Source organism: Rutidosis leptorrhynchoides, chromosome 8, assembly GCF_046630445.1.
Source record: "Rutidosis leptorrhynchoides isolate AG116_Rl617_1_P2 chromosome 8, CSIRO_AGI_Rlap_v1, whole genome shotgun sequence".
NCBI lineage: Eukaryota > Viridiplantae > Streptophyta > Magnoliopsida > Asterales > Asteraceae > Rutidosis > Rutidosis leptorrhynchoides.
The window spans coordinates 250,055,515-250,199,693 of record NC_092340.1 but is presented as its reverse complement, the minus strand read 5'-3'; positions in this window follow the sequence as shown (position 1 = coordinate 250,199,693).

Here is a 144,179-nt window from a genome sequence, read left to right as displayed (position 1 = left end):
AACGAGAAGTACCGTCCCAGAACCGAGGTCAATAAGCTCAAGACAGAACTTAGAGGGTTACGAACCCAAGGATTTGATATTACCACGTACGAAAGACGATTCACAGAATTGTGCCTATTGTGTCCGGGAGCATTCGAAGATGAGGAAGAGAAGATCGACGCGTTTGTGAAAGGATTACCGGAAAGAATCCAAGAAGATATAAGTTCACACGAGCCCGCCTCCATACAACAGGCATGTAGAATGGCTCACAAACTAGTGAACCAAATTGAAGAAAGAATTAAAGAACAGACTGCTGAAGAGACCAATGTGAAGCAAGTCAAAAGAAAGTGGGAGGAAAACGGTGATAAGAATCACCAATACAACAACAACAGCAATTACAACAATAATCGCAACAATTATCCCAGCAATCGCAACATCAATCGCAACTACAACAAACGGCCCAACAACAACAACAACAACAACAACAACAACAACAACAGCAGCAGCAGCAACTACAACAATCATCCCAACAACAATAATAACCGCAACAACAACAACAACAATCAGAAGCAGCTATGCCAAAGGTGTGAAAAGTATCACTCGGGGTTCTGCACCAAATTTTGCAACAAGTGTAAAAGAAATGGTCATAGCGCGGCGAAGTGTGAGGTCTACGGACCAGGGGTTAATAGAACAAAAAGAACAAATGGTGTCGGAACGAGTAATGTCGGAGCAAGTAGTGTCGGAGCAAGTTATGCCAATGTAGTTTGTTATAAATGTGGAAAACCAGGCCACATCATTAGAAATTGCCCGAACCATGAGAACACGAATGGACAAGGCCGCAGAAGAGTTTTCAATATTAATGCGGCAGAGGCATAGGAAGACCCGGAGCTTGTTACGGGTACGTTTCTTATTGACAATAAATCTGCTTACGTTTTATTTGATTCAGGTGCGGATAGAAGCTATATGAGTAGAGATTTTTGTGCTAAATTAAGTTGTCCATTGACGCCTTTGGATAGTAAATTTTTACTCGAATTAGCAAATGGTAAATTAATTTCAGCAGATAATATATGTCAGAATCGAGAAATTAAACTGGTTAGCGAAACATTTAAGATTGATTTGATACCAGTAGAGTTAGGGAGTTTTGATGTGATAATCGGTATGGACTGGTTGAAAGAAGTGAAAGCAGAGATCGTTTGTTACAAAAATGCAATTCGCATTATACGAGAAAAAGGAAAACCCTTAATGGTGTACGGAGAAAAGGGCAACACGAAGTTACATCTTATTAGTAATTTGAAGGCACAAAAACTAATAAGAAAAGGTTGCTATGCTGTTCTAGCACACGTCGAGAAAGTACAAACTGAAGAAAAGAGCATCAATGATGTTCCCATTGCAAAAGAATTTCCTGATGTATTTCCGAAAGAATTACCGGGATTACCCCCACATCGATCCGTTGAATTTCAAATAGATCTTGTACCAGGAGCTGCACCAATAGCTCGTGCTCCTTACAGACTCGCACCCAGTGAGATGAAAGAACTGCAAAGCCAATTACAAGAACTTTTAGAGCGTGGTTTCATTCGACCAAGCACATCACCGTGGGGAGCTCCTGTTTTGTTTGTCAAGAAGAAAGATGGTACATTCAGATTGTGTATCGACTACCGAGAGTTGAACAAACTTACCATCAAGAACCGCTACCCACTACCGAGAATCGACAACCTATTTGATCAACTACAAGGCTCGTCTGTTTATTCAAAGATTGACTTACGTTCCGGGTATCATCAAATGCGGGTGAAAGAAGATGATATTCCAAAGACTGCTTTCAAAACACGTTACGGTCATTACGAGTTTATGGTCATGCCGTTTGGTTTAACTAATGCACCAGCTGTGTTCATGGACCTTATGAACCGAGTGTGTGGACCATACCTTGACAAGTTTGTCATTGTTTTCATTGATGACATACTTATTTACTCAAAGAATGACCAAGAACACGGTGAACATTTGAGAAAGGTGTTAGAAGTATTGAGGAAGGAAGAATTGTACGCTAAGTTTTCAAAGTGTGCATTTTGGTTGGAAGAAGTTCAATTCCTCGGTCACATAGTGAACAAAGAAGGTATTAAGGTGGATCCGGCAAAGATAGAAACTGTTGAAAAGTGGGAAACCCCAAAAACTCCGAAACACATACGCCAGTTTTTAGGACTAGCTGGTTATTACAGAAGGTTCATCCAAGACTTTTCCAGAATAGCAAAACCCTTGACTGCATTAACGCATAAAGGGAAGAAATTTGAATGGAATGATGAACAAGAGAAAGCGTTTCAGTTATTGAAGAAAAAGCTAACTACGGCACCTATATTGTCATTGCCTGAAGGGAATGATGATTTTGTGATTTATTGTGATGCATCAAAGCAAGGTCTCGGTTGTGTATTAATGCAACGAACGAAGGTGATTGCTTATGCGTCTAGACAATTGAAGATTCACGAAGAAAATTATACGACGCATGATTTGGAATTAGGCGCGGTTGTTTTTGCATTAAAGACTTGGAGGCACTACTTATATGGGGTCAAAAGTATTATATATACCGACCACAAAAGTCTTCAACACATATTTAATCAGAAACAACTGAATATGAGGCAGCGTAGGTGGATTGAATTATTGAATGATTACGACTTTGAGATTCGTTACCACCCGGGGAAGGCAAATGTGGTAGCCGATGCCTTGAGCAGGAAGGACAGAGAACCCATTCGAGTAAAATCTATGAATATAATGATTCATAATAACATTACTACTCAAATAAAGGAGGCACAACAAGGAGTTTTAAAAGAGGGAAATTTAAAGGATGAAATACCCAAAGGATTGGAGAAGCATCTTAATATTCGGGAAGACGGAACCCGGTATAGGGCTGAAAGGATTTGGGTACCAAAATTTGGAGATATGAGAGAAATGGTACTTAGAGAAGCTCATAAAACCAGATACTCAATACATCCTGGAACGGGGAAGATTTACAAGGATCTCAAGAAACATTTTTGGTGGCCGGGTATGAAAGCCGATGTTGCTAAATACGTAGGAGAATGTTTGACGTGTTCTAAGGTCAAAGCTGAGCATCAGAAACCATCAGGTCTACTTCAACAACCCGAAATCCCGGAATGGAAATGGGAAAACATTACCATGGATTTCATCACTAAATTGCCAAGGACTGCAAGTGGTTTTGATACTATTTGGGTAATAGTTGATCGTCTCACCAAATCAGCACACTTCCTACCAATAAGAGAAGATGACAAGATGGAGAAGTTAGCACGACTGTATTTGAAGGAAGTCGTCTCCAGACATGGAATACCAATCTCTATTATCTCTGATAGGGATGGCAGATTTATTTCAAGATTCTGGCAGACATTACAGCAAGCATTAGGAACTCGTCTAGACATGAGTACTGCCTATCATCCACAAACTGATGGGCAGAGCGAAAGGACGATACAAACGCTTGAAGACATGCTACGAGCATGTGTTATTGATTTCGGAAACAGTTGGGATCGACATCTACCGTTAGCAGAATTTTCCTACAACAACAGCTACCATTCAAGCATTGAGATGGCGCCGTTTGAAGCACTTTATGGTAGAAAGTGCAGGTCTCCGATTTGTTGGAGTGAAGTGGGGGATAGACAGATTACGGGTCCGGAGATTATACAAGAAACTACCGAGAAGATCATACAAATTCAACAACGGTTGAAAACCGCCCAAAGTCGACAAAAGAGCTACGCTGACATTAAAAGAAAAGATATAGAATTTGAAATTGGAGAGATGGTCATGCTTAAAGTAGCACCTTGGAAAGGCGTTGTTCGATTTGGTAAACGAGGGAAATTAAATCCAAGGTATATTGGACCATTCAAGATTATTAATCGTGTCGGACCAGTAGCTTACCGACTTGAGTTACCTCAACAACTCGCGGCTGTACATAACACTTTCCACGTCTCGAATTTGAAGAAATGTTTTTCTAAAGAAGATCTCACTATTCCGTTAGATGAAATCCAAATCAACGAAAAACTTCAATTCATCGAAGAACCCGTCGAAATAATGGATCGTGAGGTTAAAAGACTTAAGCAAAACAAGATACCAATTGTTAAGGTTCGATGGAATGCTCGTAGAGGACCCGAGTTCACCTGGGAGTGTGAAGATCAGATGAAGAAGAAATACCCGCATCTATTTCCAGAAGATTCATCAACACCTTCAACAGTTTAAAATTTCGGGACGAAATTTATTTAACGGGTAGGTACTGTAGTGACCCGAACTTTTCCATGTTTATATATATTAATTGAGATTGATATTTACATGATTAAATGTTTCCAACATGTTAAGCAATCAAACTTGTTAAGACTTGATTAATTGAAATATGTTTCATATAGACAATTGACCACCCAAGTTGACCGGTGATTCACGAACGTTAAAACTTGTAAAAACTATATGATGACATATATATGGATATATATATAGTTAACATGATACTATAATAAGTAAACATATCATTAAGTAAATTAACAATGAATTACATATGTAAAAACAAGACTACTAACTTAATGATTTTTAAACGAGACATATATGTAACGATTATCGTTGTAAAGACATTTAATGTATATATATCATATTAAGAGATATTCATACATGATAATATCATGATAATATAATAATTTAAAATCTCATTTGATATTATAAACATTGGGTTAACAACATTTAACAAGATCGTTAACCTAAAGGTTTCAAAACAACACTTACATGTAACGACTAACGATGACTTAACGACTCAGTTAAAATGTATATACATGTAGTGTTTTAATATGTATTTATACACTTTTTAAAGACTTCAATACACTTATCAAAATACTTCTACTTAACAAAAATGCTTACAATTACATCCTCGTTCAGTTTCATCAACAATTCTACTCGTATGCACCCGTATTCGTACTCGTACAATACACAGCTTTTAGATGTATGTACTATTGGTATATACACTCCAATGATCAGCTCTTAGCAGCCCATGTGAGTCACCTAACACATGTGGGAACCATCATTTGGCAACTAGCATGAAATATCTCATAAAATTACAAAAATATGAGTAATCATTCATGACTTATTTACATGAAAACAAAATTACATATCCTTTATATCTAATCCATACACCAATGACCAAAAACACCTACAAACACTTTCATTCTTCAATTTTATTCATCTAATTGATCTCTCTCAAGTTCTATCTTCAAGTTCTAAGTGTTCTTCATATATTCTACAAGTTCTAGTTACATAAAATCAAGAATACTTTCAAGTTTGCTAGCTCACTTCTAATCTTGTAAGGTGATCATCCAACCTCAAGAAATCTTTGTTTCTTATAGTAGGTTATCATTCTAATACAAGGTAATAATCATATTCAAACTTTGGTTCAATTTCTATAACTATAACAATCTTATTTCAAGTGATGATCTTACTTGAACTTGTTTTCGTGTCATGATTCTGCTTCAAGAACTTCGAGCCATCCAAGGATCCGTTGAAGCTAGATCCATTTTTCTCTTTTCCAGTAGGTTTATCCAAGGAACTTAAGGTAGTAATGATGTTCATAACATCATTCGATTCATACATATAAAGCTATCTTATTCGAAGGTTTAAACTTGTAATCACTAGAACATAGTTTAGTTAATTCTAAACTTGTTCGCAAACAAAAGTTAATCCTTCTAACTTGACTTTTAAAATCAACTAAACACATGTTCTATATCTATATGATATGCTAACTTAATGATTTAAAACCTGGAAACACGGAAAACACCGTAAAACCGGATTTACGCCGTCGTAGTAACACCGCGGGCTGTTTTGGGTTAGTTAATTAAAAACTATGATAAACTTGATTTAAAAGTTATTATTCTGAGAAAATGATTTTTATTATGAACATGAAACTATATCCAAAAATTATGGTTAAACTCAAAGTGGAAGTATGTTTTCTAAAATGGTCATCTAGACGTCGTTCTTTCGACTGAAATGACTACCTTTACAAAAATGACTTGTAACTTATTTTTATGACGATAAACATATACTTTTTCTGTTTAGATTCATAAAATAGAGTTCAATATGAAACCATAGCAATTTGATTCACTCAAAACGGATTTAAAATGAAGAAGTTATGGGTAAAACAAGATTGGATAATTTTTCTCATTTTAGCTACGTGAAAATTGGTAATAAATCTATTCCAACCATAACTTAATCAACTTGTATTGTATATTATGTAATTTTGAGATACCATAGACACGTATACAATGTTTCGACCTATCATGTCGACACATCTATATATATTTCGGAACAACCATAGACACTCTATATGTGAATGTTGGAGTTAGCTATACAGGGTTGAGGTTGATTCCAAAATATATATAGTTTGAGTTGTGATCAATACTGAGATACGTATACACTGGGTCGTGGATTGATTCAAGATAATATTTATCGATTTATTTCTGTACATCTAACTGTGGACAACTAGTTGTAGGTTATTAACGAGGACAGCTGACTTAATAAACTTAAAACATCAAAATATATTAAAAGTGTTGTAAATATATTTTGAACATACTTTGATATATATGTATATATTGTTATAGGTTCGTGAATCAACCAGTGGCCAAGTCTTACTTCCCGACGAAGTAAAAATCTGTGAAAGTGAGTTATAGTCCCACTTTTAAAATCTAATATTTTTGGGATGAGAATACATGCAGGTTTTATAAATGATTTACAAAATAGACACAAGTACGTGAAACTACATTCTATGGTTGAATTATCGAAATCGAATATGCCCCTTTTTATTAAGTCTGGTAATCTAAGAATTAGGGAACAGACACCCTAATTGACGCGAACTCTAAAGATAGATCTATTGGGCCTAACAAACCCCATCCAAAGTACCGGATGCTTTAGTACTTCGAAATTTATATCATATCTGAAGGGTGTCCCGGAATGATGGGGATATTCTTATATATGCATCTTGTTAATGTCGGTTACCAGGTGTTCACCATATGAATGATTTTTATCTCTATGTATGGGATGTGTATTGAAATATGAAATCTTGTGGTCTATTATTATGATTTGATATATATAGGTTAAACCTATAACTCACCAACATTTTTGTTGACGTTTTAAGCATGTTTATTTTCAGGTGATTATTAAGAGCTTCCGCTGTCGCATACTTAAATAAGGACGAGATTTGGAGTCCATGCTTGTATGATATTGTGTAAAAACTGCATTCAAGAAACTTATTTTGTTGTAACATATTTGTATTGTAAACCATTATGTAATGGTCGTGTGTAAACAGGATATTTTAGATTATCATTATTTGATAATCTACGTAAAGCTTTTTAAACCTTTATTGATGAAATAAAGGTTATGGTTTGTTTTAAAATGAATGCAGTCTTTGAAAAACGTCTCATATAGAGGTCAAAACCTCGCAACGAAATCAATTAATATGGAACGTTTTTAATCAATAAGAACGGGACATTTCAAGTGTGTCTTATCGAGTTTGTTAGGATGCATTAGTGAGTCTGGACTTCGACCGTGTTTACTTGAAAAATGATTGCTTAACAAATTTTGTTGGAAACTATATATTTTTAACATGTGAATATTATGTGATATATTAATCTCTTAACGTGTTTGATATTATGTGATAGATGTCTACCTCTAGAACAAGTCCCATTGACTCACCTAATAATAATGAAGAGTCAAATGTAAATTGGAATGATTCGTGGACTGATTCACAAGTTCCCGAAGAGGAACCGGAAGAAGAGTCGGAATCGGAAGAAGAATCAGAACCGGAAGAAGAGGAACCGGAGGAGGAAATAGAACCGGTGGGGGAAATAATAAAACGGTTAAGTAAAAGAAAATCCTCAACCAACCGACCAAGGTTAATTATGGTCAATGGTGTTTCCGCCAAGGAAGCAAAATATTGGGAGGATTACCAATTCTCCGATGAATCGGATTCCGACGAGAATTCCGATGATGTTATAGAAATTACCCCAACTGAATTTAAAAAGGCAAAAGAAAATAATAAGGGAAAGGGCATCAAAATAGAGAAATCTAATTCCAACCCCGGTGAACTTTATATGTATCGTCAACCCCCGAAGTCCTTAAGTTGTAACAATGACCCAGGAACCTCTAAACCACCAGGTTTTTCTAAACCGTTGTGGAAAATAACAGCTAGTATTAGGGGAACATCATATATCCCTAGAAACTTGGCAAAACGAACCAAAACCGAAGAAGAAGAAACAAGCGAGTAGGAATAAGATAGTTGCATTCGTGTGGTGTAATATATGTAATATAGTGTGCTTATGCTTTATGATATATGTAAAAAATTGCTTGTATTAATAAGTATTTTTTTTTATGAATCTAACTCTTGTCTATTTTACAGTATAAAAACACAAAATGGATAGACAACCCAATATTTTAAGAGACCTACCCGGAGACATGATTGATGAAAACTTGTCTAGAGTCGGTCAGAATTCTTCGACACAACTATTTAAGGCGAGATCAGTTTGTAAGACATTCGAAGAACGTTCCAAGATTGCCTTGGTTTATAAAAGGCTTTCGTTCGAAAGATGGCGGATATCACATTGGGAAATCCATAAGTTACGATGTGTTTACTTTGACGCATATATTGCGGGGAACCCAAATGCTATTTTACGCAACGGGTTAAGAAATTATTTTGACTCAGTATATCCGAATATAGGACTTCGTGATTTAGAAAAAGCGGCTAACATGCAACATAAAGAAGCATGTTATGCTTACGGATTAGTAATGTTCGCTTCTCACCAAAGTGAGAACAAGAACATCGGGCTACAACTATTAAACAAAACGTTCCCACAAGTGACGGAGTCGGTAATTGGGGTAAGAAATGAGGTTTTTAGGTTATTACGAGACTGTTGGTCATTACGTAACCCTCGTCCCTTTGACGACGTTACAATACGCTGTCTTATCAACGGCCATAACGGTTATGTTCCACAAGACCAAGGATGGGAAGTAGTCCTAGTAAAACCAGAATGCATGACTTGTTTCTGGACGTATGAATTACGTGTCTTTATTGCCTTTGCTGAACGACTTGTGTACTACCTAGAATTATCTTCACAACTATCTTGTATCAAAGTTATTGTGTGCTATATTTCATGCCTTATGTAAAATAAGCGGTATTGTAAGTTTGTAAAATATTGTATAAAAGTTTGAACGCGAAATATTATTACAATCAGTTTTTCATATAGAATTGTAGTAGTTGAATTGTATATTAGCTACTAAGTATGAACTTAACGGGTAGGTACTACCCGAATTTAAACTTATAAAACGCTAATATGAAGAAAAAGCTTTTATAAATGAGTTCATATTATGCTACAAAATACTATTAACTACTCTTAATATTCTGTATGATTAACTTGTTCCATTTGACTATTTTGAAGGAAATGGCACCGACTACTCGACACACCGTGAATATGAATGAAGAGGAATTCCGTACTTTTCTAGCTTCAAACATAGCCGCAGTACAGGCTACGCTACATACCAACAATAACCTTGGATCTGGCAGTACAGGAAATCGTGTAGGATGCACCTACAAAGAATTCACTGCCTGCAAACCTTTGGAATTTGATGGAACCGAAGGACCGATCGGATTGAAACGGTGGACCGAGAAGGTCGAATCGGTGTTTGCCATAAGTAAGTGTACTGAAGAGGACAAAGTGAAGTACGCTACGTATACCTTCACAGGTTCTGCGTTAACATGGTGGAATACCTATCTAGAGCAAGTGGGACAAGATGATGCGTATGTACTACCGTGGTCAGCATTCAAGCACTTGATGAACGAGAAGTACCGTCCTAGAACCGAGGTCAATAAGCTAAAGACAGAACTTAGAGGGTTACGAACCCAAGGATTTGATATTACCACGTACGAAAGACGATTCACAGAATTGTGCCTATTGTGTCCGGGAGCATTCGAAGATGAGGAAGAGAAGATCGACGCGTTTGTGAAAGGATTACCGGAAAGAATCCAAGAAGATATAAGTTCACACGAGCCCGCCTTCATACAACAGGCATGTAGAATGGCTCACAAACTAGTGAACCAGATTGAAGAAAGAATTAAAGAACAGACTGCTGAAGAGGCCAATGTGAAGCAAGTCAAAAGAAAGTGGGAGGAAAACGGTGATAAGAATCACCAATACAACAACAACAGCAATTACAACAATAATCGCAACAATTATCCCAACAATCGCAACATCAATCGCAACTACAACAAACGGCCCAACAACAACAACAACAACAGCAACTACAACAGCAACTACAACAATCATCCCAACAACAATAATAACCGCAACAACAACAACAATCAGAAACAGCTATGCCAAAGGTGTGAAAAGTATCACTCGGGGTTCTGCACCAAATTTTGCAACAAGTGTAAAAGAAATGGTCATAGCGCAGTGAAGTGTGAGGTCTACGGACCAGGGGTTAATAGAACGAAAGGAACAAATGGTGTCGGAACGAGTAATGGCGGAGCAAGTAGTGTCGGAGCAAGTTATGCCAATGTAGTTTGTTATAAATGTGGAAAACCGGGCCACATTATTAGAAATTGCCCGAACCAGGAGAACACGAATGGATAAGGCCGCGGAAGAGTTTTCAATATTAATGCGGCAGAGGCACAGGAAGACCCGGAGCTTGTTACGGGTACGTTTCTTATTGACAATAAATCTGCTTACGTTTTATTTGATTCGGGTGCGGATAGAAGCTATATGAGTAGAGATTTTTGTGCTAAATTAAGTTGTCCATTGACGCCTTTGGATAGTAAATTTTTACTCGAATTAGCAAATGGTAAATTAATTTCAACAGATAATATATGTCGGAATCGAGAAATTAAACTGGTTAGCGAAACATTTAAGATTGATTTGATACCAGTAGAGTTAGGGAGTTTTGATGTGATAATCGGTATGGACTGGTTGAAAGAAGTGAAAGCAGAGATCGTTTGTTACAAAAATGCAATTCGCATTATATGTAACGACCCGGAAATTTCCGACCAAATTTAAACCTTAATCTTTATATGTTTCCGACACGATAAGCAAAATCTGTAATGTTGAGTCTAGAAAGTTTGAAAACTATATTCGGATAATTATTTACCTTTTGACGATGCCCGATGATTCACGAACAATTATGTGAAAGTAGAATATATATATACATATATATATGTGACAACTGTACGTAATTAATATTATATGTATTGTAATGTATATATAAAGTACATAAATATTAAACATCCAAATATTTTATTATTTTAGTATTACATATTTAACAAGTTGTGAAGTTAATATATTAAAATTTTAAAGTTTAAAAGTTGTTACATTAATATTTACATTATTAGTATTAAAATTAATATTAATATTAATATCTGTATTACTTATATTATTGTTATTTCAAATATAAAAGATATAGATATGAGATTTGATATATCCTAATTATTAATTGTATTATCATTATTGTTATTATTAATATTATCATATTATTATTATCACCATTACTACTAATTAAAGTGATCATTTTTTTTGTATCATTATTATTATTATTATTATTATTATTATTAGAAATATTAATATTGTTATCATTATTATCTTTATTATTAATCTTATTAATACTGAGTTATTTTAATTAGTATGTTTATTATTATTAATAATATATATAATGATATCAATATCTTTATAATATAATTATTATTTAATAAAAATTAAAACAATTTATCTATAAAATCAGAGAATCACGCGTCTAAATCTAATTAGATTTTTTTTCTTCTGCTATTTAACTGGTACCAAAAACGAATCAAATTATTGAACACAAACAAAAAAATTTGGTTAGCAGTCCACTTCGAACTATTTTTTTTATTTATTCTTCTGTTCTTGAGGTAAATAAGTCGACACCCAAAATCTGTATAAAACGGGAGGTTAGCTAGTAAACGTAAACCATTCACCCCTTCCACATCGTCTTAAATTCTGACTACAGCAGTAACTGAGCTACAATTGAAAATTAAACTGAATTTTTTTAAAGAAACGGGTCACAACCTCTGTTCTTACTCCACTAGTCCAAAATCCGAATTTGAATGTTATTTCAAAATCTTTAAATACAGTTTGGATTAGAAATCTTACACCTAAACTTCCTGTAAAGTTTCAGATTTTAAGTTTTCATATCGGATCTTAATTTTGGAAATCAAAACGGGTTCTTCATTTAAATTTGACCTCTGTGTTACGAATTAAGTGGAATTAAGACTATAAAGATTACAGAAAAGTTTTCAAACATTCTTTGTGTAAAAACTTTCAGCCAAAACGTTCAAAATCTTCGATTTTGATCTTGAGTTCGTGAAGAATTAAACGGGATTTTACAGTTTTCTTAATTTTTGTTTTTGATGTTTTTATTAATTGAATTAAACTGTAATCAGTTTCTGTTTGTTAAATAATTCTTAAACTAAATAAATAAAACTTTATGAAGGTGATTTGAACCTTGATCGAATTAGAACTTATGATGAAGATGAAGTAGAATCAGTTATACGGGTTTAATAGATATAGCATAAGAATATAACCAGAAAAATGAAAATGGAGCAATGGTAAGGTGTTGGTTCGTGTGTGCAACGGGTCGAGGGTTCGAGCCCCGCGAATGGCAACTATTTTTTTTAAAGGGATTCTTGAGGTAGTTTTAACTTCTAAAAATCACTATTATTATTGTTGTTATTATTGTTATAATTATAATTATTATCATTAGAATTATTAAAATTTTGATTATTAAAATTTTTAGTATCATTAACTATTATTTATTTTTTTTACAACTATAATTATGATAAGTAAATTAGTACTAAAATTATTACTAATGATATTACCATTACAAAACAATGATATTTATTATTATTATTATTATTATTATTATTATTATTATTATTATTATTATTATTATTATTATTATTATTATTATTATTATTATTATTATTATTATTACCAGTATTATATTATTAATATTAATATTATTATTATTATTATTATTATTATTATTATTATTATTATTATTATTATTATTATTATTTTTATCATTATACTTATTTTAGTATTATTATAACTAAATTATCTAAACAAAAGAATTCTTATATAAAAAGATGTATAATATAACATTTAACTATATTAAAATTTTTATTTATAAATATATACAAATAACATATAATTTATTAAAATAAAAATTATACCATTAATAATAATATATAAATTTGTTTGGTTACGATTATATGTATTAATAGATATACGAATGATATAGGTTCGTGAATTCGAGGCCAACCTTATACTTGATCAATGATGTTATATGTATTTTTACTACAAAATACAGTATGGTGAGTATATAGTCCCCTTTTAAACTTTAAATATTTTGGGATGAGAATACATGCGCTGTTTTTATAAATGATTTACGATATGGACACAAGTGATCAAAAATAAAATCTACGTTGAGTTGTACCATGGCATATTTCTTTATACTTGGTAGCTAATATTTACGTGAGGAGCGTAAACGCGAATCCTGTTGATAGATCTATCGGGCCTGACAACCCCAACCGGGCTGGACGACCAGTTTTAAACGGTTGCACAGTACTTCGTTTCGTTACTACACTTGGTACGGTGTAGGGTTTACTTAAGAATATGCTGCTGTGATTTAAATGTTAAGTATGGTTACCAAGTGCTCAATGACTTTTCCATACACTTGCGAGTGTATTATGTATGTATATGAAATCTTGAGGTCCATAGTTATAACGCTGCTAGCATCAAACCTATATCTCACCAACTTTATGTTGACGTTTTAAAGCATGTTGTTCTCAGGTACGAATTAAGTCTTCCGCTGTGCATTTGCTCATGTTAAGGACAATACTTGGAGTCGATCATCGCAAAGGAACCAAATGTTGATTACTTCGTCCGGATGGATTAGGACGGGTCCTTACAGTTGGTATCAGAGCGGTGGTCTTAGTGAACTGGGTCTTGCATTAGTGTGTCTAACTAGCAGCTGTTAGGATACATTAATGAGTCTGGACTTCGACCGTGCCTGCATGTCAAAAGTTTTTCTTATCATTTCTAGTCGGAAACCATCTGCTTATCATCTTTAGGAAATTGCTTGCCTATCATTCTCAAGTCTAGACACGTTCTACTGCATTCAGTGCATCGATAGTGTATAGACGAAATTCATATTTTAGCGTATCTGATAATTCATATCTTAGCGCATCTGTAGACCTGCCTGACAAATGCCGTAGGTTCTTCTGTAGTCTACAAAATCCTTAGTGTTATATATATATAGATATTCTATGTAGTTAGAATATCATCCTATATTCGAAAATTATTTCACATCGAAGAACCATTCCATTCATCGACTTTCTTTTGGCAATGAACCTGAAAGCACTTACCGGCGAACCTGTTCGAGAAACCATTTACCCTCTCATTTCTAGAAATATCCCGTTACGATTATATATTATCCTATATTTCGAATCTTACTCACCCGCTCGTTTCAATCGTCAATCATCCCGACATAATATAAGAAGTTAACGAACTACGTGATCGAGTGATGGCTTTGGAGAATTCGGTGTGGAGACACCAGCAACAGCACCCGCAGCATAATCCGTACCACCATCATCAATGCCGACAATATTCTTATCACCCCAACCACAATCACGTCATAAATCTCAACGCCACGGTCTGTACCTCGGATATCAACATCACACAGTTCAATATCATCATCTATACTTCAAGTATACTCCTTGTTTTACATATCATTCTACATCGATTAATTTCGTTCTACGTATTGTTCTACTTCATTTACCTTCGTCCGACATGGAAATTATGTAATCTCTAAAGTTTTAGAGATCATGTAATCAAGTGCTAACAATAAATCAAATGAGTATAAAATCTTATTGACTCATTAAATCCATAATTACATCTGAAGAAAATATATATGCAAGTATATTTTCATAAAGATCGTAATTAAAAATTCTTTCGTATAAACTGTTAATGATGAAAATATTTTAACGGGTGGGTAGTACCCAAGGAATATTTAAAATTCACATTAACAAGTTACACTGTACATTCTTCGAATCTGATTCAACGGTCATTTACTATCCTACTTACAATCACCGATATACGTATCCGTTCACCACAGAATAACCATTTTCATTCAAATTTCATATTTGGATTTTGACCTATCAGAATCCAACAAGTGGCATAATGAAGAAAACATGGGACAAAATAAAATTTGTTAGAAACAGACGAATTAACTAATTGAAATATTGTTAAGGATTCCACGCTAACTGTTCCGGCTAACTATTCCCAGCTAACTGATTAATATTTAATTTATCGCAATTTACATTCTCGCAATTTTAATTTCTGTACTTTACATACCGTCGGGACACATGTACAACAACACGTCGGATTAATTCTGAGACAACACGTTGTATAATGGGTCATGATATACATTTATTTATTTTACGCATTTTAAATAACGGGACACGTATACAAGGTTTCGATTTATCATATTGACCCATCTATATATATATTTCGGAACAACCGTAGACACTCTATATGTGAAGGTGGGAGTTGGTTATACAGGATTGGAGTTGATTCCAAAATATATATATACTTTGAGTTGTGATCGACACTGAGACTGGTACACGGGTCACGATACGTATTAATTAATTATGTATATTAAATTATATATGAATATATTGAACTGTTGAACTAATGGACCATTGGACAATCGGACTATTAGACTGCTAACTTTGGACAATTAAAATGAATTAAAATGTTGATTATAACATATGAAACTAAAACTAATCTTCAAGTTTGCCACTTGATTTCATCTTAAACCTCATTTGTACCTCGACAATTACGATCCGCGTTCAAATCTTTCATGATTTTTGAAAACATCTCGATCAGGAAGATGAACCAGCTGTACTTCATCTACGGAAGAAAAGATTTATGCATCTGAAAAACTCTCGAACCTAAATTCCTAGATTAACACGTACTCGTGTTGAATCCTTTACCAGTTATTAACATAAACAACCTTACGATTCCTTTTCAAAGTAGCCAATTTTGTCACAGCTCCACTTCGACTTCTCAGTAGGACTACTCTTATTATAACCTCGATATATATCTACGTTATCCTTTCGACGTTGTTACCAGAGAACCTTTTACAATCCACCATACTACCATCCGTGTTTAATCATCTAAAAACACAATGCTCCTGAAATCACCTCGGTTTGATAACCGATGACCCAGATCTGTTAACTTTGAAAATGCTGACGAAGCAGCATGTTGTAGATGGTCTTAATGGTTAAAAGTTAATGATAAAGAAGAAAGTGTAAGAAACACTCGATAGCAAATTTGGTAATGAAAAACGGATTGAGCTAACCGTGAAGGAAACAAAGAACAAATACAAGAACTGGATCTGCTTTCAAAGAATCCAAATGATTCAGTGCCTGCTGAAATCATTAGTAAGAACCCTACTCTTTATTCTAAACCTTGCCCGGATGATATTCTTCATCATCATCTTATCTTAGATATTATAAGATATCTTCATATCTTCCGTTATATATATTCTCCATATTTTTGGAGATATTTTCACAACTATTCTTATCAGAGATCATGTATCTTTCCGTAACATCTGCGTTACAACATAAAAAAAAAAAAAAAAAAAAAACTGTGTTAGTTTCTAAGTTCTAAAACCTTCGAGTTTAAAATAGGAATGTTCTGAAGCAGTGTTGGGAACTGATGCATGAATTAGTATAATATAATGAAACTTGATCAACTTCATTATATTACAGTAAGTCATGTTGAGTTTCTAATGGAATGTGATGATTCACAGTACCATCATCATATGTCATGTTACACGGCTCTTACATTCTATCTAAATTCTAAAATATCAAGAAAATATTTCTTGATGATTCAGTCTTTTCCAGGACATTCTGGTAATTTGACAAATCAAAATCATGCCATTACCATTTCTTTCTAAAAGCTATGTTCATTTCAAATTTCATACCTACGAATTCCGGATCATTACAAGAGATACTCAATCGCAAGAAGAGGAAACGAAAGAATGAAGCTCTAAAATAGAAATTGGAGTATAAATCGCAGCAAATAGAAGAGAGCATTAACTGCGGATTTATAGTAATATATCCGACAAAGAAATCGAAACAGATTATTGCATTAAATCAAAGAAGATCATAATTTCCTTATTCGCCGAAGAATCAAATCTTTTAGATTTCCAAAAATTTTCTTTTAAATTCCTTAAATTCCGGAATTTCACTATGACTATGTCAAAACTTAAATCTCTATCTCATTCTCTTGTGACAGCTTCACTCGTACGCTTCGCATAATCGAATTGTTTTATCACTATTACTAAATGGTGATAAAACTCTAGTTATCAATTCATATTCGTCATAAGAACATTTTATTGTTAGTCATGACAACCTTTACCAAATTTCGGGGACGAAATTTCTTTAACGGGTGGGTACTGTAACGACCCGGAAATTTCCGACCAAATTTAAACCTTAATCTTTATATGTTTCCGACACGATAAGCAAAATCTGTAATGTTGAGTCTAGAAAGTTTGAAAACTATATTCGGATAATTATTTACCTTTTGACGATGCCCGACGATTCACGAACAATTATGTGAAAGTAGAATATATATATACATATATATGTGACAACTGTACGTAATTAATATTATATGTATTGTAATGTATATATAAAGTACATAAATATTAAACATCCAAATATTTTATTATTTTAGTATTACATATTTAACAAGTTGTGAAGTTAATATATTAAAATTTTAAAGTTTAAAAGTTGTTACATTAATATTTACATTATTAGTATTAAAATTAATATTAATATTAATATCTGTATTACTTATATTATTGTTATTTCAAATATAAAAGATATAGATATGAGATTTGATATATCCTAATTATTAATTGTATTATCATTATTGTTATTATTAATATTATCATATTATTATTATCACCATTACTACTAATTAAAGTGATCATTTTTTTTGTATCATTATTATTATTATTATTATTATTATTATTATTATTATTATTATTATTATTATTATTATTATTATTAGAAATATTAATATTGTTATCATTATTATCTTTATTATTAATCTTATTAATACTGAGTTATTTTAATTAGTATGTTTATTATTATTAATAATATATATAATGATATCAATATCTTTATAATATAATTATTATTTAATAAAAATTAAAACAATTTATCTATAAAATCAGAGAATCACGCGTCTAAATCTAATTAGATTTTTTTTCTTCTGCTATTTAACTGGTACCAAAAACGAATCAAATTATTGAACACAAACAAAAAAATTTGGTTAGCAGTCCACTTCGAACTATTTTTTTTATTTATTCTTCTGTTCTTGAGGTAAATAAGTCGACACCCAAAATCTGTATAAAACGGGAGGTTAGCTAGTAAACGTAAACCATTCACCCCTTCCACATCGTCTTAAATTCTGACTACAGCAGTAACTGAGATACAATTGAAAATTAAACTGAATTTTTTTAAAGAAACGGGTCACAACCTCTGTTCTTACTCCACTAGTCTAAAATCCGAATTTGAATGTTATTTCAAAATCTTTAAATACAGTTTGGATTAGAAATCTTACACCTAAACTTCCTGTAAAGTTTCAGATTTTAAGTTTTCATATCGGATCTTAATTTTGGAAATCAAAACGGGTTCTTCATTTAAATTTGACCTCTGTGTTACGAATTAAGTGGAATTAAGATTATAAAGATTACAGAAAAGTTTTCAAACATTCTTTGTGTAAAAACTTTCAGCCAAAACGTTCAAAATCTTCAATTTTGATCTTGAGTTCGTGAAGAATTAAACGGGATTTTACAGTTTTCTTAATTTTTGTTTTTGATGTTTTTATTAATTGAATTAAACTGTAATCAGTTTCTGTTTGTTAAATAATTCTTAAACTAAATAAATAAAACTTTATGAAGGTGATTTGAACCTTGATCAAATTAGAACTTATGATGAAGATGAAGTAGAATCAGTTATACGGGTTTAATAGATATAGCATAAGAATATAATCAGAAAAATGAAAATGGAGCAATGGTAAGGTGTTGGTTCGTGTGTGCAACGGGTCGAGGGTTCGAGCCCCGCGAATGGCAACTATTTTTTTTAAAGGGATTCTTGAGGTAGTTTTAACTTCTAAAAATCACTATTATTATTGTTGTTATTATTGTTATAATTATAATTATTATCATTAGAATTATTAAAATTTTGATTATTAAAATTTTTAGTATCATTAACTATTATTTATTTTTTTTACAACTATAATTATGATAAGTAAATTAGTACTAAAATTATTACTAATGATATTACCATTACAAAACAATGATATTTATTATTATTATTATTATTATTATTATTATTATTATTATTATTATTATTATTATTATTATTATTATTATTATTATTATTATTATTATTATTATTATTATTATTATTACCAGTATTATATTATTAATATTAATATTATTATTATTATTATTATTATTATTATTATTATTATTATTATTATTATTATTATTATTATTATTATTATTATTATTTTTTTTTTATCATTATACTTATTTTAGTATTATTATAACTAAATTATCTAAACAAAAGAATTCTTATATAAAAAGATGTATAATATAACATTTAACTATATTAAAATTTTTATTTATAAATATATACAAATAACATATAATTTATTAAAATAAAAATTATACCATTAATAATAATATATAAATTTGTTTGGTTACGATTATATGTATTAATAGATATACGAATGATATAGGTTCGTGAATTCGAGGCCAACCTTATACTTGATCAATGATGTTATATGTATTTTTACTACAAAATACAGTATGGTGAGTATATAGTCCCCTTTTAAACTTTAAATATTTTGGGATGAGAATACATGCGCTGTTTTTATAAATGATTTACGATATGGACACAAGTGATCAAAAATAAAATCTACGTTGAGTTGTACCATGGCATATTTCTTTATACTTGGTAGCTAATATTTATGTGAGGAGCGTAAACGCGAATCCTGTTGATAGATCTATCGGGCCTGACAACCCCAACGGGGCTGGACGACCAGTTTTAAACGGTTGCACAGTACTTCGTTTCGTTACTACACTTGGTACGGTGTAGGGTTTATTTAAGAATATGCTGCTGTGATTTAAATGTTAAGTATGGTTACCAAGTGCTCAACGACTTTTCCATACACTTGCGAGTGTATTATATATGTATATGAAATCTTGAGGTCCATAGTTATAACGCTGCTAGCATCAAACCTATATCTCACCAACTTTATGTTGACGTTTTAAAGCATGTTGTTCTCAGGTACGAATTAAGTCTTCCGCTGTGCATTTGCTCATGTTAAGGACAATACTTGGAGTCGATCATCGCAAAGGAACCAAATGTTGATGAATTCGTCCGGATGGATTAGGACGGGTCCTTACATTATACGAGAAGAAGGAAAACCCTTAATGGTGTACGGAGAAAAGGGCAACACGAAGCTACATCTTATTAGTAATTTGAAGGCAAAAAAACTAATAAGAAAAGGTTGCTATGCTATTCTAGCACACGTCGAGAAAGTACAAACTGAAGAAAAGAGCATCAATGATGTTCCCGTCGCAAAAGAATTTCCCGATGTATTTCCGAAAGAATTACCGGGATTACCCCCACATCGATCCGTTGAATTTCAAATAGATCTTGTACCAGGAGCTGCACCAATAGCTCGTGCTCCTTACAGACTCGCACCTAACGAGATGAAAGAACTGCAAAGCCAATTACTAGAACTTTTAGAGCGTGGTTTCATTCGACCAAGCACATCACCGTAGGGAGCTCCTGTTTTGTTTGTCAAGAAGAAAGATGGTACATTCAGGTTGTGTATCGACTATCGAGAGTTGAACAAACTTACCATCAAGAACCGCTACCCACTATCGAGAATCGACGACTTATTTGATCAACTACAAGGCTCGTCTGTTTATTCAAAGATTGACTTACGTTCCGGGTATCATCAAATGCGGGTGAAAGAAGATGATATTCCAAAGACTGCTTTCAGAACACGTTACGGTCATTACGAGTTTATGGTCATGCCGTTTGGTTTAACTAATGCACCAGCTGTGTTCATGGACCTTATGAACCGAGTGTGTGGACCATACCTTGACAAGTTTGTCATTGTTTTCATTGATGACATACTTATTTACTCAAAGAATGACCAAGAACACGGTGAACATTTGAGAAAGGTGTTAGAAGTATTGAGGAAGGAAGAATTGTACGCTAAGTTTTCAAAGTGTGCATTTTGGTTGGAAGAAGTTCAATTCCTCGGTCACATAGTGAACAAAGAAGGTATTAAGGTGGATACGGCAAAAATAGAAACTGTTGAAAAGTGAGAAACCCCGAAAACTCCGAAACACATACGCCAGTTTTTAGGACTAGCTGGTTACTACAGAAGGTTCATCCAAGACTTTTCCAGAATAGCAAAACCCTTGACTGCATTAACGCATAAAGGGAAGAAATTTGAATGGAAGGATGAACAAGAGAAAGCGTTTCAGTTATTGAAGAAAAAGCTAACTACGGCACCTATATTGTCATTGCCTGAAGGGAATGATGATTTTGTGATTTATTGTGACGCATCAAAGCAAGGTCTCGGTGTGTATTAGTGCAACGAACGAAGGTGATTGCTTATGCATCTAGACAATTGAAGATTCACGAGCAAAATTATACGACGCATGATTTGGAATTAGGCGCGGTTGTTTTTGCATTAAAGACTTGGAGGCACTACTTATATGGGGTCAAAAGTATTATATATACCGACCACAAAAGTCTTCAGCACATATTTAATCAGAAACAACTGAATATGAGGCAGCGTAGGTGGATTGAATTGTTGAATGATTACGACTTTGAGATTCGTTACCACCCTGGGAAGGCAAATGTGGTAGCCGACGCCTTGAGCAGAAAGGACAGAGAACCCATTCGAGTAAAATCTATGAATATAATGATTCACAATAACCTTACTACTCAAATAAAGGAGGCGCAACAAGGAGTTTTAAAAGAGGGAAATTTAAAGGATGAAATACCCAAAGGATCGGAGAAGCATCTTAATATTCGGGAAGACGGAACCCGGTATAGGGCTGAAAGAATTTGGGTACCAAAATTTGGAGATATGAGAGAAATGGTACATAGAGAAGCTCATAAAACCAGATACTCAATACATCCTGGAACGGGGAAGATGTACAAGGATCTTAAGAAACATTTTTGGTGGCCGGGTATGAAAGCCGATGTTGCTAAATACGTAGGAGAATGTTTGACGTGTTCTAAGGTCAAAGCTGAGCATCAGAAACCATCAGGTCTACTTCAACAACCCGAAATCCCGGAATGGAAATGGGAAAACATTACCATGGATTTCATCACTAAATTGCCAAGGACTGCAAGTGGTTTTGATACTATTTGGGTAATAGTTGATCATCTCACCAAATCAGCACACTTCCTGCCAATAAGAGAAGATGACAAGATGGAGAAGTTAGCACGACTGTATTTGAAGGAAGTCGTCTCCAGACATGGAATACCAAACTCTATTATCTCTGATAGGGATCGCAGATTTATTTCAAGATTCTGGCAGACATTACAGCAAGCATTAGGAACTCGTCTAGACATGAGTACTGCCTATCATCCACAAACTGATGGGCAGAGCGAAAGGACGATACAAACGCTTGAAGACATGCTACGAGCATGTGTTATTGATTTCGGAAACAGTTGGGATCGACATCTACCGTTAGCAGAATTTTCCTACAACAACAGCTACCATTCAAGCATTGAGATGGCGCTGTTTGAAGCACTTTATGGTAGAAAGTGCAGGTCTCCAATTTGTTGGAGTGAAGTGGGAGATAGACAGATTACGGGTCCGGAGATTATACAAGAAACTACCGAGAAGATCATCCAAATTCAACAACGGTTGAAAACCGCCTAAAGTCGACAAAAGAGCTACGCTGACATTAAAAGAAAAGATATAGAATTTGAAATTGGAGAGATGGTCATGCTTAAAGTTGCACCTTGGAAAGGCGTTGTTCGATTTGGTAAACGAGGGAAATTAAATCCAAGGTATATTGGACCATTCAAGATTATTGATCGTGTCGGACCAGTAGCTTACCGACTTGAGTTACCTCAACAACTCACGGCTGTACATAACACTTTCCACGTCTCGAATTTGAAGAAATGTTTTGCTAAAGAAGATCTCACTATTCCGTTAGATGAAATCCAAATCAACGAAAAACTTCAATTCATCGAAGAACCCGTCGAAATAATGGATCGTGAGGTTAAAAGACTTAAGCAAAACAAGATACCAATTGTTAAGGTTCGATGGAATGCTCGTAGAGGACCCGAGTTCACCTGGGAGCGTGAAGATCAGATGAAGAAGAAATACCCGCATCTATTTCCAGAAGATTCGTCAACACCTTCAATAGCTTAAAATTTCGGGACGAAATTTATTTAACGGGTAGGTACTGTAGTGACCCGAACTTTTCCATGTTTATATATATTAATTGAGATTGATATTTACATGATTAAATGTTTCCAACATGTTAAGCAATCAAACTTGTTAAGACTTGATTAATTGAAATATGTTTCATATAGACAATTGACCACCCAAGTTGACCGGTGATTCACGAACGTTAAAACTTGTAAAAACTATATGATGACATATATATGGATATATATATATATATATATAGTTAACATGATACTATGATAAGTAAACATATCATTAAGTATATTAACAATGAACTACATATGTAAAAACAAGACTACTAACTTAATGATTTTTAAACGAGACATATATGTAACGATTATCGTTGTAAAGACATTTAATGTATATATATCATATTAAGAGATATTCATACATGATAATATCATGATAATATAATAATTTAAAATCTCATTTGATATTATAAACATTGGGTTAACAACATTTAACAAGATCGTTAACCTAAAGGTTTCAAAACAACACTTACATGTAACGACTAACGATGACTTAACGACTCAGTTAAAATGTATATACATGTAGTGTTTTAATATGTATTTATACACTTTTGAAAGACTTCAATACACTTATCAAAATATTTCTACTTAACAAAAATGCTTACAATTACATCCTCGTTCAGTTTCATCAACAATTCTACTCGTATGCACCCGTATTCGTACTCGTACAATACACAGCTTTTAGATGTATGTACTATTGGTATATACACTCCAATGATCATCTCTTAGCAGCCCATGTGAGTCACCTAACACATGTGGGAACCATCATTTGGCAACTAGCATGAAATATCTCATAAAATTACAAAAATATGAGTAATCATTCATGACTTATTTACATGAAAACAAAATTACATATCCTTTATATCTAATCCATACACCAACGACCAAAAACACCTACAAACACTTTCATTCTTCAATTTTCTTCATCTAATTGATCTCTCTCAAGTTCTATCTTCAAGTTCTAAGTGTTCTTCATAAATTCTACAAGTTCTAGTTACATAAAATCAAGAATACTTTCAAGTTTGCTAGCTCACTTCCAATCTTGTAAGGTGATCATCTAACCTCAAGAAATCTTTGTTTCTTACAGTAGGTTATCATTCTAATACAAGGTAATAATCATATTCAAACTTTGGTTCAATTTCTATAACTATAACAATCTTATTTCAAGTGATGATCTTACTTGAACTTGTTTTCGTGTCATGATTCTGCTTCAAGAACTTCGAGCCATCCAAGGATCCGTTGAAGCTAGATCCATTTTTCTCTTTTCCAGTAGGTTTATCCAAGGAACTTAAGGTAGTAATGATGTTCATAACATCATTCCATTCATACATATAAAGCTATCTTATTCGAAGGTTTAAACTTGTAATCACTAGAACATAGTTTAGTTAATTCTAAACTTGTTCGCAAACAAAAGTTAATCCTTCTAACTTGACTTTTAAAATCAACTAAACACAAGTTCTATATCTATATGATATGCTAACTTAATGATTTAAAACCTGGAAACACGAAAAACACCGTAAAACCGGATTTACGCCGTCGTAGTAACACCGCGGGCTGTTTTGGGTTAGTTAATTAAAAACTATGATAAACTTTGATTTAAAAGTTGTTATTCTGAGAAAATGATTTTTATTATGAACATGAAACTATATCCAAAAATTATGGTTAAACTCAAAGTGGAATTATGTTTTCTAAAATGGTCATCTAGACGTCGTTCTTTCGACTGAAATGACTACCTTTACAAAAACGACTTGTAACTTATTTTTCCGACTATAAACCTATACTTTTTCTGTTTAGATTCATAAAATAGAGTTCAATATGAAACCATAGCAATTTGATTCACTCAAAACAGATTTAAAATGAAGAAGTTATGGGTAAAACAAGATTGGATAATTTTTCTCATTTTAGCTACGTGAAAATTGGTAACAAATCTATTCCAACCATAACTTAATCAACTTGTATTGTATATTATGTAATCTTGAGATACCATAGACACGTATACAATGTTTCGACCTATCATGTCGACACATCTATATATATTTCGGAACAACCATAGACACTCTATATGTGAATGTTGGAGTTAGCTATACAGGGTTGAGGTTGATTCCAAAATATGTATAGTTTGAGTTGTGATCAATACTGAGATACGTATACACTGGGTCGTGGATTGATTCAAGATAATATTTATCGATTTATTTCTGTATATCTAACTGTGGACAACTAGTTGTAGGTTACTAACGAGGACAGCTGACTTAATAAACTTAAAACATCAAAATATATTAAAAGTGTTGTTAATATATTTTGAACATACTTTGATATATATGTATATATTGTTATAGGTTCGTGAATCAACCAGTGGCCAAGTCTTACTTCCCGACGAAGTAAAAATCTGTGAAAGTGAGTTATAGTCCCACTTTTAAAATCTAATATTTTTGGGATGAGAATACATGCAGGTTTTATAAATGATTTACAAAATAGACACAAGTACGTGAAACTACATTCTATGGTTGAATTATCGAAATCGAATATGCCCTTTTTATTAAGTCTGGTAATCTAAGAATTAGGGAACAGACACCCTAATTGACGCGAATCCTAAAGATAGATCTATTGGGCCTAACAAACCCCATCCAAAGTACCGGATGCTTTAGTACTTCGAAATTTATATCATATCCGAAGGGTGTCCCGGAATGATGGGGATTTTCTTATATATGCATCTTGTTAATGTCGGTTACCAGGTGTTCACCATATGAATGATTTTTATCTCTATGTATGGGATGTGTATTGAAATATGAAATCTTGTGGTCTATTATTATGATTTGATATATATAGGTTAAACCTATAACTCACCAACATTTTTGTTGACATTTTAAGCATGTTTATTCTCAGGTGATTATTAAGAGCTTCCGCTGTCGCATACTTAAATAAGGACGAGATTTGGAGTCCATGCTTGTATGATATTGTGTAAAAACTGCATTCAAGAAACTTATTTTGTTGTAACATATTCGTATTGTAAACCATTATGTAATGGTCGTGTGTAAACAGGATATTTTAGATTATCATTATTTGATAATCTACGTAAAGCTTTTTAAACCTTTATTGATGAAATAAAGGTTATGGTTTGTTTTAAAATGAATGCAGTCTTTGAAAAATGTCTCATATAGAGGTCAAAACCTCGCAACGAAATCAATTAATATGGAACGTTTTTAATCAATAAGAACGGGACATTTCAATCAAGTTTTCAAATCATTAACACATATGAACATTATGAAAATCAGTGTTCATATAACTGAAAACACATTGTCACTAAATGAGGGTGAGAATGTGAAGAAAGTTAATATCAACACACTCATGTATTAATGTTAACTAAGTTTCTAAAACATTGATTCCATAATTGAATCATTTATACGTACACTTTAAATTGAGTTAAAGTATTATTGTATAGGAAATGGCAAAGACCAAGGATGCAGAATCAAAGATAAAGGCATTTATGATCCACCCAAAAGTGAAAAAGCACGACTTGCTTAAAACAAGCGATGGATCAGTTCCATAAAAATTATAAAAAGGAAGAAAGGTAAATTGTAGTGCTTTTCCAGAGGCAGTTGATAAGTTTGTCCATCTAGGACTAGCCGCATTCATTCTCTTAAAAGGACTCGTATATCCTAAGCTCGTGAAAGAATTCTATGCCAACTTCAGTTTCGAGAATGACAAAGTAAAATTTCATCTCAACAAATAATGGAATGAATATCCTTTAGAGGAAATCGGCACAATTTTGGGTGTTCCTTCCATAGGGTTTTGCTTCTACAGTAGGAAACACAAGTTATAAAATTTTCCCGAGTTCATAAAACCAACTGATATCCTGAATCACTTCTGAAAATCAAATGCTGATCACTCAGAGATTCTTTCTAGGGGATTGATGGGAAAGGATCTGCTACATAAGTTTGATATCATGAACAAAATAATAGATCACAACATTTATTGTGAAGGGGGAAATCATGCCAATGTTCATGTCAACCAGATATTTGTCATGTGGGCTATTGAATTTGATAAGACCATCAATGCAGCTTTCATTATTGCCTCACGAATGAATAAAGTGATTACTGAAACGATTAGAGTACTTCCCTATGGTTTACATCTCAACTCGTTGTTTGCATATCTCAAGATCACCCATCACATCTCACATGCTCCCTCTCTTGAACCAATCAACAAACCCACTGTTATCAAAAGCAGTTATCAACCAGGATTATCTCGCAAGAGACACGCAAGCTCATGTAGCGATTCAAAAGATATTTGATAAATACAACCCTGGTGAGGAATACGAAGAAAAGGAAATTGCTTCTGAAAGCGAGGAGGACAATATGGAGGAAAACTATATGGAGGAAAACTATCAAGAATTCCCTAATTGTATGGAAAGAGATAGTGTTCTTCAAACATTGTGTGATGGATCACTACAACTCAACTCTATCAACAATGATGGACTTCTATGTCTTCATCTCTCTTCAATGTATGATCTTTGGTAACAAGTCATTACCATGAATGTATACGGAAAGAGAAAACAACTCTCGAGACTAAATGTCAATAAAATTACTCTTTTATGGTGTTTCTTGAGATCTTTTCAAGTAAATATTGCATATCTTATGGCGTCAAGAATGCAAAATGCTGCTCAAAACTCTAATCTTCTTCTTCCTTATGGTCTTCGCCTAAAGAAACTATTCGCATATGTTGGACTAAACACCTCATTCTATTATTCTACTTAAATCTCCTCATGCCTAATCAGTAGAGCCTCGACAAGACCATTCTGTGAATCATCATTAGATGACCCTCCAAATTTTTATTCTCTCTTACCTCAGAAAGTGATTCATAGAAACACTCTGAGAATTGGACGATTCTTAACCAATCTTGAAAACATCATCAAGGGCATTCGTCGCTTCTCTCATCACAACACTTAGATCTATGCCATCATCATGCAAATCTCTAGTGAGATATTGTGAATGCATGAGTCTGTCTTGTAGCTCTCTATGTATGAATAAATAAATATTTAAGATTTGTGTGTTTTGTGTTTTGTGGTTGTTAATTTCCACTATGTACGATTTAAGGGGAGCATTGCTCTAAAGGCGCGCTTAGTTCCAAGGTGGCTAAAATTTTTGCTTCCACAAAAGAGGGAGAAAGTTATGGGTATAAGTGATGTTAACACTTACATATTTTTAGATAAATGTCCACCATCGCCTATATATTTGTCATCGTCAAAAAGGGGGATAATGTTGGTTTATGCTTAACGGTAATATTAATCTTAACCAACGCTAATAAGTGTTTTGATGATGACACACACATAACGAAAAGTGATGATAGACATCTTGAAATAAATATACAAGTTCACTAATCCACACTTACTCTAGCAAATGACCAAACCAAATGAAGCTTAAAGTGAAAACGTTAGGAATACAAAACTCAAATAAGTACTCGGTTTTGGTCCACGATCGACCGCAGGTCTGATCGTGGGTGTCATGTACCATGGTTTCTAAGAAACCAGGTACACGGTTGATTCTATGGTAGATCGTGGTTCGACCGTAGTTATCTTGTCCAAAATTCTTCACCAAAAAATGTTTGACCACTTCGGGGCATCTATAATTCACGAAACCTTTTTCAACATACTTAGAATAGTTACCCCTTTCATATCAAAAAGATCTTTGGTCACTAGAATGATAATCTTGGTTAATCGCACCTAATAACATTTTAATGACGTTTTAGCCTTGATTAAGGATAATACATAAGTGTTACAATATAACTTGTGCTCCTAAAATGAATTTAGACATACTTAGGATGGTTATCAAGTCCCAACCAAGAGTTGATCTTTCCTTATATATGTGTTAGACATTAATGTATACTTATACATTAATCTTACAAAGTGCCATATTGTAAGTAAACTTACATAGCCTTAGTATATTGTGATGAAGAGATTCCATCACTACGTGTTTGATCATTACATGAGTATTACTTGACTATGTGCTGATTGCAAACTTGCTTATACTCATTTAATATGTACGAATGATAATATGATCTTTGTCTTGCTATATGCTATAAGTTAGGAAACCATAAATGTATGCCTAGCCTACTCCAATGAATTAGTGTAACTTGGTTGATAACAATTGAAGGTTCATAATGAAATGGTCTTGTATGCTTAAAGGATTATTAACACACACATTGAAATATCACAAGAAACATGTTTAAGTCTAGCAACCTGTCTAAGTAAGGTTTAGTCTTGATTAATATGATGTATTGCTGATAATGAGCTTAATTGAACTTACATGTTTCACTTAGTAAGATATCATAAACACACCTTATTAATCTATGTGCAAGCTTAAAGATGAATTATAATATGCTTAGTGATTTTTAGGAGAAAATTGTCAATGACATGTCGACTAGCCAATAGCACTTAAGCATGTGTTAAAAACAAAAAAAATGATTATGAAAAATCTGAGATTATCTCAAATGATTATCAAGAAATGTATCCAAGAAATGTAGACTTGCCTTTTTGGGTATGACAAGTCACTATCAAGGTAATACATCCAAGAGGAATCAAGAACTTAATGCATATAGTAATTGTATATGATGTTTAATATCTTTTGCAGGTATTAAATGAAGTATAGAGGCCAAAAGAATCAGGTTTAAATGGATTCAAACTGCTATACAATGGCTAGGTGAAAGTGACCGGATAGCGTGCAGTTGATCGTGACCAGAACCGTGGCAACGACTAGTTTTTTGTCTCTCACTTTAAATAGCAAGACTTGGAGAGCATTTGATTTGGGGGAACCTCTTACATGCTTTAACTCTAAATATATCAGAGAATCATAAGACCTTCATTCATATATGTTTGTGATTAGCAAGAGAGATTCTATAATCTCACATATTGTAGAATTAATGTAAACTTACTTTCAAATTATTATCTTTGTGAGTTTACTTAGTGTGATATTTTCCATTGAATTGTCTTAGGATAATCATCCCTAAAAGAGTGAATCTTGTACTTTGTAATAGAAGCAAAAGCTAACTTAGGGATCATCTTCCTTAAAAGGAACTAGGAGGTTGATTAATTCCATTGGAAATTAGTACTTCTCCAAGGTGAAGACAAGTTGATCTAAGTTAGAAGTAATCTTTCGAAGGGATAGAAAGATTAGATGTGTTGTCTACAAGGGGTACAAGATTTGTAAACTGGATCCACCAGGTTTGGAGAAAAGGCTTAGTGAAGCAAACTCTCGATAAGAAGTATCGAGGAGTAGATTAATGTGGATTAGTTAACATCCATCCGAACCACTATAAATCCTTGTGTTTATGTTCTTTAATTTACTTTCAACATTGTTTCAAACATAAACATTACACATATTGAGTTTGAGTTGATTAAGTTGATCAAAGTTAATTAAATCTTGTTAATAATTGAAAAAGTTTTAAAAATTTATTAAGTAACTATTTACCCCCCCCCCCCCCCCCTTCCTCCTGTAGTTACTTACACATACATTTGATGTATAACATTTAAAATATTTCATATAATGAATGAAAACATCAAATAATTGAAAGGACATAAATATAATACATCTGATGTATGAAATAACATATTTGAAAAGACTCATTTGTAATCATGATATAATGTGAAAAAAGATCAATAATAATATATTAGACTGTTATTGCAAAAAACATTTTAATGAATAAGAGACAAAAGTTAGCTATGTTTACTTTAGAAGACACTAAATTACTAGAAATAATGATGATAACAATACCAAAAAAAACATTTAACATAATACCAAATAAAAGACCTCCATCTATTAGCAATAATAGCAATTTTTTAGAAGGTACTAATGGAACAAAAAAGGATAATGAAAATATACAAAAAAAAGTGAGATAAAAAAGATGAGCGTGAAAATAACAACAAATAAGATAAAACATGAAGAAAGTTGATTCAGATGATGACTTCCAGCAACCTAAATTTAAGGATATACAAGAACAAGGTAATTTTTGAGAAGGTTACTGTTATACATTCTAGATGTAATGACTAAAATAACGCAGCGCACGTAAAAAATCTTGAAATAGGTATTGATGGTACGAAAAAGGAAAGAAAAAAATATACAAAGAAAATTAATAAAACAGCTGAAGGTTGGTGGGTAACATTATCAAAATTAACAAAATGTAAAATGAATTTTTCAGATGAAGATATCATGAGATCAAGATCATCACCAAAATATCTATTCACATCAGTACAGCAGATGAATGATGATGAAAAGAAGAAAATAAATGAAATTGGATTTAGGTCGATCTTAGGATTGAAATTTTCTGAAAATCCGATGAAGCTGGGTTACTATCTTTTAGATAGAATTGATAAAAACTCATCAAGATTGAAATTCAAAAATGGATCAATAAAAAATTTAAAGAAAATAGTTCGTGATCGGGTAGTTCCAATCGATGTTTTGAAAGCCATTCTAAAGGCCCATAATGCGTCATCAAGCTTTGTTTGCCACACCTTGGGTTTGTTGTTAATCGTTTTCTCTAGACTTCTCTTTGAAGCCCGGTTTGTATTCTCCACTTTCTTGCTCATTTGTAGGTGTTATGGAGTGGAGAACTGGTGAGTCACCCCATACTTCTATAGCACCTTTTCAAGAAGGTGGTTCACGAAATGGGTCCCACAATCGGATATCAAGGCTTTTGGAATACCAAATCGAGAAATTAGTCCTTTTAGGAACTTGACCATAACCCGTGCATCATTAGTGGGTATGGCTTTTGCCTCAGCCCACTTGGAAACATAGTCAACCGCAACAAGGATGTACTTGCATTGGTTAGAGCTAGGAAAGGGTCCTATAAAATTGATTCGCCATACATCAAAGACCTCACATATTTGAATGCCCGTTTGGGGCATTTCATCTCTTTTTAACCCGAACGTTGGCAAGCATCACATGTTTTCACTAAATCATGGGCATCTCTAAAGATTGTTGGCCAATAAAAACCCTAGTCAAACACCTTTTTGGCCGTGTGATTTGGGCCAAAATGTCCCCCGTTGGTCCATTATGACATTCTTCATGGATTTGTCGGGCCTCTTTCCAAAAAAACATCTTCGTATGAATTGGTCTACCCCAATCTTAAATAGGTCAGGGTGATCCCAAAAGTAGAACTTCAAATCCTAGAAACATTTCTTCTTTTGTTGATGGGTGTATCCTTTTGGATAACACCCGAGGCGAAATAGTTTGCAAAGTCCTCAAACCAGGGGACTTCATTGTCACATTCAACTCTCATCACAGACTCATTCGGGAAAGTATCATTGATGTCCTTTTCATAGAGATTTTCAACTCGGCGTCCTCTAGACGAGAAAGATGGTCAGTGGCCAAGTTTTCGACCCCTCGTTTATCCTAAATTTCATGGTCAAACTCTTGTAGCAAAAGTACCCAACGAATGAGTCAATGCTTTGCATCTTTCTTAGCAAATAGGTCCTTCAATTCTGAATGATCGTTGTACACAATGGTTTTCGAAAGTACCAAGTATGATATAAACTTGTCAAATTTAAACACAACTGTTAGAAGTTTCTTCTCGGTTGTTGTGTAGTTGACTTGAGCTCCATCTAGGGTTTTTCTTGCATACTAATCTGTATAAAATGGTTGTCGTGCCTTTATCCTAGAACCTCTCCTAATACATAATCACTTGCATCACACATAAACTCAAAAGGCATTTCCCAATTGGGTGAACCAAGAATAGGTACTTGTATGAGATTGGCCTTAAGGATTTCAAAAGCATTTAAGCATTCATCATTAAAGTCATACGGTTGGTCTTTTTCAAGAAGCTTGGTCATTGGGCGGTGTAAAGACCCGTCCTAATCCATAAGAAGGAATACAATAACATATGATTACATCGCGAGGTATTTAACCTCTATATGATACATTTTACAAACATTACATTCGTTTTAAAAGACAACTTTCATTACATCGAAAGTTGACAGGCATGCATACCATTTCATAATATCTATCTATAAATGATCTAATTTGTCATTTACTTAATCATAATCTTTACTGAACTCAACGACTTGAATGCAACGTCTTTTGAAATATGCCATGAATGATTCCAAGTAATATCTTTAAAATGAGCTAATGCACAGCGGAAGATTTCTTTAATACCTGAGAATAAACATGCTTTAAAGTGTCAACCAAAAGGTTGGTGAGTTTATTAGTTTATCATAATCATTCATTTCCATCATTTTAATAGACCACAAGAATTTCATTTCCAGTTCTCATAAATATACGTCCCATGCATAGAGACAAAAATCATTCAAATGGATTAAACACCTGGTAACTGACATTAACAAGATGCATATAAGAATATCCCCTATCATTCCGAGAAATCCTTCGGACATGATAAAAACGAATTCGAAGTACTAAAGCATCTGGTACTTTGGATGGGGTTCGTTAGGCCCAACAGATCTATCTTTAGGATTCGCGTCAATTAGGCGTGCACTAATTCCTAAAATTAGTGATGTTCCCTTATTCTTAGGCTACCAAGCAAAAAGGGGCATATTCGGCTTCGATCATTTAATCATATAATGTAGTTTCGATTACTTGTGTGTATTTCGTAAAACATTTATAAAAATTTCGCATGTATTCTCAGCCCAAAAATATAAAGGGTAAAATGGCAAATGAAACTCACCATACTGTATTTCGTAGTAAAAATACAAATAACGTCATTGAACAAGTGTAAGGTTGGCATTGTATTCACGAACCTATATTAATTATATATTATTATATGTTGGTCAATATTTGTATAATAATTTAGGTTAAACTGTAGTGTATCACAATCCTAATGCTCGAGACTAAATATGCAAAAGTCAACAAAAGTCAATTTGACTCAAACTGATTTCCAAAGTTTATACATGATTATTATATAGTTTAAATATCGTCGTTTTATATTTTTAAATATTTTTAAAAGATTTTATTAGAGTAAATAATATAATTCATTTATTATTAAAATTTATATAATAAAAATATACTTTTATATATCTTAAGTAATAAAATTTATAAAGTTCATTTAATATCATAAAAATAATATGATAAGTAGTATTAACGTAATTATATTACACGTAGTAAAATATCTTTGTATTACATATTTATTTGATAAAATAACATAGATAATAATAATAAGTAAAAGTTGTATTATTTTGTAATAATAATTATTATTATTTCGAAAAATATCAATATTTATATTTACTAAAAGTGATATTATGATAAAACGATAATTTTGATTATGTTAACTTTAATATTTACGATACTTTTTAATATTAACCTTAAAATAATAATTTTATTTAAAATGGTAATAATAATAATATTTTATAATAACAATGACATTTCTATTATAATGATAATTTTTGTTAAAATGATAGTTTTAATACTAACGATACTTTTAATAATAATAGTAATGATAAAAATAATGAAAACGATAATTTTATCTAAATCAATATCTTACAATATTTTAATTTCATCATGATACTCATACTCATTATTTCCTAATCGTTTCATTTAATAGCTCTTAATCGACTTTTATATCGAGTTCATAATAATGATAATAATAGTAATCAAAATAATTAGGTGTTACTAATATTAGTTTTAATTACAATAATACTAATAATGATAATTACTATGACATTATTAACGATAATACTAATAATTATTTTAATGATAATAATAATAATAATAATAATAATAATAATAACAATAACAATCACAATAACCATTTTTAAATAATGATATATATATATATATATATATATATATATATATATATATATATATATATATATATTAATAATGATAATAATAATAATAATAATAATAATAATAATAATAATTAGATAATAATAATAATACTAATACTAATTATAACTTTAACAATAATAACGATAGTAATAATAATGAAATAACAATTTTTAATGATAATACTTTTTATGGATAATTATAATAACAATAATAATCATAATCATAATAATAATAATAATAATAATAATAATAATAATAATAATAATAATAATAATAATAATAATAATAATAATAATAATAATAATAATATAATAAAAACTAGAACGATGATAATAACGACGATAATAATAATCATTTTTAATAATAATACCAAATTTCAATTGACTATAACTTCTAAATCGTTAATCGAAACCATTCGATATCTAAACGAAAAGTTCTTAATTTTTCGCTAGCTTTCCAACGACATGCATATCTTATACCTTATCTCAACCGCGTATGTAACTAATTCAAGATTCAACATAACCTATCTAATAGCAATATCAAAAGTACATGCATGCATAATCCTGTATTCTCGAGCACTAGTCAGGGATACACTATTAGTATGTAAAAATTAAATTATGAGTACTCACGTATCAATATTGAGATTCAATATTACAGGAAAGGTACGCAGACGCAACGGAGATGATAAACACAAGATTGACCTCACGAGCATACCCATGAACCATACCCATCACCTCCATAACTATAACCCATAATTTCCTTAGCCCTATCCTACTCGAAAACTAATTTTGAAAAATCATTTGGATATGACCTCGTCGTAGTATTTTATGTATAATACTAATAATAATAATAATAATAATAATAATACTCTTAATAATATGATATTTAGTAATAATATCAATCTTAATAATAATAATAATAATTACATAATAAATATAAATGTATATGTATGTTGGTGAGAGAGATCGAAAGACAGATAGAGGAAATGGAACCAGACGTCGAGCTTTATACACTTGAGTCACCAAGACCCACCATGCGATCGCATGGTTATTGTGAAGGGAGGTCATGCGATCGCATGGACCCTTATTCCAGCTAAGATGCACTAATTCAAGGGCTGCCGACACTTTTATAATTTATTTAATATATTTATTTAATTTATATAATTAATTATATATTATATTATATTATATTTATGTGTGTAGTAAAAATGTAATTTTTACACAACTGACATGGGCGTTGTCACCCGACTTATGTCTCGCTTTCGGTTTCTCGAACTCATTCTCGTACGTTTAGAAAACTAGCCTTTTACGTTTAATGACTCGTACCCTTAATAAAACAATAGATTTAAACAATGAAAACAATCTCACTCAAAATGTAACTTTATTGATTTGAGTGTTTTGGTCATTTGCTTCTATAAATCAATGTTTCGTTGTTTGTCAAAATGTATATTTTTAATTTAGACGTTTTATGACTAAGATAATATAATATCTATTACTTTGTAAAATACATATATGTTTCTATATATATTTATGTATTTATTAAAAATACAAATTTGTACGTATTGTATGTAGTTGAAATATTTATTTAATAATATAATATTTAGTTTTCAAAGCTAATTCTATTTTAAAGTTTGTTTGAAAATCGTTTATAAAAATAATATAACACGTAACGTTTTCATTTTTAAAACTTAAATAGATATAATTCATTTATGTACTTAATTTTTTTAAATATTAATCGTATTACTAGGCGAGTGTTACTATCGTGTACTTAATTACTTCTATCATATACTTAATTACTTTAAAAACATATATAATTAATGAACACGTTTTAAATACACTTTGCAAGTTATTTATATATTCAATCACAAATATTCTAATTCACTTTATTTAAACAGGGATATTTTACTAATCAAGTTTAATTATATCGAAAACGTTTTCGTACACTTGTAACTAAATCATTTTTTATTAACTTTAGTCTTCCACTAACATTTGTCTAATCCTTGTTAATGACACTTTTGTTCTTACTTGTAAATCACTTTACCATTTTTCGAATATGGTTAAAAGAAATAGATTTTCTCAAATCATAGTGGACCTCTCAACAGAGACTTGTAATCATAATTCAATGTATCTGATAATTCAATCATTTGACCTTTTCTTCTAATTTCATCGATAAACATTTTGAAGCAGATACAATTATGTAAAGTTAAATCTAATATTTTGTTTAAATTTCAAGTTATAATATATATACACATATACATATATAATCATATTCGTTTAATGGTTCGTGAATCGTCGAGAACAGTCGAAGGGAAATTGGTCATATGAACATAATTCAAAATTTTTGAGATTTCAACATTACAGACTTTGCTTATCGTGTCGAAAACATATAAAGATCAAGTTTAAATTTGTTCGGAAATTTCCGGGTCGTCACAGTACCTACCCGTTAAAGAAATTTCGTCCCCGAAATTTGATAGAGGTCGTCACGGCTAATAATCAGAATGTTATTATGACAATTATGAGTTGATAAATAGAGTTTTATCATCATTGAGTGATATGGATAAAACAATTTGATTATATGAAGAGTACGAGTGAAGCTATCACCAAAGAGTGAAATGAATAGGTATAGATTCGTCATATCTTTTGACGTAGATAGGATCGATTTTCAAGTTCAAGAGATTTGGAGAAAATCTTCGTAATAAGATTTGATTCTCCGGTAACCAAGGGAATTAGGATCTGCTTTAAATGCGATCAGCTGTTTTGATTTCTCTGTCGGTTATTTTACTATAAACACACCTCCTTCGTTTCCTTTTAACTCACACCTTCCATTATTTCTAACTCATACTTTAAAGCATTCATCAATATGCTCCTTCCAGTTCTGCTTCTTGATATATTCCTAACCTTCATATCGGTCATTCTTCTTTTTCATCTACTGCCGGAAGAATCTATTTACTTCTACTATACACTTGGTTTTATAGTGTTTTTAGTTCTCCCGTGTCTTTATATTGCTATATGTATTGATATATACGGTTTATAATTTCTGGGTGGTTGTTGAGTTTTATATCTTCTCTTATATTTCGATGTCCCTACTTCTGTCTCCCATAATCATTGTCATCTCCAGTTAATTCTTTCTTTTATTTGCTGCGATTTATACCCCAATTTCTGTTTCGGAGCTTTGTCCTTTCGTTTCTTCTTTTTGTGATTAAGCACCGCTTGTAATGGTACAAAATTCGCAGATATGAATTTCGGAATGAACATAGTTAGTGTTCTAAGAAGAAAATCAAAATGGCACGATTTTGATTTGTTAAATTACCAGAATATCCTAGAAGAGGCCGAATCACCAAGAAATATTTTCTTCATATTTTAGAGGTTAAATAGAATACAAGAGTCTTATAACATGGAACATGATGATGTTATGATCTGTGAATCATCACGTTCCATTTAGAAACTCAGCATGAATTACGGTAATATAATCACGTTGATCAAGTGTCATTATATTATACTAATTCATGCTTCAGTTCCCAACACTACTTCAAAAACATTCTTATTTTAAACTTGAGGGTTTCAGAATTCAGAAACTAAAATAGTTTCTTTTATGATGTAATACAAATAGCGCAAAGATGTAAATGATTTCAGATAAGAATAATTATGAAAATATCTTCAGAAATATAGAGGATATTTATAATGAAAGATACGATAATATCTTATAATTTCTAATATCAGAGGATGATGAAGGGTATTGTTTGTAGGGGTTTAGAGTCATGAGCAAGGTATTCGTTAATAAATTCAGCATATACTGAATCATTTGGATCCTTTGAAGTCAGGTTCAGTCTTTGTGATTTGTCCACAGCCTCCTTCATACTTTGCTCAATCGGGTTTCCAGTTCCAAGACTTCTCTTTTTCTGCGCTTTGCCAGCACACCTATTCATTATCATCAAACTTTTACTGTTAAGGTCGTTTATAGTTTTTGCTGCTTCATCAGCATTTTTCCATTTTCAGAGAACCAATTCGTAGTTCGGAGTGTTTTTCAGAAACTTCATATTCAAATTAAGTCCAGAAGATAGATGTTATATATACACATATAACTGTTGGCGTAGACATGCTGCGAGATTTCAAAATACTGATTGCTAATTCCCGATGATTCGTACGGCAATTCTCGTTACAAGATGCGAATGAGGAAATGATGGGGTTTCGGTAAATATAATGATTCTCCGGAAGGTCAAAGATCAGGGAAGTTGTGAATAAGTTTATTGCTAATGTGGTGGAACATGAAAGGTTCTTCGGTAACAAAAGGGTAATCATATATATCAAGATTATGATAAGGCTACTCCAAATGAAAAATTGAAGTTGTCTTGCTGGAGCTGTGATAGAATTTGCTACTTTGAAAAGGAATTGCAAGGTTATTTTTGCTAACAAATGCCAAAGGATCTGACACATATATGTGTTGAATTATGACTTTGGTTTCGAGGGATTTTTAAGTACATAACTGTGGTTAATATGTGGTTGGATCATCATCTCGATTGCTCATTATTTGAAGTGTCTTCAGAAATTTTTGAAGGGTTTGAACACAGATTGTAATCGTTAATATACATTTGATGTTCTAACACAGTTTTGAAGTCAAAATATAGCTTTGAAAGATGTAAGAATCTAAAAGTGATGGTACCGGTTATATCTCGAATTGAATTCTGAGGTTTCAAAATCAGAATATGTAATTGAGTGAGTATGGTTGTTTTGATTGTTATGAGAGAATGTATATTATTGTGAAAGTAGGAAGTATAGTTGATAATTTGCTTAATCAGATTCGAAGAATGTAACATATTAATTGTGAATATATATATATATATATATATATATATATATATATATATATATATATATATATATATATATATATATATATATATATATATATATATCTCGGGTATTACCTACCCGTTAAAAAAATTTCACAATTAATATTTTGTACAAAAGAATTTTATTACAGTCTTTATGAAAATATATATGTATACATTCTCTTCAGATGTAACATAGATTTCAATGAGTTAATACTAAATTAAACTCATTCGATTTACGGTTGGAACCAGAATTGAATAATCTATTGAAGGCTTTAGAGATTACATAAGTATTTCTTCAATAATATTGTTTGAATTAATACTTCGTTATTTGTTGAGGCGTGATGTTGGTTTTCGTTATATTCTTGTGAATTTCGCAGAGTACGAATGATGTTATTTGAAAAGTTTCGGGTACATCGATGATGAAAGTGTAAAATCAAATATATACTTGATTTATTATGAATTGGAATTTGTTGAATTGAGACAGGGATTGTAGTTAATGATGGTTAAGTTGCGGGCGAAGGACGTACATTATTGCATATTTGTAATATGAATTAACCGCGTAGTTAAGATTCACACATAATAGCTTAGTACGAAAAGATTTATTATGGTTTAGAAATTTATATATATATATATATATATATATATATATATATATATATATATATGATATACATATAAATCCTTCAGTGGAAATGAGTTAATACCTCATTACTCGTGGATACAATATACTCGTTGTTGATTCGTGATGATGTCCACAGTGATTCTTGAACTGGCGGTGTTTGTGATGTTATAGGTGCTGCTGATTCTGACGATGCTGATGGCACTGACTGTGCTGGTGACGCTACGATACTGTTGATGCTGTTGGTAAAACAAGTCTAACTTGTAAATCACACACCATTCTTGTCAAGGTTTCTACTCTTCCTTCTATCATTTTGGTTCACTCAACTGATTTCTGGTTAGGGTTAGAATAGTTAATCTCTAAGACTTTAGAGATTATATAATCATTGCAAAATGTTTCTCCAATGAAGTTATGAATCAACAATTCATCGTTTGTTATTGGTGGTATCTCTTGGTATCTACAGAGCGTATGACATTGGTGCTTGTGGAACAGTTTGTAATGTTAAGGTTTACTACGTGGTTTTGGTTAGGGGTGTAATGTTACTGTTGGTGTTGATGATAGTGATACTGGTTATGCTGCTGGTGCTACTGCTGGTGTTTGTAACCTTTGCACCATATTCTCTAAAGTCACTACCCGAGCGCGAAGCTCGTTGACTTCTTCTATTACACCGGGGTGATTGTCGGTTCGGACGAGCGGATAAATAAAATCTAAAATTTGATGTAGTATGTAATCGTGACGAGATACTCTGGAAATGAGAGAGAAAATGGTGTCTCGAACAGGTTCGCCGGTAAGTGCTTCAGGTTCATCACCAAGAGGGCAATGTGGTGCATGGAAGGGATCTCCTTCTTCTTATCTCCAATGATTGAGGAGGCTACGAACCCATCCCTAATTCATCCAGAATAGATGATGACTGATTGGTTGATCCATTCCGGTCACACTGCTTTCGGAGCTTGAGTGGGATTCCATTTCGGAATCCGAGTGACTTGAACTGATGATGAATTCCATTTAGTACGATTGAATAAAGGATTTTTCGATATGAAATGATTTTCTGGCTATCGTATGGTATTCTATTTACATAGAATATCTATATATATAGAGCAAAAGATTTCTTAGATTAGGGAAAAATTTACGGGATATGTCAGGCAAAGTTTATAGTAACAGATACGCTAAGATATGAATTAGCAGATACGCTAAGATATGAATTTTTGTCTATACACTATTCATGTAATCAATGCAATAAGATGTGTCTAGACTAAGAAGGATAAGTAGGTAATTTCCTAAGGATGATTAGTAGGTAATTTTCGACATAAAATGATAAGCAAAACTTTTGACATGCAGACACGGTCGAAGTCCAGACTCAATAATGCATCATAATGACTTATCAGTTAGACACACTAATGCAGACCTGGTTCGCTAAGACCACCGCTCTGATACCACATGTAAAACCCATCCTAATCCATAAGAACGAATATAATAACATATGATTACATCGCGAGGTATTTGACCTCTATATGATACATTTTACAAACATTGCATTCGTTTTAAAAGACAATCTTTCATTACATCGAAAGTTGACAGGCATGCATACCATTTCATAATATCTATCTATAAATGATCTAATCTGTCATTTACTTAATCATAATCTTTACTGAACTCAACGACTTGAATGCAACGTCTTTTGAAATATGCCATGAATGATTCCAAGTAATATCTTTAAAATGAGTTAATGCACAGCGGAAGATTTCTTTAATACCTGAGAATAAACATGCTTTAAAGTATCAACTAAAAGGTTGGTGAGTTCATTAGTTTATCATAATCATTCATTTCTATCATTTTAATAGACCACAAGAATTTCATTTCCAGTTCTCATAAATATACGTCCCATGCATAGAGACAAAAATCATTCATATGGATTGAACACCTGGTAACCGACATTAACAAGATGCATCTAAGAATATCCCCTATCATTCCGGGGAATCCTTCGGACATGATAAAAACGAATTTGAAGTACTAAAGCATCCGGTACTTTGGATGGGGTTCGTTAGGCCCAATAGATCTATCTTTAGGATTCGTGTCAATTAGGCGTGCACTAATTCTCAAAATTAATGATGTTCCCATATTCTTAGACTACCAAGCAAAAAGGGGCATATTCGGCTTCGATCATTCTGTTGGGATTTAACAAGTTCATAATACTTAAAACATTTTAAGAATCATATTAAAGCGGAAGCATGTAAGAATTACCATTTAGAACTTGTTAATCTTTAACCAATTAAAGTTAAATCCCAATAAGGATCAAGTTGTGTTATATACTTACAAACTACAAGCAAGTAAAGAGATTATACCTACTCCAAGCTTGCTAGTAAGGAATGAAGATGATGATGTTGAATGGAGCTCCAAAAGTGTGAAATCTCAAGTAGTTATACCACAAACTTTGCACCAACACCCTAGCTTTTAGTTAGGATTTATTTGACACTTAATATGAACTTGCATAAACAAGTGAAGAACCCTTTTCCTCCCTCAAAACCTCACGGCATTCAGCAGCCTCAAAGAGAAGTTTTATGCAGTTTTTCTTGATGTGTATTTTGTATTTGCATGTGTTGTAGTGACTATAAGTCAATGGACATGTTTTATAGAATGATGCAAAAGCATGGCACACTAAAGAAAGAATCTCTAGCATGTGCACTTGACTCCCAATGCCACTACCAAAAAGTTTATAAAAAATTAGTTTTATAAAAGAATTAGTTTTTATAAAACCTTTTAATTTTTATAAACTTCCATATATTTATATATACATTTTATATAAAACCAAATTATATAAAATGTAACATAAATTTACTAATTATTTAACCTATAAATAATTAAATCCATAATATATATAAGTTATTCCATAATTTATATATATATATGTACACATCAAGTGATATCTCAGAAAATCGTTTTTCTTAAAGTTTAAGTGTCGCGTATTTAATCAATGATCCAATCGTTAAGATTAAATACGTACAAGGTGTCGGTAAGTTTGTTATTGGGTATGACCCTACTTGGATCATAACACATTAGCCACATTAATTTAATATGTCTCTCGGGCATACGGAATACCTTCAATCTCCCACTTGCACGAGAAACATAAGAAATTAATGCAAGTGATGGATACCACCTAACGACCGTCCATCACCCCTAATATGTTATGACTTTGTGCCATTCAATAACATCATCCCTTTCGAGTCCCATCTCTAATATGAATAGGTGAATCTTTCATTATATCCTTTCATCCTAGATGTCATGTTAAATCCAAGAGACATAGAGTGATCACTCTCTTTTAGATTTAACTTTATCAGGCCTTAGACATCCGACTCTCAACGAATAAGAGGGACAAATTCCATCTTGACTACATATGTCCTAGATATATACTTTGTATTACACCTGAGATCTTCCTTATGGACTACCATATTTCAGAATAGCGAAGGAAAGAATCAAGGCACAATACTTAGTGAATATCCGAACCCAATATGTATCTCAGGTCAGAGGATACAATGATATTCGCCTTTACTCAAGATTACATGTGATCAACCACAAAGGCTCCATTTAGTAAATCTCGAGAGCGGGTCTTCCAATATTTGTATCCCACAAATACCTATGAACCTTGGTTGCAACCTTGCCCCACATTCATCCCGTGAATGTATACCAATCCAAGTTCATAATAGTCTAAACCTCACACTTGCTCCCACAAATGTGATCGACTACGGAATTTAGAATAATTTCTTATTCATGGATAAAATATGCAAAATAGGAACTTGACTCAGAATAAATTAATGCCATAATTATATTAATGAGTTTGAACAATTTCATTCCATTACAATACTTAAAACAGATCATGACCAATCACTAGAATATCGAAGCCCTAATGCACAAACATGTCCTGCATGTTTTGCTCCATGTAAGAGCTTCGTGAGAGGATCCGCTATATTAAGATCTGTGTGAACTTTGCGAATACATATCTTTCCCTTTTCAACTTCATCCCTTATGTAGTTAAATCTCCGCTCAATGTGACGGGTCTTTTGGTGAGCACGAGGTTCCTTGATTTGAGCAATCGCACCCTCATTGTCACAAAAGATCTCAAGAGGGTCCTGAATGGAAGGGACTACTCCTAAGTCGTCGATGAATTTCTTCATCCATGCAGCTTCCTGAGCTGCCAATGATGCGGCTATCTACTCTAACTCTGTAGTGGATAAAGCAACAACATCCTGTTTTGAACTCTTCCAAGAGACCGCACCCCCATTTAACGTGAAGACATAACCGGATTGTGATCGAGAATCATCTCGGTCAGTTTGGAAACTCGCATCTACGTAACCTTTTACAGCGAGTTCCTCCTCACCAGACCCATATATCAGAAACATATCCTTAGTCCTCCTAAGGTATTTCAATATACTTTTGACAGCAATCCAATGACTGTTTCCTAGGTTATTCTGGTATCTACTTGTCAGGCTAAGAGCGCATGACACATCCGGTCTAGTGCATATTATTGCATACATGATTGACCCAATGGCAGACGCATATGGGATTTTCTTCATTCTCTCCTGTTCATCTTTCGTGGTGGGGCACTAAGATGACCTGAGAAGTGTTCCCTTTTGAATAGGTACCAAACCTTTCTTAGAGTTCTCCATCTTGAACCTTTTCAAGATCTTTTCAATGTATGCACTTTGATTCAAACCAATCAGTTTCTTGGATCTATCCCTGTAGATCCCAATCCCCAAAATGTATTATGCTTCTCCAAGATCCTTAATAGAGAAGCATTTACTTAGCCAAGTTTTAACACCTTCCATTGCCAGAATATCATTTCCAAATAACAATATATCATCCACATATAGTACAAGGAACATGATAGTGCTCCCACTAGCCTTCTTGTATGCACAAGCCTCATCACCATTTTTGATGAAGCCAAATTTCTTGGCATCCTCATTAAAACGATGATTCCACATTCTGGATGCTTGTTTCAATCCGTAGATTGATTTCTTTAACTTGTATACCTTATTAGGATATTTCGGATCCACAAAACCTTCAGGCTGAACCATATAGACATCTTCCTCAAGATGTCCATTTAGAAAAGCGGTCTTGACATCCATCTGCCATATTTCATAATCATAATGAGCCGCAATGGCAAGTAATATCCTAATAGACTTTAGCATTGCCACCAGCGAAAAAGTTTCATCATAGTCAACCCCTTGAGTTTGAGTGAAACCTTTTGCTACAAGTCTAGCTTTATATGTATCCAAGTTTCCATGTATGTCGGTTTTCATTTTGAAAAGCCATTTACAATCAACTAGCCTAGAGCCAGGAGGTTGCGCAACAAGTTCCCAAACTTGGTTGTCATACATGGATTGCATCTCAGCGTTCATGGCCTCCTGCCATTTATCTTTATCAATCCTTGATAAAGCATCTTGGTAGTTGGTTGGTTCATCCAAATCAACCACATAGCAACCATCCATGAGAAACCCATATCTCTCAGGAGGATTACTAATCCTACCAGATCTGCGAACGTCTTGTGTATTTTGATCATCCATTTGATCATTCTCAACATTTTCATGTTGAGTGCTAGTGTCAACCAATTGTGTATCATCCAATTTATCTTGAACCTCCTCAAGATCTACCTTCCTTTCACTATTACCTTCCATTAGGAACTTAGTTTCAAGGAATTCAGCCTTCCGAGCAACAAATACATTCTGCTCGGAAGGATCATAGAAATAATATCCCATATTATCCTTAAGATATCCTATGAAGATACACTTCGTGGATTAAGCATTCAACTTATTAGGAACGTAACGCTTAGGATAAGCTTCACATCCACATACCTTTAAGTATGATAGAGATGGAGGTTTTCCAAACCACATCTCATGAGGAGTTCGTTCCACTTTCTTGGTTGAGGCCATATTTAAAATACGAACCGCGAAGCATAGACAATAACCCCAGAATGATAGAGGTAACGAGCTTCTAGCCATCATAGATCAAACCATATCCATTAGGGTTCGATTCCTCCTTTCGGAAACTCCATTAAGTTGGGGTGTTCCAGGAGGAGTGAGTTGCGAGATAATCCCACAACTTTTAAGATGATCTTGGAAAGCATCGCTTAGGTATTCACCTCCTCTATCGGTACGAAGTACCTTGATTGTCTTATTGAGTTGATTTTGTACTTCGTTTTGATATTCCTTGAATGCTTCAGAAGTTTCGTCCTTATGTATTAACAAATAGACATATCTGAAACGACTAAAGTCATCAATGAAAGTGATGAAGTATCTTTCACCTTGCCTAGTCATGGGCTTAAAGGGTCCACATACATCCGAATGTATTAATCCCAATAAGTCTTTAGCCCTTTCATAGGTCCCTTTGAAAGGTGCTTTAGTCATTTTGCCTTGTAAACAAGATTCGCATACATCAAACGAGTCTAGTTCATTTGATTTCAAAAGTCCATTCTTTTGAAGTGTATGCATTCGATTCTTGTTTATGTGACCAAGGCGATAATGCCATAAGTAGGAATCACTCAAATCCCTTTTGAGTTTCTTGGTGTTTGCATGGTATATTGAGCTATTGTATGATGTGTCATCATGAACCAATTCATAAATACCATTAATAAGCTAAGCCTTGAAATAGAACACACTATATAAAGAAACATGGATATCATCATTAATGAAATTAAGATTAAAACCATATTGTTTCAAACGGGATACAGAAATAATGTTTCGAGATAAATCGGGTGCATACAAAACATTTTTCAAAACAAACTCCAAACCACTTGGTAGCTTTAAAACAAAGTCTCCTTGAGCTTTCACTTGCACTCTTGCTCCATTTCCCATGCAGAGACTTGTCGTTCCCGCATCTTGATCACTTCTTTTGAACCCCTGCAAAGTATTGAAAATATGAGTTCCACATCTTGTGTCTAATACCTATGTATTAGAAGAAGTAATACTAAGCTCAATGTGTACCATATATACATTACCCGAGGTTTTCCCTGCATCCCTCTTTTCCTTCAACTCCTTAAGGTAGGCCGGGCAGTTTCGTTTCCAGTGACCCATTTCACCGCAACCGAAGCACGGATCTTCCTTGGGGTTAGCTTTACTAGCAACCTTTTGCTTCTTGTTGTTGTTGGTTGGGGTAACCATCTTCCCCTTTCCCTTGCCCTTGTCTTGGTAGGTGGGTCCTTTCCTCTTAGCCACCTTCGGTTTAGAAGTGTTATTGTTTTTGGACCCGCCTTCATTGATCATAAACATGGGTGAAGCCCTTTTACCCATGCTCGCTTCGGCCGTCTTAAGCATGGCATGTAATTCGCCAATGCTTTTATCCCAACCATTCATGTTATAATTTAACACGAATGTGTGAAACCTCTTTGACAATGAGTTAAGGATAAGGTTTGTGGCTAATTCATTAGACACGTTGCAATTTAGACAGTTCGCTCGATCAATTAGGCTTTTCATCTTAAGGACATAAGATGAAACGGATTGGTTGTCGTCCATCCGACATGCATGAAGCGCTTGGACCATTTCAAAGTGCTCGACACGAGCTTGTTGAAGGAACATCTCCTTCAACTGTGTGATCATGTCATATGCACTATGATGCTCGAAGTCCTTTTGGAGTTCGGGTATCATAGTCCCAAGCATGAGGCAAGAAACTTGCAACTAATCGGTGCAATATTTCTCCCAATAAGCCATGCCTTCAGTATCATCCTCGTCCGGTTGATCGGGAATGGGGTCTTCCAACACATACGCCCTATCCTCAAGTTTGAGGACAATTCTTAGATTGCGGAACCAATCCATGAAGTTCGTATGGTTGAGTTTTTCCTTTTCAAGGATTGACCTCAACGATAGGTTGTTAAAGTTGATCGGTGCATTTGGAATGTTGTTGTTGTTATTGGCGGCCATCTACAAAATTTAACAAAGGTGTTTAAGTATTATTTTAATTTAACAATCAATACCCTTTAAATTCAATTGATATTTATTAAATTTTAGAATCCAACGGTAAACCAAATTTCGGTTAGGTGACCTTTAACCCGTCATTTGATTTAGCTAGGTAGTCATTATATGACAATTGCAATCCTTTTGCAACTTCTAAGTTATGGGATCATGCAATCCTTTTGTATGGCATATTTATCCCATCAACGCCTATTTGTTCCTCATGCTTCGGTGACCCTAAGTTCATGATTCTCAAATCAAGTCGTCCTACTTGTGTAAACGTGTAAATTTAATACACAAGTGGTTAGTTGACCTTTATCCCACAAGTGTGCGAAATTCACCTTAATCGTATTAGTTTGCTCATAATGGTTAGGTGACCTTTATCCCATTATGAGTTCCCTAATATTTTTAAGTGTTAGACAAAAGGATGGCGATTAACTTGTTTGCTTTGTTAATAAGGGATTTTAAGTTTTCAATAATTCTAGTTTAAGAAAACTATTGTACCATACACCAACATGCATTTAGTATATGGTTTATTTGAAAATCCATTTTTCATGTCATGTAATAAAGCCAATTATCATAATCCTTTTGGTGTTGTTAATAACCATTTATTAATGTCCTTTTTCCATTTCAATTTAACCATTTAAATTGTCGTTTTGCATGTGTTTAATAACGTCTAATTTAACCTATTAAATTTTAGTTTTGTTTGTTGTTAACTTGTGTGATTAACTTGTAGCATACAAACATACAATCCACATAATCATACAAAACAACCACGCATGCAAAATAATATGTTCACAATCAAGCCATTTTGGTGGACATTTGTTTAGCCGAAAACAAATGCCACCGGTAAAGGGGTTATAACACAAAGTAGGAGATTTTAAATCTCCCACTTAATCTTGCATCCAAATGCTTCTTCATGTGTTCTTCAAGTCTTCATCATCTTCATCATTTTACAAAATATATCCTAATACATTTTGTCTAAAAAATAAAAATACAACCTAATCTATTTTACATACCAAATATAAAATAAATTACATAACCAAAATAATAATATTACAAACCAAATTGAATAAATATTATTACAAACCAAATGAATGAATAATAAATCAACCAAACATTCATACATTCAAACATAAGGTCAAGGCTTGATTGTGAACTTCAACATACAACAAAATATGACCAAATTTCAAGTTTCAAACCCATTTAAAACTTGCTAAAATTCGGCCAAAAATGGAAACCCACCCAAACATATAATTTTTACATTTTACTATCATGCATGTACATAAAATGCAAAATATATAGTGAGTTTAATAACTATCTGAAGCATATTTCAAAAACTTCGGCTCTAGATACCATTGTTGGGATTTAACAAGTTCATAATACTTAAAACATTTTAAGAATCATATTAAAGCGGAAGCATGTAAGAATTACCATTTAGAACTTGTTAATCTTTAACCAATTAAAGTTAAATCCCAATATGGATCAAGTTGTGTTATATATTTACAAACTACAAGCAAGTAAAGAGATTATACCTACTCCAAGCTTGCTAGTAAGGAATGAAGATGATGATGTTGAATGGAGCTCCAAAAGTGTGAAACCTCAAGTAGTTATACCCCAAACTTTGCACCAACACCCTAGCTTTTAGTTAGGATTTATTTGACACTTAATATGAACTTGCATAAACAAGTGAAGAACCTTTTTCCTCCCTCAAAACCTCACGGCATTCAGCAGCCTCCAAGAGAAGTTTTATGCAGTTTTTCTTGATGTGTATTTTGTATTTGCATGTGTTGTAGTGACTATGAGTCAATGGACATGTTTTATAGAATGATGCAAAAGCATGGCACACTAAAGAATGAATCTCTAGCATGTGCACTTGACTCCCAATGCCACTACCAACAAGTTTATAAAAAATTAGTTTTATAAAAGAATTAGTTTTTATAAAACCTTTTAATTTTTATAAACTTCCATATATTTATATATACATTTTATATAAAACCAAATTATATAAAATGTAACATAAATTTACTAATTATTTAACCTATAAATAATTAAATCCATAATATATATAAGTTATTCCATAATTTATATATATATATATATATATATATATATGTACACATCAAGTAATATCTCAGAAAATCATTTTTCTTAAAGTTTAAGTGTCGCATATTTAATCAATGATCCAATCGTTAAGATTAAATATGTACAAGGTGTCAGTAAGTTTGTTATTGGGTATGACCCGACTTGGATCATAACACATTAGCCACATTAATTTAATATGTCTCTCGGGCATACGGAATACCTTCACATTCAACTATATAATGTAGTTTCGATTACTTGTGTCTATTTCGTAAAACATTTATAAAAATTTCGCATGTATTCTCAGCCCAAAAATATAAAGGGTAAAAAGGCAAATGAAACTCACCATACTGTATTTTGTAGTAAAAATACATATAACGTCATTGAACAAGTGTAAGGTTGGCCTTGGATTCACGAACCTATATTAATTATATATTTTTATATGTTGGTCAATATTTGTATAACAATTTAGGTTAAACTGTAGTGTATCACAATCCTAATGCTCGAGACTAAATACGCAAAAGTCAACAAAAGTCAATTTGACTCAAACTGATTTCCAAAGTTTATACATGATTATTATATAGTTTAAATATCGTTGTTTTATATTTTTAAATATTTTTAAAAGATTTTATTAGAGTAAATAATATAATTCATTTATTATTAAAATTTATATAATAAAAATATACTTTTATATATCTTAAGTAATAAAATTTATAAAGTTCATTTAATATCATAAAAATAATATGATAGGTAGTGTTAACGTAATTATATTACACGTAGTAAAATATCTTTGTATTACATATTTATTTGATAAAATAACATAGATAATAATAATAATAATAAGTAAAAGTTGTATTATTTTGTAATAATAATAATTATTATTCTAAAAATATCAATATTTATATTTACTAAAAGTGATATTATGATAAAACGATAATTCTGATTATGATAACTTTAATATTTACGATACTTTTTAATATTAACCTTAAAATAATAATTTTATTTAAAATGGTAATAATAATAATATTTTATAATAACAATGACATTTCTATTAAAATGATATTTTTTGTTAAAATGATAGTTTTAATACTAACGATACTTTTAATAATAATAGTAATCATAAAAATAATGAAAATGATAATTTTATCTAAATCAATATGTTAAAATATTTTAATTTTATCTAAAAATAATATGTTACAATATTAACTATAATACTAATAATTATTTTAATGATAATATAATAATAATAATAACAATAAAAATAACCATTTTTAAATAATGATATATATATTAATAATGATAATAATAATAATAATAATAATAATAATAATAATAATAATAATAATAATAATAATAATAATAATAATAATAATAATAATAATTAGATAATAATAATAATAATAATACTAATTATAACTTTAAAAATAATAATGATAGTAATAATAATGAAATAACAATTTTTAATGATAATACTTTTTATGGATAATGATAATAACAATAATAATCATAATAATAATAATAATAATAATAATAATAATAATAATAATAATAACAATAATAATAATAATAATAATAATAATAATAATAATAATAATTATTATTATTATTATTATTATTATTATTATTATTATTATTATTATTATTATTATTATTATTATTATTATTATTATTATTATTATTATTATTATTATATAAAAACTAGAACAATGATAATAACGACGATAATAATAATCATTTTTAATAATAATACCAAATTTTAATTGACTATAACTTCTAAATCGTTTATCGAAACCATTCGATATCTAAACGAAAAGTTCTTAATTTTTTGCTAGCTTTCCAATGACATGGATATCTTATACCTTATCTCAACCACATAGGTAACTAATTCAAGATTCAACATAACCTATCTAATAGCAATATCAAAAGTAAATGCATGCATAATCCTATATTCTCGAGCACTAGTCATGGATACACTATTAGTATGTAAAAATTAAATTATGAGTACTCACGTATCAATATTGAGATTCAATATTACAGGAAAGGTACGCAGACGCAACGGAGATGATAAACACTAGATTGACCTCACGAGCATACCCATGAACCATACCCATCACCTCCATAGCTATAACCCAGAATTTCCTTAGCCCTATCTTACTCGAAAACTAATTTTGAAAAATCATTTGGATATGACCTCGTCGTAGTATTTTATGTATAATACTAATAATAATAATACTAATACTCTTAATAATATGATATTTAGTAATAATATCAATCTTAATAATAATAATAATAATAATAATAATAATAATAATAATAATAATAATAATAATTACATAATAAATATAAATGTATATGTATTTTGGTGAGAGAGATCGAAAGACAGATAGAGAAAATGGAACCAGACGTCGAGCTTTATACACTTGAGTCACCAAGACCCACCATGCGATTGCATGGTTATTGTGAAGGGAGGTCATGTGATTGCATGGACCCTTATTTCAGCTAACATGCACTAATTCAAGGGCTGCCGACACTTTTATAATTTATTTAATATATTTATTTAATTTATATAATTAATTATATATTATATTATATTTACGTGTGTAGTAAAAATGTAATTTTTACACAACTGACATGGGCGTTGTCACCCGACTTATGTCTCGCTTCCGGTTTCTCGAACTCATTCTCGTACGTTTAGAAAACTAGCCTTTTACGTTTAATGACTCGTACCCTTAATAAAACAATAGATTTAAACAATGAAAACAATCTCACTCAAAATGTAACTTTATTCATTTGAGTGTTTTGGTCATTTGCTTCTATAAATCAATGTTTCGTTGTTTGTCAAAATGTATATTTTTAATTTAGACGTTTTATGACTAAGATAATATAATATCTATTACTTTGTAAAATATATATATGTTTCTATATATATTTATGTATTTATTAAAAATACAAATTTGTACGTATTGTATGTAGTTGAAATATTTATTTAATAATATAATATTTAGTTTTCAAAACTAATTCTATTTTAAAGTTTGTTTGAAAATCGTTTAGAAAAATAATATAACACGTAACGTTTTCATTTTTATAACTTAAATAGATATAATTCATTTATGTACTTAATTGTTTTAAATATTAATCGCATTACTAGGCGAGTGTTACTATCGTGTACTTAATTACTTTAAAAACATATATAATTAATGAACACATTTTAAATACACTTTGCAAGTTATTTATGTATTTAATCACAAATATTCTAATTCACTTTATTTAAACAGGGATATTTTACTAATCAAGTTTAATTATATCAAAAACGTTTTCGTACACTTGTAACTAAATCATTTTTTATTAACTTTAGTCTTCCACTAACATTTGTCTAATCCTTGTTAATGACACTTTTGTTCTTACTTGTAAATTACTTTACCATTTTCTGAATATGGTTAAAAGGAATAGATTTTCTCAAATCATAGTGGACCTCTCAACAGAGACTTGTAATCATAATTCAATGTATCTGAGAATTCAATCATTTGACCTTTTCTTCTAATTCCATCGATAAACATTTTGAAGCAGATACAATTATGTAAAGTTAAATCTAATATTTTGTTTACGTTTCAAGTTATAATATATATATATATATATATATATATATATATATATATATATATATATATATACACATATACATATATAATCATATTCGTTTAATGGTTCGTGAATTGTCTAGAACACTCGAAGGGTAATTGGTCATATGAACATAATTCAAATTTTTTGAGATTTCAACATTACAGACTTTGCTTATCGTGTCGAAAACATATAAAGATCAAGTTTAAATTTGTTCGGAAATTTCCGGATCGTCACAGGCGGGCTATTTTAGAGAAGTGCTTGATGAACCTTTTATAAAAACCCGCGTGACCTAAAAAGCTTCTAATGGACTTGAAACTTGTGGGTTGAGGTAGGAATCCAATCTTGGACTTGTCAACCTCAATGCCCTTTTGGGAAATCTTGTGACCCGCTATTCCATCTTTGACTATAAAATGGCACTTCTCTCATTTCAAGACAAGGTTGGAATTTTCACATCTAATTAACATTCTCTCAAGGTTAGCAAGGCAAGCATCAAATGATTCTACAAAAATGGAGAAATCATACATAAAATATTTTCATGCATTCTTCTATCATATCATGGAATATTGCCATCATGCACGTTTGGAAGGTACCAGGTGCATTGCACAACTCGAATGGCATTCTCATATATGCAAAGGTGTCAAATGGACAAGTAAAAGTGGTCTTGTCTTGGTCTTCCGGGTCAATGGATATTTGAAAGTAACCCGAAAAAACCATCCAAGAAACAATAAATTTCTTTGCCCGCTAGTCTTTCTAACATTTGGTCAATGAAGGGGAAATGGAAATAGTCTTTTCGAGTTGCATCATTGAGACGTCGGTAGTCAATGCAAACCCACCACCATATGACCGTTCTTGTAGGCACAAGCTCATAATTTTCATTGAGCACAATGGTGGTACCCCCCCCCCCCCTTTTGGGCACAACTTGTTCCGGGCTAACCCGTTGGCTATCCGAGATAGGATATATTTAAGCCTACAGCAAGTAGTTTTACTACTTCCTTCTTAACCACATCCTTCATGTTTAGATTTAATCTCCTTTTCCTTTGCATAACTGACTTATACTCATCCTCTAAGAGGATTTTGAGAGTGCAAAAGGAAGGATGAATCCCCAAAATATCGGTGGTTTTCCAAGCAGTGGCCTTTTTATGGCACTTGAGAAGGGATATCAACCGACCCTTTTGTTCCTCGTTGAACTTTGAAGAAATGATCACTGGTAATTGAGATGCATCTTGTAGATAAGCATACTCTAAGTGTTTTGGGAGTTCTTTTAACTCCAACAAGGGTGGCTCTTCCAAGGAAGATTTGATTCAGAACCGATCTTTTACAAGATCTTCAAAGGGTTCATCTTTCTTGGGAATATCCTCTTCACTTCCATCAAACTAGACTTTTATTACTTTCACCCCATGGGTTGAAACCTGTGGTGTCAATATCAAGCAATGCTTGTAACTCTTCATCGACATAATCATCGATCACATCAACTTGAAAACAAGGCTCATAATCGGTCGAAATTGGCCTTTTCATGGCCTCCCGAATGTTAATAATAACCCTTTTATCCCCCAAACCAATTTTAATTTGTTTCTTTTGAACATGGATAATGGTATCCGTGGTGTTCAAGAATGGTCTACCAAGAACAATGGGGACTTGGGTATTTTCCTTCATTTTCAAAAATACAAAGTCTACCGGAAAGACCAAGTTTTCAACTTTTAGCTAGATATCCTCGGCTATACTGTAGTGACCCGAACTTTTCCATGTTTATATATATTAATTAAGATTGATATTTGCATGATTAAATATTTCCAACATGTTAAGCAATCAAACTTGTTAAGACTTGAATAATTGAAATATGTTTCATATAGACAATTGACCACCCAAGTTGACCGGTGATTCACGGACGTTAAAACTTGTAAAAACTATATGATGACATATATATGGATATATATATAGTTAACATGATACTATGATAAGTAAACATATCATTAAGTATATTAACAATGAACTACATATGTAAAAACAAGACTACTAACTTAATGATTTTTAAACGAGACATATATGTAACGATTATCGTTGTAAAGACATTTAATGTATATATATCATATTAAGAGATATTCATACATGATAATATCATGATAATATAATAATTTAAAATCTCATTTAATATTATAAACATTGGGTTAACAACATTTAACAAGATCATTAACCTAAAGGTTTCAAAACAACACTTACATGTAACGACTAACGATGACTTAACGACTCAGTTAAAATGTATATACATGTAGTGTTTTAATATGTATTTATACACTTTTGAAAGACTTCAATACACTTATCAAAATACTTCTACTTAACAAAAATTCTTACAATTACATCCTCGTTAAGTTTCATCAACAATTCTACTCGTATGCACCCGTATTCGTACTCGTACAATACACAGCTTTTAGATGTATTTACTATTGGTATATACACTCCAATAATCAGCTCTTAGCAGCCCATGTGAGTCACCTAACACATGTGGGAACCATCATTTGGCAACTAGCATGAAATATCTCATAAAATTACAAAAATATGAGTAATCATTCATGACTTATTTACATGAAAACAAAATTACATATCCTTTATATCTAATCCATACACCAACGACCAAAAACACCTACAAACACTTTCATTCTTCAATTTTCTTCATCTAATTGATCTCTCTCAAGTTCTATCTTCAAGTTCTAAGTGTTCTTCATATATTCTACAAGTTCTAGTTACATAAAATCAAGAATACTTTCAAGTTTGCTAGCTCACTTCCAATCTTGTAAGGTGATCATCCAACCTCAAGAAATCTTTGTTTCTTATAGTAGGTTATCATTCTAATACAAGGTAATAATAATATTCAAACTTTGGTTCAATTTCTATAACTATAACAATCTTATTTCGAGTGGAAATCTTACTTGAAATTGTTTTCGTGTCATGATTCTGCTTCAAAAACTTTCAAGCCATCCAAGGATCCTTTGAAGCTAGATCTATTTTTCGCATTTCCAGTAGATTTATCCAAGGAACTTGCGGTAGTAATGATGTTCATAACATCATTCGATTCATACATATAAAGCTATCTTATTCGAAGGTTTAAACTTCTAATCACTAGAACATAGTTTAGTTAATTCTAAACTTGTTCGCAAATAAAAGTTAATCCTTCTAACTTGACTTTTAAAATCAACTAAACACATGTTCTATATCTATATGATATGCTAACTTAATGATTTAAAACATGGAAACACGAAAAACACCGTAAAATCGAATTTACGCCGTCGTAGTAACACCGCGGGCTGTTTTGGGTTAGTTAATTAAAAACTATGATAAACTTTGATTTAAAAGTTGTTATTCTGGGAAAATGATTTTTATTATGAACATGAAACTATATCCAAAAATTATGGTTAAACTCAAAGTGAAAGTATGTTTTCTAAAATGGTCATCTAGGCGTCGTTCTTTCGACTGAAATGACTACCTTTACAAAAACGACTTGTAACTTATTTTTCTGACTATAAACCTATACTTTTTCTGTTTAGATTCATAAAATAGAGTTCAATATGAAACCATAGCAATTTAATTCACTCAAAACGGATTTAAAATAAAGAAGTTATGGGTAAAACAAGATTGGATAATTTTTCTCATTTTAGCTACGTGAAAATTGGTAACAAATCTATTCCAACCATAACTTAATCAACTTGTATTGTATATTATGTAATCTTGAGATACCATAGACACGTATACAATGTTTTGACCTATCATGTCGACACATCTATATATATTTTGGAACAACCATAGACACTCTATATGTGAATGTTGGAGTTAGCTATACAGGGTTGAGGTTGATTCCAAAATATATATAGTTTGAGTTGTGATCAATACTGAGATACGTATACACTAGGTCGTGGATTGATTCAAGATAATATTTATCGATTTATTTCTGTACATCTAACTGTGGACAACTAGTTGTAGGTTACTAACGAGGACAGCTGCCTTAATAAACTTAAAACATCAAAATATATTAAAAGTGTTGTAAATATATTTTGAACTTACTTTGATATATATGTATATATTGTTATAGGTTCGCGAATTAACCAGTGGCCAAGTCTTACTTCCCGACGAAGTAAAAATCTGTGAAAGTGAGTTATAGTCCCACTTTTAAAATCTAATATTTTTGGGATGAGAATACATGCAGGTTTTATAAATGATTTACAAAATAGACACAAGTACGTGAAACTACATTCTATGGTTGAATTATCGAAATCGAATATGCCCCTTTTTATTAAGTCTGGTAATCTAAGAATTAGGGAACAGACACCCTAATTGACGCGAATTCTAAAGATAGATCTATTGGGCCTAACAAACCCCATCCAAAGTAGCGGATGCTTTAGTACTTCGAAATTTATATCATATCCGAAGGGTGTCCCGGAATGATGGGGATATTCTTATATATGCATCTTGTTAAAGTCGGTTACCAGGTGTTCACCATATGAATGATTTTTATCTCTATGTATGGGATGTGTATTGAAATATGAAATCTTGTGGTCTATTATTATGATTTGATATATATAGGTTAAACCTATAACTCACCAACATTTTTGTTGACGTTTTAAACATGTTTATTCTCAGGTGATTATTAAGAGCTTCCGCTATCGCATACTTAAATAAGGACGAGATTTGGAGTCCATGCTTGTATGATATTGTGTAAAAACTGCATTCAAGAAACTTATTTTGTTGTAACATATTTGTATTGTAAACCATTATGTAATGGTCGTGTGTAAACAGGATATTTTAGATTATCATTATTTGATAATCTACGTAAAGCTTTTTAAACTTTTATTGATGAAATAAAGGTTATGGTTTGTTTTAAAATGAATGCAGTCTTTGAAAAACGTCTCATATAGAGGTCAAAACCTCGCAACGAAATCAATTAATATGGAACGTTTTTAATCAATAAGAACGGGACATTTCAGTTGGTATCCGAGCGTTGGTCTTAGAGAACCAGAATTTTGCATTAGTGTGTCTTATCGAGTTTGTTAGGATGCATTAGTGAATCTGGACTTCGACCGTGTTTACTTAAAAAATGATTGCTTAACAAATTTTGTTGGAAACTATATATTTTTAACATGTGAATATTATGTGATATATTAATCTCTTAACGCGTTTGATATAATTTGTGATAGATGTCTACCTTTAGAACAAGTCCCATTGATTCACCTAACAATAATGAAGACTCAAATGTAAATTGGAATGATTCGTGGACTGATTCACAAGTTCCCGAAGAGGAACCGGAAGAAGAGTCAGAACCGGAAGAAGAATCGGAACCGGAAGAAGAATCAGAACCGGATGAAGAAATAGAACCGGTGGGGGAAATAAAAAAACGGTTAAGTAAAAGAAAATCCTCAACCAACCGACCAAGGTTAATTATGGTCAAGGGTGTTTCCGCCAAGGAAGCAAAATATTGGGAGGATTACCAATTCTCCGATGAATCGGATTCCGACGAGAATTCCGATGATGTTATAGAAATTACCCTAACTGAATTTAAAAAGGCAAAAGAAAATAATAAGGGAAAGGGCATAAAAATAGAGAAATCTAATTCCAACCCCGATGAACTTTATATGTATCGTCAACCCCCGAAGCCCTTAAGTTATAACAATGACCCGGGAACCTCTAAACCACCATGTTTTTCTAAACCGTTGTGGAAAACGGCAGCTCGTATTAGGGGAACATCATATATCCCTAGAAACTTGGCAAAACGAACCAAAACCGAAGAAGAAGAAACGAGCAAGTCGGAATAAGATAGTTGTATTCGTGTGGTGTAATATATGTAATATAGTGTGCTTATGCTTTATGATATATGTAAAAATTGCTTGTATTAATAAGTATATTTTTTTAATGAATCTAATTCTTGTCTATTTTACAGTATAAAAACACAAAATGGATAGACAACCCAATATTTTAAGAGACCTACCCGGAGACATGATTGATGAAATCTTGTCTAGAGTCGGTCAGAATTCTTCGGCACAACTATTTACGGCGAAATCAGTTTGTAAGACATTCGAAGAACGTTCCAAGAATGTCTTGGTTTATAAGAGACTTTCGTTTGAAATGAGGTTTTTAGATTGTTACGGGACTGTTGGACATTACGTAACCCTCGTCCCTTTGACGACGTTACAACACGCTGTCTTATCAACGGCCATAACGGTTATGTTCCACAAGACCAAGGATGGGAAGTAATCCTAGTAAAACCAGAATGCATGACTTGTTTCTGGACGTATGAATTACGTGTCTTTATTGCCTTTGCTGAACGACTTGTATACTAGCTAGAATTATCTTCACAACCATATTGTATCAAATTTATTGTGTGTTATATTTCATGCTATATGTAAAATAAGCGGTATTGTAAGTTTGTAAAATATTGTGTAAAAGTTTGAACGCGAAATATTATTATAATCAGTTTTTCATATAGAATTGTAGTAGTTGAATTGTATATTAGCTACTAAGTATGAACTTAACGGGTAGGTACTACCCGAATTTAAACTTATAAAACGCTAATATGAAGAAAAAGCTTTTATAAATGAGTTCATATTATGCTACGAAATACTATTAACTACTCTTAATATTCTGTATGATTAACTTGTTCCATTTGACTATTTTGAAGGAAATGGCACCGACTACTCGACACACCGTGAATATGAATGAAGAGGAATTCTGTACTTTTCTAGCTTCAAACATAGCCGCAGTACAGGCTGCGCTACATACCAACAATAACCTTGGATCTAGCAGTACAGGAAATCGTGTAGGATGCACCTACAAAGAATTCACTGCCTGCAAACCTTTGGAATTTGATGGAACCGAAGGACCGATCGGATTGAAACGGTGGACCGATAAGGTCGAATCGGTGTTTGCCATAAGTAAGTGTACTGAAGAGGACAAAGTGAAGTACGCTACGCATACCTTAACAGGTTCTGCGTTAACATGGTGGAATACCTATCTAGAGCAAGTGGGACAAGACGATGCGTACGCACTACCATGGTCAGCATTCAAGCACTTGATGAACGAGAAGTACCGTCCCAGAACCGAGGTCAATAAGCTCAAGACAGAACTTAGAGGGTTACGAACCCAAGGATTTGATATTACCACGTACGAAAGACGATTCACAGAATTGTGCCTATTGTGTCCGGGAGCATTCGAAGATGAGGAAGAGAAGATCGACACGTTTGTGAAAGGATTACCAGAAAGAATCCAAGAAGATATAAGTTCACACGAGCCCGCCTCCATACAACAGGCATGTAGAATGGCTCACAAACTAGTGAACCAGATTGAGGAAAGAATTAAAGAACAGACGGCTGAAGAGGCCAATGTGAAGCAAGTCAAAAGAAAGTGGAAGGAAAACGGTGATAAGAATCACCAATACAACAGCAACAGCAATTACAATAATAATCGCAACAATTATCCCAACAATCGCAACATCAATCGCAACTACAACAAACGGCCCAACAACAACAACAACAACAACAACAACAACAATAGTAACTACAACAATCATCCCAATAACAATAATAACCGCAACAACAACAACAATCAGAAGCAGCTATGCCAAAGGTGTGAAAAGTATCACTCGGGGTTCTGCACCAAATTTTGCAACAAGTGTAAAAGAAATGGTCATAGCGCGGAAAAGTGTGAGGTCTACGGACCAGGGGTTAATAGAACGAAAGGAACAAATTGTGTCGGAACGAGTAATGGCGGAGCAAGTAGTGTCGGAGCAAGTTATGCCAATGTAGTTTGTTATAAATGTGGAAACCCGGGCCACATTATTAGAAATTGCCCGAACCAGGAGAACACGAATGGACAAGGCCGCGGAAGAGTTTTCAATATTAATGCGGCAGAGGCACAGGAAGACCCGGAGCTTGTTACGGGTACGTTTCTTATTGACAATAAATCTGCTTACGTTTTATTTGATTCGGGTGCGGATAAAAGCTATATGAGTAGAGATTTTTGTGCTAAATTAAGTTGACCATTGACGCCTTTGGATAGTAAATTTTTACTCGAATTAGCAAATGGTAAATTAATTTCAGCAGATAATATATGTCGGAATCGAGAAATTAAACTGGTTAGCGAAACATTTAAGATTGATTTGATACTAGTAGAGTTAGGGAGTTTTGATGTGATAATCGGTATGGACTGGTTGAAAGAAGTGAAAGCAGAGATCGTTTGTTACAAAAATGCAATTCGCATTATACGAGAAAAAGGAAAACCCTTAATGGTGTTCGGAGAAAAGGGCAACACGAAGCTACATCTTATTAGTAATTTGAAGGCACAAAAACTAATAAGAAAAGGTTGCTATGCTGTTCTAGCACACGTCGAGAAAGTACAAACTGAAGAAAAGAGCATCAATGATGTTCCCATTGCAAAAGAATTTCTCGATGTATTTCCGAAAGAATTACCGGGATTACCCCCACATCGATCCGTTGAATTTCAAATAGATCTTGTACCAGGAGCTGCACCAATAGCTCGTGCTCCTTACAGACTCGCACCCAGCGATATGAAAGAACTGCAAAGCCAATTACAAGAACTTTTAGAGCGTGATTTCATTCGACCAAGCACATCACCGTGGGGAGCTCCTGTTTTGTTTGTCAAGAAGAAAGATGGTACATTCAGGTTGTGTATCGACTACCGAGAGTTGAACAAACTTACCATCAAGAACCGCTACCTACTACCGAGAATCGACGACTTATTTGATCAACTACAAGGCTCGTCTATTTATTCAAAGATTGACTTACGTTCCGGGTATCATCAAATGCGGGTGAAAGACGATGATATTCCAAAGACTGCTTTCAGAACACGTTACGGTCATTACGAGTTTATGGTCATGCCGTTTGGTTTAACTAATGCACCAGCTGTGTTCATGGACCTTATGAACCGAGTGTGTGGGCCATATCTTAACAAGTTTGTCATTGTTTTCATCGATGACATACTTATTTACTCAAAGAATGATCAAGAGCACGAAGAACATTTGAGAAAAGTGCTAGAAGTATTGAGAAAAGAAAAACTGTACGCTAAGTTTTCAAAGTGTGCATTTTGGTTGGAAGAAGTTCAATTCATCCGTCACATAGTGAACAAAGAAGGTATCCAGGTGGACCCGGCAAAGATTGAAACCGTTGAAAAGTGGGAAACCCCAAAAACTCCGAAGCATATACGTCAATTTTTAGGATTGGCTGGTTACTACAGAAGATTCATCCAAGATTTCTCCAAAATAGCAAAACCCTTGACTGCATTAACGCATAAAGGGAAGAAATTTGAATGGAAGGATGAACAAGAGAAGGCGTTTCAATTATTGAAGAAAAAGCTAACTACGGCACCTATATTGTCATTGCCTGAAGGGAATGATGATTTTGTGATTTATTATGACACATCAAAGCAAGGTCTCGGTTGTGTATTAATGCAACGGACGAAGGTGATTGCTTATGCATCTTGACAATTGAAGATTCACGAGAAAAATTATACGACGCATGATTTGGAATTTGGCGCGGTTGTTTTTGCATTAAAGACTTGGAGGCACTACTTATATGGGGTCAAAAGTATTATATATACCGACCACAAAAGTCTTCTACACATATTTAATCAGAAACAACTGAATATGAGGCAGCGTAGGTGGATTGAATTGTTGAATGATTACGACTTTGAGATTCGTTACCACCCGGGGAAGGCAAATGTGGTAGCCGACGCCTTGAGCAGAAAGGACAGAGAACCCATTTGAGTAAAACTATGAATATAATGATTCACACTAACCTTACTACTCAAATAAAGGAGGCACAACAAGGAGTTTTAAAAAAGGAAAATTTAAAGGATGAAATACCCAAAGGATCGGAGAAGCATCTTAATATTCGGGAAGACGGAACCCGGTATAGGGCTGAAAGGATTTGGGTACCAAAATTTGGAGATATAAGAGAAATGGTACTTAGAGAAGCTCATAAAACCAGATACTCAATACATCCTAGAACGGGGAAGATGTACAAGTATCTCAAGAAACATTTTTGGTGGCCGGGTATGAAAGCAGATGTTGCTAAATACGTAGGAGAATGTTTGACGTGTTCTAAGGTCAAAGCTGAGCATCAGAAACCATCAGGTCTACTTCAACAACCCAAAATCCCGGAATGGAAATGGGAAAACATTACCATGGATTTCATCACTAAATTGCCAAGGACTGCAAGTGGTTTTGATACTATTTGGGTAATAGTTGATCGTTTCACCAAATCAGCACACTTCCTGCCAATAAGAGAAGATGACAAGATGGAGAAGTTAGCACGACTGTATTTGAAAGAAGTCGTCTCCAGACATGGAATACCAATCTCTATTATCTCTGATAGGGATGGCAGATATATTTCAAGATTCTGGCAGACATTACAGCAAGCATTAGGAACTCGTCTAGACATGAGTACTGCCTATCATCCACAAACTGATGGGCAGAGCGAAAGGACGATACAAACGCTTGAAGACATGCTACGAGCATGTGTTATTGATTTCGGAAACAGTTGGGATCGACATCTACCGTTAGCAGAATTTTCCTACAACAACAGCTACCATCCAAGCATTGAGATGGTGCCGTTTGAAGCACTTTATGGTAGAAAGTGCAGGTCTCTGATTTGTTGGAGTGAAGTGGGGGATAGACAGATTACGGGTCCGGAGATTATACAAGAAACTACCGAGAAGATCATCCAAATTCAACAACGGTTGAAAACCGCCCAAAATCGACAAAAGAGCTACGCTGACATTAAAAGAAAAGATATAGAATTTGAAATTGGAGAGATGGTCATGCTTAAAGTTGTACCTTGGAAAGGCGTTGTTCGATTTGGTAAACGAGGGAAATTAAATCGAAGGTATATTGGACCATTCAAGATTATTGATCGTGTCGGACCAGTAGCTTACCGACTTGAGTTACCTCAACAACTCGCGGCTGTACATAACACTTTCCACGTCTCGAATTTGAAGAAATGTTTTGCTAAAGAAGATCTCACTATTCTGTTAGATGAAATCCAAATCAACGAAAAACTTCAATTCATCGAAGAACCCGTCGAAATAATGGATCGTGAGGTTAAAAGACTTAAGCAAAACAAGATACCAATTGTTAAGGTTCGATGGAATGCTCGTAGAGGACCCGAGTTCACCTGGGAGTGTGAAGATCCGGTGAAGAAGAAATACCTGCATCTATTTCCAGAAGATTCGTCAACACCTTCAACAGCTTAAAATTTCGGGACGAAATTTATTTAACGGGTAGGTACTGTAGTGACCTGAACTTTTCCATGTTTATATATATTAATTAAGATTGATATTTACATGATTAAATGTTTCCAACATGTTAAGCAATCAAACTTGTTAAGACTTGATTAATTGAAATATGTTTCATATAGACAATTGACCACCCAAGTTGACCGGTGATTCACGAACGTTAAAACTTGTAAAAACTATATGATGACATATATGTGGATATATATATAGTTAACATGATACTATGATAAGTAAACATATCATTAAGTATATTAACAATGAACTACATATGTAAAAACAAGACAACTAACTTAATAATTTTTAAACGAGACATATATGTAACGATTATCGTTGTAAAGACATTTAATGTATATATATCATATTAATAGATATTCATACATGATAATATCATGATAATATAATAATTTAAAATATCATTTGATATTATAAACATTGGGTTAACAACATTTAACAAGATCGTTAACCTAAAGGTTTCAAAACAACACTTACATGTAACGACTAACGATGACTTAACGACTCAGTTAAAATGTATATACATGTAGTGTTTTAATATGTATTTATACACTTTTGAAAGACTTCAATACACTTATCAAATTACTTCTACTTAACAAAAATGCTTACAATTACATCCTCGTTCAGTTTCATCAACAATTCTACTCGTATGCACCCGTATTCGTACTTGTACAATACACAGCTTTTAGATGTATTTACTATTGGTATATACACTCCAATGATCAGCTCTTAGCAGCCCATGTGAGTCACCTAACACATGTGGGAACCATCATTTGGTAACTAGCATGAAATATCTCATAAAATTACAAAAATATGAGTAATCATTCATGACTTATTTACATGAAAACAAAATTACATATCCTTTATATCTAATCCATACACCAACGACCAAAAATACCTACAAACACTTTAATTCTTCAATTTTCTTCATCTAATTGATCTCTCTCAAGTTCTATCTTCAAGTTCTAAGTGTTCTTCATATATTCTACAAGTTCTAGTTACATAAAATCAAGAATACTTTCAAGTTTGCTAGCTCACTTCCAATCTTGTAAGGTGATCATTCAACCTCAAGAAATCTTTGTTTCTTACAGTAGGTTATCATTCTAATACAAGGTAATAATCATATTCAAACTTTGGTTCAATTTCTATAACTATAACAATCTTATTTCGAGTGGAAATCTTACTTGAAATTGTTTTCGTGTCATGATTCTGCTTCAAGAACTTTCAAGCCATCCAAGGATCCTTTAAAGCTAGATCTATTTTTCTCATTTCCAGTAGGTTTATCCAAGGAACTTGAGGTAGTAATGATGTTCATATCATCATTCGATTCATACATATAAAGCTATCTTATTCGAAGGTTTAAACTTGTAATTAGTAGAACATAGTTTAGTTAATTCTAAACTTGTTCGCAAATAAAAGTTAATCCTTCTAACTTGACTTTTAAAATCAACTAAACACATGTTCTATATCTATATGATATGCTAACTTAATGATTTAAAACCTGGAAACACGAAAAACACCGTAAATCGGATTTACGCCGTCGTAGTAACACCGCGGGCTGTTTTGGGTTAATTAATTAAAAACTATGATAAACTTTGATTTAAAAGTTGTTATTCTGGGAAAATGATTTTTATTATGAACATGAAACTATATCCAAAAATTATGGTTAAACTCAAAGTGAAAGTATGTTTTCTAAAATGGTCATCTAGGCGTCGTTCTTTCGACTGAAATGACTACCTTTACAAAAACGACTTGTAACTTATTTTTCCGACTATAAACCTATACTTTTTCTGTTTAGATTCATAAAATAGAGTTCAATATGAAACCATAGCAATTTAATTCACTCAAAATGGATTTAAAATGAAGAAGTTATGGGTAAAACAAGATTGGATAATTTTTCTCATTTTAGCTACGTGAAAATTGGTAACAAATCTATTCCAACCATAACTTAATCAACTTGTATTGTATATTATGTAATCTTGAGATACCATAGACACGTATACAATGTTTCGACCTATCATGTCGACACATCTATATATATTTCGGAACAACCATAGACACTCTATATGTGGATGTTGGAGTTAGCTATACAGGGTTGAGGTTGATTCCAAAATATATATAGTTTGAGTTGTGATCAATACTGAGATACGTATACACTGGGTCGTGGATTGATTCAAGATAATATTTATCGATTTATTTCTGTACTTCTAACTGTGGACAACTAGTTGTAGGTTACTAACGAGGACAGCTGACTTAATAAACTTAAAACATCAAAATATATTAAAAGTGTTGTAAATATATTTTGAACATACTTTGATATATATGTATATATTGTTATAGGTTCGCGAATTAACCAGTGGCCAAGTCTTACTTCCTGACGAAGTAAAAATCTGTGAAAGTGAGTTATAGTCCCACTTTTAAAATCTAATATTTTTGGGATGAGAATACATGCAGGTTTTATAAATGATTTACAAAATAGACACAAGTACGTGAAACTACATTCTATGGTTGAATTATCGAAATCGAATATGCCCCTTTTTATTAAGTTTGGTAATCTAAGAATTAGGGAACAGACACCCTAATTGACGTGAATCCTAAAGATAGATCTATTGGGCCTAACAAACCCCATCCAAAGTAGCGGATGCTTTAGAACTTCAAAATTTATATCATATCCGAAGGGTGTTCCGGAATGATGGGGATATTCTTATATATGCATCTTGTTAATGTCGGTTACCAGGTGTTCACCATATGAATGATTTTTATCTCTATGTATGGGATGTGTATTGAAATATGAAATCTTGGGTCTATTATTATGATTTGATATATATAGGTTAAACCTATAACTCACCAACATTTTTGTTGACGTTTTAAGCATGTTTATTCTCAGGTGATTATTAAGAGCTTCCGCTGTCGCATACTTAAATAAGGACGAGATTTGGAGTCCATGCTTGTATGATATTGTGTAAAAACTGCATTCAAGAAACTTATTTTGTTGTAACATATTTGTATTGTAAACCATTATGTAATGGTCGTGTGTAAACAGGATATTTTAGATTATCATTATTTGATAATCTACGTAAAGCTTTTTAAACCTTTATTGATGAAATAAAGGTTATGGTTTGTTTTAAAATGAATGCAGTCTTTGAAAAACGTCTCATATAGAGGTCAAAACCTCGCAACGAAATCAATTAATATGGAACGTTTTTAATCAATAAGAACGGGACATTTCATATACCCATTGGGGTATCACAAATTCAATTAGCCAATTTAAGTCCCATTCTTGACGATTTAATGTCACCAAGTCCAAGTTTAAGGTAAAGAAAATATGGCATCAAGATGACACTTGCTCCCAAGTTGACTAATGCATCATACACCTCTGAATTTCCCATGCTACAAGGTATGAAAAATCATCCTGGGTCACCCTATTTAGAAGGTAGCTTATGCTTTTGCAAGATGACCGAGCATTCTTCATGTAGAAATATGGCCGATACATCTTGGTATTTACCCTTTGATGAAATAAGGTCTTTGATAAACCACCCATAGTTAGGCATACCCTTGAGAACCTCTGCAAGTGGCATGTTGACACTAACTTGTTTGATCATGTTGGAGAACTTCTCGTATTGGCTTGCAAGTTTGTCCTTCTTTAATGCCTTTGGATATGGAGTAGGTGCTTTGTATACCCTCCTCAATGACGGACCTCCACTCTTTTTACCCGTTACCCCTGGTGGATCACTCTTTTCAATCCTTGGCTCTTGTGGCTCCTCTTCAGCGGTTTCTTATTCATTGGTTGGTTCATTGGTTAGTGGGTTAGGGTTTTGTAATTTAGGTGTTGGAGTTGGTTCATTAAGTTTCAAACCACTTCGGGTAGAGATAGCATTGACATGCTCATTTTGAGTTTGGCCATTGTTGTTGTTGTTGTTGTTGTTGTTGTTGTCATTTGGGTTAAATTGTGTGTTTGATGGGAGAGTACCCGGTAGTCTCGATAAAACACTTGGCATTCGTTCCACGTCTCTTTCTAAGTTTTGAATTGAGGCTTGTTGGTTCCTCATTTGTTGCTTCATCAATTCATTCTCTTGTTTCAACAATGCTTCATTGGTTTCGAGCCTCTTCATATAGCTCATAAACATATCATCAACAGATGGTTTCTTTTCGACTTGTTGTTGAATGGGAGCTTGGTATTGGCATTGGTTTTGTATGTTGAACTGTTGGTAGTTTTGTTAGTTCTGGTTGTAAGGTTGTTGGTTGGATTATTGGTAAATTTGTTCTTTTTGGTTTTGGTTTCGAGTGTAGAATCCTGGTGGTCTATTGTTTTGGAAAGTAACTTGATTTTGATTTCCTTGATATCCTTGATTTCCACCTTGGTGGTTGTTATACCCCAAAGTACCTCCTCCTTGAAAATTTATATTTCCATATTGATGCCCCGGATAATCATGAATAGCTACTTTATCCTTCCTTGCATACCCCAAGAAATTAACTTGAGCTTCCATCATCATAGGCTTATAATCACCATCACAATCCTTGGTAAGATGTGGACCTCCACATGCCTCACAACCAACTTGAAAAACTACAACTGTTTTTGTAAGCTTCCCAATTACCCTTTTAAAATTCTTAACTTGATTAAACTAAGAAGCAAATGTTACACCATCATGCTCTTCCGAATCGACATTAGCTACTGTTCTCCTTGAGTTATCTCTTGATGATGTCCATTCAAAGGTGTGAATAGACATATCCTCTAACAATTGCTCCACTTCAATCGGTGTCTTTTACATAAAAAATCCTCCCGCTTACGAGTCTAAAATTCCCCTCGTATGCTTATCAACACCTCTATAGAAAATATGGATTTATTCCTTCTTGCTTAAACCATGTTGTGGACACGCCCTTAGCATCTTCTTCAATCTTTCCCACGTATCATACAACGATTCACCACTCTTATGTGCAAGAGTGTTGATTTCCATCTTCAACCTCTCGGATTTGGTTGGAGAAAAGTATCGGTTAATGAACTTTTCTTTCAATTGTTGAAATGTAGTGATGGATCCGAAAAGTTGAGTGTTTAAATAATCTTTTTCATCCCGCGCCTATGAAAATGGAAATGTTCTCAACTTGAAAGCATCCTCACTATCATCCTTGTTCATGTACAAATCACATAACTCGTTGAATGATTCCAAATGCTCAATTGTATTCTTTTGAATCTTTCCTTCAAATACAACATCTCTTAACATGGTCATGAATTGACCCTTAACCTCCCAACTATCCGCCGTAATTGGTGGTCTTGTAATATAAGGCATAATGGTTGGTGGTGCCATTAGCCTTGCACTCCATATTGGAGTGTTATCCGGATCGTTCTCCTCAACTCGTGGTGGTTGTTGATTCGCCATTGGCTCCTCAACCAAAAACTCGTTTTCCGTGTCGGAATAATAGCTTGGTAACACTTCAAAAATCCCCGATATAATTCTTTCTTCTCTAATTTGATAATGCCCATGGTATGCTCTTTCCGGTTCGGAATATGGTCTAGTTGTATCTTCTTCGTCATTGGAGCGAAGTTTCATACACGATACCTAAACCTTCAATCACAACACCAAAAACAAATGTTTTTCGCACAAAAATAGAAAATAAAAGTAACTTTTGCAAAAATGAAATTCTTACAAAAGGATCGAACAACTATTAACAAATTTCAAAAATTCCAATTAAAAACCGTTCCCCAGCAGCAGTGCCAAAAAGTTTTGATGTATTCTCAACACTCTATAAAAACTAAGATCAAATACTACAAATAAGCACACAAGCCACAAGACACTATAACTCGATCATCATATCAAATTGTAGGTAAGTATTCAATTATGTTCATTCCACAAGGAGCGATTTAATTAAGATTCCGAAAACTAATAATTATCCTAAGTTTGAAGGGGGATTTTGATATGATTTGAATTAAACTAATCTTGTAATAAAATAAACTAGCGAGAATAACAATAGAGAGAAACATTGCCCACTTGACTAATCCACTTGAAGACTCGACTTGCCCTTTTAAACCTTTGTCACACGATAATGTTAAGCTATTAATAGTTTAGCTTCACCACTAAACCTTGATCAATTGAACTTGTAAATTCACATAAACAAATTATAATATCAAGTTATAAGTTCACTAGATAGTGTTGAGGTACAAATTGTATCCCAAATTAAATCACTTAGATTGTTCAACAACTTGTATAATCAAATTTTAGCTCAAATCAACAATAGCAATGGATTTACAATCAAGCTCAACAATAATATCTCATTTTTATAACTCAAACATCAATATTCCAATAATTAGGGCAAATCTAATAAAAAAGCTTCATAATCAAGTGAATACAAAAGTAAATTAGCCAATCATGGCTAAGCAAACAAGATCAAAGCAAATGAAAGCAATAACAATTATGATTACAACTTATTTGAAAATTGTACCAAATGAAATGAACTAGAAATAATGAAGAAGATGAAGATATAAGTAAATCCTTGAGCTAGCACTCCAAATTCTCCATTGATCTTCAATGAATGATGATTAGGTTGGATTTTGGGTGAAATTCGTGATGAAAAACTGAATCTCTCTTATCTAAACCCTATCTTTTCCCTTTTATACTTGCAAAAATCTGATTCCATTTAAGTGTAGGTGCGCCAAACCTGTAATGTGGTGTGTCACACCATCTGACTTGGGACAGGTGCCCCGCACCTAAGGTCTGGTGCACCGCACTATATAACGTGGAAAAAGTCTTCAATGTTCTGATGTGATTTTCTTCATTTTATGAGCAATGGTGCGCTGCTTTTGGTTTCAGGTGCGCCGCACCAGTACACTGCACTTCTAGAATTCTTTAGCACTTACAAATAACCTTGCACTTTCAATGTTGCTTTGCACTTTCAACTTCTAAGGCTCAATTTAGGTCAATGTCGCACCAAAAGAGGCTTTTTGCCTTGAACCAACATATTAGCACAATTTCTACACTTTCAGACACAAAATGAGGCAAACCAAAGCAAGTGTAAGCAAATATCCCGAAGATAAACGTGTACAAATAGACGTCTGGAATATCTGTCTGTTCAACGAGCTGTTTCTCACCTACTGCCTTCTTTTGAGCATCAAATTTATCAAGTAGTGGAGAAGGCATTCGAACAAGTTTATGATGATGCTCCCTCATGTGCTTCCATCAAATCAATAGAAGGCTATTTAAAACATATTTTCGAAATTTCAAATGTGGTAGCAACATACATCAACCAGCATCAAGTGGCCTACAATTAAATAGGTCAGAAGCTTCTGTCTCATCAAGAGTACCTGGAAGACATCTCCAATCTCAATGCTGAACTTGACAAACATAAAAGGTTAAATACCTATATCAGTGTTTTAAATGTTCTTCTAGAAGAAGAGAATGCCAGATTAAAAAAAAAGTTAATGACCGTATCCCAGCTTCAGAGTTTGTTCAACATCTAGACACTCTTGAACACCTGATTGAATGGAATGCTGAATATAGAAGAGAAATGGATAGAATCGTCATGAGAGTCTCCAGAAATGAAGTACGAACAACAAACCTCTCCCGTCAAGATTTTAGCAGTGACTGTGGTAAGCACCTTTCTCATGTTGATACTAATTGGAATCACTTTGCACTCTCCTTTGAAGACAGTGATATTGATCTGGATCTTCATGTTCCTTCTACTTTGAACCTTGTTGATGGCAAAAGGGGTGAGAAGAAAAGGCATGAAATGAAAAGAACATCATCTGAGGGAGAGCATAAAAATGAAAAGGCTCCAAAGAAGTACAAAAAGGATAAAGGAGATGATGATGGTACTGGAAATGCAGCCAACAAAGCTGCAGCTGAGGTAGCAGCTAAAGCTAAAATCCCTACTATCTCTGAGATAATAGAACAATCTTACAGAGGAATATGGGTAAACACCATCAAAAGAAATAGCAACACAATGCCGAGTTCGATGCTCTCTTAAACCAATATGCTTTGAAAAAGAATGAACGAATAATGAAGATAGCATTAAATGAAGAAACGGATAAAAGATCAAAAGAAAAAAAGTGTTTCCTTTGAAATCAGAATGGAGAAGAAGAGAGCCAAGCTATATACTGAAAGGGATGAAAGAATCAATAATATGAGCTTGAGGAAGTACAAAATTATCTTGAGTCACACAGTAAGACTCATGAAGAGAAAACAGTTGTTGTCAAAGAGTTCTTATCTTCTACGTGATCTGCTTCTGCTCTTCAGTCAGCAAATGAACCAGCAACAACAACACAACAGCAACAACAATCAGTAGAGGTTAGTCAGTCTTCTGCTGGTCAAGATACTCCAATAGAAGCTAATTAGTCTTCTACTGATGGGGAGCATCAAATGTCAACTCCCGTCTTGGAAACACAAGAACTAGCACCAACACAAGAACCATCATCTCAACCCAAAGCAATTGATAAATAGAGGGTTAAATATACATCAAAATTGATAAATAGAGGGTTAAATCTACTTCAAGAGATCACTAACCTCTGAGATCTGAGCCCTTATTCGAGGTAGGTGTTGAGCCAAGTGAAGACTCAACTGGAGATGTTGATAAAGAAGACCAAGCAAGTAGTGTGCTACTGGGTGACAGAAGTGTTGAAGACCCAACACAGTTGGTTGAGCTGGTTACTAAAGAAGAAAGTGCTATTAAAGGATATGCTAATGTCTCTGTGATGTGTGCGGAACAATACATCAATTACCCTCAAATTTATACGAGATTCAAACACTACAAATAAGCACACACAACTAACAAGCACTTAGAACCCGATTATTATAGCACTTTTTATGTAAGTATTCATTTCAAGGTCATCCCAAGAGAGCGGTGTAAGTAGAATAATTGAAACTATTAATTGTCCTAGGGTTTGTTTGATTGGGGGGTTTTGATTGATTTTAATTAACAACTAAAACGTGCGCAAGTAAAAAAACTTAAACTTAACAATTAAAACTAGTAACAAGTAACAAGTAACTAAGTATTAAGGACTAAATCAATTAACTAAGTAGTGTTCACTTACCTAATCCTCTCTATGCTTGGATTGTGTAAAGACCCGTCCTAATCCATAAGAACGAATACAGTAACATATGATTACATTGCAAGGTATTTGACCTGTATAAGATACATTTTACAAACATTGCATTAGTTTTAAAAGACAAACTTTCATTACATCAAAAGTTGACAGGCATGCATACCATTTCATAATATCCAACTATAAATGACCTAATCTGTCATTTACTTAATCATAATCTTTACTGAACTCAACGACTTGAATACAACGTCTTTTGAAATATGCCATGAATGACTCCAAGTAATATCTTTAAATTGAGCAAATGCACAGCGGAAAATTTCTTTCAATCCTGAGAATAAACATGCTTTAAAGTGTCAACCAAAAGGTTGGTGAGTTCATTAGTTTATCATAATCGATCATTTCCATAATTTTAATAGACCACAAGATTTTCATTTCCATTTCTCATAAATATACGTCCCATACATAGAGACAAAAATCATTCATATGGATTGAACACCTGATAATCGACATTAACAAGATGCATATAGAATATCCCCATCATTCTGGGACACCCATCGGACATGATAAATTTTGAAGTACTAAAGCATTCCAAATTTCAGAATGGGGGTTGTTAGTTCCCGTAGATCTACCTTTAGGATTCACCTTAATTAGGGGCCAGTTCCCTAATTCTTAGATTACCAGGCTAAAAGGGGCATATTCGGCTTCGATCAATTCAACCATATAATGTAGTTTCGATTACTTGTGTCTATTTCGTAAAATATTTATAAAAGCGCATGTATTCTCAGTCCCAAATATATATACTGCAAAAGCATTTAAAAAGAGAGCAAATGAAACTTACAATACTGTTTTTCGTAGTAATTGCGCATATGATGGCACTGAACAAGTGCAGGGTTGGCCTCGGATTCACGAACCTATATTAGTATATGTATTTATATGTTGGTCAATATCTGTCTAATAATTTAAGTCACATCATAGTGTATCACAATCCTAATGCTCGAGACCGATATGCAAAAGTCAACAAAAGTCAACTTGACCCAAAATGACTTCTAAAATCTATACATGTTTATTATATAACTTAAATATAGTTATCTTATATATTTAAATATATTTATTAGATTTTATTAAACTAAATAATACAAGTCATTTATTAATAAATAAAAATTTATATTAAAATTTATATATGATAAAAATATACTATTATATATCTCAAGTAATAAAATTTATACAGTTCACTCAATATCATAAAAATATAGTTGTATGTATTATTAATGTAATTGTATCACATATTTATTTGATAAAATAATATTGATGATAATAATAATGAGTAAAACCTGTATTTTTTTGTAATAATAATAATAATTATTATTATTCTACTAATAATAATAATAACAAAATTTATTTACTAATGATGATATTAATTATAATAAAGTGATAATTCTAATCATGATAATTTTAATAATAATGATACTTTTTAATATTACCTATAATAATAATAATATTTTATATAAAAATAATAATTTTATTCAAAATGATAATTTTTAATAATAATAATACTAAAATGATACTAAAAAAATGATATCTTATAATAACAATGATATTTCTATTAAAAATGATCATTTTAATAGCATGATAGTTTTAATATTAATGATACTTTTAATAATAATAATAATGATAAAATAATGAAAACGATATTCTTACAATATTTTAATTTCATCATTTATTATAATGTATTAATGATAAAAAAATTTATGTTAATATATAGTAAAAATATATTTTTATATAGTAAGTATTATAATTTGTATAATGTTCACATAATATCTTTTTAATGATAAAAATGTAGTGATATGTATCATAAATATATATTTGTATCAAGTATTTATTTGATTAAATAATATAATATTGATAATAATAATAATGAACCAAAAGTTGTATTATTTTATAATAATAATAATATTAATTATAATAATAATAATAATAATAATAATAATAATAATAATAATAATAATAATAATAATAATAATAATAATAATAATAATAACAATATTGATATTTACTAATGATAATAATAACTTTGATAACAAATAATAATCTTTTATAGTAATACTAATGTCATAATAATATTACTAATAATGATAAAAAATAATGAAAACAATACTTTTTTATCTAACTCATAATCTTAACAATATTTTAACTGAATCATGATACTTATACTCAAAATTTCCTAATCGACTTGTTTAATAGATTTTAGTCCTCTTTTATATCGTATTTATAATAATGATAATAATAGTAATCATAATAATTAGATGATACTAATATTAGTTTTAATGATAATGATACTAGTAAGTATTATAATAATATTAATGATAATGATACTAGTAAGCATTATAATAATATTAATGATAATGATAATACTAATAATTATAAAAATACTAATAATGATAATATTAATAATAACCTTAATGATAATAACGATAATAATAACAATAATAATACTTATATTAATAACGATAATGATAATAATAATAATTATTATTATTATTATTATTAAATAATAATAATAAAGACGATAATAATGACTATAGTAATAATAATAATCATTTTAATAATAATAATAATACTAAAATTAATAATAATTCAGTTGACCATATCTTTTAATCCGTTCATCAAAACTATAAGCTTTCTAAATGAAAAGTTATTAATTTTTCGCTAACTTTCCAACAACATGCATATCATATACCTTATCTCAACTGCATATGTAACTAGTTCATAATCTATCATCAACCATTTAACGACAATATTAAATGTACAAGCATGCAATATTCTATACACTCGAGCACTAGTCAGGGATACACTAATAATATATAAAAGTTAAGTTATGAGTGCTCACGTATCAATATTGTGATTCAATATTGCAGGAAAGGTACGTAGACGTAACGGAGATGATAAATACTAGTTTAACTTCACTCACAATACCCCCGAACAATACCCATAACCTCCATAGCTATAACCCATAATTTTCTTAGCTCTATTCCGTTTGAAAACTTATTTTGAAATCGCCTGAACATAACTCCGTCGTAGTATTTTATGTATACTAATAATATCTTGAAATAATACTGAGTAAATATATATGTAAATCGATTGAGAGAGTTTAGAGAAATATATTTTCAAGTTTCTATGTAATAATGAAACCTATTGAATTCTATTTATAATAGATTTTTGAATTATTAAAGTGAATTATTAAAGTATGAATTATTAAAGTGAATTATTAAAGTATGAATTATTAAAGTGAATTATTAAAGTATGAATTATTAAAGTGAATTATTAAAGTGTGAATTATTAAAGTATGAATTATTAAAGTGAATTATTAAAGTTAAAGTAAAGTAAAAGTAAAGTAAAGGTAAAGTTAAAGTATAGTAAAAGTATAAAACTATGTACGTATAATACGCGTATAAATATATATAATATTAATTTAAATCGTTATATATTTTTAATAAAATAAAATATAAATATCGTTATCTTTATCATACTGGTTAAGTAAGGAGTTGTCAAAAGTGGTTCTAGATATTTATAAAAGTTATATACATTTTAATAATAAAGTTCTTTTTAAATTGAAAACGTTTTTGTACGTTTGAAACTAAATCAAATAAATATAATAATTTTGTTTTCCAAAACTAAATATATTTAAGAATCATTTTGTTAAAAGGTTAAAATAATGGAAATCGTTATATCATAAAACATTTTTAGAAAAGTAGAATTATATATATTCATAATAGGTTTCAAGTTTTTAAATTATAGCCTGTTGGTGAAGCATGGAATAAAGTCCAAAGGTTAACTAAACGTATGAAATTATCTTAATGTAAAATGTCGATTTATTTAACTTGTCGATACCTATTTTCTAAGTTATCAATATTCCCTAATTTCACTTTCACCTTAACTAATATGAAAACTAAATTGTTATTTTATCAAAAGTAACTTGGGAATTATTGTAAAGCATGCATTGAAAATCAAACAGAAATTTCCACTAACTTTTGTCTAACACTCGTTAATTGACATCTTGTTCTCACTTGTAGATCACTTTACCAATTTTTCCAAATATCGTTAAAAAGGAATGATTTCTCAAATCGATGTGGACCTCGTAATAGAGACCCGTAACAAATTCATCATGTATCTGATAATTCAATCATTTGATAATATCTTTTAATTCCGTCGATAAATATATTAAACATTATATTGAAACAAATACGTTCATGTAAAGTATTATACATCCAATACTTTGTTAACGTTTTCAATTAATATTTATATATATATATATATATATATATATATATATATATATATATATATATATATATATATATATATATATATATATATATATATATATATATATATATATATATATATATATATATATATATATATATATATATTGTTCGTGAATCGTCAAGCACGGTCAAAGGGTAATTGTTTAGATGAATATAATTCCAAAACTTTCGAGACTCAACATTACAGACTTTGCTTATCGTGTCGGAAACATATAAAGATTAAGTTTAAATTTGGTCTTCCGGGTTGTCACAGATTGCCCCATTTTACCCAATTTGCTATTGCATTAGTTGTTGAACTATTGAATGTTTAGCATTACTACCAAACCTTAATCATATTACACTTTGAAAACTCACTTAAGCATTGTATCCTAAGATCAAGTTAAGAATGAGCAGTTATTTAGATTATGCTTAAGTTGGAATCACTTAAAACCCTTCAACTATCAAAATCACTTAAGATAATCGAACACCACTATGTTGAGTAAAGGCCAATTGAAAACCAACCTAAACTAAGAACACAATGACTTGAGATTCCTAATTTAGTTGTCTAGATCACTTAAAGTGTTGAAGCAAAAATTGATTCAGTTCTCAAATAACTAAGAGAGCTACACAATCTATGTAATCAAAGTAAAGCCTAAAACAATGCATATCAATGGACCTCATAGCTAACACAATAACACTTGCTCATATATTTCATTCAAATAACTTCATTCAATTGATTTAGGGCAAATCCTTACACTAGAGAATCATATATAAGCAAACACAATTAAATTAGCCAAGCATGACTAAGATTACACTAATCATAAGCATTGAATCACAAATAAACATCATATTAGTCTATTACAAGTATTCAATTCAAAACTAGAGAAATAAAGGTGGAGATTACAACCCAATTGGCAAAACTAGATAGATCTAATGGTGAGATTGCTTGAGCTTTTGCTTGATCTTCCACTAGATAGATCTAATGATGAGATTGCTTGAGCTTTTGCTTGATCTTCCAAATTAGCCTTAATCTCCTTCTTGATGATGAAATTAGGGCTTGATGATGAAAAATCGTGCTAAAAACTGCAACAACATCTTGAAAACCCTATCTCTTTCCTTTTATACTTTCCAAAGTTTCTGCTCAAAAATAGCGAGGTGCCCCGCACCTAGAGGAGGTGCGCCGCACCTTAAGGCGTGGGACACTGGTGTGCCGCAGGGTAAGGCAGGAGCGCCGCACCTTATAACTGCAATTCTGATCTTCAAGTTCTGAATTTGAATTTTGGCTTTTTAGTGTTAAGGTGCACCGCTTTTTGAATTTGGTGCGCCGCACCACATAACTGCACTTCCAAAATCTTCATTTTTCACTTGGAATTGCCTATTTTGCAATCCTTTTTCACTTTGGATAATGCCCTGCACTTTGGCTCACTAAATAGGCTAAGTTTTAGTCAATTTTTCACCAATTTGAGCTTTTAGCCTTGAACCGACACTTTAGCGCGAATAAACAACTTTTGGGCCCAATGATCCTCAAAACCAAATGAAATGAGGGAGATATTGCGAGATAAAATGTGTATAATTAGAGTAATATCAAACCCCCTACATTTGAACCTTGCTTGTCCTCAAGCAAGCAAATCAACAAAACATGACTTGGAAAAAAATAGCATTCAATGATCAAAGCTAAAGTGCGATAGTTGGGCAATGAATGATACCTCAATGGATGAGCAATTTGATGGCTAGAATGAACTCCAAGCACTTGCATTTGCTAAGGACCAAGCATAAAATCCTCTCTTCTTCCTCAACTACCAATAAGAACTCATTGCAAAGCTTCAAACAATCTTCAAATATCCTCAATATCGACCACAATTCAAGCCTAAACTAACAATCTTCACATCTTCTCAATCTCTTCAAGAAATTAAGTAAACAAATACATATATATATACTCCCTAGAAAGGTTCAAATATCCACAAGTTTTGCACTTTAATAGCAAACATATCAAGATTTAAGCTTTTTAGTGGAAACCTTTCTAGGAGCTTCTTCAAACCATAGGATCAACGAGTTTTCATCTCCTCCATCTTATTCTTGGAACCACAATCGAACAAAGAATACCCACAAGCTTCACATGGTAAAATGGAGCACCAATTTTCATGAGTTAACCAAGAAAAACGTTTAAGCCTTAAGGAAGACAAGGCTTTATGAAAACCATTTTCATTTTTGAAAAGGGAAAACGAGCCAAGTTGTGAAACGAGACAAGTTTTTCAAAAATTTTATTGTTTCAAGCTATGTACATTCCAAAGCCATCCCGGTTTTGAGATAACCGCACGGATAACTATTGCCCCGGTGTATCACCGAAGTGAACTACCTTCTTGTGTTGAAGGCGAAGAGACAAAAGCTATCTTGGGCTCATAAGGTGATGTGTATACAAGCCATCCTAGCATGGGATGACTGCACTGGCAGTTACTTCCCCCGTATATCACCGAAGTGAACTACCTTCTTGTGTTGAAGGCGATGAGAAAGCAACTACCTTGGGTGTAAGATTGGCATTGGGTTAATTGCACGATACCCGGAAGAGTTCACTTCCAAGCTTAGGTCTTTTTGGGACAAAACTTAACTCGTGAGACTTTACTCCCAAGCTTGAAACAACAAAAAACTTGAAAGACTTTACTTCCAAGTTTGGAAGACTTGACTTCCAAAATGAGACGTTGGGAGGACTCGACTCTCCCGGGAGTGTCAAAGCTCAAAGCTTTTATTCACTTGGCTACTTCCCACATAACAAGCTTTTATGCTTATTTTGAAAAAAAGTAGGAAGTAGAAACTACTTTTCCATAATTGATCGAACAAAAGGGATTCCATAGCTTTTGGCTATGGCGTGTGTTGTCTAGCAACACTAGCACGAAGCCATTGCTCTTCATCAAGAAGACAACACACGGTGAAGCTCGGTGGCTCCTCTTCCCAAAGTATGATACATCAATTGAAACATCGTGAAATGATGAGACAACTAATGTCAATATAAAATGGTATGGATTAGGAAGTCTCCCACACCAAGTAAAACGACATTCGGGAGACTTGACTCCCTATCATGGATGGACTTGACTCATCCGTAAGTATTAAAGCATAAAGCTTTAAACGCTTATTTTTGGTGCACCAAGTGAAAGACTTTACTTTCATTTAAAAATTACAATCATAAACACGAAAGGAAGAATTTACTTCCTTAAATTTGAAGCACAAGGAAAAGACTTTACTTTTCCTTTTGAAAAAAAAAACCAAGTTTATTACCAAATAAGTGCTAAAGATATGGATTAATGTAATGGTAAGACTTGTTCCAAAAATTAGTTTTATCAACAATGCAACTTTCAATCTTTAAAAAGTATAGGCGATAAGTTTAACCTGAAAAAGTTCAAAATGACCCGAGATTCAACACTAGAATGAAGCCATTGCTCTTCATCAAGAAGACAACACACGGTGAAGCTCGGTGGCTCCTCTTCCCACAGTATGATACATCGATTGAAACATCGTGAAATGATGAGACAACCAATGTCAAAATAAAATGGTGTGGACTAGGAAGTCTCCTACACCAAGTAAAACGACATTCGGGAGACTTGACTCCCTAGCATAGATGAACTTGACTCATCCAGAAGTGTTAAAGCATAAAGCTTTAAATACTTGGTTTTGGTGCACCAAGTGAAAGACTTTACTCTCACTTAAAAATTACAATCATAAACACAAAAGGGAGACTTTACTTTCTTAAATTTGAAGCACAAGGAAAAGACTTTACTTTTCCTTTTGAGAAAAAAAAAACCAAGTTTATTACCAATTAAGTGTTAAAGATATGGATTAATGTAATGGTAAGACATGTTCCAAAAATTAGTTTTATCAACAACGCAACTTTCAATCTTTAAAAGTATATGCGATAAGTTTAACCCAAAAAAGTTTAAAATGACCCGAGATTTACTCTCCCATACCCTTAGTTTGATTCAATTCCCTCATTGTATTAAACGATAGAATGAGAAAAATGGAGGGACATTTTGAAAATAGAATAGAAAAGAGAAGAAATAAAAACTGGAATAGATCAAGTTATCTTTATTGTCATCAATCGGATAAACATAGTCACCAAAAGTGTGCATTTCGATGAGCTAGACGCCTGAACTTAATGCCAGGCTTAGATCAATCATCAAAAGGTATATCCTGCCACTAATATTGACAAACAAGCAAAGGAACCACAAGCATATACAAATGCATCCAAGCAAGCACAATTGTCGAATTATTACAAACATGAGTGTGATAATGTGTGAGAGTAGCAATACAAGTGTACTACCTCACACCAATTTAAAAATCCCAATTTTTCACACACAATGATTAAATCATTTAAAGTTACATGCCAAATCATAAAAATAAGTTGTTTCACGAATCATAATGAAGATTGATGACCAATTGCCCATTATGTGTCGGATGTTCCGTTTAGAGGTTTCTTCTGAAGCGACCCGTCCTAATAAATCTGGACGAAGTCATCAACATTTGGTCCCATTGCGAGATATTTTCGTAGGTATGCCATGAACGACTCCATGTAATATCCTTAAAATGAGCAAATGCACAGCGGAAGATTTCTTTTATACCTGAGAATAAACATGCTTTCAAGTGGCAACCAAAAGGTTGGTGAGTTCATTAGTTTATCATAATCATTCATTTTCATAATTTTAATAGACCACAAGATTTTATTTTTATATTACACATAACCTGTGTAATAAAATAGTACACATAACCTGCGAATTGAAATTCATTCATATGGTGAACACCTGGTAACCGACATTAATAAATGCATCTAGAATATCCCCAAATATACAGGTATACTCATCTGTATATAAAATCGAAGTACTAAAACATCCATAACCTGGATGGGGTTTGTTAGGCCCAATAGATCTATCTTTAGGATTCGCGTCAATTAGGGGGTATGTTACCTAATTCTTAGGCTACCAAGCTAAAAGGGTGATATCCGGTATAATAATTCAACCATAGAATGTAGTTTCAAGTACTTGTGTCTATTTCGTCAAACATTTATAAAAGCAGCGAATGTATTCTCAGTCCCAAAAATATATATTGCAAAAGCATTTAAAAAGGTAGCAAATGAAACTCACAATACGAGATTTTGTAGTAAAAATATGCATACGACGATACTGAACAATGCAGGGTTAGCCTCGGATTTACGAACCTATAGCATTTATATATATTAACATATATAATGGTAATCGAACAAATTTACATATTATTAGTGATATAGTTGTTATTTTAATGTTTCATTAATAACCTCATTAGATATATTTATTTTTATATACTTTAACTAGATAATTAATATTTATTACAAAAATATTAATATAGTCATGTTTTATGTCCTAATTATATTTTTATATAGAAAAATCTTTATTTGATGAATTAATAATACTAATAATAATAGTGGTAAAAATAATACTAAAAATCATGATAAATATAATAATAAATGTTGATAAAAAGAAAATGAAAATACTTTTAATATTAATAATAATGATAATACTACTAAAAATAAATAAAAATGTTATATGTTAATAATAATAATAATATTTGTGATAATAATAATGTTAATGATATTAATAATAATAATACTTTTACTAATAACAATACTAATAATGATAATAATAATAATAATAATAATAATAATAATAATAATAATAATAATAATAATAATAATAATAATAATAATAATAATAATAATAATAATAATAATGTGTAATATGTAAACTACCTCAAAGAAGTAGCCCTTAAAAATAATGCCCAAGTCCGGGTTTGAACCCGCGACGTCCCGCTAACTCGATAACTCCCTTAACTATTCGTCCGTTTCTATTTTTCTATTAAATACCACCATCGACATCATAATGATTATCATACCATCTTCATTTTATCATGCAATCGTGAATATTCATATCGACATGTTTCTCATCATCATCATCATGTATTATTACCATCATCATCATCCTTACTTCACAATCATTATCATCTTTCTATCATCATGATCACTCGCTTAACATCATCATCATCTACTATTCTTTATAACCGTATATCATCTTTTTCATTAACATCACAATGATCGACATACACACATCATCATAGAATCACACTCATCTCATCATCTTACAGTTCCTGTTAATCATAATCATGATCATAATGTCGTCAACTTCTCTATATGTATATCATTTAATGTATTCCTAACACATCATACACCATCAATTATCATCTTGCCATCGTTCTTGTATCTTTATCATAATTCTCATTTATACGGCTCATCAGAGAGTATAACATGCTCTCGGCCCAAATTAAAATAAAGGCTTCGGCCCAAATAACTTGTCTAAGCCCAATAGGATTTAAATAGTTGGCCCTCGGTCCATTTGCATAAATTAAATAAGTCCAATATGTAAGACGGCCCAAGTAACATCAATTTAATCAAAAGTTCACGGTTATTGGTTTTTGTTTGGACTTCGATCAAACACAGCAATTATCTCATCATCCAGTCACTATCTCAATGTCAATATCAACTAAAAAATATATATATAACGTAGTGCTGTAGTAGCAGGAGTATAAATGAGGGTTTTTGATTTGTAATGGTGATCAACTTTAGTTTATTAAAAAAGAAAGGAGACAAGAGTGGTCCTCACCACCAAAGTAAATTTCATAAATAATTTTAGTCTTGTCACGTAAAGAAGTAGAAAAGGGCAAGAAAGCAAACCTATTTTCTTTTGATTGGTATAGCTTTTCACATGGGTCAAGAAGCATAAACAATCAAAGAACAAAGAAGGTTGAAACAAACAAATGGGTTTTATAGTGGTCTTACCTACGGTGGAGGTTATCCGGACAGAAGTATTTAGGGAGGGATTGATTAGAAACAGAAAGAGTATCGATTAGTATTAGCAACAACCAGAAACAAGCTGTAGTTTAATAAAGGATTTGTTGTGGAGGCTGTTTTGATCAGGAAGAAAAATAGGAGAAACAAAAGAGAAAGAGAAAGATGGGTGGTCCTTCGGTTACGTGGGTGGTTTTGGGTCTCGATTGTAGTAGGAAACCGAAAAATAAAAAGAGAAGAATTTGATGGTGGCAGATGAAGGTGGTTATGTATATGTATATGTATGTCGTGTATATATAAGTATAGAGAAGATGGGTGGTGAGAGTTGGTCTATCAATAGATGATGGATTTGTGTTGGAGTTCTTGTGGAACCGAAAACATAGAAAATCATAACAGTAACCAGTTAACAGTTTTGGTGATCGAAGAATTGGTGAGGGTAGTGGTTATCGTAATAGAAAATAAGAATAGCAACAGGTTTCCTTCGAGTATTAGCAAGTAGCAGTAGATAGTCGGTTGTGGTGGTGTTGGTAATCGAACTAGAAGTCAAAAGTAAAATAACCGTTTGTGAGTGATAGTAGTTGTAGGAGAGTGTTGATGATGGTAGAAGGTTGGGTGATTGCTTCACGATTCTAAGTAGAAATGGAAACTAAAATACATGTGATAGTGGTGTAAGTGATCAAATGATGATGGTATTAAGGTGGCTGGCTGAAGAGAAAAAACAATAGCAAATGGGTGGTGTTTCAAATGATCATAACAGAACCCAAAGTGATTCGTGGTAGTGGTAGTCCGGTGGTTTGTAAGATTGTGATGGCGTTTCACGATGATGGTAAGAAAGGTGATGGTTTGGAGGTTGAGCTTGGTGTTTGGCAATGGTGGTGATGTTTACATATATGATTCTTAGATATAACTATGTATATGCATGAGTATATGAATATGCATCCTAATAATTATGTATGAATATATAAAGAGGAAGTGATAGAGTCAGTATCACACAAAAAGGAGAAAATTAAAGTCACGGAATAATCAATCAATAAAGTTAATCAGAGTAAATCCTTCAATTAAACACAGTATCTAATTCACATGATTCCAATTTCAGTTAGACGTTTAATCAACACAATTATATATAATATAATAATATTAATAGTATATATAATAATAAACATGTTAAGATCGATCAACAGTCCCAAATACTAGATTCATTCTACCGACAGTTTTATTAGGCATAGTAATTCGTACTCTGTTGTTAATTAGTGGCGAATAAAAGCCTTTGGAAAAATCTCAAATTTTTATATTAACTATATTTATTTATTTCGGTCTTTATGGTATAAAATTCAATCCTTAATTTATTAATTAAAAATTACATCAATTGTCCCTCTCAATTCTTGGTAAAATATAAAAAGTGTTAAAACGTAACAAATAGTTCCTAAATACATTTTTAATAAGCCTAAAATTTATAGAACTCATTTTCGTATCACCGTTTATTTTAAAATTAAATAAGTTTGAATTTAACTTGCTTAATATCAATCGAAACATCAAACGAGTATTAAAACCATTTAATATTTATTTTTATTATACTTTATTTATATATAGAGATATATTTTAATAATAATAGTTATAATATCCTATTTTTATTTTATAAATTTTTAATAACAACACCATATAATACTTCAAATCATATTTCGAATTATTATTTATATATGCATACACACATATCTATTTACAATTAATTGTTCGTGAATCGTCGAGAGCAGTCGAAGGTCAATTGAATATATGAAACAGTTCAAACTTTTTGAGACTCAACCTTACCGACTTTGCTTATTGTGTCAAAAATATAAAATCGTATCGAGAGTTTGGTTTAAAATTAGTCGAAATTTTCCAGGTAGTCACAGTACATACCCGTTAAAGAAATTTAGTCCCGAACTTTGATTGTGGTTGTCATGGTTAACAATAAATATGTTTTCATGACGAATATGAATTGATAAAATAAAATTTTATCACTATTGAGTAATATGAATAAGACAATTCGATTACTCGAAGAGTACGAATGAAGCTATCACTAAATAGTGAAATGAGAAAGACAAGTTTCATCATAACTTTTGACTAGTCATGGTTGATGTCGGAATTCAAGGGATTTCAAAGAAATTCTTCGTTATCTATATAAGATTTGATTCGTCAGTGATTAAGGAAATTAAGATCTCTTTAATTAAATGCAGTCATCTGCCTCGATTGCTCTGTCAGATATTTCCTTTATAAATTTACCTCTTCCGTTTCATTATCCTCAGCATTCCTATACTTTCTTCCTTAATCCATACTTCTATAGATTTTAAAAATGCTTAATCCAGTACTGATCCTTGTCCTTCTTCTGACAATCGCTTCTGTTTTCCTCCTTTTTCATCTACCACCGGATAAATCTGTTAACTTCTACTATTACCTTGGGGTTATAATATTTTTTTTTAATTTCCCCATGTCTTTATCTTGCTATTCGCATAGATATACATGATTTGTAATTTCTTGTTTGATGTCGCTCATCTTCTTATCTATATTATGAAGTTCCATGCTTTTGTTTATCTTCCCATCTCTAAGTAAAGCGATTAAGACGTCTCGGATTCGTAGATTAAATCTTTGAATTTCGAATGATTATAGCTAACGTTCTCAGAAAGAAATGGTAATAGCACGATCTGGCTTGTTAAATTACCAGAAATCACAGAGGAGATAGAAATATCAAGAAATAATTTATTTATATGTTTAGAGGTTAAATAGAATGAAAGAGTTATGTCACATGGCACATGATGACGGTATTATCTGTGAAACATCACGTTCCATTAGAAATTCAGCATGACTTACTGTAATATAACCACGTTGGCCTGACGTCATTATATTATACTAATTTATGCTTCAATTTCTAACACTTCTCCAGAAATCATTCATAATTTAAACTTGAATTTCAAATAACTTTAGAAACTAAAATAGTTTCCTTTACACGGATATCACGAAGAGATAAATAATTTCGGACAAGAATATTTATGAAAATATTCTTAGAAATATCAAAGATATTTATGATGATATTTTCATAATTTCTAAGATCGAAGGTTGATGAAGAAAGATTTTCCACAAGATTTAACATGAGTACGGAGCAAGATATTCTCTAAAGATTTCATCGGATACAGAATTATCTGGATTCTTTGAATATAGGGTTTGGTCCTTGTATTTGTCCTCGGTCTTCTTCATGGTTTGCTAAATCCATTTTTCAGTACCAAATTTTCTATCGAGCGTTCCTAACATTCCATTCTTTATTATCTAACTTTTGGCCATTTAGACCATCTACAATTTTGCTGTTTCCTCTACATTTAATGCTACCATATCTGAATCATCGGTTATCAATATGAGGTGGTTTCAAGAGAATTGTGTTTTTAGATGATTAAACGCTGATTGTAATCATCAAGATACAAAGGATGTTTAAGATGAAATCAAGTGGCAACTTGAGGAATTATTTAATTGTAGTAGGTGTAATGTATTAACGATATTTTAAGTCAAAATGTGTTGTAATTAATATTTCCTACTCTTTTAATACTTTTTAGTAGTCTAGTAGTCCAGTAGTTAGTACATGTGTCCCGATTGTCCAATGATATTTAAAATGCGTAAAATAAATAACAGTAATTAAATGACGATAAATAAAGTGCGTAAAATAAATGACGATAAATAAAATTACGAGTATTAAAATTGCGATAATTAAAATTGCGATAAATAAATTGTGATAATTAAAATTGTTATAAATAAATTGCGATAATTAAAATGACAATAAATAAAATGAAATAAAGAAATAGTCATAACGGTTATAGAAACAGTTAGCTAGGAACAGTTAGCTAGGATTTGGTTAGTATAATTTTAACATTTTACGTAGTTAATTAATTGGTTACTAATCAATTTTATTTTGTCCATTATTTTCTTCATTATGCCTGAAAGGACCCATTCATATACATTATAAATAATTCACAATAGTTGATTACATCGCGAGGTATTTGACCTCTATATGATACGTTTTACAAACATTGCATTCGTTTTTAAAAGACAAACTTTCTTTACATCAAAAATTGATGGCATGCATACCATTTCATATTACATCAAACTATAATTGACTTAATATTAATCTTGATGAACTCAACGACTCGAATGCAACGTCTTTCAGAGTATGTCATGAATGACTCCAGGTAATATCCTTAAAATGAGCTAATGCACAGCGAAAGATTTCTTTAATACCTGAGAATAAATATGCTTTAAAGTGTCAACCAAAAGGTTGGTGAGTTCATTAGTTTATCATAATCTATCATTTCCGTAATAGTAATAGACCACAAGATTTCAGTTTCCATAAATATCCGTACACTCGCAAGTGTATAAAAGTATTCTATAAGTTGTTGAGCGCTTCGGTAACCATACTTAACAATTAATGTGTCATATTCCCTTTATTATGAAATCTCCCTACACTGTACCAAGTGTAGTAAAAACGAAGTACTATGCAATCGTTTACGATACTAGAGCGACTAGCCCAGTTGGGGTTGTCAAACCCGATAGATCTATCAATAGGATTCGCGCTTACATGCTCTTACAGCATGTAAATATTAGTTACCAAGCTATTAGGTAAAAATATGCAAAGTGGTACAACTCAACGTAGAATATGTTTTTAGTACTTGTGTCCATTTCGTAAAACAGTTATAAAACATTGCATGTATTCTCAGCCCAAAAATATATATAAAAAGGGAGTAATGAAACTCACAATACTGTATTTCGTAGCAATTATGTATATGACGGCACTGAACAAGTGCAGGGTTTGTCTCGGATTCACGAACGTATCAATATTGTGATTCAATATTGCAGGAAAGTACGTAGACGCAACGAAAATGATAAACGTTAGGTTGACCTTACGAGCAATACCCTCGATCAATACCCATAACCTCCATAGCTATAACCCATAATTTCCTTAGCTCTATCCCGTTTGAAAACTTATTTTGAAATCGTCTGAATATAACTCCGTCGTAGTATTTTATGTATACTAATAATATCTTGAAATAATACAAAGAAAATATATATATGTAATTCGATTGAGAAAGTTTAGAGAAATATATTTTCAAGTTTCTATGAAATAATGAAACCTATTGAATTCTATTTATAATAGATTTTTTAATTATTAAAGTGAATTATCAAAGTATGAATTATTAAAGTGAATTATTAAAGTATGAATTATTAAAATGAATTATTAAAGTATGAATTATTAAAGTGAATTATTAAAGTATAAATTATTAAAGTGAATTATTAAAGTGAATTATTAAAGTATGAATTATTAAAGTGAATTATTAAAGTATAAATTATTAAAGTGAATTATTAAAGTATGAATTATTAAAGTGAATTATTAAAGTATGAATTATTAAAGTAAATTATTAAAGTATGAATTATTAAAGTAAATTATTAAAGTATAATTATTAAAGTGAATTATTAAAGTATAAATTATTAAATTTAAAGTAAAGTAAAGTAAAGGTAAAGTTAAAGTATAGTAAAAGTATAAAAGTATGTACGTATACTACGCGTATAAATATATATAATATTAATTTAAATCGTTATATATATTTAATAAAATAAAATATAAATATCGTTATCTTTATCATACTGGTTAAGTAATGAGTTATCAAAAGTGATTCTAGATATTTATATAAGATATATACGTTTTAATAATAAAGTTCTTTTTAAACTGAAAACGTTTTTTGAACTTTTGAAACTAAATCAAATAAATATGATAATTTTGTTTTCCAAAACTAAATATATTTAAGAATCGTTTTGTTAAAAGGTTAAAATAATGGAAATCGTTATATCATAAAACATTTTAGAAAAGTAGAATTATATATATTCATAATAGGTTTCAAGTTTTTAAATTACAGTCTGTTGGTGAAGCATGGGATAAAGTCCAAATGTTAAATAAACGTATGAAATCATCTTAATGAAAAATGTCGAGTAACTTAACTTGTCGATATCCAACATCCAAGTTATTTACACTTCACGTTCTTATTTTCATATTAAATAAAATGAAAGTTAACATAGTTATCTTATCAAGGTCACGAGGAAAATATTATAAAACATGCCTTGGAAATTAAACAGGAATTTCCACTAACCCTTGTCTAGTTCCCGTTAATTGACACATTTGTTCTTACTTATAAATCACTTTACCATTTTTCGAATGTTGTCAAAAAGAATAGATTTCTTAAATCACAGTGGACCTCATAACATAGGCCCGTAATCATATCATAATGTATCTGATAATTCAATTATTTGATATTATCTCTTAATTCTGTCGATAAATATATCGAAAAAAATACGTTCATGTAAAGTATCATATATCTAATACTTTGTTAATGTTTTTAGTTAATATTATATATTATATATACATATCTATATACTCATAATTGTTTGTGAATCGTCGAACACGGTCAAAGGGTAATTGATTACATGAATGTAGTTCCAAACTTTTTGAGATTCAACATTACAAATTCTGCTTATCGTGTCGGAAACATATAAAGGTTAAGTTTAAATTTGGTCGGAAATTTCCGGGTCGTCACAGTACCTACCCGTTAAAGAAATTTCGTCCCGAAATTTGATCGAGGTCGTCATGGCTAACTATAAAAATGTTTTCATGATGAATATGAGTTGATAAATAGAGTTTTATTATCATTGAGTAATATAGATAAAACAATTTGATTACGCGAAGAGTATAAGTGAAGCTATCGCAAGAGAGTGAAATGAGTAAACGTATATTTGTTTTAACGGATGACGTAGTTATGATTGATTTCCGGAATTCATGGGATTTAAAGAAAATCTTTGCAATAAGATTTGGTTCTTCGGCAATTAAGGAAATCATGATCTTTTTTGATTAAATGCGATAATCTGTCTCCATTTCTCTGTCTGATATTTTACTATAAATCCACCCCCTTCGTTTCTTTATTTCCACAGCTCACACCTTCTAGTCTTTCTCCTCAATTCATACTTTAAAGCATTAGTTAATATGATTCATCCAGTATTGATTCTTGATATACTCTTAACTTTCATATCTGTCATTCTTCTTTTTCATCTACCACCGGAGGAAGTTATTTTCTTCTACCATTACCTTGGGGTTATTATGTTTTTCATTCTCCCGTGTCTTTATATTGCTATACGTATTGATATACACGGTTTGTAATTTCGGAGTTGTTTTCGGGCTTTATATTCTCCATTATATTTCGGAGCTTCATGCTTTCGTTTTCTCTTCACGGCCTTAAGTCAAGCAGATAATGGTCCAGAATTCGTAGATATGAATTTTTGGATGAACATAGTTAATGTTCCAAGAAGAAAATCGTAATGGCACGATCTTGATTTGGCAAATTACCAGAATATCCGAAAATATAGAGCTATCAAGATGATATGTTCTTAATATGTTTAGAAATTGGGTAGAATGTAAGAGTCATGTAAATAGTACATGATGACGGTATGTTCTATAAATCATCACGTTCCATTAGAAACACAGCATGACTTACTATAATATAATCACGTTGATCAAGTGTCATTATATTATACTAACTCATGCTTCAGTTCCCAACACTACTTTAAAAACATTCCTATTTTAAATTCGAATTTTTTTTTCAGAATTTAGAAACTAACACAGTTTCTTTTTATGTTGTAACGCAGATATTGCGAAGAGATAAAAGATTTTGGATAAGAATAGTTGTGAAAATATCTTCAGGAATATCGAAGATATTTATAATAAAAGATACGATAATATCTTAGAATTCTTAACATAGATGGATGATGAAGAAGATTTGTCTGTGAAGGTTTAGAATAAGAAGTAAGGTGTTTGCTAATGATTTCAGTAGACACTGAATCATTTGGATCCTTTGAAGGCAGGTTTAGTCTTTGTGATTTGTCCACAGCCTCCTTCATGGTCTGCTCAATCCGTTTTCCAGTTTCAAACCTTCTCTTTTTCTCAGCTTTACCACCATACTATTCTTTATCATCAAACTTTTGACTGTTAAAGTCGTTTACAGTTTTTGCTGCTTCATCAGCATTTTTCCAATTTCGGAGAACTAGTTCATAGTTTGGGATGTTTTTCAAAAAATTCACATTCGAAGTATGTAAGTCTATGAGATAGACGTTATATGTATACATATAACTTTTGACTAAAAATTGTCGCGAAATTCAAAATACTGATTGCTAATTCCCAGTAGTTGGTGTGACAATTATTGTTACAGGATGTAGGTGAGTACATGATGGAGTTTTAATGAATAAGTATAGTGGCTTTTTGGAGAGGCTTATGTCGAAGGTTAATGAAGTTGTTGATAAGTTTACTGCTAATGTGGCGATATATGAAAGGTTCCCCGGTAACCATGATGAAGGGTTTATTCATATAAATAAATGAAGGTGATTTGCTGGAGCTGTGATAAAACTGTCTATTTTGGAAAGAGATTGAAAAATTATATTTGGTAATAAATATCAAAGGATCTGACACGGATACGTGTTAAACTATAACTTTGGTTTTGAGAGCTTTTCAGGTGCATGACAGTGGGTAATGTGTGGTTGGATCATCATCTCGCATGTCTTTAGGAATTTCGAAGTGTTTGAACACATATTGTAATTGTTAATATACATATGATGTTCTAAGATTTTGAATGGTACAAATATTTTTGTGAGTTCCATGAATAGAAATGAGGTTTTAGGACAGTTTTGAAGTCAAAGTATAGTTTTGAAAGATGTAGGAATCTAAGAGTGATGATTTCGGTTATATCTTGAATCGAATTCTGAGATTTCAAAATCAGAATATGTAATTAGATTTTGAATGAGTATGGTTGTTTTGATTTCTATAAAAGAATGTATATTGTTGTGAAAGTAAGGAGTATAATGGATGACTTGCTGAATCAGATTCGAAGAATGTAACATATTAATTGTGAATTTATATATCTCTCGGGTATTACCTACCCGTTAAAAAAAAAATTTCACAATTAATATTTTGTACAAAAGATTTTATTACAGTCTTTATGGAAATATATATGTGTATATTTCTTCAGATGTAATATAGATTTAATGAGTTAATATTAAATTAAACTCATTTGATTTATGGTTAAGGCTAGGATAGATAATTTCTAAACTTTAGAAATTACATAATCGCCGTAGAATGTTTCCCCAATGAAGTTGTGAATCAATACTTCATCGTTGTGGTATTCCTTGTTATCTACATGGCGTATGACATCGATGCTCGTGGGACAGATTGTGAAGTTGAGGTTTGAGATGCGGTTGTTTTTGGTGGTGGTAATGGTACTGTTGATGTTGTTGATGGTGATACAGGTTATGCTGCTGGTGCTGCTGCTGGTGTTTGTAACCTTTGCACCATATTCTCCAAAGCCACTACCCGAGCGCAAAGCTTGTTGACTTCTTCTATTACACCGGGGTGATTGTCGGTTCGGACGAGCGGATAAATAAGATCTAGAATTTGGTGTAGTATATAATCATGACGAGATACTCTGGAAATGAGAGAGAAAATGGTGTTTCAGATAGGTTCGTCGGTAAGTGCTTCAGGTTCATTGCCAAGAGGGCAATGTGGTGGATGAAAGGGATCACCTTCTTCTTGTCTCCAAATGTTAAGTAGATTACAAACCCATCCCCAATTCATCCAGAATAGATGATGGCTAATTGGTTGATCCATTCCGGTCACGCAGCTTTCGGAGCTCATGTGGAAATCCATATCAGCATAGCTGTCGGAATTCGAGGAACTCGAACTGGTTGAGGGATCCATCTTGTATGATCAGGGAAAGAATTTTTTTTGTATGAAATAGATTGTAGAATTTAGATTTGGTATTCTTCAATACATAATTTACATATGTATATATAATACCAAAATCCCATAAATTACGGAGGAATCTTTGAAAGATGTCAGTCAAAGTTCACAGTAACAGATATGCTAAGATAAGAATTCGTCTATACATTATTATGCAATAAATGTAGGAAAACACTTCTAGACTTAAGAATGATAAGCAGGTAATTTCTTAAGGATGGTAAGTAGATGATTTCCAACTAAAAATGATAAGCAAAACTTTTGACATGCAGACACGGTCGAATTTCAGACTCACTAATGCATCTTAACAACTATAAGTTAGACACACTAATGTAAGACCTGGTTCGCTAAGACCACCGCTCTGATACCAACTAAAAGGACCCGTTCATATACATTATAAACGATTCACAATAGTTGATTACATCGCGAGGTATTTGACCTCTATATGATACGTTTTACAAACATTGCATTCGTTTTTAAAAGACAAACTTTCTTTATATCAAAAATTGACGGCATGCGTACCATTTCATATTACATCCAACTATAATTGACTTAATATTAATCTTGATGAACTCAACGACTCGAATGCAACGTCTTTCAAAGTATGTCATGAATGACTCCAGGTAATATCCTTAAAATGAGCGCGGAAGATTTCTTTAAAACCTGAGAATAAACATGCTTTAAAGTGTCAACCAAAAGGTTGGTGAGTTCATTAGTTTATCATAATCAATCATTTCCGTAATAGTAATAGACCACAAGATATCAGTTTCCATAAATATCCGTACACTCGCAAGTGTATAAAAGTATTCTATAAGTTGTTGAGCGCTTCGGTAACCATACTTAACAATTAATGTGGCATATTCCCTTTATTATGAAATCTCCCTACACTGTACCAAGTGTAGTAAAAATGAAGTACTATGCAACCGTTTACAATATAGAGCGACTAGCCCGGTTGGGGTTGTCAAACCCGATAGATATATCAATAGGATTCGCGCTTACATGCTCTTACAACATGTAAATATTAGTTACCAAGCTATTAGGGAAAAATATGCAAAGTGGTACAACTCAACGTAGAATATGTTTTTAGTACTTGTGTCCATTTCGTAAAACAGTTATAAAATAGTGCATGTATTTTCAGTCCAAAAATATATATAAAAAGGGAGTAATGAAACTCACAATACTGTATTTCGTAGCAATTATGTATATGACGGCACTGAACAAGTGCAGGGTTTGTCTCGGATTCACGAACGTATCAATATTGTGATTCAATATTGCAGGAAAGTATGTAGACGCAACGAAAATGATAAACGTTAGGTTAACCTTACGAGAAATACCCTCGATCAATACCCATAACCTCCATAGCTATAACCCATAATTTTCTTAGCTCTATCCCGTTTGAAAACTTATTTTGAAATCATCTGAATATAACTCCGTTGTAGTATTTTATGTATACTAATAATATCTTGAAATAATACAAAGAAAATATATATATGTAATTCGATTGAGAGTGTTTAGAGAAATATATTTTCAAGTTTCTATGAAATAATAAAACCTATTGAATTCTATTTATAATAGATTTTTGAATTATTAAAGTGAATTATTAAAGTATGAATTATTAAAGTGAATTATTAAAGTATGAATTATTAAAGTGAATTATTAAAGTATGAATTATTAAAGTGAATTATTAAAGTATGAATTATTAAAGTGAATTATTAAAGTAAATTATTAAAGTATGAATTATTAAAGTGAATTATTAAAGTATAAATTATTAAAATGAATTATTAAAGTATGAATTATTAAAGTATGAATTATTAAAGTAAATTATTAAAGTATGAATTATTAAAGTGAATTATTAAAGTATGAATTATTAAAGTTAAAGTAAAGTAAAAGTAAAGTAAAGGTAAAGTTAAAGTATAGTAAAAGTATAAAACTATGTACGTATACTACGCGTATAAATATATATAATATTAATTTAAATCGTTATATATATTTAATAAAATAAAATATAAATATCGTTATCTTTACCTTTATCATACTGGTTAAGTAATGAGTTGTCAAAAGTGGTTCTAGATATTTATAAAAGATATATACGTTTTAATAATAAAGTTCTTTTTAAAGTGAAAAAGTTTTTTGTACTTTTGAAACTAAATCAAATAAATATGATAATTTTGTTTTCCAAAACTAAATATATTTAAGAATCATTTTGTTAAAAGGTTAAAATAATGGAAATCGTTATATCATAAAACATTTTAGAAAAATAGAATTATATATATTCATAATAGGTTTCAAGTTTTTAAATTACAGTCTGTTGGTGAAGAATGGGATAAAGTCCAAAGGTTAAATAAACGTATGAAATCTTCTTAATGAAAAATGTCGAGTTACTTAACTTGTCGATATCCAACATCTAAGTTATTTACACTCCACGTTCTTATTTTCGTATTAAATAAAATGAAAGTTAACATAGTTATCTTATCAAGGTTACGAGGAAAATATTATAAAACATGCCTTGGAAATTAAACAGGAATTTCCACTAACCCTTGTCTGGTTCCCGTTAATTGACACATTTGTTCTTACTTATAAATCACTTTACCATTTTTTGAATGTTGTCAAAAAGAATAGATTTCTTAAATCACATTGGACCTCATAACATATGCCCGTAATCATATCATAATGTATCTAATAATTAAATCATTTGATATTATCTCTTAATTCTGTCGATAAATATATCGAAACAAATACGTTCATGTAAAGTATCATATATCTAATATTTTGTTAATATTTTCAGTTAATATTATATATTATATATACATATCTATATACTCATAATTGTTCGTGAATCGTCGAACACGGTCAAAGGGTAATTGATTACATGAATGTAGTTCCAAACTTCTTGAGATTCAACATTACAAATTCTGCTTATCGTGTCGGAAACATATAAAGGTTAAGTTTAAATTTGGTCGAAAATTTCCGGGTCGTCACAATGCCACTTGTCAAATCTTCACTTGGATTCTGATCGGTCAAAATCCGAATAGGAAATTTGAATGAAAATAGTTGCTCTTTGGTGAACGGATACATATATGTGTGGATTTGAGCAGTATTGTTAATGACTACCGAATCAGAACTGAAGAGTGTACAGTGTAACTCATTAATGTGAAATCTAAATATTTCTCTGGTATTACCTACCCGTTAAAATATTTTCATGATTAACAGTTTGTACAAAAGAATTTTTAATTACAATCTTTATGAAGATATACTTACATATATATTTTCTTCAGATGTAATCATGGATTTAATGAGTTAATATGACATTAAACTCATATGATTTACGGTTATAACTAGAGTACATAATCTCTAAAACATTAGAGATTACATAATCGCCATGTATGACGAAGATAAATGAGGTAGAACGATACGTAGAATGAAGATAATCGATGTAGAATGATATGTAGAACGATGATTATGCTCGAGATATAGATTGTTATGTTGAGGCGTATGTTGTTGGTGGTACTGGTACTGGTACTGTTGGTGCCGGTGATGCTGCTGGTGCTTGTAAGTTGTGCATTGTACTCTCTAAAGCCACTATTCGTGCGCGAAGCTCGTTGACTTCTTCTATTACTCCAGGATGATTGGCGGTTTGAACAAGGGAATGAATAAGATTTAGAATGGTAGATATTATGTAATCGTTGCGGGCTATTCTGGAGATGAGGGTGAAAATGGTATTTCGGATAGGTTCACCGGTAAGTGCTTCAGGTTCTTCGCCAAGAGGTGAATTCGGTTGGTGGAAAGGATTTCCTTCTTCTTACCTCCACTGATTAAGTCAAATACGAACTCAGCCCCAATTCATCCAGAATTGATGATGGCTGATTGGTTGATCCATTCCGGTTACACTGTCTTTGGAGCTCGAGTGAAAATCCATATCGCAATAGCTATCGGAATCTGAGGAACTTGAACTAGTAGCGGGTTTCACCTTGCACGGTCAGATAAAGTATTTTTGATAGGAAATAGATTATGGGATTTAGTTTGGTATTCTTCAATACATAATTTACATATGTATATATAATACCAAAATCCCATAAGTCACGGAGGAATCTTCGGAAGCTGTAAGATAAAGTTTATAGTAACATATATACTAAGATATTAGTCTGTCTATGCCCCATCTATGCAATAAATGCGGTAAGATGTGTCTAGACTTAAGAATGATAAGCAGAAAATTTTCTACTAGGAATGATAAGCAAAACTTATAATATGCAGCCAAGGTCGAATTCCAGACTTGCTAATGCATTCTAATGACTATCAATCAGACTCACTAATGCAAGACCTGGTTCGCTAAGACCAACGCTCCGATACCACATGAAGCGACCCGTCCTAATCCATCTGGACGAAGTCATCAACATTTGGTCTCATTGCGAGATATTGCCCTAGGTATGCCATGAACGACTCCATGTAATATCCTTAAAATGAGCAAATGCACATCGGAAGATTTCTTTAATACCTGCGAATAAACATGCTTTCAAGTGTCAACCAAAAGGTTGGTGAGTTCATTAGTTTATCATAATCATTCATTTTCATAATTTTAATAGACCACAAGATTTCATTTTTATATTACACATAACCTGTGTAATAAAATAGTACGCATAACCTGTGAATTAAAATTCATTCATATGGTGAACACCTGGTAACCGACATTAACAAATGCATCTAGAATATCCCCAAATATACAGGTACACTCATCTGTATATAAAATTGAAGTACTAAAGCATCCATAACCTGGATGGGGTTTGTTAGGCCCAATAGATCTATCTTTAGGATTCGCGTCAATTAGAGAGTCTGTTCCCTAATTCTTAGGCTACCAAGCTAAAAGGGTGATATCCGATATAATAATTCAACCATAGAATGTAGTTTCAAGTACTTGTGTCTATTTCTTCAAATATTTATAAAAGCAGCACATGTATTCTCAGTCTCAAAAATATATATTGTAAAAGCATTTAAAAAGGGAGCAAATGAAACTAACAATACGAGATTTTGTAGTAAAAATATGCATACTACGATACTGAACAATGCAGGGTTGGCCTCGGATTCACGAACCTATATCATTTATAAATATATTAACATATATAATGGTAATCGAACAAATTTAAATATTATTAGTGATATAGTTGTTATTTTAATGTTTCATTAATAACCTCATTAGATATATTTATTTTTATATACTTTAACTAGATAATTAATATTTATTACAAAAATATTAATATAGTCATGTTTTATGTCCTAATTATAATTTTTTATAGAAAAATCTTTATTTGATGAATTAATAATTAATAATACTAATAATAATAATGGTAAAAATAATAATAAAAATCATGATAAATCTAATAATAATAATAATGTTGATAAAAAGAAAATGAAAATACTTTTAACATTAATAATAATGATAATACTACTAAAAATAAATAAAAATGTTATATGTTAATAATAATAATAATAATAATATTTGTGATAATAATAATGTTAATGATAATAATAATAATAATAATTTTACTAATAACAATACTAATAATGATAATAACAATAATAATAATAATAATAATAATAATAATAATAATAATAATAATAATAATAGTAATAATAATAATAATAATAATAATAATAATAATAATAATATAATAATAATAATAATAATAGTAATAATAATAATAATAATAATAATAATAATAATAATAATAATAATAATAATAATAATAATAATAATAATAATAATAATAATAATAATAATAATAATAATAATAATAATAATAATAATGTGTAATATGTAAATTAACTCAAAGAAGTAGCCCTTAAAAATAATGCCCAAGTCCGGGTTTGAACCCGCGATGTCCCGCTAACCCGATAACTCCCTTAACTATTCATCCGTTTCTGTTTTTCTATTAAATACCATCATCGACATCATAATCATTATCATACCATCTTCATTTTATCATGCAATCATGAATATTCATATCGACATGTTTCTCATCATCATCATCATCATGTATTATTACAATCATCATCATCTTTACTTCACCATCATTATCTTCTTTCTATCATCATGATCACTCGTTTAACATCATCATCATCTACTATTCTTCATAACCGTATATCATATATTTCATTAACATCACCATGATCGACATACACACATCATCATAGAATCACACTCATCTCATCATCTTACGTTTCCCGTTAATCATAATCATGATCATAACGTCGTTAACTTCTCTATATGTATATCATTTAATGTATTCCTAACACATCATACACCATCAATTATCATCTTGCCATCGTTCTTGTATCTTTATCATAATTCTCATTTATACGGCCCATCAGAGAGTATAACATGCTCTCGGCCCAACTTAAAATAAAGGCTTCGGCCCAAATAACTTGTCTAAGACCAATAGGATTTAATTAGTTGGCCCTCGGTCCATTTGCATAAATTAAATAAGTCCAATATGTAAGACGACCCAAGTAACATCAATTTAATCAAAAGTTCACGGTTATTGGTTTTTGTTTGGACTTCGATCAAACACAGCAATTATCTCATCATCCAGTCACTATCTCAATGTCAATATCAACTAAAAAAATATAGAACGTAGTGTTGTAGCAGCAGGAATATAAACGAGGGTGTTTGATTTGTAATGGTGATCAACTTTAATTGATTAGAAAAAAAAAAGGAGACAAGAGTGGTCCTCACCACCAAAGTAAATTTCATAAATAATTTTGGTCTTGTCCCGTAAAGAAGTAGAAAAAGGCAAGAAAGAAAACCTATTTTCTTTTGATTGGTATAGCTTTTCACATGCGTCAAGAAGCATAAACAATCAAAGAACAAAGAAGGTTGAAATAAACAAATGGGTTTTGTAGTGGTCTTACCTACGGTGGAGGTTATCCGGACAAAAGTATTTAGGGAGGGATTGACTAGAAAAAGAAAGAGTATCGATTAGTACTAGCAACAACCAGAAACAAGCTGTAGTTTAGTAAAGGGTTTGTTGTGGAGGCTGTTTTGATCAGGAAGAGAAATAGGAGAAACAAAAGAGAAAGAGAAAGATGGGTGGTCCTCCAGTTATGTGGGTGGTTGTGGGTCTCGGTTGTAGTAGGAAACCGAAACAGAAAAAGAGAAGAATTTGATAGTGGCGGATGAAGGTGGTTATGCATATGTATATGTATGTCGTGTAAATATAAGTATAGAGAAGATGGGTGGTTAGAGTTGGTCTATCAATAGATGATGGATTTGTGTTGGAGTTCTTGTGGAACCGAAAACATAGAAAATCATAACAGTAACCAGTTAACAGTTTTGGTGATCGAAGAATTGGTGAGGGTACTGGCTATCGTAACCGAAAATAAGAATAGCAGCAGGTTTCCTTCAAGTTTTAGTAAGTAGCAGTAGATAGTCGGTTGTGGTGGTGTTGGTAATAGAACTAGAAGTCAAAAGTAAAATAACCGTTTGTGAGTGATAGTAGTTACAGGAGAGTGTTTATGATGGTAGAAGGTTGGGTGATTGCTTCACGATTCTAAGAAGAAATGGAAACTAAAATACATGTGATAGTGGTGTAAGTGATCAAATGATGATGGTATTAAGGTTGCTGGCTGAAGAGAAAAAAAATATAGCAAATGGGTGGTGTTTCAAATGCTCATAACCGAACCCAAAGTGATTCGCGGTAGTGATAGTCCGGTGGTTTGTAAGATTGTGATGGCAGTTCATGATGATGGTAAGAAAGGTGATGGTTTGGAGGTTGAGCTTGGTGTTTGGCAATGGTGGTGATGTTTACATATATGATTCTTAGATATAACTATGTATATGCATGAGTATATGAATATGCATCCTAATAATTATGTACGAATATATAAAGAGGAAGTGATAGAGTCAGTGTCACACAAAAAGGAGAAAAGTAAAGTCACGAAATAATCAATCAATATAGTTAATCAGAGTAAATCCTTCAATTAAACATAGTATCTAATTCACATGATTCCAATTTCAGTTAGACGTTTAATCAACACAATTATATATAATATAATAATATTAATAGTATATATAATAATAAACTTGTTAAGATCGATCAACAGTCCCAAATATTAGATTCATTCTACCGACATTTTATTAGGTATAGTAATTCGTACTCCGTAGTTAATCAGTGGCGAATAAAAGCCTTTGGAAAAATCTCAAATTTTTATATTAACTATATTTATTTATTTCGGTCTTTATGGTATAAAATTCGATCCTTAATTTGTTAATTAAAAATTACATCAATTGTCCCTCTCAATTCTGGGTAAAATATAAAAAGTGTTAAAACTTAACATATAGTTCCTAAATACATTTTTAATAGGCCTAAAATTTATAGAACTCATTTTCGTATCACCGTTTATTTTAAAATTAAATAAGTTTGAATTTAACTTGCTTAATATCAATCGAAACATCAAACGAGTATTAAAACCATTTAATATTTATTTTTATTATACTTTATTTATATATAGAGATATATTTTAATAATAATAATTATAATATTCTATTTTTATTTTATAAATTTTTAATAACAACAACATATAATACTTCAAATTATATATCGAATTATTATTTATATATACATACACACATATCTATTTACAATTAATTATTCGTGAATCGTCGAGAGTAGTCGAAGGTCAATTGAATATATGGAACAGTTCAAACTTTTTGAGACTCAACCTTACAGACTTTGCTTATTATGTCAAAAATATAAAATCATATCGAGAGTTTGGTTTAAAATTAGTCGAAATTTTCTGGGTCGTCACATCTTCCTTGATAGTCATCATAACAAAAACGAAGCATCCGAAGTTTCTCCGACTCATTGAAATTCACCCTCAAGAACTTTCAAATTTTTGTCACGTAGTCACCACCAACACTTGGGAGCATAGACTTCTCGCCACTTGCATCAAATAGATAACTTGTGATGTGGTTGGGGAAGTGAACATGCTTGTACTTGTGAACCCGATGAACCAACCAAATGTCAAGCAATGTCATCTTGTCAACATCTTTCATGCGGTGAAAAACTGATTTAGCAAAGAACCTTTGGATGTACCTAATATAACGACCCGTTGTGACGACCCGGAGATTTCCGACCAAATTTAAACTAAATCTTTATATGTTTCCGACACGATAAAGCAAAGTCTGTAATGTTGAGTCTCAAAATTTTCGAACTGTTTTCATGAATGCATTAACCTTTGACATTACCCCGACGATTCACGAACAATTGTTGTAAATAAATATGTATGTTTATATAAATGTAAGTGTATATAATAGTTTGAAATTTATAAAATAAACATTTGAATTAAAGAAGTAAAATAATAAATAGAATGATTAAGTAACTATCAAAATATATATGATTTTTATAAAGAAGTATTATGATATATATATTGGAGTATATATATAAAAGATATATGTATTATATGTATGGCATATATAATATAATTATTAGATATTACATAATTAGTAAAATCTAATATTAATATATGAAATTACAAATTTAAAATATGGATGTTAGATTAGTATTTATGTTATTACTTTCATCATTATTATTGATACTAGTATTTGTATTAGTAATATTATTATGTATAAAAAAAATCTAATATGTATAAGTTGTTATATTAATATTATTAATATTATTATTATCATTAATAACATTAATATTGCTATAACTAGTAATATTGCTTGTATCATTAATAAGATTATTATTATTATCATTGGTATTAATTAAATTCTTAAAATTATCAAGTATCATAACGATTATTATTAATAGTCTTTTATCAATAATAATATTATAGGTAATATTAGTAAGAGTACTATTAACACTACTAACATAGTTATTAATTATAAAAATTTATGAATTATAGATATATAAATATATAAAGATATTCACATATATAGAAAATCAGATATATATGATAAATACTTATATATATAAAATTTAGTTATATATTTAAATACAAAAAATAAATATATAGATAAATATATATATATGATTATATACAATTATTATTATTATTATTAATAGATTTATTTGTTATTAATACTAAATTAAATAGAATATAAGTACAGATATATGTTATGAATTGGTTATCTGTCTACATCCCTTTCCTATTTTTTTTTTCTTATATGGCTTCTGCTCCAGCAATTTCTGTCGACCACTAACACTAGCCAACAATCGATCGTACCAGAGTTACTGCTTCAATTATTTTTTTTACCTCGTTTATCATCTATTATATGTATTATTATCAAGAAATTTAAAACAGGAAAACATACAGCTCGCTACAACTCTGTTCTTCAACTTTTTAGTCATATCACGATTTTTAAATCAATTACAAAATGTGTAAATGCAGTCATGATCAAAATCTTCTTCTCAAACTATCTGCAAAAGCTCATTGTCCAATTCATCCTATCGAACTTAAATTTTCGAGTCAAAGTTTTTAGATAAAAAAAGTCAACCTTCGTTCATTGATCAAATTAGAACTTGTAGTTATGTGTCAACTGAAATTAAGGATCCCAATAGTTTATATGAGCGATTTACAAAATATTTCATGTTATAATCATGAACCATTACCTGAGCAATTTCGAAAATAAATTTTTTTCTTCCTTGCAAACAGCGACGGGTATTCAGCAGGTTCTGTTATTATATTTTTTTTTGTGTTTTATTAATCCAGTATTTTATATTGTAATTGTTTTCTAATTCAATATAACATCCTAAATCAATCTGTTATTTGCCTGTGATACTTGTTAAACTCGTTGGTCGATTTAAACATGAAGAAGATGCTGAAACACAAACACGAGTTATATAAATTATTATGGGGTTTAAAACAGAAAGAGTAAAACAGATGGGTGGTCGTGGGTGTTGTTTGTTATACGGGAGGTCTCGGGTTCGAGCCCAAGCGTGGTCTTCTTTTTGGGGAAAAACATTTAAAGGTAGCTTTTATTTGTTATTTTTATTATTATTACCATTTTATTATTACTATTGTTATTATTATTATTATTATTATTATTATTATTATTATTATTATTATTATTATTATTATTATTATTATTATTATTATTATTATTATTATTATTATTATTATTATTATTATTATTATTATTATTATTATTGTGGTTGTTGATGATAGTATTATTATTAACTATGATTATTATTAATACGAGTATTATAATTATTACTATTACTAATATTATTATTATTATTATTATTATTACCATTAGTATTGTTTAGTATTATAATTATATTACTAAAATAAGTGTTAATTATCAATTATTATTATTATCATGATTATGATTACAATTGTGATTATTATTAGTATTGTTACTACTAACATTATTATCATAACTTTCACTACCAGAAAATTATTATGCTAGTTATTATTATGACCAGTACTATTATTATTATTAGTATCATTATTAGTATTATCATTAAGATTAAAATGTAATACCATTATGATCAAATTATTATTTAAGTATTATTATCATTAGTATTAAGATTATTATCATTATCATTATCCTTACTAACAAAGTGACTAAAGATATTATCAAGATAGTTATTTTCAACATCATTATTAAATCTAAATAACAATATTATTATCACGATATTATATAAAAATATATTTACTACACATAATCTAACTATATTAATATATCTATATATATATAAATGAAAATTTATATAATGAAACTTATTAAATTAATATATATATATATATATATATATATACATATAAAAATTAAAACACTAATAACAATATATATATATATATATATATTTGTTCGATTACAGTTATGTATATTAATAAATATACAAATGATATAGGTTTGTGAATCCGAGGCCAACCCTGCATTGTTCAAAGTCGTCATATGTATTTTTACTATAAAATACAGTATTGTGAGTTTCATTTGCTCCCTTTTTTAAATGCTTTTGCAATATATATTTTTGGGACTGAGAATACATGCACTGTTTTTTTATAAATGTTTTACGAAATAGACACAAGTGATCAAAAACTACATTATATGATTGGATTATTAAACCGAATATCGCCCTTCAAGTCTGGTAACCTAAGAATTTAGAGAAATGGCCCCTGATTGACGCGAATCCTAAAAATAGATCTATGGACCTTGACAAGTCCCATTCGGGGTACGAATGCTTTAGTACTTCGAGATTATTATATTGACGAGAGGTTCTGTTTTGAGGATATTCTATGCATTAAGTTAACGTCGGTTACCAGGTGTTCAATCCATATGAATGATATTTTTGTCTCTATGCATGGGACGTATGTTTATGAGAAATGGAAATATGAAATCTTGTGGTCTATTAAAATTATGAAATGATTATTTATGATAAACTAATGAACTCACCAACCTTTTGGTTGATACTTGAAAGCATTTTTATTCTCAGGTACGAAAGAAATCTTTCGCTGTGCATTTGCTCATTTTAGAGATATTACTTGGAGTCATTCATAACATATTTCAAAAAACACTGCATTCGAGTCGTTGAGTTAATCAAGATTATTATTAAGTCAATTATAGTTTGATATATTATAAAATGGTATGCATGCTGTTAACTGTCGATGTAATGAAAGTTTGTCTTTTAAAAACAAATGCAATGTTTGTAAAATATATCATATAGAGGTCAAGTACCTCGCGATGTAATCAACTATTGTGAATCGTTTGTAATCAAAATGGACTTCGTCCGGATGGATTAGGATGGGTCATGAAACCCATCCTAATCCATCTAGACGAAGTGCAAATCGATTATAAACGATTCACAATAGTTATTTTCATCGCGAAGTACTTGACCTCTAAATGATACATTTTACAAACATTGCTTTTGTTTTTAAAAGACAAACTTTCTTTACATCGAAAGTTGACGGCATGCATACCATTTCATAATATATCCAACTATAATTGACTTAATAATAATCTTGATGAACTCAATGACTCCAATGCAACGTCTTTTGAAATATGTCATGAATGACTCCAAGTAATGTCTCTAAAATGAGAAAATGCACAGCGGAAGATGACTTTCATACCTGAGAATAAACATGCTTTCAAGTGTCAACCAAAATTCATGCATAAAATTTTCATAGGTTTATCGTAAACAATAAAATTCATGATTTTAATAGACCACAAGATTTAATATTCCCATTTCCCATAAACATCATGCATAAAATTCATTTATATGGATTGAACACCTTGTAATCGACCTTAACAAGTTGCATATAGAATATTCTCATTATTCCGGGACAACTTCGGACATGATAAATTCGCCATCATTCCGGGACAACTTCGGACATGATAAATTCGACATCATTCCGTGACAACTTCGGACATGATAAATTCACCATCATTCCGGGACAACTTTGAACATGATAAATTCGCCATCATTCCGGGACAACTTCGGACATGATAAATTCGCCATCATTCCGGGACAACTTCGGACACGATAAAAAGGGCATATTCGATTTCGATAATTCAACCATAGAATGTAGTTTCGATTACTTGTGTCTATTTTGTAAAACAGTTATAAAAGTATTTCATGTATTCACAGTTCAAAAATATATTTTAAAAGCATTTAATAAAGCAGTTATAAAAACGCCGCATGTATTCTCAGTCCCAAAAATGTAAAGAGTAAAAGGGAATCAAATGAACTCACAATACTGTATTTTGTAGTAAAAATACATATGACGATATTGAACAACACAGGGTTAGCCTCAGATTCACGAACCTATATTATTTGTATATTTATTAATATACATAGTTGTAATCAAACAAATATATATATAAATTTATTAGTTATATTCTTTTTATATTAATAATATATATGTTTCTTATACTCATTTTGTTATATAAAAATATTAATCTTGTTATATTATATGTATTTAATATATATATATATATATATATATATATATATATATATATATATATATATATATATATATATATATATATATATATATATATATATATATATATATATATATATATATATATATATATATATATATATATATATATATATATAAAATTTGTTTGTTAAAATATAATGTAGTATTTATAAGAATGTTAGAAATGGTAAAAATGATAATAATGATAATACTTATTATTACTAATAAAAGTAATAATGTTAATAATTATTTTAATGGTAATAATGATGATAATGATATTAATAATAATAACTATAAAATATAAATTTTACTGTTAATGATATTTATGATAATGATTTTAGTAATTATATATTAATAATTCTGATAATAATATTAATAATAATATTTATAATGATTTGATAATATTATTAATAGTAATAATATATAACGATAATACTAATAGTTATAAAATGTTACAAATGCTAATTCTAATATAGATAATAATAATTTGTATCATTTTCATAATAATAATAATAATAATAATAATATTAATAATCATAATCGTAGTGATAATAATAATACCTATATTAATAATACTAATAATTATAAGGTTTTAATAAAACTACCTTTATTGATTTTGATATAGATAACAATAATAATAATAATAATAATAATAATAATAATAATAATAATAATAATAATAATAATAATAATAATAATAATAATAATAATAATAATAATAATAATAGTAGTAATGGTATATAGTAACAATATTCTTAATCATAATCATAATACTAATAAAACTTATTCTATTCATAGTAATGCTAATATTAATACTAATTTGGATAATAATAATAATAATTAGAATAATATCAATAATTAACAATACTAGTAACAATAATAATAATATTTAGTAGTAATAATCATACTAATAATAATAAGTGTTACTTAATAATACTAATAATTATAATACTATTAATAATGATAATAATCAAATTAATGATATTACAATTGATAATAATAATAATAATAATAATAATAATAATAACAATAATAATCATAATAATTATTTTTAAAGTTATGGAACTACTTTGAAAATCCATGTTTTAAAAAAAAATTGCACCAGGCAGGGATCGAACCCGAGACCTCACGCTAACCCGATACTCACTCTAACCACTCCTCCGTTCCTGACTTTCTGATTATAGTTCAAACCAATTTCTTTTAACTCCTAACTCGCGATGTTCATCTTCTTCTTCTTTAATTTGAATGGCCAGGGAATCAATCAATCAAAATAACTCATTACCTAACCGGTTTAGATTCTTCAGCAGAAATAGGAATAACTAGAATTGGGTGTTTGCATTGTCATACCTCGTCCTAATCCGTTTGGACGAAGTCACCAACATCTAGTTCCATTGCGATGATCGATTCCAAATAATGTCTTTACAATGAGCAAATGCACAGTGGAAGATTTCTTTCATACCCGAGAATAAACATGCTTTCAAGTGTCAACCAAAAGGTTGGTGAGTTCATAGGTTTATCATAAAATAATAAAATTCATCATTTTGATCGACCACAAGATTTAAATGCTGCATGGTACAAATGGGCCCGAATCCTATACCCACCTATAATGTACATGCGATATCTTTTAAATACAGTACACCTTTCTTGTGTACAAAATCATCTTTCATAAATCTTAGGAACCGTACACATATCTCGTGCACAAAAATAACATACACATAACCTGTGTATAAAATCATTCTCTCGATACATAACATTCACTTTTCATTGCTTTCATAGCTTGGCTTGGTAACCGACCTTAACATATAATGCGCATAATAATATCCCCAAAACAGAACATCTCGTCTGTATAATAATCATATAAACTTCGAAGTACTAAACACCACGCCCACTAGCCCTTCCGTCTAGTGAACATTCTGGGTGGGGGTGTTAAACCCGGTAGCTACCTTTAGGATTCGCGTCAATTAGGCGTGCACTAATTCTCAAAATTAGTGATGTTTCCTAATTCTTAGGTTACCAAGAAATAATAATCAGGGGAAAAATATTCATATCAATTGTGGTAATTATCACGTCCACATAATTCAATAGTGGCAATTATTACGTCCACATAATTCATTCGAGGAATGTTTTGCTTGTGTCTATCTCGTCAAACATTTATAAAAGCATTTCATGTATTCGCAGTTCAAAATGTATTTCAAAAGCATTTAATAAAGAAGTTGTAAAAGTAGCGCATGTATTCTCAGTCCCAAAAATGTAAAGAGTAAAAGGGAATCAAATGAACTAACAATACGATATTTTGTAGTAAAAATATTCATACGACGCACTGAACAATGCAGGGTTGGCATCGGATTCACGAACCTATATCAATACTATATATATTAACACATATAATGGTAATCAAATAAATTTATATATTATGTCTTAAATTATATATCTTTTATGTATATTTAAAATAGTTAATATTTATATAGTTTTATATATATACACATATGATTAGTATTATATTAAAAATAAATAATTTGTTATATGAAAGTAATAATGATAATAATATTAATATTAATACTAATAATAATCTAAATGATAATTTTATAAATTTTGATAAAATTGATCATAATATTATTAGTAATAATAATAATAATAGATATAAAAATAATGATTTCTCTAATAATAATAATAACAATAATAATAATAATAATAATAATAATAATATTAGTAACAATAATAATAACATAAATAATAATAATAATTTTAAAAAATAGGCTACCTTCAAAATAAGTTATTAAAAAAAAAAATTGCCACCGCCCGGGTTCGAACCCAGGACCCCTCGCTAACCTGCAAGCACTTCAAACCACCAATCCACTTCAATTTTTGTGTTTTAATATGAGCCCGTTTATATTTATTGTCTTCGACCCAACAGGATATGAACCCAGGCCCAATTGAAAAAGGAAGAAATCGGCACAATTAAATCTCATAACATCAATCGACCCAAATGGAGAAATCATATACGGCCCAACTAGTGAATCCCAGGTCCACTAAAACATTTAATCCTTATGATTTGAATGGCAGGGAATATTTATGAATTGGAAATGCGTTAACTTGTATACCCTACAACTTCATATTGTCGGCCATTTACTTCAGATCTCACGTCCAAGATTGCTAGATGAAACGATAACCACAGCGGTGTTGAATTAATGAACCGGAGTATTGGATATACTTATCTTGTCCCCATCACTATCATCTTTATCATCCAATCACTTAACACTATGGTAGTTACTGCTATAATAGTAAACAGAAATAAGAGATGGCAGCGTTAAAAGATACTTAACAGTCGCAGGTAGGAAGAAAAAGGCAGGAACAACAGCAGAAACAACGAGTATTTCCAGCAGGTTGTGAGGAGGTGGTTGATAGGTTTTTGTTGATTGTTCTTGGTTTGAAGGGGTGTGTGTGTGTTTGTGTTGAACTGAACACAGAAACTAGAGTGGTTGATGGTTAAATGGGTGACCAAATGGGTTTTGTGTCTTAACACCAACAAGAAAGGTTCGGTTTGATTAACACAGGAAATATTAAGCAATTAATTGATGAATATGATTATAAGGTAGTGCCGGTGTGGTAGTTTTGAAGTTGTTTTTTGTGGTGAAAACAGTCATACAGGACTGCTATAGCAGCAGTAGTAATTCTTTAGTCATGGTGGTGGTTTGGTTGTTCTTTGAATATTGGTGTTCGTTGGTGGTTGGAATAGAAAAGGTGAACCAGGAAACATTGCATCAATTAGGTAAACATCAAGGATGATGTTGGTTGTTTAATGAAATTGGTAGTGAGAGGTTATGGGGGTCGATCAAGCAAGGAAGGAAGAAAAACGCAAGGTGGTGGAAATGGGTTGTTAATTGTGAGTGATAGAGATTAAACATAAAAAGAACTTCAGAGCATGTGGTGATGAAAGCTGGTGAACTGGATTAAATAAAAGGGTTATGGTTTTCATGGTCATAAACTTACCAACGAATAGAAAACACAAATTGGTGAGATTGCAGGTTGTTTTCGAGTGTCGAGTTAGTTCACAGAAACCGAAAGAAAGAAAGAAGATTCGAAGGGTTGATAGAAAAGAGAACTTGAATATAAAGAACACGAGTGTGTGTTTATGTGTTTGGTTGGTTAGTTGGGTTTGCTCACAAATAAGTGAGTTTAAAGAATGATAATATTTCACAGTATTAATATGATACTTTACAGAAAGTGTGAGAGTGTGAGGGATGTGTTTGTGTGGGTCTGTACGAATATAGATTAGTTAGAAGAGATAGATTAGATAGGTTGTATACAAACAAAAATAGAAATTTAAATATCTTGCAAATGAAACATTCGAATAATAATAATAATATAATAATAATTATAATATAATTTAAATTATAAACGTGTGAATTCTTAGCCCTCGTCTACTATTCCTTTCACGGATTAGATTTCGTATTTAATTAGTGGCGGATAAAAGTGTTCAGAAAAATCCCATATTTTTAAATTAACTATATTTATTTATTTTGGTCATTATGGTATAAAATTTGATCATTAATTTAATAAATAAAAATTTTATCAACTGTCCCTCTCATTTATGGGTGAAATATAAAAAGTGTCAAAATTTAATAACTAGATCCTAAATACATTTTTAATAAGCCTAAAATTTATAGAACTTATTTTCGGATCAATATTTATTTTAAAATCATATAAGTTTGAATTTAACTGGCTTAATATCAATCGAAACATTAAACGAGTATTACAATCAATTAATATTTATTTTTAATATACCTTGATTTATATATAGATATGTTTTAAATAATAATTATTATAGTATCCTATTTTTATTTTATTAACTTTTTTAATAACAACAACATATGATACTTCAAATTATATTTCGAATTATTATTTTTATATACATACACACATATCTAATTACAATTAGTTGTTCGTGAATCGTCGAGAGAAGTCGAAGGTCAATTGAATATATGAAACAGTTCAAACTTTTTGAGACTCAATCTTACAGGCTTTGCTTATCGTGTCAATAATATTAAAACGTATCGAGAGTTTGGTTTAAAAATAGTCGAAATTTTTCGGGACACCACAGTACCTACCCGTTAAAGAAATTTCGTCCCAAAATTTGAGAAAGGTCTTCATGGCTAACAATAAAAATGTTTTCATGACAAATATGAGTTGATAAATAAAGTTTTATCATTATTGATTAGTATAGATAAAACGATTCGGTTAGTTGAAACGTATGAGTGAAGCTATCACAAAAGATTGAAATAAAGAAATAGAGATTCGTCTTAACTTTTGACGTTGTCATGGTTGATTTTCGAAATTCGGGAAATTTTAAGAAAATCTTCTAAACAGAAAGGAAACGTAATAGCATGATTAAATTAGCAATTTGCTGGAATCAAGGAAAGATAGAAATATCAAGAAAATATTTCCTTAATACGTTTAGAGGTTAAGTAAAATGAAAGAGTCATGTAACATGTCACATAATGAGGGTAAGGTCTGTGAACCATCATCACATTCCATTAGAAATTCAGCATGACTTACTGTAATATAACCACGTTGGCCTGACGTCATTATATTATACTAACTCATGCTTCAATTCCCAACACTTCTCTAGGAAATCATTCATAATTTAAATTCGAATGTTTCAGAAATTTAGAAACTAAAACAGTTTCCTTATATCACTAGGAGATAATTGATTTCAGACGAGAATAATTATGAAGGAATCTTCAGAATTATTGAAGATATTTATAATGGAAGATACGATGATATCTTAGGATTTCTAAAGTACTTGAAATTAAAGGGTGATGCAGAAACTTTTTCTGCAAAGAATTGACATAAGTAGGAAGTAAGATATTCGCTGGAGATTTCGTCAGGTACTGAATCATCTGGATTCGTTAAGTACATGTTTACTCTTTGTGATTTGTCCACAGTCTCCTTCATGGTTTGCTCAATTCGTTTTCCAGGACCAATTTCCTATTGAGTGTTTCCAACACTTCATGCTTTATCATCAAACTTTTGGCCATTAAGACCATCTACAACTTTTGCTGCTTCATCAGCATTTTCAGAACTCAAAGATCTGATTCATAAGCTAGAGTGCTTTTCAGGAATTCATAGATTTCGAATTTGAAGTTCATCGGTAAAGAAGATATACGTTATATATAGATATATAACTATTGACATAGGAACGCTGTGAAGTTCGAGAATTAATGATTAATGCTTCCCGGTATTCGGTATGGCAACTATCGCTACAAGATATCGATGAGTACATGATAGGGTTTCAATAAATATAACAATTTTCAGAGAGATTTAAGCCAAGGAGCAACAAGGTTGCTGGTACGTCTGCTGGTAATATGGTGGAATATAAAATCTTCCCCGGTAACAATAAAAGAGCACGCATATATATCAAGGTTATAATAAGGTTGTTTCAAATGAAAAATCGAAGTTGACTTGCTGGAGCTGTGACAAAACTGGCTATCTCGAACAGGAGTTACAAAGTTATTTTCGGTAATAACAATGCCAAACGAGGTAGTACAGGTACGTTTTAAACGTTTACTCAGGTTCCGAGTGTTTTCAGGTGCATAATTATATGCATAAATCTTTTCTTCCATAGATGAAGTGCGGTTGGTTCATCCTCTCGATTGAGGTATTCTCAAGAATCATGAAAGGTTTGAACGCAGATTGTACGAGATACAAATGAGGTCTATGATGAAATCAAGTGGCAAACTTGAAGAATTGTTTAGTTTCATATGTTATAATCAATATTTTAATTCATTTTAATTTTCCAATGTTGGTAGTCCACAGTTAGCAGTCCACAGTCACTAACTCAATAATTCATATATAGTTTATAACATTCGAATTAATTAATACGTATCGTAACCCGTGTACATGTCTCAGACTCGATCACAACTCAAAGTATATATATTATTGTAGAATCAACCTCAACCCTGTATAGCTAACTCCATCATTACTGCATATAGAGTGTCTATGGTTATTCCAAATAATATATATAGATGCGTCGATATGATATGTCAAAACTTTGTATACGTGTCCCGATATTTAAAGTGCGTAAAATAAATAATAGAAATTAAATGACGATAAATAAAATTGCGAGAATTAAATTGCGATAAAATAAATTGCGATAATTAAATTGCGATAAATAAATTGTGATAAATAAAATATAATCAGTTATCTAGGAACAGTTAGCTAGGAACAGTTAGCGTGGATTCTTAACAAAATTTTTCTCATAGTTAATTTGTTTGTTTCTAACAAATTTTATTTTGTCCAATGTTTTCTTCATTATGTCACTTGTTGGATTCTGATAGGTAAAAATTCAAATATAAAATTGAATGAAAATGGTTATTTTGCGATGAACGGATACGTATATCTGTGGATGTAAATAGGATACTAAATGACCGTTGAATTAGATTCGAAGAATGTACAGTGTAACTTATTAATATAAAATCTTAAATATTCCTCGGGTATTATCTACCCGTTAAAATATTTTCATCATTAACAGTTTGTACAAAAGAATTTTTAATTACAATCTTTATGAAAACATATATACATATATATTTTCTTTAGATGTAATCATGGATTTAATGAGTTAATATGATATTAAACTCATATGATTTACTGTTAGAATAAGAATATATAATATCTAAAACATTAGAGATTACATAATCGCCATGTCGAACGAAGATACGTGATGTAGAACGATACGTAGAACGAAGATTATACTCGGGGTAGAGAATGAGATGTTGAGGCGCGTGATGTGGATGTTGTTGTTGGTGGTACTACTGGTGCTGTTACTGATGGTATTGTTGGTGCCGATGAAGTTGCTGAAGCTGGTAAATTTTGCACCATATTTTCCAAGGCTACAATTCGGGCGCGAAGCTCGTTGACTTCTTCTATTATTCCGAGATGATTGTCGGTCGGAACGAGCGGATGAATAAGGTTTAGAATTTGAGATAGAATATAATCGTGGTGAGGTATTCGGGAAATGAGGGAGAAAATGGTGTTTCAGACTGGTTCGCCAGAAAGTGCTTTGCGTTCTCCGTCAAGTGGTGAATTCGGTTGGTGGAAAGGATCACCTTCTTCTCGTCTCCATTGATTAAGTCGACTACGAACCCATCAGATAAATTGGTTGATTCATTCTAATGACGCAGCTTAGGTGAACATCCATGTCAGAATAGCTGTCGGAATAACTATCGGAATAGCTATCGAAATCTGAGGGACTCGAACTGGTTGAGGGATTCATCTCATACGATCAAATGAAGGATTTTCGATAAGAATTAGATTATAGGATATAGATTAGTACTCTGCAATACATAATTTACATATGCATATATAATACTAAAATCCCATAAGTTACGGAGGAATCTACGGAAGCTGTCAGGAAAAGGTAACAATAACAGATACGCTAAGATATGAATTTATCTATACACTGTCTATGCAATAGGGGCAGTAAGACGTGTCTAGACTACTAAAATGTCCCGTTCTTATTGATTAAAAACGTTCCATATTAATTGATTTCGTTGCGAGGTTTTGACCTCAATATGAGACGTTTTTTTTCAAAGACTGCATTCATTTTTAAAACAAACCATAATTTTTGGATATAGTTTCATGTTCATAATAAAAATTATTTTCCCAGAATAACAACTTTTAAATCAAAGTTTATCATAGTTTTTAATTAACTAACCCAAAACAGCCCGCGGTGTTACTACGATGGCGTAAATCCGGTTTTACGTTGTTTTTCGTGTTTCCAGGTTTTAAATCATTAAGTTAGCATATCATATAGATATAGAACATGTGTTTAGTTGATTTTAAAATTCAAATTAGAAGGATTAACTTTTATTTGCGAACAAGTTTAGAATTAACTAAACTATGTTCTAGTGATTACAAGTTTAAACCTTCGAATAAGATAGCTTTATATGTATGAATCGAATGATGTTATAAACATCATTACTACCTCAAGTTCCTTGGATAAACCTACTGGAAATAAGAAAAATGGATCTAGCTTCAAAGGATCCTTGGATGGCTTGAAAGTTCTTGAAGCAGAATCATGACACGAAACACAATTTCAAGTAAGATTTCCACTCGAAATAAGATTGTTATAGTTATAGAAATTGAATTAAAGTTTGAATATGATTATTACCTTGTATTAGAAAGATAACCTACTGTAAGTAACAAAGGTTTCTTGATCTTGGATGATTACTTGGAATGGATTTAGAAAACTTGGAAGTAAACTTGCAATCTTGGAAGTATTATTGATTTTATGAAACTAGAACTTTTGGAATTTATGAAGAACACTTAGAACTTGAAGATAGAACTTGAGAGAGATCAATTAGATGAAGAAAATTGAAGAATGAAAGTGTTTGTAGGTGTTTTTAGTCGTTGGTGCATGGATTAGATATAAAGGATATGTAATTTTGTTTTCATGTAAATAAGTCATGAATGATTACTCATATTTTTGTAATTTTATGAGATATTTCATGCTAGTTGTCAAATGACACATGTGTTAGGTGACTCACATGGGATGCTAAGAGCTGATCATTGGAGTGTATATACCAATAGCACATACATCTAAAAGCTGTGTATTGTACGAGTACGAATACGGGTGCATACGAGTAGAATTGTTGATGAAACTGAACGAGGATGTAATTGTAAGCATTTTTGTTAAGTAAAAGTATTTTGATAAGTGTCTTGAAGTCTTTCAAAAGTGTATGAAAATATATTAAAACACTACATGTATATACATTTTAACTGAGTCGTTAAGTCATCGTTAGTCGTTACATGTAAATGTTGTTTTGAAACCTTTAGGTTAACGATCTTGTTGAATGTTATTAACCCATTGTTTATTATAAAAAATGAGATGTTAAATTGTTATATTATCATGATATTATGATATATAATATATCTTAGTATGATATATATACAGTTAAATGTCGTTACAACGATAATCGTTACATATATGTCTCGTTTCGAAATCGTTAAGTTAGTAGTCTTATTTTTACATATATATTTCATTGTTAATACACTTAATAATATATTTACTTATCATTTAACATAATTAACCAAGTGTATCAATATCTTAATATGATTCATATGTACCTAGTAAGACGTTGTTATAACGATAATCGTTATATATATCGTTTTTGAGTTTCTTAAATTAATAGTCTCATTTTTATGAATATAACTCATTGTTAAAATACCTAATGAGATACATACATATAATAAAATCATGTTAACTATATATATAACCATATATATGTCATCGTATAGTTTTTACAAGTTTTAACGTTCGTGAATCACCGGTCAACTTGGGTGGTCAATTGTCTAATCAAGTCTTAACAAGTTTGATTGCTTAACATGTTGGAAACACTTAATCATGTAAATAAAAATTTAATTTAATATATATATAAACATGGAAAAGTTCATCCTTATTGATTAAAAACGTTCCATATTAATTGATTTCGTTGCGAGGTTTTGACCTCTATATGAGACGTTTTTTTCAAAGACTGCATTCATTTTTAAAACAAACCATAATTTTTGGATATAGTTTCATGTTCATAATAAAAATCATTTTCCCAGAATAACAACTTTTAAATCAAAGTTTATCATAGTTTTTAATTAACTAACCCAAAACAGCCCGCGGTGTTACTACGACGGCGTAAATCCAGTTTTACGGTGTTTTTCGTGTTTCCAGGTTTTAAATCATTAAGTTAGAATATCATATAGATATAGAACATGTGTTTAGTTGATTTTAAAAGTCAATTTAGAAGGATTAACTTTTATTTACGAACAAGTTTAGAATTAACTAAACTATGTTCTAGTGATTATAAGTTTAAACCTTCGAATAAGATAGCTTTATATGTATGAATTGAATGATGTTATGAACATCATTACTACCTCAAGTTCCTTGGATAAACCTACTGGAAATAAGAAAAATGGATCTAGCTTCAAAGGATCCTTGGATGGCTTGAAAGTTCTTGAAGCAGAATCATGACACGAAAACAATTTCAAGTAAGATTTCCACTCGAAATAAGATTGTTATAGTTATAGAAATTGAATTAAAGTTTGAATATGATTATTACCTTGTATTAGAAAGATAACCTACTGTAAGTAACAAAGGTTTCTTGATCTTGGATGATTACTTGGAATGGATTTAGAAAACTTGGAAGTAAACTTGCAATCTTGGAAGTATTCTTGATTTTATGAAATTAGAACTTTTGGAATTTATGAAGAACACTTAGAACTTGAAGATAGAACTTGAGAGAGATCAATTAGATGAAGAAAATTGAAGAATGAAAGTGTTTGTAGGTGTTTTTGGTCGTTGGTGTATGGATTAGATATAAAGGATATGTAATTTTGTTTTCATGTAAATAAGTCATGAATGATTACTCATATTTTTGTAATTTTATGAGATATTTCATGCTAGTTGCCAAATGATGGTTCCCAAATGTGTTAGGTGACTCACATGGGCTGCTAAGAGGTGATCATTGGAGTGTATATACCAATAGCACATACATCTAAAAGCTGTGTATTGTACGAGTACGAATACGGGTGCATACGAGTAGAATTGTTGATGAAACTGAACGAGGATGTAATTGTAAGCATTTTTGTTAAGTAAAAGTATTTTGATAAGTGTCTTGAAGTCTTTCAAAAGTGTATGAATACATATTAAAACACTACATGTATATACATTTTAACTGAGTCGTTAAGTCATCGTTAGTCGTTACATGTAAATGTTGTTTTGAAACCTTTAGGTTAACGATCTTGTTGAATGTTGTTAACCCATTGTTTATTATAACAAATGAGATGTTAAATTTTTATATTATCATGATATTATGATATATAATATATCTTAGTATGATATATATACAGTTAAATGTCGTTACAACGATAATCGTTACATATATGTCTCGTTTCGAAATCATTAAGTTAGTAGTCTTATTTTTACATATGTATTTCATTGTTAATACACTTAATAATATATTTACTTATCATTTAACATAATTAACCAAGTGTATCAATATCTTAATATGATTCATATGTACCTAGTAAGACGTTGTTATAACGATAATCGTTATATATATCGTTTTTGAGTTTCTTAAATTAATAGTCTCATTTTTATGTATATAACTCATTGTTAAAATACCTAATGAGATACATACATATAATAAAATCATGTTAACTATATATATAACCATATATATGTCATCGTATAGTTTTTACAAGTTTTAACGTTCGTGAATCACCGGTCAACTTGGGTGGTCAATTGTCTAATCAAGTCTTAACAAGTTTGATTGCTTAACATGTTGGAAACACTTAATGATGTAAATAACAATTTCATTTAATATATATATAAATATGGAAAAGTTCGGGTCACTACAGTACCTACCCGTTAAATAAATTTCGTCCCGAAATTTTAAGCAATTGGAGGTGTTGACGTATCTTCTGGAAATAAATGCGGGTATTTCTTCTTCATCTGATCTTCACGCTCCCAGGTGAACTCGGGTCCTCTACTAGCATTCCATCGAACCTTAACAATCGGTATCTTGTTTTGTTTAAGTCTCTTAACCTCACGATCCATTATTTCGACGGGTTCTTCAATGAATTGAAGTTTTTAATTGATTTGGATTTCGTCCAATGGAATAGTGAGATCTTCTTTAGCAAAACATTTCTTCAAATTTGAGACGTGGAAAGTGTTATGTACAGTCGCGAGTTGTTGAGGTAGCTCCAGTTGGTAAGCTACTGGTCTGACACGATCTATAATCTTGAATGGTCCAATGTACCTTGGATTTAGTTTCCCCCGTTTACCAAATCGAACAACGCCTTTCCAAGGTGAAACCTTAAGCATGACCATTTCTCCAATTTCAAACTCTATATCTTTTCTTTTACTGTCCGCGTAGCTCTTTTGTCGACTCTGGGCGGTTTTCAATCTTTGTTGAATTTGGAAGATTTTCTCGGTAGTTTCTTGTATTATCTCCGGACCCGTAATCTGTCTATCCCCCACTTCACTCCAACAAATCGGAGACCTGCACTTTCTACCATAAAGTGCTTCAAACGGCGCCATCTCAATGCTTGAATGGTAGCTGTTGTTGTAGGAAAATTCTGCTAACGGTAGATGTCGATCCCAACTGTTTCCGAAATCAATAACACAAGCTCGTAGCATGTCTTCAAGCGTTTGTATCGTCCTTTCGCTCTGCCCATCAGTTTGTGGATGATAGGCAGTACTCATGTCTAGACGAGTTCCCAATGCTTGCTGTAATGTCTGCCAGAATCTTGAAATAAATCTGCCATCCCTATCAGAGATAATAGAGATTGGTATTCCATGTCTGGAGACGACTTCCTTCAAATACAGTCGTGCTAACTTCTCCATCTTGTCATCATCTTTTATTGGCAGGAAGTGTGCTGACTTGGTGAGACGATCAACTATTACCCAAATAGTATCATAACCACTTGCAGTCCTTGGCAATTTAGTAAAGAAATCCATGGTAATGTTTTCCCATTTCCATTCCGGGATTTCAGGTTATTGTAGTAGACCTGATGGTTTCTGATGTTCAGCTTTGACCTTAGAACACGTCAAACATTCTCCTACATATTTAGCAATATCGGCTTTCATACCTGGCCACCAAAAATGTTTCTTAAGATCCTTGTACATCTTTCCCGTTCCAGGATGTATTGAGTATCTGGTTTTATGAGCTTCTCTTAGTACCATTTCTCTCATATCTCCAAATTTTGGTACCCAAATTCTTTCAGCCCTATACCGGGTTCCGTCTTCCCGAATATTAAGATGCTTCTCCGATCCTTTGGGTATTTCATCCTTTAAATTTTCCTCTTTTAAAACTCCTTGTTGCACCTCCTTTATTTGAGTAGTAAGGTTAGTGTGAATCATTATATTCATAGATTTTACTCGAATGGTTTCTCTGTCCTTTCTGCTCAAGGCGTCGGCTACCACATTTGCCTTCCCCGGGTGGTAACGAATCTCAAAGTCGTAATCATTCAACAATTCAATCCACCTACGCTGCCTCATATTCAGTTGTTTCTGATTAAATATGTGTTGAAGACTTTTGTGGTCGGTATATATAATACTTACGACCCCATATAAGTAGTGCCTCTAAGTCTTTAATGCAAAAACAACCGCGCCTAATTCCAAATCATGCGTCGTATAATTTTGCTCTTGAATCTTCAATTGTCTAGACGCATAAGCAATCACCTTCGTCCGTTGCATTAATACACAACCGAGACCTTGCTTTGATGCGTCACAATAAATCACAAAATCATCATTCCCTTCAGGCAATGACAATATAGGTGCCGCAGTTAGCTTTTTCTTCAATAATTGAAACGCCTTCTCTTGTTCATCCTTTCATTCAAATTTCTTCCCTTTATGCGTTAATGCAGTCAAGGGTTTTGCTATTTTGGAGAAATCTTGGATGAATCTTCTGTAGTAACCAGCCAATCCTAAAAATTGACGTATATGCCTCGGAGTTTTTGGGGTTTCCCACTTTTCAACGGTTTCGATCTTTGCCGGGTCTACCTGGATACCTTCTTTGTTCACTATGTGACCGAGGAATTGAACTTCTTCCAACCAAAATGCACACTTTGAAAACTTAGCGTACAGTTTTTCTTTCCTCAATACTTCTAGCACTTTTCTCAAATGTTCTTCGTGCTCTTGATCATTCTTTGAGTAAATAAGTATGTCATCGATGAAAACAATGACAAACTTGTCAAGATATGGCCCACACACTCGGTTCATAAGGTCCATGAACACAGCTGGTGCGTTAGTTAATCCAAACGGGATAACCATAAACTCGTAATGACCATAACGCGTCCTAAAAGCAGTTTTTGGAATATCATCCTCCTTTACTCACATTTGATGATATCCAGAACTTAAATCGATCTTCGAATAAACCGGGAGAGCCTTGTAGTTGATCAAATAAGTCGTCAATTCTCGGCAGTGGATAACGGTTCTTGATGGTAAGTTTGTTCAACTCTCTGTAGTCAATACACAACCTAAATGTACCATCCTTCTTCTTGACAAACAAAACAGGAGCTCCCCATGGTGATGTGCTTGGTCGAATGAAACCACGTTCTAATAGTTCTTGCAGTTGGCTTTGCAGTTCTTTCATCTCGCTGGGTTCGAGTCTATAAGGAGCACGAGCTATTGGTGCAGCTCCTGGTACAAGATCTATTTGAAATTCAACAGATCGATGTGGAGGTAGTCCCGGTAATTCTTTCGAAAATACATCGGGAAATTCTTTTGCGATGGGAACATCATTGATGCTCTTTTCTTCAGTTTGTACTTTCTCGACGTGTGCTAGAACAGCATAGCAACCTTTTCTTATTAGTTTTTGTTCCTTCAAATTACTAATAAGATGTAGCTTCATGTTGCCCTTTTCTCCGTACACCATTAAGGGTTCTCCTTCTTCTCGTACAATGCGAATTGCATTTTTATAACATACGATCTCTGCTTTCACCTTCTTCAGCCTATCTATGCCAACTATTACATCAAAACTCCCTAACTCTACTGGTATCAAATCAATCTTAAATATTTCGCTACCCAGTTTAATTTCTCGATTCCGGCATATATTATCTGCTGAAATTAATTTACCGTTTGCTAATTCGAGTAAAAATTTACTATCCAATGGCGTCAATGGACAACTTAATTTAGCACAAAAATCTCTACTCATATAGCTTCTATCCGCACCCGAATCAAATAAAACGTAAGCAGATTTATTGTCAATAAGAAACGTACCCGTAACAAGTTCCGGGTCTTCCTGTGCCTCTGCCGAATTAATATTGAAAACTATTTCGCGGCCTTGTCCATTCGTGTTCTCCTGGTTCGGGCAATTTCTAATAATGTGGCCCGGTTTTCCACATTTATAACAAACTACATTGACATAACTTGCTCCGACACTACTTGCTCCGCCATTACTCGTTCCGACACCATTTTTTCCTTTCGTTCTGTTAACCCCTGGTCCGTAGACCTCACACTTTATCGCGCTATGACCATTTGTTTTACACTTGTTGCAAAATTTGGTGCAGAACCCCGAGTGATACTTTTCACACCTTTGGCAGAGCTGCTTCTGATTGTTATTGTTGTTGTTGCGGTTATTATTGTTGTTAAGATGATTGTTGTAGTTGCTGTTGTTATTGTTGTTGTTGTTGTTGTTGTTGGGCCGTTTGTTGTAGTTGCGATTGATGTTGCGATTGTTAGGATAGTTGTTGCGATTATTGTTATAATTGCTGTTGTTGTATTGGTGATTCTTATCACCGTTTTCCTCCCACTTTCTTTTGACTTGCTTCACATTGGCCTCTTCAGCAGTCTGTTCTTTAATTCTTTCTTCAATCTGGTTCACTAGTTTGTGAACCATTCTACATGCCTGTTGTATAGAGGCGGGCTCGTGTGAACTTATATCTTCTTGGATTCTTTCTGGTAATCCTTTCACAAACGCGTCGATCTTCTCTTCCTCATCTTCGAACGCTCCCGGACACAATAGGCATAATTCTGTGAATCGTCTTTCGTACGTGGTAATATTAAATCCTTGGGTTCGTAACCTTCTAAGTTCTGTCTTGAGCTTATTGACCTCGGTTCTGGGACGGTACTTCTCGTTCATCAAGTGCTTGAATGCTGACCACGGTAGTGCGTAAGCATCATCTTGTCCCACTTGCTCTAGATAGGTATTCCACCATGTTAACGCAGAACCTGTGAAGGTATGCGTAGCGTACTTCACTTTGTCCTCTTCAGTACACTTACTTATGGCAAACACCAATTCGACCTTCTCGGTCCACCATTTCAATCTGATCGGTCCTTCGGTTCCATCAAATTCCAAAGGTTTGCAGGCAGTGAATTCTTTGTAGGTGCATCCTACACGATTTCCTGTACTGCTAGATCCAAGGTTATTGTTGGTATGTAGCGCGGCCTGTACTGCGGCTATGTTTGAAGCAAGAAAGGCACGAAATTCCTCTTCACTCATATTCAAGGTGTGTCGAGTAGTCGGTGCCATTTCCTTCAAAATAGTCAAATGAAACGAGTTAATCATATAGAATATCAAGAGTAGTCAATAGTATTTCGTAGCGTAATATGAACTTATTTATAAAAGCTCTTTCTTCATATTAGCATTTTATACTCTTTAATTCGGGTAGTACCTACCCGTTAAGTTCATACTTAGTAGCTAACATACCATTTCAACTACTACAATTCTATATGAAAAACTAATCACAAAAAAATATATATCATATTCAAACCTTTATACAATAACTTGCAAACTTACAATACCGCTATTTTACATATAGCATGAAATATAGCACATAAAACTTTGATACAAAGTAGTTGCGAAGATAATTCTAGTTAATAAATAAGGCGTTCAGCAAAGGCAACAAAGACACGTAATTCATACGTCCAGAAACAAGTCATGCATTCTGGTTTTACTAATACCACTTCCCATCCTTGGTCTTGTGGAACGTAACCGTTGTGATCGATAGTATGACAACGTGTTGTAACGTCGTCAAAAGGACGAAGGTTACGTAATGACCAACAGTCTCGTAATAACCTAAAAATCTCATTTCTTACCCCAATTACCGACTCCTTCACTTGTGGGAATGTTTTGTTTAATAGTTGTAGCCCGATGTTCTTTTTCTCACTTTGGTGAGAAGCGAACATTACTAACCCGTAAGCATAACATGCTTCTTTATGTTGCATGTTAGCCGCTTTTTCTAAATCATGAAGTCCTATATTCGGATACATTGAGTCAAAATAATTTCTTAACCCGTTGCGTAAAATAGCATTTGGGTTCCCCGCAATATATGCGTCAAAGTAAACACATCGTAACTTATGGGTTTCCCAATGTGATATCCCCCATCTTTCAAATGAAAGTCTCTTATAAACCAAGACATTCTTGGAACGTTCTTCGAATGTCTTACAAACTGATTTCGCCGTAAATAGTTGTGCCGAAGAATTCTGACCGACTCTAGACAAGATTTCATCAATCATGTCTCCGGGTAAGTCTTCTAAAATATTGGGTTGTCTATCCATTTTGTGTTTTTATACTATAAAATAGACAAGAGTTAGATTCATAAAAGATACTTATTAATACAAGCAATTTTTACATATATTGTAAAGCATAAGCACACTATATTACATATATTACACCGCACAAATACAACTATCTTATTCCGACTCACTCGTTTCTTCTTTTTCGAACTTGGTTCTTTCTGCTAAGTTTTTAGGGATATATGATGTTCCCCTAATACGAGCCGTCGTTTTCAACATTGGTCTAGAAAAACCTGGTGTTTTAGGGGTTCCCGGGTTATTGTTACAACTTAAGAAATACGGGTGTTGACGATACATATAAAGTTCATCGGGGTTGGTATCAGATTTCTCTATTTTTATGCCCTTTCCCTTATTGTTCTCTTTTGCCTTTTTAAATTTAGTTGGGGTAATTTCTATAACATCATCGGAATCCTCGTCGGGATCCGATTCATCGGAGAATTGGTAATCCTCCCAATATTTTGCTTCCATGACGGAAACACCGTTGACCATAATTAACCTTGGTCGGTTGGTTGAGGATTTTCTTTTACTTAACCGTTTTATTATTTCCCCCATCGGTTCTATTTCTTCTTCCGGTTCCTCCTCCTCCGGTTCCGATTTTTCTTCCGGTTCCGATTCTTCTTCCGGTTCCTCTTCGGGAACTTGCGAATCTGTCCACGAATCATTCCAAATTACATTTGACTCTTCATTATTATTAGGTGAGTCAATGGGACTTGTATTAGAGGTAGACATCTATCACATAATATCAAACACGTTAAGAGATTAATATATCACATAATATTCACATGTTAAAAATATATAGTTTCCAACAAAATTTGTTAAGCAATCATTTTTCAAGTAAACACGGTCGATGTCCAGACTCACTAATGCATCCTAACAAACTCGATAAGACACACTAATGCAAATTTCTGGTTCTCTAAGACCAACGCTCGGATACCAACTGAAATGTCCCGTTCTTATTGATTAAAAACGTTCCATATTAATTGATTTCGTTGCGAGGTTTTGACCTCTATATGAGTCGTTTTTTTCAAAGACTGCATTCATTTTTAAAACAAACCATAATTTTTGGATATAGTTTCATGTTCATAATAAAAATCATTTTCCCAGAATAACAACTTTTAAATCAAAGTTTATCATAGTTTTTAATTAACTAACCCAAAACAGCCCGCGGTGTTACTACGACGGCGTAAATCCGGTTTTACGGTGTTTTTCGTGTTTCCAGGTTTTAAATCATTAAGTTAGCATATCATATAGATATAGAACATGTGTTTAGTTGATTTTAAAAGTCAAGTTAGAAGGATTAACTTTTATTTGCGAAAAAGTTTAGAATTCACTAAACTATGTTCTAGTGATTACAAGTTTAAACCTTCGAATAAGATAGCTTTATATGTATGAATCGAATGATGTTATGAACATCATTACTACCTCAAGTTCCTTGGATAAACCTACTGGAAATAAGAAAAATGGATCTAGCTTCAAAGGATCCTTGGATGGCTTGAAAGTTCTTGAAGCAGAATCATGACACGAAAACAATTTCAAGTAAGATTTCCACTCGAAATAAGATTGTTATAGTTATAGAAATTGAATTAAAGTTTGAATATGATTATTACCTTGTATTAGAAAGATAACCTACTGTAAGTAACAAAGGTTTCTTGATCTTGGATGATTACTTAGAATGGATTTAGAAAACTTGGTAGTAAACTTGCAATCTTGGAAGTATTCTTGATTTTATGAAACTAGAACTTTTGGAATTTATGAAGAACACTTAGAACTTGAAGATAGAACTTGAGAGAGATCAATTAGATGAAGAAAATTGAAGAATGAAAGTGTTTGTAGGTGTTTTTGGTCGTTGATGTATGGATTAGATATAAAGGATATGTAATTTTGTTTTCATGTAAATAAGTCATGAATGATTACTCATATTTTTGTAATTTTATGAGATATTTCATGCTAGTTGCCAAATGATGGTTCCCAAATGTGTTAGGTGACTCACATGGGCTGCTAAGAGCTGATCATTGGAGTGTATATACCAATAGCACATACATCTAAAAGCTGTGTATTGTACGAGTACGAATACGGGTGCATACGAGTAGAATTGTTGATGAAGCTGAACGAGGATGTAATTGTAAGCATTTTTGTTAAGTAAAAGTATTTTGATAAGTGTCTTGAAGTCTTTCAAAAGTGTATGAATACATATTAAAACACTACATGTATATACATTTTAACTGAGTCGTTAAGTCATCGTTAGTCGTTACATGTAAATGTTGTTTTGAAACCTTTAGGTTAACGATCTTGTTGAATGTTGTTAACCCATTGTTTATTATAACAAATGAGATGTTAAATTTTTATATTATCATGATATTATGATATATAATATATCTTAGTATGATATATATACAGTTAAATGTCGTTACAACGATAATCGTTACATATATGTCTCGTTTCGAAATCATTAAGTTAGTAGTCTTATTTTTACATATGTATTTCATTGTTAATACACTTAATAATATATTTACTTATCATTTAACATAATTAACTAAGTGTATCAAGATCTTAATATGATTCATATGTACCTAGTAAGACGTTGTTATAACCATAATCGTTATATATATCGTTTTTGAGTTTCTTAAATTAATAGTCTCATTTTTATGTATATAACTCATTGTTAAAATACCTAATGAGATACATACATATAATAAAATCATGTTAACTATATATATAACCATATATATGTCATCGTATATTTTTTACAAGTTTTAACGTTCGTGAATCACCGGTCAACTTGGGTGGTCAATTGTCTAATCAAGTCTTAACAAGTTTGATTGCTTAACATGTTGGAAACACTTAATCATGTAAATAACAATTTCATTTAATATATATATAAACATAGAAAAGTTCGGGTCACTACAACTTTAAGGATGATAAGCAAATAATTTTTGACAAGAAATGATAAGCAAAACTTTTGACATGCAGACACGGTCGAAGTCCAGACCCACTAATGTATCTAAAAAACTATTAGTTAGACACACTAATGCAAGAACTGGTTTGGTAAGACCACCGCTCTGATACCACATGTCATACACTGTCCTAATCTATCTGGACGAAGTCACCAACATCTGGTTCCATTGCGATGATCGATTCCAAATAATGTCTTTACAATGAGCAAATGCACAGCGAAAGATTTCTTTTATACCTGAGAATAAACATGCTTTCAAGTGTCAACCAAAAGCTTAGTGAGTTCATAGGTTTATCATAAAACAATAAAATTCATCATTTTGATAGACCACAAGAATTAAATGCTGCATGGTACAAACGGGCCCGAATCCTATACCCACCTGTAATGTACATGCGATATCTTTTAAATACAGTACACCTTTCTCGTGTACAAAATCATCTTTCATAAATCTTAGTAACCGTACACATATCTCGTGCACAAAAATAACATACACATAACCTGTGTATTAAATCATTCTCTCGATACATAACATTCACTTTTCATTGCTTTCATAGCTTGGCTTGGTAACCGACCTTAACATATAATGCGCATAATAATATCCCCAAAACAGAACATCTCATCTATATAATAATCATATAAACTTCGAAGTACTAAACACCACGCCCACTAGCCCTTCCATCTAGTGAACATTCTGGGTGGGGGTGTTAAACCCGGTAGCTACCTTTAGGATTCGTGTCAATTAGGCGTGCACTAATTCTCAAAATTAGTGATGTTCCCTAATTCTTAGGTTACCAAGCAATAATAATCAGGGAAAAAATATTCATATCAATTGTGGCAATTATCACGTCCACATAATTCAATGGTGGCAATTATCACGTCCACATAATTCATTCGAGGAATGTTTTGCATGTGTCTATCTCGTCAAACATTTATAAAAGCATTTCATGTATTCGCAGTTCAAAATGTATTTCAAAAGCATTTAATAAAGTAGTTGTAAAAGTAGCGCATGTATTCTCAGTCCTAAAAATGTAAAGAGTAAAAGGGAATCAAATGAACTCACAATACGATATTTTATAGTAAAAATATTCATACGACGCACTGAACAATGCAGGGTTGGCATCGGATTCACGAACCTATATCATTACTATATATATTAACACATATAATGGTAATCAAACAAATTTATATATTATGTCTTAAATTATATATCTTTTATGTATATTTAAAATAGTTAATATATATATATATATATATATATATATATATATATATATATATATATATATATATATATATATATATATATATGATTAGTATTATATTAAAAATAAATAATTTGTTATATGAAAGTAATAATGATAATAATATTAATATTAATACTAATAATAATCTTAATGATAATTTTATAAATTTTGATAAAATTGATCATAATATTAATAGTAATAGTAATAGTAATAATAATAATAATAATAATAATAATAATAATAATATTAATAATAATAATAATAATAATAATAATAGATATAAAAATAATGATTTCTCTAATAATAATAATAATAATAATAACAATAATAATAATAATAATAATAATAATAATAATAATAATAATAATAATAATAATAATAATAATAATAATAATAATATTAGTAACAATAATAATAACATAAATAATAATAATAATTTTAAAAACTAGGCTACCTTCAAAATAAGTTATTAAAAAAAAAAAATGCCATCGCCCGGGTTCGAACCCAGGACCCCTCGCTAACCCGCAAGCACTTCAAACCACCAATCCACTTCAGTTTTCGTGTTTTAATATGAGCCCGTTTATATTTATTTTTCTTCGGCCCAACAGGATATGAACCCAGGCCCAATTGAAAAAGGAAGAACTCGGCACAATTAAATCTCATAACATCAATCGGCCCAACTGGAGAAATCATATACGGCCCAACTAGTGAATCCCAGGTCCAATAAAACATTTAATCCTTATGATTTGAATGGCAGGGAATATTTATGTATTGGAAATGCGTTAACTTGTATACCCTACAACTTCATATTGTCGGCCATTTACTTCAGATCTCACGTCCAAGATTGCTAGATGAAATGATAACCACAACGGTGTTGAATTAATGAACCGGAGTATTGGATATACTTATCTTGTCCCCATCACTATCATCTTTATCATCCAATCACTTAACACTATGGTAGTTGCTGCTATAATAGTAAACAGAAACAAGAGATGGTAGCGTTAAAAGATACTTAACAGTCACAGGTAAGAAGAAAAAGGCAGGAACAACAGCAAAAACAACGAGTATTTGCAGCAGGTTGTGAGGAGGTGGTTGATAGGTTTTTGGTGATTGTTCTTGGTTTGAAGGTGTGTGTGTGTGTTTGTGTTTAACTAAAAACAGAAACTAGAGTGGTTGATGGTTAAATGGGTGACCAAATCGGTTTCGTGTCTTAACACCAACAAGAAAGGTTCGGTTTGATTAACACAGGAAATATCAAGTAATTAATTTATGAATATGATTATAAGGTAGTGCCGGTGTGGTAGTTTTGAAGTTATTTTTGTGGTGAAAATAGTCATACAGGACTGCTGTAGCAGCAGTAGTAATTCGTTAGTCATGGTGGCAGTTTGGTTGTTCTTTGAATATTGGTGTTCGTTGGTGGTTGGAACAGAAAAGGTGAACCAGGAAACATTGCATCGATTAGCTACACATTAAGGATGATGATGGTTTTTTAACGAAATTGGTAGTGAGAGGTTGTGGGGGTCGATCAAGCAAGGAAGGAAGAAAAACGCAAGGTGGTGGAAATGGGTTGTTAATTGTGAGTGATAGAGATTAAACATAAAAAGAACTTCAGAGCATGTGGTGATGAAAGGTGGCGAACTGGATTAAATAAAAGGGTTATGGTTTTCATTGTCATAAACTTACCAAAGAATAGAAAACAAAAATTGGTGAGATTTCAGGTTGTTTTCGAGTGTCGAGTTAGTTCACAGAAACCGAAAGAAAGAAAAAAGATTTGAAGGGTTGATAGAGAAGAGAACTTGAATATAAAGAACACGAGTGTGTGTTTATGTGTTTGGTTGGTTAGTTGGGTTTGATCACAAATAAGTGAGTTTTAAGAATGATAATATTTCACAGTATCAATATGATACTTTACAGAAAGTGTGAAAGTGTGAGGGATGTGTTTGTGTGGGTCTGTACGAATATAGATTAGTTAGAAGAGATAGATTAGATAGGTTGTATGCAAACAAAAACATAAATTTAAATATCTTGCAAACGATAGATTCGAATAATAATAATAATATAATAATAATTATAATATAATTTAAATTATAAACGTGTGAATTCTTAGCCGTCTTCTACTATTCCTTTCACGGATTGGATTTCGTATTTAATTAGTGGCGGATAAAAGTGTTCAGAAAAATCCCATATTTTTAAATTAACTATATTTATTTATTTTGGTCATTATGGTATAAAATTTGATCATTAATTTAATAAATAAAAATTTCATCAACTGTCCCTCTCATTTATGGGTGAAATATAAAAAGTGTCAAAATTTAATAACTAGATCCTAAATACATTTTTAATAAGCCTAAAATTTATAGAACTTATTTTCGGATCACTGTTTATTTTAAAATCAAATAAGTTCGAATTTAACTGACTTAATATCAATCGAAACATTAAACGAGTATTACAATCAATTAATATTTATTTTTAATATACCATGATTTATATATAGATATGTTTTAAATAATAATTATTATAGTATCCTATTTTTATTTTATTAACTTTTTTAATAACAACAACATATAATACTTCAAATTATATTTTGAATTATTATTTATATATACATACACACATATCCTATTACAATTAATTGTTCGTGAATCGTCGAGAGCAGTCGAAGTTCAATTGAATATATGAAACAGTTCAAACTTTTTGTGACTCAACCTTACAGGCTTTGCTTATCGTGTCAATAATATTAAAACGTATCGAGAGTTTGGTTTAAAAATAGTCGAAATTTTCCGGGTCACCACATGCATTAACAGAAAATGAAAAGAAAAAAAATAAACCTGCTGCACAGTCGCGAAGAACAAACCAAACTCATACTTCGATTTTGAAATCTAGACTTATTTAGATGATGATTATAAAATGAATTGTGTTTTAAATTACTCCTAGAAACTATCTCAATCCTTAATTGAACTTGAAATTTAACCAATAACTTGAATTTGATGAAAGAACATACGTTGACTTTTATTTCAAAAATCTTTTACTTCGTAATTCGAATTCAATTTAAGGAATTGGAACATGAACTTTTGCATTTAGTACGATTAGATGATTCCTCACATAACTGCAATTTTAGATTTTTAAATTTGATACAGAATCGAGTTTTTGATAAAAATTTATGCAAACAGAGGTATCGTTTGTTTTGATAAAGTTTCAGTTTAATAAATGAATTTATGCGTAACCTAATTTGATAACTGATAAAGATGATGAAACATTGTATTGGTTTATGTACAATAACTTAAGTAATTGGATTATTATGTATCAAAAAGCTTGACAACTAGTTCCATCAGAAACAGGGATAAAATACGAATAAGAATAAATTATATATTGATTATAACTGATTTTGTTTGATTAGAAGACTAATGTAATCGATCGTACCAGTTAATAGACATAAACAAAAATTAAAAACAGGACTGATGGATGCATCTAACAACTTCGTACCTTTTTTTTAATTTGATATTAATAAATAATAATAGTAATAATAATAATAATAATAATAATACTAATTTTTAATAATTATGTCAATAATACAGATTAATAAAAATAGAAACACTACTAATAATAATAATAGAAATACTAATTTTATAAATGATACAAAAAACAATGGTTCGTATTATTAAAAAAATAATGATAATGATAATAATTTATAATAATAATAATTCTTAATAATAATATCTAATAATAATAATAATCATAATATCTAAAATTAAAATTTTATTATTAGTTATAATGATTTTAACAATGATATCAATAATTTTATTATTAATTTTATTGATAACACTCTTTATAATAATATTAATATTATTAATGATAATAAAATTTTACATATCCAATTTCATTTATATTAATAATATTAATAATGCAGATATTAATATAAATATTAACATTAATAAGAGTAATGATCTTAATATAACATTTATATTTTTACTTGTAATTACATATACTATATTAACTTTACATCTTATTACTTGTGTATTATTTATTCTATATAGTAACATATATATACAATTATGTTTTAAGTATTAAGTAGATAATTATATTAATTATATATATTGAAACAAATAATATCTGAGTATAACATTTAATTACTTTGTTAACATTGATAAATTATGTATATTCAATCTACTCTCTATATTCAAAATAATAAGTTTTAGTCATTTTAAGTTATCGTTCATAATAACTAAATCATATACTAGTACATTAATATATTTAGTTTATTATATATAATTATTTACATATATGATTATTTATACATATATTTCTGTTTACAATTAAAGGTTCTTGAATCGTCGGGACTGGTCGAAGGTCAAATGACTTCATAAAATAGTTTAAAAATTTTGAAATTTAATTTACTAGACTTTGCTTATCATGACGAAATAACATAAAGATTAAGTTTAAATTTGGTCAGAAATTCCCGGGTCATCACAGTACCTACCCGTTAAAGAAATTTCGTCCCCGAAATTTGATCGAGATCGTCATGGCTAACAATATGAATGTTTTCCTTACGAATAGGAGCTGATAAATAGAGTTTTATTACTATTGAGTAATATGGATAAAACGATTAGGTTACTTGAAGAGTACGAGTGAAGCTGTCACAAAAGAATGAAATGAGAAATAAAATTTCGTCTTAACTTTCGACGTTGTCTTGGTTGAATTCTGGAATTCAAGGGATTTAAAGAAAATCTTCAAAATCTAAAAGATTTGATTCTCCGACGAATAAGGAAATTAGGACCTCTCTAATTAAATGCGGAGATCTGCCTTGATTTCTCCATCAGATATTTCACTATAAATTAATTTCTTCCGTTCCATTACTTTTACCATTCCTATACTCAATTCCCAAATTCAAAAGATGGTGAACAATGCTTAATCCAGTTCTGATCCTTGTCCTTATCCTTACTATCGCAACAATAATTCTCCTTTTTCAACTTCCACCAGAGGAATCTGTTTACTTCTACTTCGCCCTTGGGGTTATAGTGTTTTTAATTCTCCCGTGTCTTTATGTTGCGATAAACATTGATATACACGGTTTATAATTTCTGGATGGTTGTTGGGTTTTATATCTTCCCTTATATTTCGATGTCCCTGCTTCTGTCTTTCCATAATCATTAACATCCAAAGTTAATACTCTTTCCAATTTACTGTAATTTATACTCCCATTGATATTTTGAAGCTTCATGCTTTTGTTTTATCTTCCTGATTTTAAATCAAGAGAATAATTGTGACGACCCGGGAATTTTTGACCAAATTTAAACTTAATCTTTATATGTTTCGGACACGATAAGCAAAGTATGTAATGTTGAGTCTAAAAAAAAAATTTGAAACGATGTTCATATATTCATTTGACCTTCGACTGCTCTCGACGATTCACGAAACAATTAAGCGTAAATAGATATGTGTGTATGTATATATAAATAATAATTCGAAATATAATTTGAAGTATTATATGTTGTTGTTATTAAAAATTAATAAAATAAAGATAGGATATTATAATAATTATTATTTAAAATATATTTCTATATATAAATAAATTATATTAAAAATAAATATTAAATGCTTGTAATACTCGTTTGATGTTTCGATTGAAATTAAGCAAGTTAAATTCAAACTTATGTATTTTTAAAATAAACGGTGATACGAAAATGAGTTCTATAAATTTTAGGCTTATTAAAAATGTATTTAGGAACTATTTGTTAAGTTTTAAAACTTTTTATATTTTACCTGGGGTTGGGAGTGAATAATTAATGTAATTTTTATTTAATAATTAATGATTGAATTATATACCATAATGACAAAAATAAATAAATATAGTTAATTTAAAAATATGAAATTTTTCTGAACACTTTTATCCGCCACTGATTATCAACGGACCCCAAAATAATATGTGAACTAAAACTGTCGGTAGCATACCAACAAATAAGCTTCACGAGAATTTTAATTATATTACTGTGCGTGCACGTTTAATATGAAATATGAATATGAAATTGGGATTACTGTTTTAACATTGAAATTCATACTTGATAGATTATATTATAATATAATATAATTATAATCTAAAAATCTAATATATATATATATATATATATATATATATATATATATATATATATATATATATATATTATATATATACTGTAAAAAGGAAACCCACTTTAGTACTTCACACAACTCTTATTCTTCCTCATTTAACACAGCATGCTATCTTTTCCCCAGTTCCAATTCTATCCGAGAAAACCTTAGTCACCATGGTTAAACCCACTCGAGAACATCATTCAAGAATGCTCTCTTTTGTGTCTATTTTCGAATAACACCAAGAACCACCATAACCCATCACTACCACCTTTGTGATCTTTTTCTTCTTGACAACCCGCACCAAATCTTCACATGCCACCATTTACAACCATCTTTAAACCATTTAACCTTCGAAACCACTCCACCAAACATTTTCTGTTTTTCTGTTTCGAATCAATATCAACACCCATGTATATTATTATTGCTACTGCAAATGTTTTTGTTTTAAAACCACCATCACTCGATCACCGTTGAACCGCCACTCAACACCAATAGCCACACTATAAACCGCCATCTCTCTACTTCTCTCTCTCTCTACTAAACGTTTTCATTGATTAACCTGTGTACCTTTCTTTTTTCTTAATTACCGAGTATAACCGACACCTTCAAGACCACCATCTCCACCATCTAAACCGTAACAAAACACCACCATCATCAATACTTGCTGCATCTAATTTCTGATCTAAATGACCCAAACACCCATTATAGAACAACCGGCAAATCACCATAAACCATCATCACTTTCTTCTATTTATTTGTGATGCAAACCCACCGGACCACCTTAAATCACCATCTATTCCTTCTCCGGTTTACGTTGGAAAACAGTCATCAACCAACACTACAATCTTTGTTGCTACTCCTCGTTCTGCAATCCATCTTCTTCCATCGTTAAATTCTGTTACAAGTTGAAACCCACGAAGTATGATACATGAAATCACGATGAGGACGGTATGTGAATGATTGATTGTGAAGTCGATGATGATAATGATTAGAAATAATGATTAGGATTTTATGAGGTTAATGACCTATGAAGATAATTGATAGCGTATTTTTTTATACCCTTCTACCGATATTTTTTTTGTTTCTTTGTGGCCGACCATGATGACATATGGTGTCCAAGTTGTTTTCCTTATATTACCGAATGTGACTCACTCCCCAAACCCATCGAACAATTTATTAACTTGATGTTGGGCTTACTTTATTAAATAGATTGGGCTGTGAATTTAATTTGTTGGGCCAGTATTGTCAGGTTGGGCCGAGATCCAGTTTTGTTGTTGGGCCAGAATAATCATATGTATATGTTCTGTCGAGTTTAATGAGGATGTATGATGATGATGATAAGATGAAAATATAAAGGATTTAATTTAAGAATTAAAATAGAAATTAAGTAACAGAGGAATGGTTGGGCGAGTGGCAAGGAAACGGGAGGTCTTGGGTTCGATTCAAGGCCGCGACATATTTTTTTTCCTATTATTTTGAAGAAGAAATAAGTAGAGAAATAAGAATTATAAGAAATCGGGTATCATTTAAGTCAGAAAGATCATAGACAGACAGATGGTTAAGCCTATGTTGGGGTTTCGAGAGGTCGCGGGTTCGAGCCTCGTCTCGTGCATTTCTTTTTAGAAAAAAGCTTGGAGAGGGTATACACTTTTATTTTATTACTATCATTATTATTATTAATTATTATTATGTTTATAGTATTGTTATTATTGTGACTATTATTGTTGTTGTTATTATTAGTATTATAATTATTATTATAGGTATCATAATTGTATTTATTATTATTATCATAAAAATATGTATTATATGTATTATTATTATTATTATTATTATTATTATTATTATTATTATTATTATTATTATTATTATTATTATTATTATTATTATTATTATTATGAGTATTACTTATGATACTATTATTAATTTTAAAACTTTAATATTATTATTATGATGAGAAGGTTTATTATTATTATCATTATGAATATAATACAATTATTATTAGTTTCATAAATACTAGTATTAGTATCTTTTTGTAAATAATAAAATTGTTAATATTAACATAAGCATTATTATTTATATTGTCATGAGTAATATTATTATGTAATTTCTAAAATCAGTATCATAACTGTCATTAACAGTAAAATTAATATTTTTACAAGTATTATTATTAATATCACCATTATTATCATTAATATAATTATTATTAAAATTATTACCTTTATTAGTAATATTAAGTATTATTATTATTATTTTTACCATTGTTAATATTATGATAATATTATTATAATTACTATTTTAAAACAAATGATATATTTAATACACATAACATAACAACATCAATATTTTATATACAGAATGAATGTATGAAACATATATATTATTAATATATTAATAAATGATATAGGTTCGTGAATCCGAGGTCAACCTTGCATTGTTCAATGTCGTCATATGTATTTTTACTACAAAATACAATACTGTGAGTTTCATTTGCCTTTTTACCCTTTATATTTTTGGGCTGAGAATACATGCAAAAATTTTATAAATGTTTTACAAAATAGACACAAGTAATCGAAACTACATTATATGGTTGAATGATCGAAGCCGAATATGCCCCTTTTGCTTGGTAACCAAAGAATTAGTAAACCAATCTACTAATTGACGCGAATCCTAAAGATAGATCTATTGGGCCTAACGAACCCCATCCAAAGTACCGGATGCTTTAGTACTTCGATGTTTTTTTTATCATGTCCGAAGGATTTCCCGGAATGATAGGGGATATTCTTATATGCATCTTGTTAATGTCGGTTACCAGGTGTTCACCATATGAATGATTATTTTTTGTCTCTATGCATGGGACGTATATTTATGAGAAATGGAAATGAAAATCTTGTGGTCTATTAAAATGATGAAATGAATGTTTATGATAAACTAATGAACTCACCAACCTTTTGGTTGACACTTGAAAGCATGTTTATTCTCAGGTTTGAAAGAAATCTTCCGCTGTGCATTTGTTCATTTTAGAGATATCACTTGGAGTCATTCATGACATATTTCAAAAGATGTTGCATTCGAGTCGTTGAGTTCATCAAGATTAATATTAAGTGTTTCATACTTTGGATATATTATGAAAGGATATGCATATCTGTCAATTTTCGATGTATTGGAAGTTTGTCTTTTAAAAACGAATGCAATTTTTGTAAAATGTATCATATTGAGGTCAAATACCTCGCTATGAAATCATATGTTATTGTATTCGTGCTTATGGATTAGGACGGGTCGTCTTATGTGGTATCAGAGCGGTGGTCTTAGCGAACCAGGTCTGCATTAGTGTGTCTAACTGATAAGTCGTTAGGATGCATTAGTGAGTCTGGACTTCGACCGTGTCTGCATATCAAAAGTTTTGCTTATCATTTCTAGTCGGAAATCATCTGCTTATCATCCTTATAAAATTACCCGTTTATCATTATTAGTCTAGACACGTCTTGCTACATTAATTGCATGAGTAGTGTATAGACAAAATTCATATCTTAGCGTATCTGCTAAATAATATCTTATTATATCTGTTACTTTAAACTTTGCCTGACACATCCCGCAAATTCCTCCGTAATCTACGAAATCTTTTGATCTATATATATAGATATCCTATGTAAATAGAATACCATCCGATAACCGGAAAATCATTTTATATCGAAAAATCCTTTATCCAATCGTACGAAATGGAATTTGTCATCAGTTCAAGTCACTCGGATTTCGAAATGGAATCCCACTCCAGCTCCGAAAGCAGTGTGACCGGAATGGATCAACCAATCAGCCATCATCTATTCTAGATGAATTGGGGATGGGTTCGTAGCCTCCTCAATCATTGGAGACAAGAAGAAGGTGATCCTTTCCATCCACCACATTGTCCTCTTGACGAAGAACCTGAAGCACTTACCGGCGAACCAATCCGAAACACCATTTTCTCTCTCATTTCCAGAGTATCTCGTCACAATTATATACTACATCAAATTCTAGATTTTATTTATCCGCTTGTCCGAACCGACAATCACCCCGGTGTAATAGAAGAAGTCAACGAGCTTCGCGCTCAGGTAGTGGCTTTGGAGAATATGGTGCAAAGATTACAAACCCCAGCAGTAGCACCAGCAGCATAACCAGTACCACCATCATCAACACCAATTGTACCATTACCACCTCCAACCACAACCGAGTCGTAAATCTCAACTTCACAATCTGTCCCACGAGCATCAACATCATACGCACCATAGATACCAAGGAGTACCAACAACAATAACTGACGAAGTATTAATTCATAACTTTATTAGAGAAACATTCTGTGGCGATTATGTAATCTCTAAAGTCTTAGAGATTATCTAATCTAGCCCTAACCATGAATCAGTTAAGCGAACCAAAATGATAGAAGGAAGAGTAGAAACCCTGACAAAAATGGTGTGTGATTAACAAGCTAAACTTGTTTTACCAACAGCATCAACAGTACCGTCAGCGTCACCAGCATCGTCGGTACAGTCAACATCAGAATCAACAACACCTATAACATCACAAACCCCGTCAGTTCAAGAATCACTGTGGACATCATTACGAATCAATAACGTGTATATTATATCAACGAGTTATGAAGAATTAACTCATTCCCTCTGAAGAAATTATATGTATATTATATATATATATATATATATATATATATATATATATATATATATATATATATATATATATATATATATATATATATATTTTGAAATAAAAATAAATCTTTCTGCTAAGCTATTGTGTGTGAATCTTAACTACTCGGTTAATTCAAATTACAAATATGCAATAATGTACGTCCTTCGCCCGTAACTTAACCATCGTTAACTACAATCTCTGTCTCAATTCAACAAATTCCAATTCCTAATAAATCAAGTATATATTTGATTTTACACTTTCATCATCGATGTAACCGAAACTTTTCAGATAACATCATTCGTACTTTGCGAAGTTCACAAGAATTTAACAAAAACCAACATCACGCCTCAATAAATAACGAAGTATTGATTCATAATTTCAATATTATTGAAGAAATACTTATGTAATCTCTAAAGCCTTCAAGGGATTATTCAATTCTAGTTTCAACCGTAAATTGAATGATTTTAATTTAGTATTAACTCATTAAAATTTATGTTACATCTGAAGAGAATATATACATATATATTTTCATAAAGACTGTAATAAAATTCTTTTGTATAAAATATTAATTTTGAATTTTTTTTTTAACGGGTAGGTAATACCCGAGAGATATATATATATATTCACAATTAATATGTTACATTCTTCGAATCTGATTAAGTAAATTATCAACTATACTTCCTACTTTCACAATAATATACATTTTTTCATAGAAATCAAAAAAACCATACTCATTCAAACTCAATTACATATTCTGATTTTGAAACCTCAGAATTCAATTCGAGATATAACAGGTACCATCACTTTTAGATTCTTACATCTTTCAAAGCTATACTTTGACTTCAAAACTGTGTTAAAACATCAAATGTATATTAACGATTACAATCTGTGTTCAAACCCTTCGAAAATTTCTGAAGACACTTCAAATAATGAGCAATCGAGGTGATGATCCAACCACATATTACCCACAGTTATGTACTTAAAAAGCTCTCGAAACCAAAGTCATAATTCAACACATATCTGTGTCAGATCCTTTGGCATTTGTTAGCAAAAATAACTTTGCAATTCCTTTTCAAAGTAGCAAATTCTATCACAGCTCCAGCAAGACAACTTCGATTTTTCATTCGGAGTAGCCTTATCATAATCTTGATATATATGATTACCCTTTTGTTATCGGAGAACCTTTCATGTTCCACCACATTAGCAATAAACTTATTCACAACTTCACTGATCTTTGACCTTCCGAAGAATCATTATATTTACCGAAACCCCATCATTTACTCATTTGTATCTTGTAACGAGGATTGTCATACCAATTACTGAGAAACAGCAATAAGTATTTGAATCTCGCAGCATGTCTACATCAACA